This window comes from Adiantum capillus-veneris, chromosome 3 (assembly GCF_014529385.1).
Source record: "Adiantum capillus-veneris isolate H3 chromosome 3, ASM1452938v2, whole genome shotgun sequence".
Lineage (NCBI taxonomy): Eukaryota > Viridiplantae > Streptophyta > Polypodiopsida > Polypodiales > Pteridaceae > Adiantum > Adiantum capillus-veneris.
Genome location: NC_140933.1, coordinates 117,270,048 through 117,414,226, shown reverse-complemented (window position 1 = coordinate 117,414,226; position 144,179 = coordinate 117,270,048). Strand labels below are relative to the sequence as shown.

General features: G+C 44.2%; 1 protein-coding gene and 1 pseudogene across 3 annotated transcripts; both read left to right on the top strand.

The window, feature by feature from the left end:
• The first annotated feature begins 24,426 nt into the window (after positions 1-24,426).
• Positions 24,427-31,923, top strand: LOC147461561 (uncharacterized; annotated as a pseudogene).
• A 5,730-nt stretch (positions 31,924-37,653) lies between these two features.
• On the top strand, positions 37,654-133,352 carry LOC147461560 (uncharacterized). 3 transcript variants are annotated; one of them, XM_086509068.1, is made up of 5 exons: positions 37,654-37,913; positions 95,750-96,460; positions 96,565-97,713; positions 115,021-115,129; positions 132,596-132,732. In XM_086509068.1, exons 1-4 carry the CDS (start codon positions 37,746-37,748, stop codon positions 115,078-115,080), a joined length of 2,088 nt encoding a protein of 695 aa, XP_086365194.1. In that variant the 5' UTR covers positions 37,654-37,745; the 3' UTR covers positions 115,081-115,129; positions 132,596-132,732. The 3 variants fall into 3 exon arrangements, with proteins under 3 accessions (XP_086365194.1, XP_086365192.1, XP_086365193.1); XM_086509066.1 differs by having other exon boundaries at positions 37,655-37,913; positions 114,915-115,129; positions 132,596-133,352; XM_086509067.1 differs by lacking the exon at positions 37,654-37,913 and adding an exon at positions 38,000-38,145 and having other exon boundaries at positions 114,915-115,129; positions 132,596-133,352.
• The last annotated feature ends 10,827 nt before the right edge of the window (positions 133,353-144,179 follow it).

Sequence of the window (144,179 nt, the reverse complement as noted above, 5' to 3'; positions counted from 1 at the left end):
GAGAGACTGTCTGGTTGACTCTGCCATGTCTCAGCTTGTCTCTCTTTCTCCTTCTCTCTGTCTCGCAGACGCACTCTATGTTGCAGACTCTCACTCTCTCACTCTCACTCTCTCTGTTGCTCTGTCTCTCACTCTCTTTCACTCTCTCGGTCTCTCTCTCTTTCTCTCTCATACTTTTTAGGTTTCACTCACTAACCAATCGCGCCGCATTAAATGACCAAACGTGGGGCATCAATCCGTAAAGATCCTATTTTTATGTCACACGTGGGGCGCCGCCGGGTGTTAACGGTAACACGTCTCTAGAGGGGGAGAGAGAGAGAGAGAGGAGAGAGAGGAGAGAGAGAAAGAGAGAGAGACATAGAGAGAGAGAGAATCATAGAAAGAGAGACATGTAGAGTGAAAACACAAAAATTGACCGAGAGAGAGAGAGAGAGAGAGGGACTGATTCTTGTCAAAGAGAGAGAGAGAGAGAGAGAGAGAGCAATGGAGTAGACGCCTCCCAAGGAGTTTCTGTAGACTCCTCCCAAAAAAGGTCATCTCTTTCTCTCTCACTCTCTCACTCTCTCTCTCTCTCTCTAGCAATAGCTAGCAGAGTGTGTGTGTGTGTGTGTGTGTGTGTGGAAACAAACAAATCTATACTGTTGAACACACACACACAGAGAAACTCTCTCTCTCTCTCTACAAAACACACACACACACACAGAGATACACACACAGACACAGGGACGCACACTCTCTCTCTCTCTCTCTCTCTCTCTCTCTCTCTCTACAAAACACACACACACACACAGAGAGATACACACACACACACAGGGGCGCTCTCTCTCTCTCTCTCTCTCTCTCTCTCTCTCTCTCTCTACTAAAGGCGCACGGAGACAACCAAGTACACTTTGGAAGTCCCTACGCGCGCCTTTAGTACTGTGGAGAGGCAGAGAGAGAAAGAGAGAGAGAGAGAGAGAGAGAGAGAGAGAGAGAGAGAGAGAGAGAGAGTATGTGTGTGTGTGTGAGTGTGTGTATTGTGTGTGTGTTTTGATGTGCTTTGGAGAGAGAGAGAGAGAGAGAGAGAGAGAGAGAGAGAGAGAGAGAGAGAGAGAGAGAGAGAGAGAGAGAGCAAAGACTTGACATTGATTCCTGATGAATAGGATTAAGGTGCAGTAGGCAGAAGAGACGAAAATTGGACCTAGAGCTTTTGCCAGGATATCAACCTTTACACGCTCAATTGCTTAGCGCTTCTGCCAAAAGAACTGTTGACTTTTGTCAGGACTTTGATCAAGAAGAGTCAATCTGTGAAGATGAGTCAGACAGGTCGGCTAGCCAAGAGGATCCCTCACCCTACAAGGTTCCGTCACCCTCTACAGTACTTGTCAAGAAAAATACAACAAGAGGAATATAGACTTCTCACATTATGCACATCTCCCAGCAAGCAGTCCTTGTGCAAGTAAAGGTAAAGCCAAAGAGGATGTGCCTTCTGTGGAAGAGCCAACTGTAACTGATGAGAGGCTATTCGATTTTGCAGCATCGTGTGGTGTTGGGGACCAATATGATCTAGTTCATTCTATGTTTAACCCAAAATTTGATATTGAAGACCTTTTAGCTCAGCATAGTGAGTTACTCTCTGTGTCACTTACTCAGACATGATATGTGCAGTCTTGGATTACTGACAAGGATGACTTCCTTCGACGGCGGACTCGAGAGTATCGTGGAAGGGATGCGGCCCTAGCACAGTACCTTTCGAAGCTTTGCAAGGTGTCGATAATAGTTTTTCACAATGGAATGTCACAAGAGGGTACAACAACAACTTACACATTAAAGACACTATCACGCTTCTTGGGTGGACCCATGCTGCCCAAAAGTGCAGATAAAGTCATTCTTGTGGACAAAGTGTGTGCCAAAGATTGTTTTGGTTATTGCCCGGGCTATACAGGTGGTCGGGCGGCGTATTACTACACTTACACAGCAATGGCACTAGCTCTTGGCAGACAAAACCCGGATGAACTGTTAGAGTATGGCAAACATCTCATGATTCGTTACAAGGGTGATGTGCCAAAAAACAAAATTGAACCTTCAAAATCTTGATACACTTCAAGTAGCAATTGTATTAAGAGCATGTATTACAGAAATATTGAAATTTTGTATAATGTTATCCACTCAGAGTATCTTTCTCCACTTGTGGTTCACATACACCATTGTCTCTCTCCACCTTCGTTGACCTTCACGAGCACTGGAATTGTTGTATGCCATTGATCTTTTAATTTTCTTTTTTTGTGAATGTCTGATGGCTTGTGCTGTTGCTGAAGAGGCCAAGACTTCTTTTGCTTGCATTCAATGAATGATTCTACGATAGAACCATTCAAATAGTTCTCTCAAACTGTTAGCCTTGATTCGGGAGCCGCCATGTCGTGTGTGCCTGAAATAGGCATTTCTGGCCATGTAATGAGACTTTTCCATCCCTTGGGTATTCCATATGGCCGGGTTCCCATACTTTTGTATAAAATATGGTAAATGATTGAAAATGATGTGTTGGATATGAAAACAGATTACTTAGAATGTTTTACACTCACATAGTTACACATAAAAGAGAATCAAAATACACAATAATACCATGTAGTGAGTAATCTCGGTGTCTGTCCATGCTGTCTTGAATGATTTCTTGCGAAGGTTGAGATTCTCCTTGAACTTGTCCATATCACCTTGTGACCAGTCATCTTTGTCGCACATCAAAAATAGCATGTCTATCGATCGCCAAACCTCAGCCTTCGCGTTATGAGTAGTTGGTTCTTGATCTTTGACTGCAATATGTAGCTTTTTCCAGCTTTGATACTCTACCTTGCTAACATAAGATGTGTTATATATTCTTCCATGTTTTGTTAGCTTCAGATCTCGTATTCCTAGGGGTTTAGATAAAAACCTCCGTGCCTTCACCCCACCGATGCATGGTTTGCATGGGACATCCTTCTGAGCAGTTGATCTCTTTTCATCCCGCTGGATTTCACATTGCCACCATGAAGCCCCATATCCGATAGTACCAATTCTAAGCACTGCAGGGCCATCTATCGCTCTGCTGCGTTCTTGATTTTCCAAGCAAACCCGATATATAAGTAGACCAATTTCTCCACAATTCTTCAAAGGGCATGCATTGTACAGATGTGGACATTCACAAGTGGTATTTTCAAAACCGGTCAAAAAGTAGGGTCCTCAATGTGACGTGTTGGAGATTTTCTCCACCACTTTGGGTCCATGACCTTTGCACGCTCCATGCAGAACAAACACGATAACTTTGCCATTGCACCCATTCCACAATTATACATGCACTTTAATGTTTTGAGGTCACCTGCAAGATGCCACTGAACTTGAAAGTCTCCCCTTCCATCTAGAAGTAGTACCTCTCCTTGGTTAGTCTGTCGATCAATCACCTCTGGAACATTAGTTTGATGGAACACCCAATATAGAATGTCATGATCTTCTTTCTTTACCTGCAATAAAAAATAAATGAGACTTAAGTAGATGTGAACATTTGAGCCCAGCTGAGAATCTCGCTTACCTCAAAATCACCAAGCCACCATATGTTAGATTCTGATTGAACACTAAAATACAAAGGATCATCAGTGGGACACTTTGAGAGGGATCTATTCATTAAAGTAATAGTAACATGCTCCAGCTTCTTATCTTTAACAAGCTCACACTTGTCCAGTTTCAACACAAAATGTAATACCCCTCGTGACTCTTCAAATGTGATGTTGTAAGACTCCACCATTCTCTTCTACAACATCTGCAGGTCCATAAAAATATTATTGAACTCATCATATGCTATGTTTGCTCCACGGCCAGTGTAAGTTGCTTTAATATGAAACGGATGTCCAAGATATTCTCCCTGTGCGTCGTTAAGTTGAAGCCTCTCTTTCCAAACACTTGAGGTTGATGGTAAAAGTTTGGACTTTATTCCCTTCTTAACAAAGATGGATGAGATGTATAGCCTAATATCCTCTTTTGCTTACACCAAGTGAATCAAGTGTGCCTTGTATCTATTTTGCAGGCACTGAGTTCTCTGAAATAAAGTGGTCCACTACATTTCATTGTAGGACCTTGAACTTCTTGTCATGTACTATATCTGCTGCAAGGCTTCTACTTATAAGTGGCTTCAATTGCTTTCCTATATTGGCTTTCGGGTCAATATTTTCCTTCTCAGGATAGATTGAATCTCTACATGAAGGCAATGACAATGCATAAGTAGTTAACAAAAAATTTACTTAACTAACACTATTTAGACACATCAAAACAATGCATAACTTGAAAAACAAAAAATTTACTTAACTAACACTATTTAGTCAACCAAGAAGCATCACCTTAATGCTCGGATTCTTTTCTTAAGACCTCCGGATGCAACCTGCAATGTTTCAAGATCGCGCAATTTCTTCTTTCGGATATGACCACCCAAGATGGTGTCCTTCATTTGACAACTTCGTACCTTTCCCTTTAGTTCATGTACCTCTGTTTTGGTTGCAAAATGGTAACCTGATCTGTAGAATGCAAATGTGAAAGACGAACAATCTCACATTGTTGAGCTTGGAGAATTCCCTTATAAGTTTCAGCTTGCCTTGGAAGAGATTTACAATAACCCAGAAGGCCGTTTTCTGCATCACCAGCAAAGGTCAATAAGCTTGTAGGATTGACAAATGCTGGAGACGCATTAGTCATTGGATTCTTAGGATAGAGAGAGCCTCTCATCGAGATATCTATGTGTTTAGCTCCCTGAGCTCTGAGTGTGTCTATGGTTGCGGGAGGTATATGTGTGTTTGTTTTACTCCGCTTAATCAATGGTTGGTACTCATTGTCCAAATCAATGTGAAGGTGATATTTGGCTCATTTATGCGTAACATTTGTGCCATTTGAGCAGTGCGCCATTAGCCAAAGGTGCAGGTTTAATGAAAAGTGCGTAGTTACTGCGGCTTCGTCCCTCCATGTTAGCCTCGTTCCCTCCATGTTGACGAGGTTCATTCAATGCAACTGAAAAGAAGATTATCCCTCGATCATTACGGACGAATGTTCAGAAGGGTAAAGAATCTACTAAAAGTACACTTTTTGAACTTTTACCATGACAGACCCACCTCTATTATTCACCATGTTTTCTAGAGAGAGAGTGTAAAAAATTCATTTTCTTAGAAGGCCCTCCAAATGACCTCCGAAATTTCCTAATGCGTACTTGCTCATGCATGTCATCTTTCATATGTATGTAGCAAAAGATTTTTAACTTAAGAAAGTTGCCTACATCATAGAAGGTCGAACCATGATTGTGAGAAAAAGGGCTATGTTTGATAGTGTATGTGTTGTATGTGCGAGAATTATTGTAATGTATGTACTATTTATGAAGGTAGATGCACCTCAATGCAATTTTTGATAGTGTATGTGGGGTATATGTGATATTTGGTTCATGACCATGACAATTCAAAAATCGTAGGGTATCATTTTGTATGTAATATGTAGGTAGGTAGATGCACCTCGAGGTGATTTTTGATTTTTCAAAATCTCCAATGAATCCAACCCTTTGGTCCATTACCTTAACAATTGTTGGAACTAGACCCAAACCCACCCACACCAAAGTTAGAACAAAAATTTGCTAATAAATATTTATTTGTTTATGACTCCATATGCTAGGTTTGTGTGGATAACATTGTGTACATAATCAAACATTTCCATACGTCAATGTTTACTTAATTAATTATCATCATAGGCTACAATGATGGATGAGAGAGAGAGAGAGAGAGAGAGAGATTTTGTTTTTTTGGTGATGCACCCATATTAATTACGTTTCATACACATGTACCATGCCCTATCAAATGGAGGCACTATTGCATGTGTTGCTTATTATGCCTCTATTGCTGCTACCACATTATTGTTGCTCCTTGGACTCTTTTGATAGTGTATGTGGTGTGTATGCCAATTTTTTGAAGATTGGACAAATTTTCCATGTCAAAGAATATTGTTAGGTTAATATTGTTGACAAGCACAATAAGAATGGATAAGAATAACTTACTGAAAAATCAATCACATTTTCAATGACACCATTGCAAAACATTTTTCCTTCAAAACATACCTAAGATTCTCCTATAAATATTTGAATCTTGATGTACTTTCTCAATTCATCATATTGCAACATTTTACATATTATGGTTGAACTAACATGTATGTTTGTGTCTAGATGTCATGGGAACTACAAGTTACTTGCCGAATACTTTTTAACTTTGAGTAGATACCTCAAGGTAGTGTAAAACACCTATCTCTCTATCTCTCTCTCTCTCTCTCTCCTTCCTCTTCTAGTCATACTTGCGTTTAAACTTAAGTTAATTTTGTGTATCACAAAAACATATACAATAAGAACTTACATGGTGTCCTATTCATTGTTGCCATGTCATCTTCCATATAAATTCACTATGTCAAAGAAGAGTGTTATTAAAGATTGTTCACAAGCACAATAAGGATCGTGAGAAATAAGTTGTTGAACACTCACTCACATTTGCAATGAACCCATTGTAAAAAAACTGTTTGTTGAAAAATAGGTAAGAGTTTTCTATAAATATTTTTAAGTCCTAACGTACTTGCTCATGTATGTCATCTTTCATATGCATCTAGCAAAAGATGTTTAACTTAAGAAAGTTCTCTACATCATAGAAGGTCGAACCATGATTGTGTAAAAAAGGGCTATGTTTGATAGTGTATGTGCGAGAGCTATTATAATGTATGTACTATTTAGGTAGGTAGATGCTTCTCTATGTGATTTTTGATAGTGTATGTGGGATATATGTGATATCCGCTTCATCAACATGACAATTCAAGAATTTTAGAGTATCATTGTGTATGTACTATGTAGGTAGGTAGATGCACCTGGAGGTGGTTTTTGATTCTTCAAAATCTCCAATGAATCTTTGGTCCGTTACCCTAAACAATTGTTGGAACTGGACCCAAACCCATCCACACCAAAGTTAGGGCAACAATTTTCTAATAAATATTCATATGTTTATAATTCCATATGCTAGGTTTGTGTGGATAATGTTGTGTACCTAATAGAACATTTCCATACATTAATGTTTACTTAATTAATTATCATCATGGGCTACAATGATGAGAGAGAGAGAGAGAGAGAGAGAGAGAGAGAGAGAGAGAGAGTTTGTTCTTTCTGTGATGCACCCACATGATACACATGTGGCATGCCCTATCAAATGGAGGCACTATTTTTTGTGTCACTTATTATTCCTCTATTGTTGTTGCTGACACATTATTGTTGCTCGATGTACTCTTTTGATAGTGTATGTGGTGTGTGTGCGAATTTTTTTGAAGATTGAACAAATTTGCTATGTCAAAGAAGATAATATTGTTGACAAGCACAATAAGAATGGTTAAGAATAACTTGCTGAAAAATCAATCACATTTTCAATGACCCCATTGCAAAATATTTTTCCTTAAAAAACCTACCTAAGATTTTCCTACAAATATTTGTGTCTTAATTTACTCGCTCAATTCATCATATTGCGACATTTTACATATTATGGTTGACAGGTATAATTTTTTAAAATAACATCCATTTTTGTGTTACTTTTAGTTGATGTCATGGGAATTGCAAAATACTTGCCAAATACTTTTTAACTTTGAGTAGATACCTCAAGGTAAAGTAAAACACCTCTCTCTATCCCTCTCTCTCTCTCTCTCTCTCTCTCTCTCTCCATTCTATCTCTCTATCATACACATAGCTTAATCTTTTCAATAATAAATGGTCCTACTTGCCTTAACTTGAGATCTTTCATATGTATCAATTTGGATTCATATTGATTTCAAATATGAATATAATAAAAATGTCTAATAGTAAGTTAATTTTATGATGTAAAAACATATATACACTAAGAACTTTCATGGTGTATAATTCATTATTAACATGTCATCTTTCATATGCATGTAGCAGAATATTTTCAACATAAGAAAGATCTCTCCTTGCAGTCACTTAGAGTTGGAAGAATTGTTTACCACAAATTTTGATCATTTGTTCTCTACTTTGAAGACTCTACAACCTTCACAAAGGTATGACTTATGTTTTTCCTTATTTTAGCTGCTTATATTTAATAGCAAAGAGTGAAAAAATAAAAAATTTAATTGTATAAATAACAATTTAAAGAAAGAAAATGACCTTTAAGTTCTTATATTTATGGCAAGATATTTAGTTAATTCACTTCTAATAGTGATTTGGATAGTAGTATGCAATAAAATAGAGAGGATACAAAACCTTTGACATGGTGTTGCATCAATCCTTTTTTTAAAGAGTCTCTAGAATTTTTTTTTAACATTCTATGTATAAAAAGATAAAAAAATATATGAATGGTTTGTATAGTCAAATTATGAATGAATATACAAATAGTCTAATATATATATATATATCATTGCATTAGGAAAATGACAGACGCTATCTTGAGATTATTACCATTCGAGACACGAAATGCTCTATCTTTGGAGTTTGAAAGAGAGTTGATGCCTACAAGTTGGGAATATCCATGGATGATAGAAACATGAAACACTTGGGGGTCATTTGTAAAATAGGGGTAACACTTAGAATTATTACTCATAATAGCCATCACTTAAGGGACCAAATAAAGCTAATGAGATACAAGCAGATGCTAGATATAGTAGATAGTTACACAGTATTAGTATATGATTTGTTTACTAGTCATAATAAATATGTAGATTTAAGGTATGCATATGAAAATATAGGTACATTGTTTTCTCATAGAAGTTTTGAGAGACTAAAAATCATTGTAAAGTTTATTCTTGAATCTTATTGGAACTAAATGTTGCGCTGATCACATTCTTTTGTATTAAATAGATCATGCATATCCTATTCTTTTTTGAATCATATAACTTATATCTATTCTATGATATGTTTAGATTTTGAAAATAACATCTAAATCAAGAAACCTTGAGTTATTGGAGGTAATTTAATTATGCAATATATATATATATATATATATATATATATATATATATATATATATATATATATATATATATATATATGTATATTTGTATGTAAATTTGTTTTATTTTAAAAAAACTCATGTTTGAAATAAATATCTAGGTTTTACAAGAGAAAAAACATATAAGCACAAAGAACAATTTGAAGTTTATCAAAAAGAAGAGAAGGTAGTATTCGAACGATCTCTCTTTTTGCTATTGATAATATGTGAACATATATGTTTGTAATATATAGCTTCCAAAAAAATGTATGTGCATTAAAAAATATAGATTACATAGAAATCTGATAGTTTTCTTATACAAAAATTTCTATTGAATTCATTAAGAACATAAGTGTAATTATAAGTTTAAATATCTATGAGTATCAAATGTATTGATAAAAATTAACCAAGCAGTGAATTCATATATGTTGTTTCAAAATCGCTTTATACATTAAAAAACAAACGAAAATGTGACATTCAGATGTTTTTCCGTCATTGATAACTATGCCTATTGATTTCAACTAACTTGCTACTCCCCCCCTCCTCTTCCCCCTTCTCTCTATAAAGCACGCACACACATACACATGCATAATGGCATTCCCCTTCCAAAACGGCCACTTTTGGAGCCGTTTTGACCGTTAAAGGTTCCGCTAATTAGTAAGTTAACCAATTCCTTACACAGTCCTTTTTTAGACGTTTTTGGCCCTAATGAGGAGATGAAAGTGCATCAAGTACCTTAAGCAGAGATGGTACAAATTTTTGAGCTTGATATGGTTCGTGAGGTCAGTGAGCATGTAAGGGTAATTAGGAATGAACATGAGGGAAGTTGGGAAGCATTTAAATTAGTCTTGAAGGATGAGATTTCATGGACGACTCTGAAAGGTTGACAAAGAGAACATTTTTAGGGTGGATAGCTAAGCCAAACGAGGGATTTTCACCCACCGAACTTCTAAGGGAATTTAAACGATGCTATGATCAATTGTAAAAGACTGAAAAGGCTACCCTAAATTTAGAAAATATGTTTTTTTTAATCACTACAGGAAAAGAGATACAAGAGAAGTTGGAGATACTTCTTGAAGACAAAGTTGTCAAATAGTGCCTAAAAACTGATTGGAATGAGGTTGAAGATGTAGTTTCATAGCTAGATAAGCAACAACAACCAAGACACAAGATGATAGTCAACACTATTGAAGCACCAAGCATTCCTGAGAGTTCCATAAAGCTTTTTATTTGGTTCCAATGAGTGACAAATCCATCTTAGATGATATCGTTAAAGGAACGCAAGAACTGATGTTAAATCTTGCAAGGCTAGAAGAGAAGGGCAACCATCAAGGCCAATCTATAGGAGAGAAAAGACCTCAAAACATAGAAGGCTTTGTACATAGATGCATATAATATGATAGTATCGACCATGCAAGGAGGGATTGTAAAAGTTTCAAAGATTCTTTGATGAAGGAGCTCGTTTTCTTTAAAGATGGCAGAATTCACTTAAGTGAAACACATAAGCCCTTACGTACAAACTTTGGCAAAGAAAGAACAAAAAGCTAGAAGAGGACATGGCTACTAGCCATGCCATCTCAATGGTTGAGGCAACCAGCTATGGGTTAAAGGTAGAGTCTATTAAGTAGAGAAAGGAGTCAAGGTTGACCCAAATAAGTATCTAACAATATTGGAGAAATATGGCTATGCTCAATAGAATCTACTTTGGAAGGTAAAATGATTAAAGAGGTTTTGCATGAAGCTAGAGATTGCATTTGGCTAGACCATGTTGGGATGATCATGTGGAGTCTTTATCAATGCATACATAGATTGCCAAATGTCTAACCAATGAGTCCATTGTTGAAGAAAAACTTTGGCGTGAGAATGGGGATGGACCTTTAAACCCGGCCACAAGGAGTGGAGGAAGAAATAACACAGTGCCTTCTAGGTTAGCTTCTCCACAAGAGATTCCTACACCTCAGGGACCTATGCATGAAGCTTCTAAAGAAAAGAAGAAGAAAATGACAAAAGCTAAAGCAAAGGATCCAATCTGCTACTATAGGGGCAGTGACATATCTTAAAAAGGTATTGAAAGAGACGATTTTAAACAATAAGGTTGAATTTACCTTGGGTGAGGTCCTTGGCATAAGGAAGCGGGAGTCCATGAAGAAATCATTGATATCTCAAAGAGGAAGCGACAGTCTCTTACTAAGGCTGTCCATGTACATGGTGAAGGAGAAACTTCAAATGCACAAGGTGTACAGCTTTATGGTAGGTAAAGAGATGAAAATTTTGTTGGATGTTACCAACCCACATGAGGAGTAAATTTTTTTTGCTTCTTGGATGATAAAGATGAAGTTGAGACCACTCACAACAGTTATTACTCGAAGAGACATTGGGCAAGAATAACTATTGAGAGCTTGGTAAAAGTGAGAGACTTAGAAAGGCCATACATGGCACCAATATATCATGGTGGAAAGGGACAACACACCCGAGAATACACACACGCCTCTCTATAGTTTAGGTGGAATCATAACACCCCGATCCTCTCAAAAAACCACATTGAACAATGAAAATTCACTGCAATCACCCGTCTACACACACCCAAGCACATAATCACACACAAAAGCACAGCTTATTGCATTCCAATCATCATAATTGCTTCTCAATTCTTAACCATACACATAACACCTCTCTCGTTGCACACACACCAATTAGCTCAGGAGACTCACACATAGCCTACACACGCCGATGCTTTTGCACAAGAGAAGAGAAGAGAATAAGGGATGGAGGGAGACAACACCAGAAATGATGCAATCAAAGCTTGCTTTTTCCCCAAGTGATTGGCTACGATGGAGCATACACATACAGGCTCTCTCCTTCTCTGTCCTATCCGCAGCCTAAAAATAGAGCAGGTTACAAAAATTGAAATATCTCTCAATTGGTGCCGAATTAGTCTACGTGCGTGAGATGCAAAACATTCAAAACGGCCCTTCTCTTCTTGTTGAGGGTCACTTTTTAAAAAAAACCAAGTTTTACAAAATAAAAACAGAATGGGACTTTTCGGCCCTCATGCAATCAAGTTAAGTCACTCACCGACTTTCCTTTTTATCACTAACCACATGGCCTTCACTCTCAACTTGCCTTGCATGGCCTAAGAGGCATTTTGCATGAAGAACCTTCTTTAAAGAATCGAATCCCTATCTTGGTCCACATAGCCGCGTAAGTCATACACATCATGAACTCTTTTGTCTGCACACTGAGTCTTCACACATGCTTTGGCATTCTGATACACATCAGTAAGCACCCTTGACACTACTTTCCATGATTTTTAGCATTGATCGTCCTTGGCTGCACCATTATTGTCGATCCCCTAGTTGAGCATTCATGCTCAACCATAAGCATGTTTATTGAACTTGAAACCTACTAAATTTTTATTTGTATCCTTGCATGTCTTGATTAGGTTGCTTGCCCAACCCCCTCCATCACAAAATCGCCGCCACCTAGATCAAATGGACAACCTCCTTTAGTGTTCTGCAAGAAACCATCCCCACCTCTTGGGTCAAATAAAATATTTGGGTATCGCTATCCATATGTAATGCCACCCTCTTGTAGTGCTTTGACCAAGCATCGAATGAATGGTGCAAATATACCCTTTCACATGTCCAAATATCCACCTATATCCAGCATGCCATCATGCACATCACCACTTTGAACACAGACATCTGACCCTCCCGCTTGACCACAAAGTAGGGATGCTCTCATACAAGAAAACTCCTTAAAAGAATCCTTTTTTTGATGCCATACCTGCTTCAAATCTACTTCCGCAAGCATACACATCAACCACAAAGTGCATACCTCTTTTGAAGTCTTATCTGAAACCTCCACTTGTGTTTCCTATTCTTGCATAACTAGACAAACCTGCTCCACTCTCAATTCTTCATCCACAAGCTCTTTGGTTGACATGGGCTCCACTCTTGACTCCGCAAATTCTACAACTTCAATGTCCACATTGGTAAGACTTTCCACAAAATTTGAATCATATGATTCAACTATCACTTCTTGGCAACAATCTTCATGTACCCGCTCTTCAAAATCCTCATTAGCTAATCCCTGCAAGAAATCACACCATACCTCCTTCTCTTGCGTTTTAGCATCACCAAGCATAGGAGAGGGTTTCCCAACCCCCTTGCTTTGTACTTTAGTTTCATTCTCTTGTACTTGATATGTGTCAGCTTGACTCTCCACCAAGGATTTGAACTTATCCTTCCTTGAAAATATTTGCACCAGGTGCACAACCATAGTACATTCCACCAACACTTTCACAAGAATAGCCATTAGCATGGTACCACACACCACCTCATTTGTAAGGATTGATGCTTCCACTTGGTCTACGTCCAACATAATGGCTTGAACAGTTCCCTACTCCTCACACATATCCACCACATCTTTATCAATACACACATGAGATCATACTCCGCATACATCTAGTGGGAGGAATCTATCTCCCAGTCTGTATTCGCATCGAGAGAGCTACTATAACTTATCTCATCCTTCTCTTCTATCTCGAGATTTGGAATTTCATCTATCTCTACCACTTCAATCTCGTTCGCAAATCTCACTTTTGGATCTTGAGCACAAACCAAAGGAACCTGATTAACCATCCTTGAGCTTGAAAACACATTCTCCATTTGGTTTGGAGCCACTTGCATCTCTTCAAAAATTGGAACCTCTCTAGTTGGCACCATGGGCATAGATACAACTCTATCTATCTTTCCATTGCACACTAAGTAATACACTCTCTATTGTGTGCCTTGAGCTTCCTTCGTCTTCTCCAAGCTGTGTGTGTTTTTTTGCAACCCTAATTCCAACAATTTGTATCAGAGCAGGTTGCATCCTCTCAGGCTTAGTCACCAGTAGCCCCAGCACACGCCTGCTCTCTTTCTCCAATTTTAGTGAGCTTTGGCGAGCATTCACAAGTTTTTAATTTTTGCTTCGGATTTCTGATTTGGGCTCATTTTGGCCTCCGTTTCCACTACAGGCAGTTTTCACATCGGGTGTAGACAATTTCCATGGCTGACAACAACACAGATGTGTTCAAGATGTTTGCTGCTGAGAATAGGTTGGATGGGGACAATTACCCTATGTGGGCTTACATGATGCAACATGTTCTTGTGTCAAAGTACGTCTGGAATATTGTGTTGGGCATTGATGTATGTCCTAGTTCTGAGGATGCAGGCGATGTTGAGGATGTTGCAGGTCTTGTTGCACGGATTGCTGCTGTAAGAGTTGTTTTGCCTATGACACAACAAGCTTGTTGGGATGTAAAGGATGCACAGACTCATGCATTGATTGCGTTGTATGTGAAGTGCACCATCACTCCTCACATTCGTTCAACATAATGTGCAAAACAGGCTTGGGATATTCTGGCTGGTCTTTATGCAAGCCGCAATGAGACAAAAATTGCTTTGCCGCGTAAAGAGTTGGAATCAAAGATTGTGCATGAGAAAGATGATATGGACACTTTCCTTGCTGGTGTCAAGGATATCAATGAGCAACTTATTTTTGCAGCTAAGTTATTTCAGACAGTTCCCTTGTGCATGCTATTCTTGATGCCTTGCCAGACGCTTACCAGACTTTTACCAGTACTTGGAGACTTATGACCCAAGGAAATCTTGAAGTTATCAAGTTTGATGCATTGTGCACATTACTATTGCAAGAGTCACTTTCCACAAAAAAATAGGACTAGACATTGTGCAATAGTTGAACAGGCTTTTATTGCTACTCAAAGAAAGGGTGGTGACATCAATGCAACCACTTCTTATGGTTCTTTTGCAAGTGGAAAATCATCTGTTCCTAATGCTTCTATCGACACAATTCGTCTGGAAATTCTGGTGATAAGGGAAAAAAGAAGATGTGTTGCCATTATTGTAAAGCTAATGATCACTTGATCAAACAGTGTCCTAAGTTGAAGGCCAAAGAGGCTAAGAAAAAAGAGGGTGGTTCACTGCAAATGCTGGTTCCACTACAAATGCAGCCATTGTTGAGTCTTCTGTAAAAGGAGATTGTGATCCTGATGTTAATGCAGAATGGGCTTTTAGTGCAGAGTGCACATACAATCTTGTTGTCCATGATGCATGCATGTTAGTTGCTATAGATTCACATGTGTGGTATTTTGACAATGGTAATACAAAGCACATTACCTCACATCGTGAATTGTTCACCTCTCTCGAGTCTGTCCCTCATGGGAATTGAGTCACTTGTGCCAACAATGCCTCTTATCCGGTTCAGGGGGTTAGAAAGATTGTGATTACACTTGCAAAATGATAGTTCTTTCACACTCGTTGGTGCACTTTATGTACATGGGATCAAGAAGAATCTTTTGTTTGTATCTGCACTTGCTAGACTTGGACTTGTAGTCAAATTTTTGGATGACAGATGTACAGTTCATGATCTCAATTTTGGTGATGAAATTGTTGCATCTAGCCTTTTCTGCCGTGGGCTGTATAAGCTCACTTTGTATGACAAGTGTGGACAAAATTTTGCAAATGCAGTTGCAGATTCAAAGGCAATTTTAGATGCAAAATTGTGGCATGCACATTTTGGGCATTTGAATTTTACCAGTTTGCTACAATTACAAAAATCTGATATGGTTGCTTCTTTTTTGCCTCTTGAAGCACCTATCAAACATGTTTGTGAAGGCTATATTTTGGGTAGAATGCAGTGTTCTAAGTTCCAAAGATGGTTCAGTTTAGGACACATGCAGGTTGCAGCTTGTGCATAGTAATGTTTGTGGGCCCATGCAAACTCCGTCCTTGGGTAATTACCTGTACTTCGTGACATTCATTGATGATTCCTCAAGGCATGCATGGGTATTTCCGCTTAAAGGGAGGTCCAAAGTTTTTATGTGCTTCAAACAATTTGTGTCTATGGCTAAAAATGTATGGAAATGTACTATAGGCACCCTCCATTCCGATCGAGGGGGGGAGTATATGTTTCATGAATTTTAATGCATTTCTGGCTAGCCGTGGGATAAAACATCAATGTTGTAAGGTCCTCCTCTTAGCCTTACTCTTGCTAAAGTATCTAAGCCGTTGTGAGTAGGATCGAAACACACAGAACGCCTCTATACTGACCCGACACACACTCTTGGGATGATATACACACACACTATGGGGCACCACTCGGCTTACACAACACACCTGGCAGAGACAGGGAACACACCTATGGAGTGAGAGGAGAGAGACTACCCTTTTACCCACTCCACACAGAGAGACAGTCACATACACACACCCAAAAAACTCAGCTCAAAAGAGGAGAATTTTTTATGTTTAGATACGATTGAGCTTGGGCCAACACCAATGGGGCAAATAACTCACACAATCACAAATTGGAGAAGAAGCTTTGCTCATAGGAGAAACTTAAACAGCCAAAACAACAGAAAAACAGTGAGGAATTTGGCAAAATGGACAGCGCCATCCCGTCTGGAACGGCCCTAAATTCCAGTCTACAATGTCAAAATGCTCAAATCCGACCTCGGATGAGCAGTTTACGGCCAAAACAGGCTCCAAAATGAGCAAAAACATAGTTGCGGTTGTTCCTCCTCTTCTCTCCACTCTTTTTCTGGTCTTCTCTCTGTTTTTTCAGTTCCCACACTTAGCTTTATTACTTGAGCACCCTTGGCCTTTTAGATGACCTCAAGCGGACCTCGAACAGGCCAAAAATTGACCTCGTAATGCATAGTTGCCACCCTGCTGCATCCATCCGCACACCTGGCACTCAACTTTTTCCAATAATGCATCCCACCACCACGTGAAGTGATCCCAAAAGATGGTCCTCATGATGAACTTTCTCCATAATTATCACAAGAAAACACCCACGTTGTGTCCGTACTTATCCACATGCAAATATTGACCCCATTCGACCACCTGACGCCACTAGATGCCATCTGACGCACCTGCTTATCTCATGTCGTCGGCCCGCAGATAGCTTCCTCATGAAGTTTTACGCGCTACCAACTCCTCATTATTATAGAAAAAACACATTGGTACTGGTAATAGTGAAAATCGATGCACTATGTACACCCTGTCCTACATGTACACGTGGGGCCCACATGTACACATGTGGGCCCCACGTAGCCACCTGGCTCTAGAAAATGGGCAATTTCTTATTTGATGCACCATGCATGTGTATGTACATATGCACCATCCCTTGTTCCAAAAAACTCCTGACATAATTTGCCCATCCCCTAGCCTGCTAGATCATTCATGATCAGCAGCAGCAAAAAGAGATATGAGACTCGTCGCGTCACAAGTCTCCTCATCCCTTACACACCTTACTTGTTCTGCATACATCTCATCTTGTTCCACCATCATCAATCTAGCATGATACAATTTAAGACGCAATCCATTTACGCTTGACTTATGAAGAATCCCATCTAGGTTAGCCAACTGATAAGTACCATTCAGAAAACACTCCACTACCTTGAAAGGACCTTCCCACTTAATTTGAAACTTCTTTTGGAAGGTGTTTTTCAGCTTAGTATTGTAGCGCAAAACCAAGTCATACTTCTTGATACCCTTACTTTTGACCTTTTCATTTATCTTTGCCAAAGCCCTATCCTGCATCTGCCCATAATGCTCCAATGCGCTCATCCTATCCAACTGAACCTCTTGTAACTGCAAGAGCCTCTCTTTGAATGCATCACTAGGCGGCCCAAGCAACTTCTCTAACATCTTTACCGCAGGCAACTCTACTTCCACAGGCAATAGTGCTTCCTTTCCATACACCAAATGAAATGGAGTAAACCCTGTACCTGTCTTCATCGAAGTACGGTAAGCCCATAATGCACTAGGCAATTCCAAATCCCAATTCTTTCCTTGGTTCTCTGTCACTTTTGAAAGAATCTGTACCAACTCACCATTGAATCTTTCATTTAAGCCATTACACTACGGGTAATAAGGAGTGGTATGTTGGTGCCTAATCTTCATCTTCGCGCATAAAAAGTCTAGCAGTTTAGCTCTAAATCTTGGCCCCTTATCTGAAAGTAGCTCTAGTGGCACCCCAAACTTGCAACATATTTAATCATACACAAATTTTGCCACATCCTTTGCAGTGATCTGTTTTACAGCTATAGCCTCTGCCCATCTAGATAGATAGTCCACTGCAGTCAAAATATAGCTTTTGCCCCTACTTGTGATAGGTAGCGGGCCGATTGCATCAATCCCCCACTTTTTAAACACATCAAACGCCATAATGGTTTTTCATAGCTCTAGCTTCAACACTCTCTTCCCAAATTCTTAACACCTATTGCAAGACCTACACCAATGGTGAACATCCTTGTGCAAACTAGGCCATACATAGCCCTCTTGCAAGATCTTATGCAAGGTGATCTTTAGAACAAAATGGCCGCCACATGCGCCTTCATGATTCTTTTCCAACACTCTATAAAGCTCCTCCCGCCAAGGTACACGTCTCAACACAAGATCAGCCCCTTTCATGTACAATACATCACCAATCAACTTGTACATGTATGCTCTATGCACAAAGCCATACTTCTTAGACTTTTGAATGTCTTTCGGAATGATTCCTGTTAGCAAAAACTCCTCTTCTTGAGCCAAACTTTCACGGCCATGATAAAGAGGTAAATTGGTCCTCAACACAAATAGCTCCCCAATCATGCTTTGAGCTGCTTCATGTGCCTTTCCATTTAGAGCATGTTCAATGTGTCTGATGCTCCATGCTTCAAACTTTTTTAACAGGCCTTTAATTCTGAAACACATTTCCTTCAATGAGTTGTTCTTACTCTTCCACACACCCAACACTTGCTTCACAACTAACAAGGCATCACCTTTTATGCTCAACCTTCTAATCCCATGCTTCAAACAAATGTGTAATCCGGCTTCCAACGTTGCATATTTAGCCTCATTATTACTATGCGCATCCAACTTGAACCCTCTCTTTCATACTAGCTTCCCCTCTGGATCATAAAGTGCTATACCCCCTGAAGCCGCATCATGGCTCTTTCTGTATGAGCCATCAAAGAACAAAACATGTGCATTGCTGATCTGTGGCACTTCTTCGACTACCTTTCTCACCACCTCTTCCTTAACAAGGAGGGGATTCTCCTTGTAAGTCAACAAATCGGCTAGGGTAGCTCTTGTACTGTCTTCCACTAGAAAAGAGAACTCAAACTCTTGCAGCTCAATTACCCATTTCTTCACCACATTTGACATGTTAGTGCCATTAATTAACTGTGGCAAAAAGGCGTAACTCGTCAAGAAAACAAAAGGTCGTGGTAGCAAGTAATGACGAAATCGTCGACAAGCAAATATTACACTAGCCATCACTAGCTCTACTTGCGAGAACTTTCTCTCTGCTACCAACTTCACTCGGCTTGCACAATACACTGGCCTCATATGATGGCTGCCCTTCCCCTTTTGCAATAGCATGGCCCCAATGGCATCATCCCCTACTGATGGATTTACATAAAATACTTGCTCCCAATCAGGAGCCTGCATGGCTGACAACCCCCCTAACACCTCTTTCACCTCTTGAAACACTTCTTCACACTTGTCATCCCATTGCAATGGATCATGCTTTGCCACTTGTTGTAATGGATAAACAAGCTGCGAAGACAATGGAATAAACCGTGCCATGTACTTCACTTTGTGTATAAAGGTTGCCAATTGCTTCGTACTCATAGGTGATGGAAGAAGAATAATAGACTTAACCTTGTCTGAATCAGCCTCAATACCATTTTTTGACACCATATGGCCCAATAACTTCACCCTTGGCTGTGCTAGATGACATTTCTTTGGATTTAGTTGTCCTCCACATTCATCATATCGAGCCAATACCATCTGCAACTTCTCATGGTGTTCAGCCCTACCGCTGTAGACACAGAAGTCGTCCATAAAAGCTTTAACACAACTACCAATGAATGGTGCCAATAGCCAATTTGCTCTCTCTTGATAAAAGGATGGTCCATTTGTCAACCCAAATGGCAATACCGTGTAACAATAGCAGCCCCATGGCATAATAAAAGCTGTCTTTGTGCGGTCTTTAAGAGCAATCTTCAATTGAAAATAGCCTGAAAAACCATCACACACACTGTACCTCTCATAACCTGCCACCAATGAATCCAAGATCTGATCGATGAATGGAAGAGGATATGGGTTCTTCTTAGCGGCTACGTTTAAGGGTTTAAAATCTACACAAATCCTCCACTTTCCATCCTTCTTTGGGCTGACTACTACTGGGCTCACCCATTCTGTGGTCTCCACAGGGACTATGAACCCTACCTTCAATAACTTGTCCACCTCTTCCCGCAAGGCTTCCATCTGCTCTTAACCCATCCTTCTTAGCCTTTGCCGCACTGGCTTAGCACCTTCTTTCAGTTCTATATGCATCTCTTCGCCCTTGAATCCTCTGATCTCTTCATATGAAGTAATGAACAAATCAGGAAAACTAGCCAGCATGTGCAAATATATCTCCTTCTCCATAGTTGAGAGGTCTCCACTGATCATTTGTGTCATCAATTCCTGCTTCTTTGACAATTCAACCTTTGTTTGCATCAGCCCTTCAATCACTTCATAAGGCCCTTCACTTTCATCTTCAACCTCATTTGCAAATGCAACTAGACCAGACTCCTGGATTTCTTTGTCCATCAAAAGAAATGCAACATCAGCATCCTCATCACTGCTGGTAGTACTATCATTGTCCTCATCTGTCACCGTGGAATAGTCTTCATCACTAGACTCATCCTCATCTTCATAAAGCTCCTACAATCGTTTCCTTGTGTCCATATTATATAGCTTCTTGGCACCTGTCTTTCCATAGAGGCTAATAGTACCACGTTGCCAATCTTGAACAGCTCCCACTACACGTAACCATGGTCTACCCAGTATAATAGGATATGCTCCCAACCCTGTTGGCATCACATGAAAAACAACCACCGGCTTTGCATCATATGCCTCCGCTTCTAAGCTCTTTACAACACCCAAACATTTTACTTTCTGATGGTTTGCCAATCTGATCTGGAAACCTGACAGCCCAGTCTCACTGTAAGACCCATCTTCTCAACTCATGAGTGTGTTATGACGCATATTTGGGCTCCATCATTTACATAACCTTGTCGCAAATTTTTTCTTTTATGCCACACATCTACTATTGGACAAATGTATGGTAGCTCATCCATCGCCAACACCTTCATTGAACCTCTCTCTGGCTCTTTCTCCATTGGGTTAACCATCCTCTTCCACTGTCGCTTTAGTTTAGGCACCATCTCTATAAGCTGCCCAAAAGTAACATCGGCTTTCCTACTTGTCAGATCCTCCTTCAAGTCATAGCTCGATTGCCCATCCCCTAGTGGAAAATATGACACATGAAACTTGCGACAAGCTCTTCTTTTCCTCTTGGCCTTGACATCCTCGCCTTCATGGCTCTTTCCCTTCTTCTTGCTAGGACCTGTGGCACTTCTTCCTTCCTTGTCCTCTGTGGTTCTCTTCCCAATAGGCATCACTAATGTATCCTCTAGCTTTGATGCCTTCTCCAAGGTGACTACACTTAGCACTTTTGTCTTTCCCTTTTCCTCCTGGGTTAATCCACTGGTTCCTTCATCTCCCTTAATTTCAATGCCATAATCATTCAACCTAGTTAGCACCTGTCTTGGCAATGGATACATATCTCCCCCCATCCTTGGTGGCTTATCACATTGCGGGCTGATGTGGCCCAACTCTCCACAATTATAACATGTGGGTGTCTGCCTCCAAAACCTACCATTACTTTGTCCAGCACCATTCTTGGGTCTTTCTTCCCCTCCTGGCTGATTTGCAAACCTCCCTCGACCTCAATTATTTCCCACTTGACCTAGCATGTTTAGGCTGAGATTCTTCATTGAATCTATACACTTGCCTCATGTCTTGCCTTAGCCCATCATCTTGCACTGCTGTAGTGACCACTGTTGGCATAACCTGAGGAGTAACAACAACCACTGGTTCATGATGAACCCCTGGCATGCGACCTTGCGAAGAATCCATAGGCTGAAATTCAAACCTCATGGGCAAAGACTCCACCCCTAATAACTGGCTCATTTTCCTCAGCTTCCACTCTTTGTTCCTTGCCACCTCTAGTGCATCTTCATATGTCCTAGGCTTCTTTAGCTCCACTCTCCAACGTATATTCTCCCAAAGACCAGCCAAGAACCTGTCCTTCTTCATCATGTCAGGCGGGGGTACTTGTGGTGCTAAGGCCTTGCACATCCGCTCCCATGCCAATGAGAACTTACGTATGTACGCATCTACTGGCCCACCTTCATTCTGCACCGAACCTTGTACTTCTTGCCACACTTTGTCAGGATCTTCTATCTTCACAAACTCCACTTCCAACCTATGCCTTAGATTGTCCCAACTCAACCTTACGAGTGGATCAGCCCCACACAACTCTTCTTCAAATGCTTTGGACCAAACTCGTGCATCACTCTTCAAACATATTTGGAGAAGACGTAACATCTGCGCCGGGTCATGAATTTGGTTGCTAATGGAGGCAACCTCCACCTTTTCCAAAAAGTCTTCCACATCTTCATCACTTCTTCATGAAACTCCGGATAAGAGAAAGCCATGGCTACCCCAAGTTTCAATGCTTTGAGAACCCCTTCTAACACACGTGCAAGAACCCAGACTTTTGACTGACTCAATCCCTAGAAACTTCAGCGGAGCTCAACTTTAGATAAGGACAAACACATGCACATCAAATGAGTTTTTATAGTTAATCATCGGAATTACAACAACAGGCAAAGGACATTCCAGGATCTCTCGTAATCTTCTTGGCCCAAACATAAAGACTATGCACTGCTGGAAAAAAATCTTCCTGGACACATGAATATTTATATGGATTCTTTGAGTTAAATGAAAAGGAGTGAATTGAGGGCCATTTTGATCATCCATTAAAGCCAACCATGAAGCTCCCAAGAAAGCACACCTATCTTATCCTCTGATTTTGCCGAAAGTTTAGCAGCATAACAGCATAAATGGCTCAAAAGACCAAAAAACCAGCCATCATAACTTGGAAAATTTTTGACAGAGTTTTCCCGGAAGTAGAGCAGTGTGAACCCAAAATATATATTGTATATATATGCATAAACTGCCAACAATAGAACCCGAGCATCAAGTAGGAATCACTAGTACATAGCCTATGGCAAGGTCACAAAAAGGGTGCTCCAGCTACCTGTATCACCGAAAGGATCTCCACATTTGAGAATCCCCCAGCTCAATAAAACCTCACGCTATCGACCTTCACACGAAGGCTTATGCAAATCGCGTATAGTCAAGTCTCAGAAATGACTATCTTACAGACCAAGTCTAAGAAATGACTGGGACTGCCAAATAAAACCAAGTATGGCTCCACAAAGGCGTACAATGGCAGTTTCCGCAAGTAACGTACAATCCAGCAGACAATGCGCTCAAACAGGCGCCAAATGATATATACCCACAACAACTACAAGTGACACCACTGCTAGTATATCACTGTGCTCCAGCTACCTGTACATGTCCCTGTAACTTGTAACCTGTAACCTGTAACCTGTAATCCCTAATCCCGAATCTCGAAGCTCGAAGCAGAAGGTACTCAAGAAGATCCTCAGTGGGAGAACCAAAAGAATGTGAGCGGGATGGAAACGCACAGAACGCCTCTATATTGCATCGGTGCAAAGACGGCGGATGCTCGGATTTGAATGCCCAATCATATACATTTATTGATTATAGCATTATACACAAAGCTAACATGACAAATGAAGTCATGATGAGATTGTTAGTCAAGGGACTAAGGTGATGCTTGACATTTTTTGGTTGACATGTTTGGTAAATGTGAAACTATTTGACGAGCTTTCAAATGAGAGGCGGTCTCTTGGAATGCGTTGATTTGATATGTTTGAAAGGAAAAGACTATAAAATTATATAAAAGATTGCAATTACAAGTGGAAAGGTTGATGCAAGAAAAAAAGATTAGTAGCCAAATTGTTCATATCTTCAATATTTGCATTGCATTTTTCAAAATTCTTCAACAAAGTAAACTTGAACATATAGGAAGGATGAAGTTAATGCCTACAGCTAATGTTTAATATACATTCAACCAAAAAATTGTAAGGTAACATCCTTTGTGATGCACAATCAAAATGAAGAATAAATGCCAGTATTCACTATTACAAGTTGGACTCTCATTTTGTGTGTGTGTGTGTGTGTGTGTGTGTGTGTGTGTGTGTGTGTGTGTGTGTGTGTGTGTGAGAGAGAGAGAGAGAGAGAGAGAGAGAGACGCTAAGAGTCACCTTTTCATTTGTCCTTTAAGTTTGTTAGAGGAAAGGCAACTTTGAAACACCAATAGGAAGAACTTTCAGTCCAAAGTTAATAACATATTTGGGCTCATAGTCAATAGAGAAAAAGAGGAACTTGGACGATAGATGGTTATGATTGAAGTTAGTGTTATGAGGGTAAGTGAGAGTTGGGCTCATAATGCTATATTCGATAGAGAGTAAATGGAACTTGACAAAGGGCAATCAAGCATCTCAAGTCTTTATGTCTCCATTTTTAAATAGGTTGTAATTGTTGTGTGTGAGTATACACTACCAAAATATGTGGCAACGATATTTTGCACGGGTGCACCTTTTCCTCCATTTTCTCTTGGTTTAGATTTTCTAGCCTATCATTTATGTGGAGGTTGTGGTTTGAAACTTGCAAGATTCATTTTCTTCTTGACCTACACCTAGCCATTGCTTCTAACAATATTAACAAATCTCCTTGCCCCATTTTGTTGGAGTGCTTGCTAAGCATCTCTCTCTCTCTCTCTCTCTCTCTCTCTCTCTCTCTCCCCCAACGTGAAAATTCTCTTCTTCTTCTTTCCCCCCTCGAAGGCAGAGTGGGACAAATCTTCCAGGCAAGTTTGGAACACTGTTGAGCATATAAAATAAAGGAAAAACTACCAAAAGACCTTTGTAATTTGTGTAAATTCCCAAAATACCCTTGAAATTTCAAAAATTCCCAATGTACCCCTCAATTTGGCCAAAAATCCCAAAAATCTCTTCAATCTTGAAAAAGAACTCCCAAAATGTAAAAACGATTATTTTTGCAACTCTTCATAGGAAGGTTGGTTCTCCTCAAAAAAAGATAATAGAATTAGGATTTTAGGTGGTATTTAGGCCTCTTTAGATGAAATTGTTCATCATTTTTGAACAAAGATGCCTCTATTTGTGAGCTCATTGGTGAATAATTTTGTCTAAGATGCTCAAAGATAGATCTCCATTGTCATAGACATTATCCATCCATATTGGGAATTTTCACTTGGTGAGCCTAATGACCAAAATTGGATGTTCTCAAATCACTAGCGCATCTCTTAATTTAGTGAATTTTTACGCGATGCTAGTAATCTTCGTACATAGTATCTGCTTGTGCGATTGCATTGAAAATCTTGACGTTCTTCACAAACTTCGATGCCAGCATCAGCTGTCGGGGGAGACGTTTGTGAAGAGGCCTCATACCCATTGGGGCGGACACTAATGTAGTGAAAAGTAAAAGTTAAGGCAGGGCTGAGGACGATGAAGTACAGGAAGGGTGCATTGGGCCGTTTGTGTGTGACACTGGAGAACCCACTGGAGGATGCTAAGAAAGCATGAGCAAGAATTTGTGAGTTGATCCAAAAGATCTTCAGGACCCATCAAAAGTTACACTCCTGCCTTGGGATGTGGTAAATCTATCAGCGAAGGGCGCCCTAGTGGAGAGGACATTGATGTGGCACTACCACAGCTGCCTCTTCCAATTGGAGAAGAAGAAGGTGCAACATCACAATTTGTGAGTGCATGTCATGAGCTGGTTGGTATTCGTGCCGCATGTGCAAACGACGTGGAGTTACAGTTACAGTTGCAGTTGCAGGAGGATTTTGACTTGTTTTTTATGACCAAGATTTGGCAGGCTCCTATCAAATATTACATAACTGATGAGAAGTTCTGGCACTGAGTGATTTTTATCTTCTCCAATTGCATGCTGCTTGTGAAGAGCAAGAAGGACCTCTTTTGGGTGATGGATATTGCAGAGGTGATGTCACCCATGGAGGTGCTAGAGAGATGTTGCTCGAGCACAGGTATCTCATGCCTCGTGGGGGTCACTATGTATAACTATCACATGCGTTCAAGGACACTCCTTATTTGTGAGTTTTTGACAAATAAAATACACCCTTTTTCTATTCAATCTGTAAAAAAATTTCCCTATTCCATTTTACGATACCCTTTTGTATGTGAAAAAGTGAGAAAAAATTAAACTTAATAACCCCTTCTGTTGCACTCACGTGATAGTCACATAATTATTAAGTGACCCCCCCAAGTCTCACGCACCACAAGAGGTTGGTACTGCGAGTTCAAAGTCCAAAGGAGGAGTTGAAGGTGCTAGTGAGCATGACCATGGCAGGGTTGTATGTGCAAGTGAAGGGCTACAACAAGCTAGTGTTGAAATTAGGGTTGCAAGGAAACACACACAGCTTGGAGAAGACGAAGAAAGCTCAAGGCACACAACAGAGAGTGTATTATTTAGTGTGCAATGGAAAGATAAGATAGCCCTAGAGTGATGGGCATATATACAATGTACGGGGGGAAAAACCTCCTAGTGAGGGAAAAAATGCCCCGGTGGTCCTAAGTGTGTTCACACACATCACTACCACATGTATATGGTAACAAATTCCCCTTGGGAGTGATGCAATGAACAAGAGCTAGCACATAGAGTATAGGGAAGTTCCATGCCCTAAGGACATGATCAATCCACAAAGGGGAGTAAGTCCAAAGCTTTGCGGAAAGCTTCAAACTTCTCACAAGACAATGCCTTTGTGAAAAGATCCAAGGTTTTCATGTGTTGGCACATAAGCCAAGCTGACCTCTCTTGCTGAGAGCCTCTCCTTGACATAGTGGTAATGCACCTCAATGTGCTTTGTGCAAGCATGAAAAACTAGGTTCCTTACAACTACCAATGCGCTATGACTGTCAGTGTAGATAGTGTTGGTAGTGTCTTGTCTAACACCCAAATCAACCACAAGGCGTCTGTTGAGCCACACACACTCAATCCTAGCTGTGAATATTGCCCTGTACTCAGCCTCACAACTAGAAGTGGCCACAGTAGGTTGCTTCTTGCTAAACCATGATATGCATAAATTGTCGAGCATGAAACAAAAACCACTCGTAGACACTCGTGTGTCAAAACAACCATCCCACTCTGAGTCGAGAGAAGCATGTAAATCTGGCAGCAATGATCCCCCCTCCTTGGGATAAAACAAGCCAAGATGTAAAGTGCCACTCAAGTAGCGAAAAATCCTCTTCACAGCCTGCCAATGCTTAGACCCTGGGCTATGCATGCATCTGCTACCCTATGAGACTGCAAATTGAATATTTGGCCTCGTATTGCATACATAAATGAGGCAGCCAACAATTTAGTAAAGAGTGACATCGACAGGATCATCATCATCATGAAAGCTCAATTTCAAACTTGTTTCCATGGGAGTGGCAATAGGTTTGCAATCCTCAAGTCCAAACATACATATCAATGTCTCTATGTAACTTGTCTGACACAAGGAAATACCACCATCACACTGCTTAATTTGTATACCCAAGTAATGATGCAATAGCCCCAAATCTTTCATCTTGAAAGTAGAATTCAAATCAGTCTTAAATTCAATAATATGTCTCTCATTTGGTCCATTGATCAACAAATCATCCACATAGAGAACCACAACGAGAAGTACATCACCCTCATGCTTTACATACAATGTGCTTTCTGTTGGTTTGTTACAAAAGCCTCGTTTGACCAAATGAGTGTCAGCCTTCTCATACCAAGAACGAGGTGATTTATTTTACCCATACAAAGCTTTCTTACATTTACACACTTTATCTTCCTGCCCTTTAATGACAAAACCGCGAGGCTGCGTTACCTAAACTTCCTCAAATATGTCACAATTCAAGAAAGCAGTAACAATGTCTGACTGATGTACATCCCAACCAAAATGAGCTGCTAATACACATAGAAAATGCACAATAGTCATAGGACAAGTGGGAGAAAAATTTTCTTCATAATCTATGCCTTTTTGTTGTGCATAACCCTTTACAACAAGTCAAGCCTTATAGCGATCAATCTCACGATCCGGCTTGCTTTTCAACTTGTAAACCCACTTGGTACCAATGGCCTTTTTGCAAGGAGGCAAATCACATAAATCCATGTGTCATTTTCTATAAGTGCATCATATTTAGATTTCATGGCAGCCATCCAATTTTCTAAATTATGTGCTTCATCAAAAGACAAAGGTTCCTCGACATCATGTAAGTTAGGCACAACCAAAGCATAACAATCTGATGCATAAGATGCCTAGTGAGAACCTGCACGAGTACAACTAGACAAAGGTGCATCCAATTTACTGTTAGACAAAGTATGCACCAACCATTTTGGCATACCTCTAGCATGCTCATTCTTAGCCCTTTCCTCGTCAAGTACATCATGTACTTTTGCATCAGTAATAGGCTGATATGTAGCATTTTTAGAAACCCCCATAGGCTGTACATTTGCCTCATTGGAGTTTACTTTCGAACTTCTACGACTAAAAAGAGGCAACAAAATGTCATAAATGTCCTGTGAGCTTACAAAATTGTCTCTAGTACATGACAACAAGGGCTAAAAAGAATCTTCCACAAACACAACATCCCATGAAACCAAGATACACTTTTTTTTGCTGATGATACAACATGTAACGTTGTCTTTCGGCACTATAACCAATGAAAATACATTTGAGAACATTATCATCCAATTTCTTGCGATGTGTTTGTGGCACCAAAGCATATGCCAAACAACCAAAAACACGCATGTGCTCAATAGAAGGCTTTCTATCATGCCATGCTTCATATGGAGTCATAGACTGCAAAGCTTTTGTAGGACACCTATTAAGTACATAAGTGGCGCACATAATAGCCTCAAGCCAAAACAAATGCGGCAAAGCTTGATTTTTGACCATACACTGTGCCATTTCCATAAGTGACCAGTTTTTCCTCTCAGCAACACCATTTTGCTGAGGCGTATAAGGCACTGTACATTGGCGTTTTATCCCACGACTAGCCAAAAATGCATTAAATTCATGAGACATATACTCTCCCCCTCAATCGGAACGGAGGGTGTCCATAGTAAATTACGATACATTTTCAGCCATAGCCAGAAGCACAAAAACAGTTTGGACTTTGCTTTAGCGAATACACCCATGCATGCCTGGAGTAGTCATCAATGAAATTCACGAAGTAAAGGCCCAAGGACGGAGTTTGCATGTGCCCACAAACATCACTACACACAAGCTGTAACCTGCAAGGCTGCATGTGGCCCTAACTGAACCATCCTTTGGAAACTTTGAACGCTGCATCTTACCCAAAATACAACCATCACAAATATGTTTGACAGGTGCTTCAAGAGGATAGCAGATTTTTACAAACGCAACAAACTGACAAAATTCAGATGTCCAAAACGTGCATGCCAAAGTTTTGCATATGAAATAGCCTTAGAATCCACAACTGCATTACAAAATTCTGCCCACACTTGTCATACAAAGTAAGCTTATACATCCCACATCATAATATGTTAGATGCAACAATTTCATCACCAAAACTGAGATCATGTACTGTACATTGTCATCCACAAATTTGACTACAAGTCCAAGTCTAGCAAGTGCAGATACAAACAAAAGATTCTTCTTGATCCGAGGTACATAAAGTGCATCAACAAGTGTGAAAGAATTGCCATTCGCAAAAATAAGCACAATCTTTCCAAATCCCTGAACCGGATAAGAGGCATTGTTGACACAAGTAACTAAATTCCCGTGAGGGACACACTAGAGAGAGGTTAAAAAATCACGACATGAGGTAATGTGCTTTGTAGCACCACTGTCAAAATACCACACATGTGAATCCATAGCAACTGACAAACATGCTTCATGGACAAAAGTATCATAAGTACACTGTACTAAAAGCCCATTCTGGATCAACATCAGTATCACATCTCCTTTCATAGAAGATTCAACAATAGCTGCATTTGTAGTGGAACCAGCCTCTTTCTTCTTAGCCTCTTTTGCCTTCAACTTAGGACACTCCTTGATCAAGGGATCATTAGCTTTAATATAAAGGCAACGCATTCTTTTGCCCTTATCTTCACCAGAATTTCCAGAAGAATTGCTGCCAGTAGAAGCATTAGGAACATGTGATTTACCACTCACAAAAGAACCACAAGAAGTGGCTACATTGTTGTTACCACCTTTTCGTCAAGCAGCAATAAAGGCCTATTCAACTGTACGTTGTCTAGTCCTATTTTTTTTTTAAAAGTGACTCTTGCAACAACAATGTGCATAATGCATCAAACTTGACAGCTTCTAGATTTCCTTGGGTTATGAGTCTCCAAGTACCAGCAAAAGTTTGGTAAGAATCTGGCAAAGCATCATAAGGGAACTGTCATAAATGACTTCGCCTGCAGAAATAAGCTGCTCATTGATATCCTTGACACCGACAAGGAAAGTGTCCATGTCATCTTCCTCATGCATAATCTTCGACTCCAACTCTTTACGCAACAATTTTTGTCTCATTGTGACTTGCATAAAGACCAATCTGAATATCCCAAGCCTGTTTTGTAGATTTTGCTTGCAGATTTTGCTAAATGAATATGGGGGGAGTAATATTACACTTCACAGACAATGCAATCAATGCATGGGCCTGCGCATCTTTTGCATCCCAACAATCTTGCTCAAATCCGTGTTGTTTTCAGCCATGACAAATGCTGCATTTGATGTGAAAACTGCTCAAAAAGAAGAGAAACGAAGCGAGAACAACACATGCTATATAACACAAACCGCAGAAGAATATAAGGGACCTGTTATGCAGAAAACAACACTGGCATAATTTTTGCACAAAATGACGAAATAGCCTACGCAGTACCAAAATATTTATCGACCTGCGGATGCTTGCCAAAGCTCATAGAAATCGAAGAAAGAGAGCAGGCATGTGCTGGAGTTTTTGGTGACTAAGCCCGGGATGCAACCTGCTCTGATACCAATTGTTGGAATTAGGGTTACAAGGAAACACATATAGCTTGGAGAAGACAAAGGAAGCTCAAGGCACACAACAAAGAGTGTATTACTTAGTGTGCAATGGAAATATAAGATAGCCCTAGAGTGATGGGTGTATATACAGTGCACGGGGAAAAAACCTCCTAGTGAGGGAAAAAAAGCCCGGACGGTCCTAAGTGTGTTCACACACATCACTACCACATTTATATGGTAACAGCTGGCCATCGGCATTCTCACACTCCTCACCACGGTGGGGCAATTCCCGCATCGGCTGTGGTGGTGTGTGAATGACCATGTCATCACCACTTTGGCATTGACAATACAATGCTTAGTGGACATGCTACGTGGATTGCACACCAGGTAGCTAATTTACGACTCCATGTCCACCCTACCGGAAGCGATCGCCGTCGTGCTAAGCTCGCATGCTCCGATTGAAGAGCGGCACCCACTTCTACTCGCTGTGCAACATCAAGTGCAACGACCCGCGCTTGCTTGATCAGTTGCTGGTGCGGATCTTGGACATCGACGATGTTGGGGTGGATCTGAAGCAAAGCGATAGTCCCCAACCAGTCAGCATTAGTACTCCGCCGGGCGGCATTGTCAAAAATTTTATCTCCTGCATCATGAAGTGGGGCGCCCACTGTGTGAAAGTGTGCATCTGGTTGCCCCACGTGAACGAAAGCAAAGCTCTGTTGTGTGGATTTACGCCTTCCAAAGCAGAGCAGTCTGTTCCAAGGAGGATTCTCGCGTCAAAGTATGGCAAATGGGCCATACTCTTTGCTCGCTAAACGGGGTCGCTATTGTCAAGCTCAACCAATGGGATGCAACCGACAAGTGATTACTTTCATAAATTGATGTAATGCTCCTACCAAGGATGTGTAAAGAAGCGGCAATTTGAGGATAGGCTAGAGATGGAGTGGGAGTATCTGGCCACACAAAAATGACTTGTCAAAGCTCATTCTGCAGAAAGGCCAATTGTTAATGTTGGTTTCACTCCATGAGAGCACAAAAACATTAGTCCAAGTCTTTTGAAGGCTCTATATCCCAAACTAGTGCTTGGAATGGTTGCCATGGAGAAATTGGAGACACCTTCGCATATGTCTAGAGTGGAGGCACCTTGCTTGAAAAGACCCAGGCTTGTAGAAGACTTCCCCATGACCACAATCAAATTTCAAACATGCCATCCATCAAGCATTTCCATCAGCTGCTACCGATACTAATGTGCCTTGAAGAGATAGTTCTCTGTATTTGTCTCCAACTTGGAGAAGCATCGAGACTGCATATGGCACTTCATCAATGGTTGCCTCCATCCACTAGTTCATGCAAAAACATGCATCCCTGCCCGAGGAAGAGAAGGTGATCGTTGATGGTCTTTAGAAAGAATAAACACATGTATAGTTTGGATTTTCACTTACAGATATTGAAGGTGAGGGATTCGGCTCCCTCCATCGTACTCAAGGGTTTCTTTTGGGGTTGGAAGTATTTGTTGGGGTATAGGCATCTGTGCCTTGCCCGGCCGCCCAGAGTCTGGGCACCCACTGACTTGTATACCTTATACATAGCATAAGTGTATAGGGGGCTGCTCACTCTTTGAGTCTCCCCACCCACACGCGTGTGTGTGTGTCTCCTTCTCTCTCTCACTCTCCGTGTGTGGTGCTCCCCGATCCCCTTCAATTGGTATCAGAGCGTAGGTGCGGAGGGAGTGCGTGTGTGCACAGTCACGACAACAGCGGAGAGCCAGTTTCATTCCCGAAATCGCGTCCGCGCGCGCACACTTTCAAGAGTGCAAATAGGGTTTCGACTTCGGCATCGGCAAATTCATCTTTCCGAGAGCGTTTCCACCAAGAGTCCTGACGTTTTATCCCCTTTTCGAAGCCATTCGAGCCATCAAAAACTTCATTCGAGCTACGGTTGAGGAGCTGCATTGTTCAGCCCTCTTTTGGCAGTTTATGTTGCGTTTTTGGGTCGATACGGAGGTTTTTGGCATAGCTTTCACACCCGGACTCGGATACATGTGATCTAGGAGTCTACCTCGGGGTTTTGGCATGCTCCGGACGCGCTCATCATGTCAGAATTTTAAAATTCTGAACGCTGAATTTTCTGCAGCAGTAATTGTTTATTGTGTGTCGAGGATTCCACATATGGTTTGCTCTCAGATGTGAGAGTGATATTTGCTGCAAGTTTCCTCACAGGTGGGAGGATACGATGTATGCCTTATGTGGTTTGATGCTTAGGGAGACTAATGTGATTGCATTTTGAGCTCGGCAATGTATGCCTGGAGCATGTTTTTTGGCAGTCACAGGTAGAGCAGATATTTGTGTACTAGATTTGCAGGTGTTTGCAATGATGTATGCAAAGTGTGGAGATCGGTGCATGCATTTGGAGTGCGGTTTGATGTGCTTTGGCTGCTCATGGTTTTGAGCGTGCAGTCAATTTGGTTACTGGTTTTGTGGCCGTTTTACTGACGAAACTCCGGCGAAATTTTCCCAGGAGTTTTATGCGTATCATTTATGCGATCTAGGTAGAGATTGCGGGTTGCACTCAGCATTTGCGTGCGGTGTTCTCTGCAGGTGGGAGATTTGTGCGTGTGTATGCATCGATACCGCACATTGTGGGCTTGGTGATTAGCTCACGGGTTTGACAGGCGTACAGTTATCTTGGCACACTCACAAGAGTGAGTATTGTGATGTATGCTTGTGTGGCTACGAGCTAGGTAGCCGGATTCGAGCACTAATGGCTTGAGGTTTTTCAGCAAGTTTTACAGGTTTACAGGCAGGTTTGAGGGTTTATTTGGGCGCTGAATTTTCAGCCATTGTTTCCTCTTTGCAGGTGTCCATGTATGGCTCAGTTGTAGGCTGATCTGGGACACGTTTGTGACTTGTTTATGCAGCTGTTTAAGAGCTGAATTTTGGGGCTGATTTGCAGCCATATTTGTAGACTTTTGTTGATGCGACTCGAGCCAGTTTAGGGCTGATTTGGTTGACATTTGCTACTCATTGTTGGTTGCTCTTTTGCGAGCATTATGGCTGATTTTTCATTTGACTTCCAGCGTTATCGTCTGACACAGTTTGATGGTGCAGATTTTGTTGCTTGGAAGGAGCATATGCTTGTTGCATTGGCGGATTTGGGGCAGGATAAACCCTTGCATGGTTTATCGGCGAAGCCCAAGTCTATGCGTGATGATGATTGGCATGATCTTGATGAGTTAGCAATGTCTACGATTCGTTTGCATCTAGTTGAGTCTGTTGACTGGCAGGTCTCGAGGGAGACTACAACTCATGCTTTATGGCAGAGTTTACATGCTATGTATGCGACATCCATGTCTACAGGGGAGTCTAGTCCCACTTCTATGTCCATGGGAGAGATTGGTCCCACACGCAAGTCTCGACGGCATAGAGACTTGACATGTTGGCATTGTGGACATAGAGGGTACATTAGGCGTCGATGTTTCAGGCGTTTGAGACAACGGAGGCGACAGATGCGTGATGCAGATTTGGGCATGACAGATGCTAGTGAGATCAGTACGGTGGTTACTGAGTATGCTTGTGACGGCGATGTCACATTTACATCTAGCTTGTCTTCAGACGATCTTATGTCTACGGATTGCATATCGGATTGCACATTGTCTTCACATTGGTTACTAGATTCAGATGCTACTTTCCATGTCACGTCGCATCGTGAGTGGTTTAGCACGTTTTCTAGTGGAAAACTTGGTTGTGTGCACATGGCTGATGGTGTTGTGTATGACATTGAGGGTACAGGAGATGTATGTTTGTCCTTGCCCAGTGGTATGAGATTTACCCTGCGTCATGTGCGTTATGTGCCAGATCTGAGACAGGATTTGATCTCAGTCAGACAGTTACTGGATAGTGGATGTCAGATTTCGCTACGAGAGCGAGATTTTGTGATGCATTTGGGTTCGCTAGTGATTGAGAGAGGTGCCAGGAGTGGTACAGGTTACCCATTGCATGTGGATCACGAGAGAGACGGTGTTGTCTCTGTGATCACACAACCAGGTAGAGAGCGAGAGAGCAGGCAAGTCTCTTTTGCTTGTGGGTTGCAGGATGCTTTGCATGGAGTGCAGAGTAGTGAACTCGTTGTGCACACAGTTGGGGCACGACTTGAGCAGTCACACAGAGAGGTGACAGAGTCAGACATGCATGCTTTGCTAGTGACTGAGCAAAGCAGAGAGTCAGTTGTGAGAGATACTTCTATGCAGGATAAACAGGTAGAGCGGTCTTGCTCTAGTGAGTCACGACAGGAGGACGTTGTGCAAGAGTCTATGCATACAGAGTTAGAGCATGAGAGCTCTAGTGAGTCACAGCAGATTGAGTGGTCATGTTTGCAGTGGATGATTGCAGAGGAGGCCGAGACGTCAGCGACTATGCAATCATTCCTTTCTATGCTCGAAAGTGAGCATGGGGATATAGTTGTGCAGGATGTGTCTTCCAGCAGACACCTAGAGCAGCTGGTTTGCTCTGAGGTTGCACGACAGGTTGATGCGTCTTTTGTGGACAGTCAGGAGATGCATGTGGCTGACATGCCTTGTCAGTCAGAGATGCCTATTTCCAGGGATATATATGTTGATGCATGCTCCGTAGAGCTAGCAGGGCCCGCTAGCATTGCATCGGCATTCGGTGGTCTCATGTATGAGATGTTGATCTTGAGACCGGATATCGCAGCTACAGTGGGAGCATTTGCAGTTGGGGTTGTTAGTCGTTTGTTGACTGATGATGGCATAGTGCACGAGGGAGATATGCAGGTATTGCATACATACTTGCAGTACGTGTGTGGTACGTCTGGTGGTGTATGGACTTACACGGGAGCAGGACAGCCGGATGCACACGATCACAGCCAGCCAGTGGGCATCGGTTGAGAGCGGTTTTCTCTCACCTTTTGTAGTCTTTAGACTAGGTTCCCTTGCTTAAAGGCACAATCGCCTTTAAGTGGGAGGTTGTTGGGGTATAGGCGTCTGTGCCTTGCCCGGCCGCCCAGAGTCTGGGCGCCCACTTACTTGTATACCTTATACATAGCATCAGTGTATAGGGGGCTGCTCACTCTTTGAGTCTCCCCACCCACACGCGTGTGTGTGTCTCCTTCTCTCTCTCACTCTCCGTCTGTGGTGCTCCCCGATCCCCTTCAATATTAGCAGATGGAAGACTTGATCGTGCAAGCCTTCACACACTAGAGGCAACTAGGGAAGCCCTTGCTCAGAGGTCTCTTACCAGTGCCTTGATTCACAGAGAAGTATCACCACCCTCAATATATACAAAGGTACAAAATTTTTCCTTGAAAGGATCTACCGGGGCAACCAATTATAGCCTCCTATTCTATAGCTTGACGCTTCTTTCTCCAAGGTATTGCATGAAATTCTATTTTGCAACATCGATGGCTGGCATACATCGGGGAAGTATAATTTTTTTTCCATATTCATCGCCACAAGAGTGAGCCACATGGAGGGGCAAGTTGAGGCTTGCTATATTTACTTCGTTGGACTAAAAGCTTTTTCTGAAAGGAGGGTAGAGGATTTTCTACATAGTGTAATCTCAAAACGCCACTATAGATTCCTACTGAGGACACATGTGTGATGAAGGTAGCGATATTTGTGTTAGCTCCTATTTTATGTGTGATAGAAAGGACATATATTCACAACAGTGGACGATTCGACTGCACAACCACTACTCCAACTCGACAACACTGCAAGGTCCGTTATCTCTATCCAATTCCCCATGCCTACGCGTTTGCTTGGCCAACACATAAATCCTACAGGGTAGGGCACAACTTCCATTTCTTATAATTTTTGGAGAGACCATAATGCCAACTCTCCACCATAATTTTGTATCGCACTTTTGCATGACATGCATTGTATATTGAGCATTTTAACTTTGCGCCTAACAACAAGACGAAATGTTCTAACTATTCACAGTGTTTTTATGTAGTTTGATTCAAACATTTTCTTTCAGATTGCACAATTGGACGACACTCGTTTACGATAACCAGGTGGATAGTGTAGTTCAATTTTTAGTCTGTTGCTGCTTTTTATATTTTTTGAGTTTGTCATTGCTTTCTTAAGTTTTGTTTAGCCACATGTTTTCTTTACTAGTGCACCCTTTATCCCAACGTTTTCCTCCTTAAGTATGTTTTGCACTAGGTTCGATGATCGACAGTGAAGAATCCTTGCTCCCTCTGACTATAACAACATGTATCTCTCTCTCTCTCTCTCTCTCTCTCTCTCTCTCAAGTTCCATGAGAAATAAGAGAAAATTGACATATACATGCAATTCTTTTTTAAAAGTTCGTCAATGCTGTGAAATTGGAACATTTTATAGACAGCTATAGAGGTAATCAATCATCACATACACAATTCTTCTTTCAAAAATCACCAATGCACTTTGGACTTTGTTTGCTTTAGTGCTAGACGCTTGCTATCTATCTGAGTATGTCCTGTTGTGTTCTATAGGAACTCCCACCAAGCAACACTAGTTGAAGTTTGAGGGGAATTTTTATAAATTTCAGGAGTATTTTGGTAATTTTCCCTAAAATAAAATACCTTATACAATGCAAGATTGAACTACACAAGGATCCCGCCACTACTGTGCCGAAGCCTTGCTGCTAAGACCTGCGTTCTCTCACTCTCTCTCTCTCTCTCTCTCTCTCTCTATGGTCAGCCACGACGCGGCCTGCAGTAGATGGCGTGCCTGTGTGGCCATGCACAAAATGTCGACTTCGAGCTGTTCCTGTGGTTCCGCACGCAAACTTGGCGAGTACCCTGAAGGGCATTGGCAGGACCTTTCCAATTTCATTTCCGTCTTGGAGTCTTCAGACGTGGTAGGCGTTTCGTTCTTTCTGTTTCCTCCAGCACATTTTGGATTGGCGTGTCGTAATTCGCTGCTGGAACTTGGCTACCTCGAGGAAGCAGAGACTATGGTTGTAATGTGCTAGGGAACTGGACTGTTGAAGACAGGTAGGCATGTACACCATCATTGCATTTGGTTCGGAAAGGTTCAAAGCCAATGTGCATGCATACAAGCTGTGCATACATGCACTAGGGTATATTGAGGTGAGTATACAGAATCCAAGTACAATGGTCGAGTTATCGTGTTTTGGCACAAATTCAGAAATGCAATCTCCTTGCCTTGCTGCTAATTCAGTTGGTGCTCCAATATGAGGTGTGAAACTGTTGTGTAGGCTTCCCTGGTGCTGGAAAAAGAGATATTATTATCTGGCTGAGCGGTTGCATATTAGTGTATGCAATTGCAGAATTTTTATGCTGGTCTTACTGTTAAGCCATGAGCATTTATGTACATTGCATCCTACCTGGTCACTACACATAACACTAATGCTTTGAACGCCTCTCTAGAATCCCTTTAAACTACTGAAGTTCTCGCTAGTGATTCAAATTTCATGATATTTCAATTTTGAGTCATAATCGACGAACCTAGACACGCCTGATTAATACATGTGCAATGATGCACAGAAACGGATGAGAAAGAAGAGGGAGAGCTTGCTTGCACCTGCTGCGTTGCACACTCCTTGCACTCGCTGTTTTGCTGGCCTCAACACACTCAAATCCACTCCCTACCACACATGAATTCACACACACATTCTCACACATACAGCCACACACATTCAGTTGCACAAACAGCCACACACTCTTGCACACATATTCTCACACACAGCCACACACATTCTCATTCTCTTGAGGGAAGAGGGTCTTTGGGTTTTCGGAAGGAGAGGTTTTTGGCATGTATAGACAATGAGTTCAATGGATCCTTTAAAGGTAATCTCAGAGGTTTTTAGAGAAGTTGGAGGTTGGATGGATAAGCTCTTTCAGCGTCATTGCCAAATTGGTAGGATGCTGTAACCATTAAGACACCACGTGCAAATGGAAAGAACGCATGCAAATTAACTTTTGTCTTTAAATACTTAAACTGAGAGAGAGAAACTTCACACTTGAGACGAGACGTGGAGTGGCGGAGTTCCACGCCCAGATGCACTGGCCCCTTTCTGTATCTTGTTATAATTGATCTTCACAAGATACAATTTGCGTTAAAGAGCCACACCTCATAAAATGAGTGTGTTAAAGACTCCCCTAAGGCTTTCTTTTATAGGCCCTTTGCCTTGCTCTTACAAGATTTTAAAGCTCTATGCTTTTAGTGCTTCCCAAAAGCAAACAAAAATCTTCTGCTTTTAAATTGATGCCAAACGTTGTGAGCCTAGGTGCTACGCCTGCAACCTACAATTTTCGTTGCAAATTTCACCAGAAATCACGGTGCGTTCTTCACACTTGAGATGAGACGTGGAGTGGCGGAGTTCCACGCCCAAATGCACTGGCCCCTTTCTATATCTCGTTATAATTGATCTTCACAAGATACAATTGCCGTGGAGAGCCACACCTGATAAAATGAGTGTGTTAAAGGCTCCCCAAAGGCTTTCTTTTGTAGGCCCTTGGTCTTGCTTTTACAAGATTTTAAAGCTCTATGCTTGTAGTGCTTCCCAAAAGTAAATACAAATCTATTGCTTTTAAAATGATGCCAAACATTGTGTGCCCAGGTGCTACTCCTACAACCTGCAATTTCCGTTGCAAATTTCACCGCAAATCACGACGCGTTTTATCAGTGGCTGTGGCTAAATTTTGATTTGCCTTGCAATTGTTGGTGTTGGTTGACTTTAGTCGATACTCTTTGAATCCGGTATTGTAATTTGTTACCCCTCCAGACATCAGGATGGTCGCCAAAGCTATGTCTCGCCAAGTGTGAACATGGCCCTATGGTTAGGGCTGTAAAGGAATCCTATAAAAGGGATCATGGGCTCATTTGTGAGCCATCTTGTGTGATCTTTATGCTTGGATTTTAGGCCCTTGGCAATTCTACCCGTACACCCATATCGCTGGTGGGCTTGGTGGTATGGGACGTCAACCCTTGTAGTAGAGGCTAGTCCATTCGCTACAGGCTCGAGGGTGAGCCCGTATTGGCTCTCTGGCTGGTGGTGAGCGTGATGTCCGCTCTCTACGTTTATGCGTGAGTATGGCTTGTGTCATGTCATGTGTGCAGGATGGATCCGGTGAGGGACTAACATTGTGATCAAGTGGAAGCATTGATCCGAGTTGTCACGATTGTGACTATGTTGTAGTATTACATCTACTCCTAGTTGAATATATGCAAAGTGCCATGCCAAGGAGAACCCCTATGCTTGGATGGTCACGACCCTTCGCTCAAGAGATATGCCTCTTCGCCAAAAGCCACACTCCTTCGACGACTGGTCACACTCCTTTGCTCTATGGTTACGACTCTTCGTCCAATGGTTGCAGCTCTTCGCTGAAAGGATGTGTCTTTGCATCTAAAGTCATGTCTCTTCACCATGAGTCACGTCTTTTCATTTGTGTCTCTTCGTCTCCTAAATAAGGAGCCTATTGTACTAAGTTTTCAAGCATTCATTCAATCAATCAAACACACATTCCGTCTCTTGAGTCTCAGTTTGATCTTAAGTATGAAGTTTTAAGTCTTAATTATAGGATTAGCACCACTAATCCTCACAGTGGTATCATAGCAAATTCTTTTCCCGGGACCCGAAGATTGTGAGCTTCTCACCTCGCCGCTACACTCTATCCCCTTCCCAGAGTTGTATTGAAGCAAAAGAAAGGTGGTACACATGTGCATACGAGCATGAGGTAACTTGAATTTTTTCTGTTCAAATCTATATCTAAAAGGCAGAACAAAGATGTGTGTGTGCGGCGTACCCGGAGAACTTCGTGCACCCTTTCATGCGAAAGGGCACTGACCCGGCAGAAGGCCACCCACCTCTCCCTTGCTCGCACCTTTTCCCAAGGCGATGTGCCCCTTCGCGGCACCCTTCCCCACACAACCCGAAGGGTTGAATTCTGGAAACGCTGAGCTGATTGCTGAATTTAGCGCTGGCTGATTTGTTGGGCTGAATTGCACCTCTGCACTCGCACCCCTTCAGGCATGTGACACCCAAGCAATGTTTCCCCTTTGTGCACCCTTTCTCCATGCGTTGGCGTGAAACGCAGCCAGGCTGCTCGTTAAAGTTTCTCTTCGTTGGAGTTGTCTCTACGTAAGCAAATAAGCAACGCATAGTTTTTTTTACCGACAACCAGAAACTTTAATTAGTTCCCTTGGCCGGCCAACCTCATATTTTCCAAAACCATGTGAAACCACACCTTCAAGTAACAAGTAAAAAAAAGGCATCCAAAGAGACTTACATTAGAAAATTTAAAGCCCAACCAAAGTGTCTTTCGCGCTAGCACTCGCACACGCACTCCCCTGCATGCTGCATGGTCGACGGACGCCACAAACAAGTTCCTACCTCTTGTGCACAGGCGAGACTCCCGAAGAGGTTCTATTGCAACGCGAAGTGATCGTCATATCCGATACTCGAGATGCTGAGATTATTACCCGACCACAGAGCCGGAACCCGTTCTAAACATAATTTCCACTCCCGGAGTACCCGTCCTAGCACCTGTTCGTTATTCCCTTTGAGGCGTAACCATGCCGAATTCTGAGGACGGAGGTGGTCAATCGATGCCCTTACTCTTATCAAGGAGCAGATGGCCACACTTTCCACAATCACACTCGCTTGGATGAGATGCAAACCCAAAACTCGTCACAAATTGATCATACAACTTCTCAGACTACACATGCTGATTCAACACCTTCATCTGAAGCTTCAGTGGACGAACCAAATGAATCAGATCCAATTGATGAGGTAGACAATCCTGAACTTCAATCACTTTATAAATTTTTTAATGCTGCACAGAAGAAGAAGCTTGATGTTAAACTGCCAGAACCGTATAATGGTTGCCGCGACAAGCGCGTGCTACACCAATGGCTGTTCAAAATGGAGGTTTACTTATCAAACACGGACTTAGTAGAGAGTAAAAAAGTTGCACTTGCTAGTTCTCTGCTCAAGGACAATGCATTTCTTTGGTGGCAACGACTGGTTGTTGATGGTAAACACACACCTTCTTGGGATAAATTTTGGCGTGCTATTCGCAAGGCGTTCGAACCTGCCAATTTTTATGCCGGGTCCTCTCTTCGCCGCTCGAGCCAGACTTATATCACAGAGTTTCAGAGACTAACTCTGGAGATAGAGGATCTCAGCCCCTCTTATAAACTACACAGCCCCTCTTATAAACTACACAGTTTTATTGACGGGCTTGAACCAACCCTGAAGGACGATGTGTACAAATACAACCCTACCACTTTAGATGCTGCAATTGCCTATGTGGAGCGTCTTGGCGATAATCGGCACCCTATATGGAATTTTCTCTGTCACAAAACGGGAGCGTACACGAGCACTTAGAAAATCTGAAAATTATAATTCTTTGAAAACATGAGAGAAGGGAGAAGATCGACACAGTATTGAGGACCAGAAGATGGGCTGGTCCCCCCCCGTTAAGAGTATTCTTTTATTCAGGGAGAATTCTTATACAAGCACGAGAACCCGAGGAAACCCCTCCGTTCTGTAATCTTAGACCCGAAGGTCGTGCTTTCCGGTAAGGGCTTGGGCACAAGGCCGTTCCTTCCCGTAAGGGACTTAGGCGCGAAGCCGTGCTTTCCGGTAAGGGACTTAGGCGTGAAGCCGTACTTCCCGTGAAGGGCCTTAGGCATGAAGCCGTACTTTCCCGTAAGACGGGAGATTCCTGCAAAACAAACCACACAAAGCAACAATTCTCAAAGCGTATCAACACCTTATACCTGTCGCTTCTTGCTTGGAGAATCGACCTCCGTACTCGGTCGTCACGCGAATACTTGCAGTTTCCGTCGCCAGACTCTACTCCAAAACCCGAGCGCTGGTGCTTTTCTGCTGCTTCCGGCTCTCCCAAACTGAAACGCTGGCTACCCTTTTATAGGGTCCGACACCCGGCAGGAATAGGGGTCCAAAAGCAAAACTTGGCGCTCCTAGAGAGAGGAGAGAGAAAATCGCGTTTTCTAGAGAGAGGAGAGAGAGAAAATCGCGTTTTTTAGAAAGAGGAGAGAGAGAGATCGCAATTCAGCCCCCTGCATAGCTATTAGCGCTGGCTTTTTTTATAAGAGCCCTGCTTGCTTTATTTTATTAATAAAGGGGCCGGTCTCTTAAAAGTGACCGGTCACTTTATAAAATAAAGTGTGAACCTGTTCAAACTTTTAAAACTCACTCAGTTAGTGAAAACAATGCTACATGGACACATTCCAGGCGTCCCCGGGTGCAGGACACGACACAGATGCAATGCAGTCACAGACTCCTCGCGGGAAAACATTTGTCCTCCCGCGACTGCTCCTGCTTTTCGAAAAAAGCGTCATTGAACCCATCTTTATTCTTGTGCTTGCGTTCTTACGCGTACTTTCTTACTCAGTTCGGATTTCCTCCTTAGCCTACGGAATGCCCCCTTTCTGATGCACTCGTCACCCATCATGTGACGCATCAGGGGCACCCGTAACCCGGCCCTTTCCACCGAACTTACGGAAACTCCTTTGCGATGTTTACCGTCACCCATCAAATGACACATCAGAGTTGTCCGTTCCTGATGGCATTTCCTGTAGCTACAATCTTTTAACAATTCTTAGTGTACACATTAAAATATCCTAATTTCATGAAAAGAAATTAATCATTAAAAATAAGAAATAGTCCAATTAGCAACATCCCTCTGGCTTCTAAACAGTTGACCTCAACTGTAGTGCTTGGACATATACTTCCAATATCTCGAGATAAGCTGCTAATTCCTCCTGAGTCATCCACTGAGCATCTAAGTTCGAATAATTCTTGAACTTAACCAAATACTTCCGTGTTATCTTTCCGGACTTAAGGGGCCGCTCCTGATGACTTACAATCTGCTCCGGTTGGAGTATTTCTTCTGTTTCCTCAACCTTAGGAGGTTCCTCAGCGCTAGGCTGGCGCAGGGGCGGTCCTACATACGGCCGGAGTAAACTGACATGGAAAGCATTGTGGATCCTCCAATTAGGCGGTAGCTCTAATCGGAATGTAACATCATTCACTTGCTCAGTGATCTTAAACGGCCCATAATAACGGGTAGAAAGTTTTACCACCTTCCCCTTATGAGACGCTTGTTTTTTAAGTCGTGCTTTCTCAAACTTGAGTAAGACTAACTGCCCGACCGTTAAGTCGAGATTCCTCTTGTGCTTGTCTGCAGCTTTCTTATGCTTTTCTTGAGAGCGTAGAATAGCTCTCCTCACTTGCCCGTAGGCTGTGTCCAAATCCCGGACAAATTCGTCAGCTGCGAAAATCTTATCCTTAGTTAAAAGGATAGGTGGAAGCAAAGGCTTACCATAAAGGTGCTTTCCCCGTCGATGAGTGTATGGTATTGTTATACGCATACTCGACAGGAGGCAAATATTTCTCCCAGTCAGATTGCCGGTCTGACACATAAGCTTTTAACATATCCAATACTGTGGAATTGGCTATCTCACTTTGCCCGTCTGTTTGAGGATGGTAGGCAGATGAAAAATTCAGCTTTGTACCAAGATTATCCATCAAGGCACGCCAAAAATTTCCCATCATGCGAGGATCTCGATCACTCACAATAGACTTAGGCATTCCATGATGCTTAAAGATCTGTGCCAGGAAGACCCTAGCCATATGATTTCCTTTGATCGTTTTCTTGACTGGTATGAAGTGTGCTTGCTTGCTAAACCTGTCCACAATGGTCCAGATCGCGTCATTTCTAGTCTGAGTTCTAGGGAGGTCCATGATGAAGTCCATGGCAATACTTTCCCAAGGTTCATTAGGCACAGGCAAAGGTTGTAGCAACCCAGGCGTCTTATGCTGATCATACTTCACTTTTTGGCAAACCAAGCATTCCCTGACATACTTATCAATGTCTGCTTTAAGGCTAGGCCAAAAGAAATATCTTTCCATTGCTAAGGTTGTAGGGAGAATACCCCAATGACCCGCATAAGGCGAAGCATGTGCTTCATCCATGATCTTCTTTCTTAATGGTTCCGCCACACATATGGCCTGATGGTGGTAGAGATAACCGTCCCGAATGGAATAGGGAAACTCATTCTCTCCACGATGTAGCTTTCCCCAAATGGTGGAGAAGTCTGGATCATTCGGATATAAATCCGGTAGTGCTTCTAATTCTTGGTGATACACCGAAGTGATAGCGTTCACCCTTGGCCGCCTAGACAGTGCGTCTACGACTACATTCTTACTCCCAGCCGTGTGAAGGATCTGGAAGTGAAACATAGACAAAAAGTTTGCCCACCTCATCTGCTTCTCAGATAGTTTCCTTTGCGTAAGAAAATACCGCAAACTCTGGTGATCAGTCTTGATCACAAAATCCGCTCCTAGAAGATAGTGCTTCCAGTTGGATAAGGCGTGAATCACAGCCGAGAGTTCCTTTTCGTAGATTGATGCATGCAACTTTGCATCCTTAAGCCGTCTGCTTTCGTATGCCACTGCATGGCCTTCTTGGTTTAACACTGCTCCGATGCAATCGCCTGAAGCATCGCAGTGAACCTCAAATGGTTTCCTTAAGTCAGGCACTATCAAAATAGGTCCATGGCACTTGAGCCGATCAAAAGCTCCTTGTTGTCTCGATCCCCATCTGAAAGGAATCTTCTTCTCTGTCAAATCATGAAGTGGTCCGGCTACATGAGCAAATCCTCGGACAAACCTTCGATAATATGAACATAATCCCAGGAAGCTACGTACATCATGTACCGTAGTGGGAATAGGCCAATCTTCGACCACTCGGATCTTGGCAGGATCCATACTCACTTGATTGTGAGAGACTATATGGCCGAGATAGTGTATCTCAGAGAGAAAGAACTCGCTCTTCTTTGCATTCACATGCAACTCATGCTTTCGCAATTCTTGAAACACTAAGTCCAAGTGCTTCCAATGTTCCTCTTCTGACTTAGAGAAGATGAGTATGTCGTCAAAGAATACTCCCGTAAAAGCTCGATGCGGGTTGAAAGTGCTGTCCATCATGCGATTGAATGTCGCAGGAGCATTGGTCAAGCCGAAAGGCATTACCAAAAATTCATATAGTCCAAAGGTTGTGCGGAAAGCAGTCTTATGGACATCCTCAGGGGCGATCCGTATCTGATGATACCCACTCTTTAAGTCTATGCGACTAAAGACACTTGCACCCTGCAACTTATCAAGTATATCATCAATCCGATGGATCGGAAAGCGATTCTTGATTGTGATCTTGTTTAAAGACCAATAGTCTATGCACATTCGAAACGTGCCATCTTTCTTCTGCACCAGTAGAACTGGAGAGCAGTAGGGTGAGGCACTGGGCCGTACTAACCCTTTCTCTAGAAGCTCGTTGACTTGCTTCAAAATTTCCTCTTGCTGAGCAAGACTTACCCGATAAGGGGGTTGATTGGGAGGCGAGCTACCCCGTATGAGATCTATGCGGTGATCTTCCGGGCGTACCGGAGGGAGTTCATCAGGAAGTGTTTCTGTGAAACAATCCTTGTACTTTTCAATAAATTGAAGACGCTTAATTTCCAGACTAGAGAGAGAGTCCCTACTAGTTTTATCCTTTGCAAAAATCAAGTAAGCAGAAACACACTTCTTCATTTCTTTCTTAATGGAGATGTGGCTTACAATTGGGAACTGCCAATCTCCTGCATCAGCTTGAATCTTTATTTTCTTACCCCCATGATCAAAAGTGAGGGTCTTTTCCACATAGTCGGGAATAGGTGTCATGTGGAAGTGCCATGGCATGCCCAAGATGATATCACATCCCTCGATGGGTGCCATCAAAAATGATTCGCGGTCCTTGTACTCGCCAATCCGAAGATTGAGCCGTCCTTGCACGGGAGTTGCATTGGTTGTCAACCCCTCGAATGCCGATCCGGATGTAACCGGTGTGCCAAGCTGAGCCGGTGTGAGGCACAATCGTTCCGCAGTATCCAGGGAGATGAAGTTATCCATGGATCCTGGATCATAAAGAATCAGTACTCGCTGGTTGTTCAAAGACCCCCAGCCCTTCAGAAGTTGACGCTTCCCTTTCTCAGATTCTGTGTTTCCTTGAACATCTGGGATTGAGTTCGAACTTGGTGGTGCGGGTTCCTTCCTTGCTTTCTCTTGCCTCGTAGAGGCTTGCTCTTGCCGTTGCTGCTTTAGCGGGCAGTCCGGTTTCATATGTCCTTTCTCGCCACAGTAGAAGCATCTTCCTTCCTCTCTGAAAGTTTGAAGTTGAGTAGGAGAAAGATACTTAGTTCGCTTGCCAGTGCCCTCTGGCTTCTTAGAATGATCATCGTCTCTAGATGGAGGACGTTTTCTTCCCTGGCTCCCATGGTCATCGTAGACCCCTCTTTGTCTTGCACGGTAAGTGCTATGCTCCATCTTTCTGGGCGTCCCAGTTGAGTGCAAATCCTTAGCAATGATTGTTGATTCCATCATCCTTTGAAGAGTATCATGCGGATACACCTTCATACTCTTTCGAAGCTGCGGTTGGAGACTCGCTTTGAACTTTCTTTTCTTTTCCTCGTCGGCAATCTTCATGAAGGGAGTGACCTTCAGAAGAACCGATCAATACTTGTCCACATAAGTCGTTACTCTTTCATGTTCCTTTTGGGCAAGCCAGTCCCATTCCTTCCGTATGTCCTGCTCGAATTCAGGTGGAAGAAATTGTTCATAAAATTCAGATTTGAAGCTCTCCCAAGTTCTGGCCTGAGAACCTTCCAGAATCTTGGCTAACCACCAATTACTTGCCGTTTCCTTGAGGTGCATCCCCACATGGCGTAATTTGGATTTTTATGTGAAGTGCCCATTGGTAAAGGCGACTTCAAATTGTCTGATGAAGGACAGTGCTTTGGAGATGTCTCTCCGTCCGTTGTAGGTTTCGAACTTGATGTCCTTGTCGCCTGATTTGAAGACTCTCATGCGATGTTGAGACTTGCGACCTTGCTTCTTAAATCGAGGCTTATCTTTAGGTTGATGTAGGGTAGTGGCGTAAAAAGCGTCATTGAACCCATCTTTATTCTTGTGCTTGCGTTCTTACGCGTACTTTCTTACTCAGTTCGGATTTCCTCCTTAGCCTACGGAATGCCCCCTTTCTGATGCACCCGTCACCCATCATGTGACGCATCAGGGGCACCCGTAACCCGGCCCTTTCCACCGAACTTACGGAAACTCCTTCGCGATGTTTACCGTCACCCATCAAATGACACATCAGAGTTGTCCATTCCTGATGGCATTTCCTGTAGCTACAATCTTTTAACAGTTCTTAGTGTACACATTAAAATATCCTAATTTCATAAAAAGAAATTAATCATTAAAAATAAGAAATAGTCCAATTAGCAACATTCTCCTTGGTGACAGATCTTTAAATAGCGCTCGCTTTTCATAGCGCGATCGCAGAGAAAGCTATAACCAAAGTCAACAACAACAATCTCAATTTAGACAGCAAGCAACAGAGCCTTATTCAACTTCAAGATTCTATTCTCAAGATCGACAATCTCGAAGCAGATCTTTTTCAAATGCTCCACTTGATCGTGGTAAAGGACGTGATTTTTCTCAAGATCGGCATTCCAATACTCAACAAGGCTCTTTGTCAAATTCTTCTTCGACTTCAAAGAAGGATAGTTTATATACAATTTGCGGTGGCGACCATAGATGGTATCAATGTCCAAAGAGACTAAATCCGTCTAATCATAAAAGAAATTCCAACGCGGAAACATCATCGAATTCTGAACAACTAGATTCTGCTAAGGATAAAGGAAATCAGTGGTCAATACCATTCATGTCTCAGAGGATACGACTATTTTTATGAAGCATGCTCAGTGCAATTCTTCAGTTTTGGAACCTCTTTCAAAGCAAGTTTTGAGTCTTCTTGGAACTCTCAATGGTCGATCCATCAACATTTTGGTGGATAGCGGATGCTCTAATAATTTCGTAAGTACTCAAATAGTTCGACAGCTTGGCATAGCAACTTAGAGGACATCTCACTTATATGATGTGGAGTTAGCAGATGGATCAATTTTAGCTTGTGATGAGACAGTTCGATAGTTGCAGTTCAAGATTCAAAATTATGCAGATCAACTGGATTTCGAAGTTATGCCTTTATCTTACTACGACATGGTTCTTGGTCAGCATTGGTTATTTCAATATGATCCAGCATTTAGCTTTCGAGGACACTACCAATTTGTTCAAAGATGGATGTGATCTGGTTTTACACGGGCTTTATCGTGCGGAACGAGTGATTCAAGCCTCACGTGTACTAGTCAAACGACATGATACAGTGGATTATGAAGCGAAAACAATTTCCGATGCAGATGCAAAAATTATTATTGATGAAGAAGTTTTTTCAAGTGATACTTCGCTACCAGACAAAGATAAGGATATGGTTGCAGATTCCGCTTCCTTCGTATCCTCAAGCTTACGCAAATGTTATTCATTCTTCCGGGTGAGTTCTTGGATCTGAGCCTCTAGGCCTGTAATCCTTGCATGTTGGCGAGTGATGGGATCCTTCCTTGGTGTAGCTCCCACCGCAAGAAAACTCTTAGGTGTGCGGGAGACTGGAGTACCAAAGGAAGACGTTGAAGCTTCAAAGGAGCTAGAAAAGGTACCTTGCTTGGACAGTAGCCGCAGACAGAAATGAGGAAGTGCAGCGTTTGCTCTTCAAACTTGTCGAGCACTTGTCATGCCTTTGAAACAACACCACACTTGGCATAGTGGTGCGGTTGGGTGTGTCTCTGCGGAGCAGAAGATGCTTGGCTTGTTGTATTCGGCGGGGGCAGGGGCTGGGTACTAACCCGCCCGGCATGAGCGCTGCCTTGCACCCATGGGGGAGAGAGGAAGCTTTGTGTGTGTGTGTGTGAGAGAGAGAGAGAGAGAGAGAGAGAGAGAGAGAGAGAGAGAGAGAGAGAGAGAGAGAGAGAGAGAGAGAGAGAGAGAGAGAGAGAGAGAGAGAGATATGAAATGTTATATTAAACGTCATTAAACGTCTTCGAAAGGCCAAAATGACCTATGAGACGAAAATGATACAATCCTTGTGGATCTAATCCAATGTCTAGGTACAAAAATAAAAATGAAGTAAAGTGAAAGACTAAAATCATCATCATCTGTCACAAAGTGATGACGTGGTTGCCAAAAATCCTAATTCTGTTGAAACCCTCACCCTAAAACCAATCCCTAATTCTGCTGAAACCCTAACTCTAAAATCAAAAACCCTAATTCTGCCCTAACCCTAACCCTAACCTTGATTTGCTGGACATCAGTGTGAATCACGGAAAGCTGGGCAGCTTTTTGGCGTTGCTTTTTCTACGCAAATTGCTGAGAAAAAGAGAGAGAGAGCCCTCCTTGCTTTATTTTAGCAAGAGAGAGAGAAAGAGAAAGCCTCTCTGCTTTATTTATTAAAAGAAAGAGAGAGGAAGAATTTTTGCTTTATTTTCAAGCTTTTACTTGAAGCTTTTGATTTCAGCTTTTGGGGCTCTGCTTTTAGCAACCCTTGTAACTTCAAATATGTGAGCAGGCCTCTCACAACTCAGAGCATCTGGATGTAGAGTCTGAGTGTGAGCGCCTGCCCGCACTCTTGTACTTTGAACTCAGATTAATACAAAAAAAAAAACCGAAAAGGGGCGCCAGTCTTTGGGGTCAATATCTCTAGGCACGGAACTCTGCCGGGCGAGTGTTGAATCAATTGTGAACTGTGAACTATTTTGAAGTGGTTATTTGGTGTAGTCGTGGTAGATTCTTGACTTGGAGTGTCCAAGCTTGTTAGAGTGGTATCAGAACACGACTGATTTCTCTTCTACGAGAAATTCGATCCCAATTTTTTTTCTGCGGCACCTATGGCTTCAGGCAAAGATCAGTCGACTCCCTCCGCATTCGGAAATGCGGGAAGGGATCACAACGAAGATTCAGGCAAGGAGTATGGCCCGCCTCGGCCTACTCAGGCATAGCTTCGAGAGCTGGAGTGTCAACAATTGATCGGTGACGCAACAAAGATGATGCTCAATTTTGCGAAGGACCCAAAATTTGCAAAATATATGAGCGAGACTTCTTTCTAGGAAGTGTACGCATAGTGGTAGAAAACCACAACACCACCCCCCAAAACCCGCTGGCAAGAAACCTTCTGCTCACAAGAAGTATACAGAGAAGGAATTAGAAAAGGTGATTGATGCACGAATTGCTCAGCTTTTTGACGCGCAAAACAAAGCGGAAAAGCACGGCAAAAAGCAGAAGAAAGGCACTGACTTCCCGGGTTATTTGGGTCGTCAGTTGACTTTTGAATAGGCAAAGAAATAGAAGAAGCATGCTCGATTTGAAGGAGTACCCAGTTCTTCTTCTTCTTCTTGTTGTGACAGTTCTTCTAGCTCATCTGACTCGAGCGAAGCAGACCGAAAAGGTAAAAAGCGAAGCAAGAAACAACGCTTCGGAAAGGGGAAGAAAATGACAAAGAAGTCTAAATCTCGCCCAGTGAGAGACAGCTCTACAGAGGACTGGTGGTCTACAGACAGTTCAGACTTTGACGACAACAACTTTTATGCAAAGAAGAAGAATTTTTATAAAGCCAACAAGTATGACTTTCTCGAAGATAAAAGCAAGAAAGTCTGAGAGTTTAAGTAAGGTGGACAGTCAATTATATTTGACACTTTTTCTGGTTATAGAGATGCTTCGAAGGCTTTCTCTTTTGTACAACAATTTGACATCACTTTCGCGGGAGGACGCTACTTAGAGCACTCTAAGATTCGGAGAGCTGCCTCTTACTTTTAAGGGGAATGCTTGAACTTGGTGGTCCACCCTTCTTTTAAACATGACTGTGCCAGTTAAATGGTTGAAATTCAAGAAGCTTTTTATTTCTTCTTGGCTGACTCGAGAGTATGAACGCGATATACGAGCTGCTTGGAACCATCTTCGGATGACCAAGAAAGATAAAGTGGACGCTTATTGTCGAGAGATTCTGGAGCTCTTTTCTACCCGCCTCTTCATTCAAGAAGATCTCGTTCAGAGAACAGATTGAGCGATTTACATTGAGTCTACCTATAGAGATCTGAGATCACTGCTTGGAACAAAGTTAGCTTCTATTCAGGAGTTGATGAGTCATGCAAAACGGGGTTTTGCCATTCACTCTGGCAGTTTGACCTACCCCACCGATGAGATCATGACACAAAGAGCCGACCAGACTTCGACGAATGAAAGTAGAAAGAGGAAGAGCAACCCAGAAAAGAAAGATGCGCGACCCAAGCTCACTCCTCAGGAGAGAGCTCGCTTCATCAGGGAGGGGAAGTGCTTTGGATGCGGGGAAACTGGACATATCTCCGCGAAGTGCCCTAAAAAGGCACATAAAGAATAGAACGACATGTTTATTGCATAGCAGGTCCCTTACAGTCTTCTATGATTTGTGCTATATAGCATGTGTTGTTATCGCTTTGTTTCTCCTCTTTTCGTGTAGTTTTCACATCAAGTGCATACATTCGTCATGGCCGACAACAACACAAATATGTTCAAGATGTTTGCTACACTGACAAAAGATTGGATGGGGACAATTACCTTATGTGGGCTTACATGATGCAACATGTTCTTGTGTCAAATGGTGGTTGGAATATTGTGCAGGGCATTGATGTATGCTCTAGTTGTGAGGATGTAGGGACGACGAAAGGCTTGAGAGTTCGAGAGCAGCTGAGGAACGTGGAAGAAAAGGCAGATAAAAAGCACAACTGGTACCACATTGCGTGGGGCCTGAACCGAATCAAATGAATGAAAGTACAAATTTTACCGTTTTTAGGGCAAAAAGGAAAGATCAGGAAGCTCTTTTGAAGGAGCCAAAGGCCAACTTTTTGAATTGGCGGCTCGATTTGGAATTACGCCCGACAGGCTGAGGCCACAGGCGGATGTAGTTCGAGTGGCACCCGGATGGGATGCTGCCATTACACCGAACATTGGCAAACTTCGTTTGCAATGACAGGGGTGTTTAGGGCACACTGAGTTTTACGTAATTTCCTTGGACGGTTGTGACGTTCTACTCGAATGTCACGTGACACATCCAACCCTATGCGTCCGTGGACAAGCTACAGCATGACCCGAGTTCAGTCAGTCCATTCAGTCTAGATTAGAAGTGATCTGGCACTTTTGTGAGTCTATTCGTAGACTGTGCATGCTCAGTCACTTAGTGTAGATGCATATCCTCTGGTTGCACACAGCATGATCATAAGCATTCTCATCAAAATCCTTCAGGGGAATTTTCCAGTGCATTTAGCCTATTTTCCCTATTTTTGACATTTTTCACTTATTATTTTTAAGTGATTTTTGTTGGAAAGTAGGTAGGGCAAATTGAATAAGTTTGTATATAAGCAAACCTAGACTAGCACTAAATGGCAGAAGAGGCAACAGGAGCCAAGCTCAACAGGAAACTTCTCAAGCAAGAACTTGGTGGTCTCCCCTCCAAGCAAGAAGGACTCATCCCTAGCGTTTCCTCCATCAAGCATCATCGCCCTAGCCCTGCATCAGCCTAGCGTTTGCATTAGCAAACCATCGCCAGCAGAAGCCTCAGCAACCCTAGCGTTTTCCCATCAGCTAGCGTTTTTGAAGATCTCTTCCCCTAGCGTTTTTGCAGATCACAGCGTTTGCAGATTTACAGCCTTTACAACCTCAACATGCAGCGTTTTTCAGCCATGAAGAACTTGCAGTTTTCAGCCCCTAAAGAGTAACAGATTCAGCCCCAAGAAACCTCAGTTTTCAGCCTAAGACCTGCAGATTTTCAGCGACACAAATCATCAGGAAACAGCCCCAAAATCAGCGTTTTTGAACTTGCTGCAGATTTCAGCCCATAGCGTTTTTGGACAGCAGATAAAAGATTGCAGATTTCAGCCCTTAGGTCGGTGTCGTCATCCCCGTCATCATCGTCGACATAGCATAGACTTGCATCAGTCGCATGCATCATCATTGTACCAATTTGTGCAATCATAAGTAGACCACTCTCGCCCACGAGTGGGGCCTTCGGAGGAGGGTTTTACGTCGTCTCTGGTGTCGTATCTCTCTTCTCTCTCTATCTCTCAGTCTCATACACTTGCACGCACAGTGTCCATTCACTTTGTTTGTAATCATTGCACTCCCTCATTAAGAACGGAAGGCTCTCCCTTCCATAAGAACAAAAGGAACCTTGAGCACAGTTCAGAGCACTCATCTTGAGCAAAGCGCAAACATTCATTCCGCTGCACCTAACATCGAAATCCCCTGGTACCACAAGAAAAACGCCGTGGTTGACTACCGGGCCGAGAATGCGACTTTGACAAAAGAAGGGCTCAGAGATTGTACTTGATGAATTTCAGTTTCTTTACTCACTTTTTCGTGAGAGAACTGAACGATGGATTAAGGTCGAATATGTGTTTGACCTGAACAAAAGAACGCCAAAATTTTCTCCACACTCATGCCGATTGCTTTTCAGAGGGCATGCCAGAAGAGTTACCATCCGCTCTTCCTGAAGATCATACTATTGATTTGATACCAGGAAGCACACCACCGAACTGGCCACCTTACCGTTAAGAAAAGCTTCTCAGAACCCATCTTTATTCTTGTGCTTGCGTCTTTACGCGTATTCCTCTTTCCAGCTCGAGTTTCTTGCCAAACCAACGAGATATTCCCTTTCCGATGCTTCCGTCACCCCATCACGTGACACTTCAGGAATATTCGTTTCCCAGTCACCGAACTAACCGTAAAACTCTTTTGCGATGCTTAATGTCACCCATGATATGACGCATCAGAGTTTTCCGTTCCTGATGGCTTTAATAATTCCAGTAGATCTACAGTTCCTAACCTTACGGTTCAAGTGCACATCTTTAAATATCCTAATTTCAATAAAAAGAAATTACTCGAGAAAATAAGAAAATAAGAAAATAGTCCATTTAGCAACATCTCTCTGGCTTCTAAACAGTTGTCCTCAACTGTAGTGCTTGTACATATCGTTCTAGAATCTCGGGATAGGTTCCTGCTCGGTCATCCACTGAGCATCTAGAGTAGAATAATTCTTAAACTTTACCAAATACTTCTGTGTAATCTTCCCGGACTTAAGTGGCCGCTCCTGATGATGAATGATTTGTTCCGGTTGGAGTATTTCTTCGGTTTCCTCAACCTCAGGAGGTTCCTCAGCAATAGGCTGACTTGGAGGCGGTCCCACATATGGCCGGAGTAAACTAACATGGAAAGCATTGTGGATCTTCCAATTAGATGGTAAGTCTAATCGGAACGTCACATCGTTCACTTGGTCAATTATCTTAAACGGCCCATAATATTGATTGGAAAGTTTTACCACTTTCCCTTTATGAGTCGCTTGTTTCTTTAGTCTTGCCTTCTCAAACTTGAGTAAGACTAATTGACCGACTGTTAAGTCCAGATTCCTTCTGTGCTTGTCCGCAACTTTCTTGTGTTTTTCCTGAGAGCGCAAAATTGCTCTCTTAACTTGCCCGTAGGCCGTGTCCGAATCCCGGACAAACTCATCTGCTGCGAAAATCTTATTCTTAGTGACAAGGATAGGTGGAAGCAAAGACTTACCATAGAGAATCTCAAAAGGTGCTTTCCGCGAAGACGAATGCACGGTATTGTTATACGCGTACTCAACAAGGGGCAAATACTTCTCCCAGTCAGACTGTCTTTCTGACACATAAGATTTTAGCATATCCAATACTGTGGAATTAGCGATCTCACTCTGCCCATCCGTTTGAGGATGATATGCAGAAGAAAAATTCAACTTTGTGCCAAGGTTATCAAACAAGACACGCCAAAAGTTGCCTGTCATGCGAGATCTCGATTACTCACAATAGACTTGGGCAGCCCATGTCACAAAGTGATGACGTGGCGGACAATAGAAACCCTAACTTCTGCCAGAAACCCTAAAATTCCTGCAAACCCTAATTTCTGCCAAAAACCCTAATTTTTAGAAATCGCGGAGGTTTTTTTTTTTTTTTTTGGAACATGATGAGCGACGCGAATTTTGCTTTTGCTTTTTTTTATAAAAAAAGAGAAAAGACTCTCTAAGAGAGAGAGAGAACTGATGCTTTTTGATTTGAAGCTTTTGGGGCTCTGCTTTTGGGCATCCCTTGTAACCTTTAAATTAGTGGTGAGGGCCTCACTTCTCAGAGCATCTGGACGCAGAGTCTGAGAGTGAAACCCTAGCCACTCTCTTGTACTTTGATGATTGATTAATACAAAAAGGGGCGCCAGTCTTTGGGACCAATATCTCTAGGCACGGAACTCCGCCGGGCCAGTGCAAATCTATTGTGATCTGTGAATTGTTTTGAAGTGGTTATTTGATGCTGTCGCGGTTGATTCTTGACTTGGAGTGTCCAAGTCTGTTACAATGGTATCAGAGCACGACCGATTTCTCTTCTATGAGAATTCCGATCCCCAATTTTTTTTTTCCGCGGCACCTATGGCTTCAGGCAATGATCAGTCGACTCCCTCTGCATCTGGAGATGCGGACTGGGATCACAACGAAGATTCAGACAGAGAGTATGGCCCGCCTTGGCCTACTGAGGCGGAGCAAAGAGAGATGGAGCGTCGTCAATTGATTGGCGATGCAACAAAGATGATGCTCAATTTTGCCAAGGACCCGGAGATGGCAAAATATATGAACCAGACCTCTTTGGAAGAGGTACAGATGGAGTGGCAAAGAACCACAACACCACTCCTGAAACTCGCTCTCAAGAAATCTTCTGTCTCCAAGAAATATACGGCGAAGGAACTGGAGAACGTGGTTGATGGATGGATTGCTCAGCTTTTTGACGTGCAAAAGAAGGACAAAAAGCATGGGAAAAAGCAGAAGAAAGGCATTGACTTCCCGGGATATTTGGGTCATCGGTCGACATTTGACAAGGCAAAGAAACAAAAGAAGCGTGTTCGATTTGAAGGAGTACCCAGTTCTTCTTCTTCTTCTTCTTCTGACAGTTCTTCTAGCTCTTCAGATTCGAGTGAAGAAGACAGAAAAGGTAAAAAGCGAAGCAAGAAACAAAGCTTCGGAAAGGGCAAGAAGAAGGCTACATCTCGCCCAGAGACTGACAGTTCTACTGAGGACTTGTCTACACACGTCTACAGACAGCTCAGATTCTGATCATGGAAATTTTTATGCGAACAAGAAGAATTTTTACAAAGCCAACCAGTATGACTTTCTCCAAGATGAAAGCAAGAAAGTCCGAGAGTTTAAGGAAGGTGGCTACTCGATCAAGTTTGATACTTTTCAGGATACTCAGATGCTTCGAAGGCTTTGTCTTTTATACAGCAGTTTGACATCGCTTTCGCGCGAGGACGCTATTCAGAGCACTCCAAGATTCGGAGAGCCGCCTCTTACTTTAAGAGGAATGCTCGTACTTGGTGGTCCACGCTTCTTTTAAACAAGATTGCGCCAGTTTAATGGCTGAAATTTAAGAAGCTTTTTATTTCTTCTTGGTTGACGCAAGAATATGAACGAGATATACGAGCTGCTTGGAACCATCTTCGGATGACCAAGAAAGATACAATCAATGCTTATTGTGAAAGATTCTGGAGCTCTTTTCTACCCGCCTCTTCATTCAAGAAGATCTCGTTCAGAGAACAGATTGAGCGGTTTACCTTGGGTCTACCTACAGAGATCCGAGATCACTGCTTGGAACAGAAGTCAGCTTCTATTCAGGAGTTGATGAGTCATGCGAAGCGGGGCTTTGCCATTCACTCTGGAAGTTTGACCTACCCCACAGATGAGGCCATGACACAACGAGCCGAGCAGACTTCTGGGAATGAAAGTAGAAAGAAAAAGAGCAACCCAGAGAAAAAGGATGCACGACCCAAGCTTACTCCTGAGGAGAGAGCTCGCTTCATCAGAGAGGGGAAGTGCTTTGGATGTGGGGAACATGGACATATCTCCGCGAAGTGCCCTAGAAAGGCACAGAAAGAACAAAATGATAAAGATGACGACACGCCTGAGACTTCGAGAGCAGCTGAGGAATGTGGCAGAAAAGGCAGATAGAAAAGCAGAACTGGTACCACATGGCGTGGGACTTGCACCGAATCAAATGAATGAAGGTACAAACTTTGCCGCTTTTTGGGGCAAAGTGAAACATCAGGAAGCTCTTTTGAAGGAGCCAAGGCCAACTTCTTTTCACTTGGAATTGGCGGCTCGATTTGGAATTACGCCTGACAGACTGACACCACAGACGGAGGTAGTTCGACTGGCACCTCGACACAGAAAGGAGTACCTTTTTCGTGGGGACCCACAGAGGTGACTGCCTTTCGGACATTGAAAGAGAAATTGACTACGGGACCTATTTTGACTTTGCCGGACTTGCAGAAGTCATTTGAAGTGTATTGTGATGCTTGTGGTTGTAGTCTGGGTGCGGTCTTGATGCAAGAAGGCCATGTCATAGCTTACGAGAGCCGTTTGTTCTCTAGGCTGGAGATGACAGCTCAGATCTATGAGAAAGAGCTTTTGGCGGTTATCCATGCTATTACTCAGTGGCGGCATTACCTACTCGGAGCGGATTTTACTGTCTTTACAGACCATGAGAGTTTGCGCTACTTGTCACAGAAGCAGCTTTCGGAAAAGCAGATGCGGTGGGCGAACATCTTGTCACAGTTCCACTTCCAGATTGTCCATGTGCAGGGATAGAAGAATGTGGTGGCAATTGCTTTGTCTCGGAAACCGTTGGTTCTGGCTATTTCCGCGATACATCATAGGAGCTTCGAGGATATGGTCGATCAGTATGCCACAAATACAGATTTTGCAGATATTTTCACACGGATACGGGATGGGGAGATAGTAGCGGGATACTCCCTTCGGGAAGCCTACTTGATGAGAAAGACTATGTTGTGCGTTACACAGTCGTTGAGGGATAAGGTTATGACTGAATGCGACTGTCCACCTTTTACGGGTCACCGTGGCATTGCTACCACCATGAAAGGGGTAGAGAGATACTTCTTTTGGCCGTGACTCAAAAAGGACGTGGAAGAGTTGTGCCTTGTATGCCAGAAGGTCAAGTTTGACAGGCATAAGACATAGAGATTGTTACACCCTTTTACCCATACCCACCCGCCCCTGGGAAAGTATTGAAATGGATTTCATTTTTGATCTCCCGATTGCACAGAATGATCACGATGATTTTTCGATTACATGGCACGTTTGAGACGATTGTCTCCGACAGTGACCCCAGATTTATGAGTTTGTTTTGGAAGGCAATTTGGGAGAACATTGGCACGCGGTTGCAGTTCTCGTCAGCGTTCCACTTGCAGACTGACGGGCAATCTGAGATTGCCAATTCAGTGGTTTTAGATTTATTGAAGTCTTGTATTTCGGATCAGAAGACTCAATGGGAAAGGAACTTACCTTTGGTGGAATTTGCCTACGATAACACGATACACTCGTCGACGGGAAAGAAGCAATGTGAGATTGTTGAAAGTGCTGCGAAGGTTCCATCCTTCCTGAGCACGAAAGATTAGATATTTGAAGCGGATGAATATTCGCGAGATTTGGATACTGCTTTTACCAAGGCTCGCGAGACTTTGCAGGAGTCTCAAGAACGACAGAAAAAGGCAGCGGATCGCCATCGTCGCGACTTGAAATTGATGGAGGATGTTGGGTGCTCTTACGTTTTGAGAAGGCACGCCTACGAAAGAAAAAGGGAAAGGAGAGGCTTTTTCCAAAGCTTAGTATGCGATACTACGGACCTTTCCAGATCACTGACAAGATACATGATGTCTCCTTCCGATTGAAACTGCCAAATACTTGGAGGATTCACAATGCATTGCATGTGAGTCTCTTGAACCCTGTTAAGGGTGATGTGCCTGATGATGGGGAGCCTGATGAGCAACCCGATGTGGAAGAAAACGAGGAGATCCTTGTTCTTGAACAAATTTTGACACATAACGATACGAAGAAAGGTAAAGTCCGAAGGCGGTTCTTGGTTAAGTTCAAGAACTTTCCTACATTTGATGCGAAGTGGATGGAGGAGGAGGACCTAGCAGATACTCCTCGGATTGTGAAACTTTACCTCGATGTTTTGGTTTAGCATAGTCTACTCCAAATGGAACCTAGAATTCAGCTTGGCCGGAGATCTGGTGCAGTGGGATGCACAAGAGGGGAGTCACTCCACTCTTTTGTCAACAGATGCCTCGATTTTGATACTAAAGTCACTGATGTCTCTTTGAGCTTCAGGGATACTGAGAGCTGGCAGTATTCTGCTGGATGACTTTATGAAATGGAATTCCTGATTATGATACTGATTTGTTCTTGACTTCTTGTGAGTGCAAGAACTGAGAGACGAAATGACTACAGCATTTTGGTCTGATTGATCTCGAATAGACATGGTTGCAATAGGGGTTAGTCAATCGGACATCGTTGAGGTCCCGATTGGACCTAGATGTGATTGCTAGCTACATTGCGGATAAATCATGGTCTAAGATCCGAATGAATGTTGAATGTCATGTGATGTCGTGTGATGTGACTGTCGATTTTGTACATGTGCTAGATGTTTGTTCCTAGTACGTAGGTACTAACACTCAGTGTCTGCTAAGATGGTTTATGGCTTTTGTCGGTTTTGCAGGCGTAATCGCGGTCGATTACAATGCTTTCAAGAGGGGGGTATGTCACAAAGTGATGACGTGGCGGACAACAGAAACCCTAATTTCTGCCATAAACCCTAATTTCCGAAAATCGCGGAGGCTTTTTTTTAAATTTTTAAAATTTTTTATTTTTGTTTTTGGAAAATGATGAGCGACGCGAATTTTGCTTTTGCTTTTTTTTATAAAAAAAGAGAAAAGACTCTCTAAGAGAGAGAGAGAGAACTGATGCTTTTTGATTTGAAGCTTTTGGGGCTCTGCTTTTGGGCATCCCTTGTAACCTTTAAATTAGTGGTGAGGGCCTCACTTCTCAGAGCATCTGGATGTAGAGTCTGAGGAGAAACCCTAGCCACTCTCTTGTACTTTGATGATTGATTAATACAAAAAGAAATACCGAAAGGGGCGCCAGTCTTTGGGACCAATATCTCTAGGCACGGAACTCCGCCGGGCCAGTGCAAATCTATTGTGATCTGTGAATTGTTTTGAAGTGGTTATTTGGTGTTGTCACGGTTGATTCTTGACTTGGAGTGTCCAAGTCTGTTACAGCCCATGATGCTTAAAGATCTGTGCTAGAAAAATTCTAGCCATATGGTCTGCTTTGATTGTTTTCTTAACTGGAAAAAAGTGAGCTTGCTTGCTAAATCTGTCCACGATAGTCCAGATCGCATCATTTCCAGTTTGAGTCTTTGGGAGATCCATAATAAAATCCATGGCAATACTCTCCCAGGGTTGATCAGGCACAGGTAAAGGTTGGAGTAACCCAGGCGTCTTATGCCGATCATACTTTATTTTTTGGCAAACCAAGCATTTGATCAATGTCTGCTTTAAGGCTTGGCCAAAAGAAATATCTTTCCAATGCTAAGGTCGTAGGGGGAATTCCCCGATGACCTGCATATGGTGAAGCATGTGCTTCTTCCATGATTTTCTTTCTCAATGGTTCTGCCACGCAAATTGCTTGGTGGTGATAGAGGTAACCATCCCGAATAGAATAGGGATATTCATCCTCTCCATTCTGTAATTTATTCCAAGTGGAGGAGAAGTCTGGGTCATTCGGATACAACTCTGGAAGTGATTCCAATTCTTGGTGATACACAGAAGTAACCGCGTTCACCCTAGGCCGTCTAGACAATGCGTCTGCAGCCACATTCTTACTCCCAGCCGTATGGAGGATCTGGAAGTGAATCATGGACAAAAAGTTGGCCCATCTCATTTGCTTCTCAGATAATTTCTGTTGCGTAAGAAAATACCGCAAACTCTGGTGATCGGTTTTGATCACAAAATCCGCTCCTAGAAGATAATGCTTCCAGGTAGACAAGGCGTGGATCACAGCCATAAGTTCCTTCTCGTAGATCGAGGCATGCAATTCTGCATCCTTAAGTCGTCTACTTTCATAAGCCATTGCATGGGCTTCTTGGTTAAGGATTGCATCGATGCAATCACCTGAAGCATCGGAGTGAACCTCGAATAGTTTCCTTAAGTCTGGCACTATCAAAATAGGTCCATGGCTTAATAGGTACTTTAGCCTACCAAAGGCACCTTGTTGTCTCGATCCCCACCTGAAAGGGATCTTTTTCCTTGTTAGGTCATGAAGTCGTCCTGCTACTTGAGCAAAGCCTCGGATAAACCTCCGATAGTAAGAACACAATCCCAGAAAACTTCGTACATCATGTATCGTAGTGGGAGTTGGCCAATCTTGCACGACTTGGATCTTTGCGGGATCCATTTTCACTTGGTTGTGTGAGACTATTATGGCCGAGATAGTGTATCTCAGTGAGGAAGAACTCACTCTTCTTTGCATTCACATGCAACTCATGCTTTCGCAATTCCTGAAACATTATATCCAAGTGCTTCCGATGTTCCTCCTCGGTCTTTGAAAAGACGAGTATGTCATCAAAGAACACTCCTGTGAAAGCTCGGTGTGGGCTGAAAATTCGGTCCATCATTCGATTGAATGCGGCAGGAGCATTGGTCAAGCCAAACGACATTACCAAAAAGTCATAAAGTCCAAAAGTTGTGCGAAAGGCAGTTTTATGGACATCTTCAGGGGCTATTCGTATCTGATGATACCCGCTTTTTAAGTCAATGCGACTAAAGATGCTTGCTCCCTGTAGCTTATCGAGAATATCATCAATCCGGGGTATCGGAAAGCGATTCTTGATAGTGATCTTGTTTAGAGATTGATAATCTATGTACATTCGAAATGTGCCGTCTTTCTTCTGCACCAGTAGAACTGGAGAGCAGTAAGGCGAAGTACTTGGTCGTACTAGACCTTTTTCCTGAAGCTTGTTGACTTGCTTCAAAATTTCCTCTTACTGAGCAAGACTAACCCGATAAGGGGGTAGGTTTGGGGGAGAGCTACCTTGTACGAGATCAATGCGATGATCTTCCGGACGTTCCGGAGGTAGCTTGTCTGGTAGAGTATGCGTGAAACAATCTTTATACTTTTCAAGAAATTGAAAACGTTTAATTTCCAAACTAGAGAGCGAACCCTCATTAGTTTTATCTCTTTCACGTGCGAAAATCAAGTAAGCAGAAATGCACTTCTTTATTTCCTTCTTAATGGAGATATGGCTTACAATATGGAATAGCCAATCCCCTGCATCAACAAAAATTTTAATGTTCTTGCCCTCATGCTTAAAAGCGAGGGTCTTTTCTACATAATCTGGGACCGGTTGCATATGGTAATGCCATGGCATACCCAAGATGATATCACATCCCTCGAAGGTGCCATCAAAAAGCATTCGCGGTCCTTGTATTCACCAATCCGGAGATTGAGTTGTCCTTGCACGGGAGTTGCATTGGTGGTCAACCCCTCAAATGCCGATCCGGAAGTGACTGGAGTTCCAAGTTGAGCCGGTGTAAGGCCCAAACGTTCTGCAGTTTCCAGTGAGATGAAGTTGTCTGTTGATCCAGGGTGGTAGAGGATCAACACCCGCTGGTTATTCACAGATCTCCAGCCTTTAAGGAGCTGGCGCTTCCCTTTCTCGGTTTCTGTATTCCCTTGCACATCAGGAATAGAATTCAAGCTCGGTGGAGCGGGTTCCTTCTTCGATTGTTCCTTCTTCAAAGATGCTTGTTCCTGTCGTTGCTGCCGAACAAGGCAGTCGGGCTTCATATGTCCTTTTTCACCACAGCTTCCTTGCTCTTTGAAGGTTTGTACTTGGTTCGGTGTGAGATACTTAAGCCGTTTCCAGTACCCTCTGGCTTCTTAGGCTCATCCGGATCCTCTGGGGAACGCTTTTTGCCTTGGTGGCCATGGTCATCATAGACCGCTCTTTGCCTTGCACGGTATATGCTATGTTTCATCTGTCTGGGGGTACCAGTGGAATGTAAACCCTTGGCAATGATTGCAGACTCCATCATCCGCTGAAGGGTGTCATGTGGGTACACCTTCATGCTCTTCCGAAGCGGTGGTTGAAGACCTGCTTCAAACTTTCGCATCTTTTCTTCGTTAGAAATTTTCATAAAAGGCATAACTTTTAGAAAAACCGACCAAAACTTGTCAACATAAGCCGTGACTTTCTCTTGTTCCTTCTGGGTGAGCCAGTCCCATTCCTTTCGAATGTCCTTCTCGAAATGAGGTGGAAGAAATTGTTTATAGAATTCAGCTTTGAATTGAGTCCAGGTTTTGGCTTGAGTACCTTCCAGAATTTTGGCTAGCCACCAGTTGCTTGCAGTCTCCTTGAGATGCATCCCAACATGACGGATTTTTCAGTGAAGTTTCCGTTGGCAAAAGCAACTTCAAACTACCTGATGAAAGACAGTGCCTTGGAGATATCTCTCCGTCCTGTGTAGTTATCAAACTTCACATCCTTGTCACCCGATTTGAAAATCCGCATCTTGCGGTGACGTCTGCGGTTATCCCTCTTGAACTGGGGCTTCTCTTTAGTAGCATGTAGGGAAGTAATAGGAGTTTTCTTCTTGGGAGAAGATTTAGATACTGTATGAGAAGTAGATGTAGTAGTATAATCAGGAGAGTATGATGGAGAAGAGATAGAGACATCCTTGCTTTCATTAAGCAGAGAAAGTTCTTTTTCCTGGCCCTTGCTCTTGGAAGGCAGTTTGTCCTGATCCGGAGATCCCTTGTGCGTTTCGGCACCTTTTTCTGCACCATCCACCTGCGGGTTGCTTCCATTAACAATATTTTCCTGACACCCATCGGTATCCGTTCCTTGCGGTTTCTTGATTCCGTCCAAAGCCTTTTGGACAGCCGGCAACAAAATGAGTTGTTGCAATTCCGCGAGTTGGGCTCGCACGTGGCTTGTCATGGTTCTTCCCGTTCCTTCCCGGAATCGTCCTTCTTTGCAGAGAAAGAGAGGAATCCGAGCTCTGATACCACTGTCACAAACGGGAGCGCACACGAATAATCAACAAGATGAAAATAAATAATCTTTCAACTAAACAAAGTTGAGGGAGAAGTTTGACATAGTATTTGGGACCAGAAGATGGGCTTGTCCCCCCCTTAAAGAGAATCCTTTATTAGGGAAAATCTTTTTTTACAAGCACAAGAACCGGAGAAAACCCCTCCGTTCTAAATCTCTGACTCAATGGTCGTTCCTTCCCGTAAGGGAAATCCGAGAGACGAGCTCTCAATCCTTTTTCCGTTTGTACTCGGAGTCGAGACTCTGCAGACAATTTCCGAATTCCGTTCCCGGAATTCCCAAGCGTAGGCTGAAGCCTTCTCGCTTCTCCTTCGCGACGAAGTACCTGCAAACACACACACAAACACGCGACAACAATTCGTATGGCGAATCCACAATAGATACCTGTCGCTCTTGCGCGGGAAAAGCGACTTCCGTGCTTCGTAGTCTCGCGATCTGTTGCGTTATCTGGTGGTAGAGTCTTCTCTTACTGACGTTCGTAACCTTCTTTCAGTGAGGGCATGTGGTGCTTTTATAGCTCCTTGGCCACGACACGAATAGCTGCTCGTGTAGAGATCGGCCGCTTTTTGTTTTTTTTTTCTGTTCTACCCGAAATAGGGAGAGAGAATTCGCTGGTTGGTTTTGTTGCTTTATTTTCTAAGTGGCTGCCCACTTATTAAGTGGGCGGCTGGCATATTTTAAAATTGGTCTGAACCTGCCCAAAAACTCAATAAAACCTTATAAGTTAAAAACAATGCCTTTCACAACACTTCCCAGGCGTCCTTGGATGCAACCACATGCACAAATGCAATGCAAACATAGATTCCTCGCAGGAAAGCGTCTGCTCTTCCCGGAAAACTCGTTAAAATATTCCGCTTTTTAAGAAAAGCTTCTCAGAATCCATCTTTATTCTTGTGCTTGCATCTTTACGCGTATTCCTCTTTCCAGCTCGGGTTTCTTGTCAGACCAACGAGATATTCCCTTTCCGATGCTCCCGTCACCCCATCACGTGATGCATCAGGAATATTCGTTTCTCGGTCTCTCCCACCGAACTAACGGTAAAACCCTTTCGCGATGCTTAATGTCACTCATCATATGATGCTTAATGTCACTCATCATATGGCTTCTAATAATTCTAGTAGATCTATAGTTCCTAACCTTACGGTTCAAGTGCACATCTTTTAATATCCTAATTTCAATAAAAAGAAATTACTCAAGAAAATAAGAAAATAGTCCATTTAGTAACATACTCCTCCGATTGTGAAACTTTATCTTGATGTTTTTGGTTTAGCATAGTCTACTCCAAATGGAACCCAGAATTCAGCTTGGGCGGAGATCTGGTGCAGTGGGATGCACAAGAATGGAGTCACTCCGCTCCTTTGTCAATAGATGCCTTGATTTAGATACTAGAGTCACTGATGTTTCTTTGAGCTTCAGGGATACTGAAAGCTGATAGTATTCTGCTGTATGACTTTATGAAATGGAATTCTTGATTATGATACTGATTTGTTCTTGACTTCTATTAAGTGCAGGAACTGATAGACGAAATGACTGCAGCATTTTGGTCTAATTGATCTCGAGTAGACATGGCTGCAATAGGGGTTAGTCAATCGGGCATCGATGAGGTCCCGACTGGATCTAGATGCGATTGCTAGCTACATTGCCAATCAATCATGGTCTAAGATCCGAATGAATGTTGAATGTCATGTGATGTCTTGTGATCTCTAGTGATGTCCTGTGATGTCGTGTGATGTGACTGTCGATTGGTACATGTGCTAGATGTGTGTTCCTAGTACGTAGGTACTAACAGTCAGTGTCTGCTAAGACGGTTTATGGCCTTTGTCTGTTTTGCGGGCGTAATCGAGGGCGATTACAATGCTTTCAAGAAGGGGGTATGTCACAAAGTGATGACGTGGCTGCCAGAAACCCTAATTCTGTTGAAACCCTAGCCCTAAAACCAAAAACCCTAATTCTGTTGAAACCCTAATCCTAAAGCCAAAAACCCTAATTCTGTTGAAACCCTAACCCTAAAACCAAAAACCCTAGTTTTGCTAAAACCCTAACCCTAAATTCAAAAACCCTAATTCTGTCCTAACCCTAACCCTAACCCTAACCCTAACCTTGATTTGTTGGACATCAGCGTGATTCACAGAAAGCTGGGCAGCTTTTTGGCATTGCTTTTTCTACGCAAATTGCTGAGAAAAAGAGAGAGAGAACCCTCTTTGCTTTATTTTAGCAAGAGAGAGAGAAAGAGAAAGCCTCTCTGCTTTATTTATTAAAAGAAAGAGAGAGGAAGAACTTTTGCTTTATTTTCAAAGCTTTTACTTGAAGCTTTTGATTTCAGCTTGGGGCTTTGCTTTTAGCAACCCTTGTAACTTTAAATATGTGAGCAGGCCTCTCACAACTCAGAGCATCTGGACGCAGAGTCTGAGTGTGAGCGCCTTGTCCGCACTCTTGTACTTTGAACTCATATTAATACAAAAAGAAATACCGAAAGGGACGCCAGTCTTTGGGGCCAATATCTCTAGGCACAGAACTCCGCCAGGCCAGTGTTGAATCAATTGTGAACTGTGAACTGTTTTGAAGTGGTTATTTGGTGCAGTCGTGGTAGATTCTCGAGTTGGAGTGTCCAAGCTTGTTCATCATCATGGATTGCATCGGTTGCTGAAGAGCTTCATCAATGTCCGCCTCTGGAAATAGTCGTACTGTGCGTCTCCCATGTCGTGGTAGAATAGTCTTGATCCTTTTTTTAAAGAGAAAAAGATTCTTCTATTAGTTAATGAAATTGCCCTTAGGACTACAACCTCCTCTACAAGAGAGGGCTACAACAATCATGATGGGGAGACTCTCCCAATGAAAAAACAAGATATGTACAATGAGGCTAAATCAAGAGATGGGAGGAGGGAAAAGCCACACAAGTGGACGGTAGTGCCATCTGAGCACACCCTGGACCATGGTGAAAAAAGGCCCAGGACGCTAGAGTCGAAGGAAAGCCTCTTTGCGCTCCCGCATGCGGTCGGAACTGCCTTGGAGTCTCTCGAACCGTCCTCTGAGAGTATGGATCAGCTCTAGCCAAAGATCCCGAACAGTCTTTGCTGGCGGTACAGGGCGAGCCTTGAAGATGCGGAAGCAACGGGCTCGCCAGATGAACCAGAGTGTCAGGCCACTGAGGAGCTCTCAAGACTCCTCTCTCTCATTGCATCACTCCTGTGGAGTAAGCTCTGTAGTAGCAGGCTGGAGTGTAGGTCGACCCCCCGGCATCACTAGCATCCTGCTAGTGGAAGATAGCTCAAATTGAAGTGCCGGGCTCGTGAGAGTGGACCAAGCAGCTGCCCCCCAAGTGTACTGTCGAGCTGTGGAAAGGGCTGGCATCAATCGAAGGAAACGAAGCCACACGTGCTGTGCCAAAGGACAATCCCAAAGACAGTGACGTTGACTCTTCACAAGATGGTCACAAGCTGCACATGCGGCCGAGAGACCACTATGTACAAGCCAACTCCCAACTGCTGTAGCTCTGTGTGCAACCAACCACTAGAACAAAGCGACTCGTTTAGGCTGTCTGGAGTCCCACAACCTCTTCAAAAAAGCTGCCAAGAACTCAGCTGTGAGACCCTCCTCCTGCCAATGAGGTGCTGTAGCAGGATGAGCCTCTCTCTACGTTGCTAGTATGTGACGTGTCACAAACTGCTGACGTGTCAAAACCCTAAAGAATGGAGCCAACTAGCAGATGCTGGCCGAGGGGCCTAAACCCTAAGAGAACAAGTAACAAAAGAAGTCCTACCAACTTATGGGGACCCCCGCAAAAACTGATGATGTGGCAGATTTTCGAAAATTGTGCTTGCATGATGACGTGGTAGGTTGTACAGATTTCCGCGTTTTGCGTTGGTTGATGACGTGGCAGGTTGTACGGATTTTCGTAAATTGCGTTGACAGCTTTTTGGCTTTGCTTTTGGACCAAATGCTTATGAGTTTGAAGGCTTTTTCAATGTAATTGCTTTTTAGGCCAAAGGCCTTTATATATGAGGATAGGGCTCATTCTCTGGCATGCTTGCTGGAGAAGGTGCAGAGTCTGGAGTACCGGCTTGTATTGTGTTGATGCAATATAAAGAAATACCGAAAGGGGCGCCAAGGTTTGGGGCCAATACTCTCTGGGGTGGAATTCCGCCATTGTGTCGCGTGTAGTCTCTCTCTATTTCAGTTTAGTTGTTATTGAAGTGCTAAAAGTTTGTTCAGTCTGCTCTTTTCTATTGGCACGTGGTGCTCGTCTTGTGACAATGGTATCAGAGCATCAAGCGTGTGCTTTTCTGAAAGCACACCGGTCCTACAAAAGAGTAGACAAAGCTATTGGAGTTTATTCGAGGTACCTTTTTTGAAAGCACACCGGTCCTACAAAAGAGCAGACAGAGTTATTGGAGTTTATTCGAGGTACTTCGCCCTCCAACCTGGACTTAGTAGCCACTTCCACCCTTCATCGCGCATTGGGTGCGCTCCCGTCTTCACCGCTCATGTCTTAAAGGGCATAAGCCATAAAGATCACTTACAAGAGAAGGATCCAGATTTGTTTCGAGTCACTGTTTTTCTAAGAAGCAGTGCCATGCAGATGTTGATGTCTATAGCTACCAAGCCACACACTTCCAAGGACTTGGCAAGCTTTCAAGAAAAATTTTACCCGAAGTTATATGGTTTCTGACATCTTCCTTCGGAGTGCAACTTCTGGCAGAGTGAGGTATCCTGAAATGCTTGCCATGGAAACCCTAGTAGATTATATCTTGAAATTTCTTGACATCTCTCAGTAGATGTCTCTTCTTGAATTGATAACCTTGGAGGTTAGGTGCGATTGCTATGTCTTGGGACTACCATCGCCGCCAGATGAACACTGTTTGTCCAAGAGTTGATGGACCATGCTATGGTTCTCTACGACCTTATGGAAGGAACCTAATCCAAATTTTTGATGCAGGTTTTAGGACGGAAAGTCAGTCGACTTTTCGAGCTCGACTGATGTCGAGATTGCTTTTATAAGTTTGAGTCCTGTTTGATCTTGTTTGGTGATCCTGTTTGGAAATTGTTTGAAATGGATGGTATCTGTTTTGAACCTGTTTTGGTGCCGATTTGAATTGTTTGACTTTGGTTTGATACTGGTTTCAATGATTGGTGATTTTACTCCCGGGTGGAGAAGTGAGAAATACTGTTTTGGTATTGTTTGAACCTCGGAACGATCAGGCCGATGCCTGGGGAGCGTTTGGTTGTATGCTTGTAAATAATTGTTGTTGTGACTCTCGGCCCGGACCTTGATGGTTATGCGGGAGGAGTATTAAGAAGTCTGAGCAGTGGTTACTCTCAGCACCTCCAAACGACGCAAGTTGCGGTCTGGGGGGTGTTTGGTTGTATAAGGCCTCTATATCTTCCGGCTCGGACCTTTTTAGATTATGCGGGAGGAGTGATGAGGGAGTTGTTGAATATCTCCCGGCTCGGATTTTGCTAGGTTATGTGGGAGGAGTATTCATCGGCGGCTTTATGTTTCTATGTCTTCTAACATGCATATGTGAGCATTTGTGTTGCATTGTGATGTGCCAACCACTGATTATTCCTAATTGGATGAGATTGCCTGGGTATGTAATTTTAGTGCATCAAGACACCCATGGAAGATCAGTACGGTCTGGGTGTGATGGCTAATTTTACTACGCCGGAATATTAAGAGTTCCGATTTGGACGAAAGGACAAGCTAACTCCTTGATCAAAAGAGCAGAAAGGAGAAGCTAACTCCTTGATCAAAACAGCCGAAAGGAGAAGCTAACTTCTTGATCAAAAGAGCAGAAAGGAGAAGCTAACTCCTTAATAAAAAGAGCAAACTGATTGTCCCTCGGAATGTCCCTCGGAATGACCCTCGGAAATTTTTGAGCTAACTTGAGTTGTTTTGCAGATATGTTGTAATCGCGGACGATTACTCTCTTTCCAGAAGGGGAGATGTCACAAATTGCTGACGTGTCAAAACCCTAAAGAATGGAGCCAACTTGCAGATGCTGGCCAAGGGGCCTAAACCCTATGAGAACAAGTAACAAAAGAAGAAGTCCTACCAGCTTATGGGGACCTCGTCCGATGGGGCCCCAAGTGACTTAACGGATTAAAATAAAGCAAGACCTGCATACACGCAAAAGCTGATGGCGTGGTAGATTTTTGAAAATTGCTCTACCCTAGAGAGTATTGGCCCCAAACCTTGGCGCCCCTTTCGGTATTTCTTTATATTGCATCAACACAGTACAAGCCGATACTCCAGACTCTGCACCTTCTCCAGGAAGCATGCTAGAGTATGAGCCCTAACCTCATATTTAAAGCCCCTTGGCCTAAAAAGCAATTATAGTGAAAAGTCTTCAAACTCAAAAGCATCTGGTGTAAAGTAAAGCCAAAAACTGCCAGCGCAATTTACGAAAATCCGTACTGCCTACCACGTCATCAACCAGCGTAAAACGCGGAAATCCATACAGCCTGCCACGTCATCATGCTGGAATTCCGCCACTCTGTGTCGCTCTCGTCTCTCTCTATTTCAGTTCAGTTGTTATTGAAGTGCTAAAAGTTTGTTCAGTCTGTTCTTTTCTATTGGCACGTGGTGCCCGTCTTGTGACATGACGTCCCAGTCGAACAGTCCACTGAAAGAAAGGGACACCTGGGTGGTCTGTAGAGGAGAAAGGGTCCCTCCACAACCACTCTCCAAGATCCCACTGTACTCGTTGTCACAAAGTGATGACGTGGCGGACAACGGAAACCCTAAAATTCCTGCAAACCCTAATTTTTGTCAGAAACCCTAATTTTTGAAAATCGCGGAGGCTTAATTTTTTTAAATTTTTTTTATTGTTTTATTTTTAATGATGAGCGACACGAATCTTGCTTTTTCTCCATGCCATGAGAAAGAGAGAGAACTTGCTTTATGAAAAAAAAAAGAGACTCTCTAAGAGAGAGAGAATTGATGCTTTTTATTTTTAACAGCTTTGGGGGCTCTGCTTTTGGGCATCCCTTGTATCTTTAAATAAGTGGTGAGGGCTTCACTTCTCAGAGCATCTGGAAGCAGAGTCTGAGAGTGAAACCCTAGCCACTCTCTTGTACTTTGAATTGATTAATATAAAAAGAAATACCGAAAGGGGCGCCAGTCTTTGGGGCCAATATCTCTAGGCACGGAACTCCGCCGGGCCAGTGCAAATCTATTGTGATCTGTGAATTGCTTGAAGTGGTTATTTGGTGCTGTCGCGATTGATTCTTGACTTGGAGTGTCCAAGTCTGTTACAGTGCTATCAGAGCACGGCCGATTTCTCTTCTATGGGAAATCCGATCCCCGATTTTTTTTTTCCGCGGCACCTATGGCTTCAGGCAATGATTTGTGGACTCCCTCTGCATCTGGAGATGCGGGCAGGGATCACAACGAAGATTCCGGCACGGAGTATGGCCCGCCTAGGCCTACTCCAGCGGAGCAGCAAGAGATGGAGCGCCGAAAATTGATTGATGATGCAACAAAGATGGTGCTCAATTTTGCCAAGGACCCGAAGATGGCAAGATATATGAACCAGACCTCTTTGGAAGAGGTACAGATGGAGTGGCAAAGAACCGCAACACCACTCCCGAAACCCGCTCTCAAGAAATCTTCTGCCTCCAAGAAATATACGGAGAAGGAACTGAAGAACGTGGTTGATGCATGGATTGCTCAGCTTTTTGACGTGCAAAAGAAAGACAAAAAGCACGGCAAAAAGCAGAAGGAAGGCACTGACTTCCCGGGATATTTGGGTCGTCGGTCGACATTTGACAAGGCAAAGAAATTGAAGAAGCGCGTCAAGTTTGAAGACCTACCTAGTTCTTCTTCTTCTTCTTCTGACAGTTCTTCTAGCTCTTCAGACTCGAGCGAAGAAGACAGGAAATGCAAAAAGCGAAGCAAGAAACAACGCCTCGAAAAAGGCAAGGAAGTCTACGTCTCGCTCAGTGAGTGACACTTCTACAAAGGACTCGTCTACGGACAGTTCAGACTCTGACAACGGAAACTTTTATGCGAACAAGAAGAATTTTTACAAAGCCAACCTGTATGACTTTCTCGAAGATAACAGCAAGAAAGTCCGAGAGTTTAAGGAAGGTGGCCACTCGATCAAGTTTGATAATTTTTCAGGATACTGAGATGCTTCGAAGGCTTTGTCTTTTATACAGCAGTTTGACATCGCTTTCGCGGGAGGACGCTATTCAGAGCACTCCAAGATTCGGAGAATGCCTCTTACTTGATTCGGAGAATGCCACACTCATGCCGATTGCTTTTCAGAGGGCCTGAAGATCAAACCATTGATCTGATACCTGGAAGCACGCCACCGAATCGGCCACCTTACCATGTGAGCCGAGTACAGAATGAAACGATTATGAACCCAGTGAAAGACCTCTTGGAAAAGGGTCTTGTCCAGCCTAGTACTTCACCGAATTGCTCTCCTGTGCTGTTGGTTTGAAGAAAGACGGATCTTGGAGAATGTGCATCGATTATAGCACTCTTAACGAAATCACCATCAAGAACAGATTTCCGATTCCTAGGATCGATGATATACTCGACAGGTTACAGGGATCCTCGTGCTTTAGCAAGATTGACTTGAAAGAGTGGATATCATCAGATCAGGATAGCGCCGAGAGATGTCTACAAGACAGCTTTTCGGACCACTTTTGGGTTACTTGAGTTTTTGGTGATGCCTTTTGGCTTAACCAATGCTCCTGCGACATTTAACCGGATGATGGATAGGATTTTTTCAAGAGTACAGGCTATTTGTTGGCACTTTCTTTGACGACATCATTGTTTTCTCCAAGAATGAGGCAGAACACAGAGATCATCTGCTTCAAGTCTTTCAGGCATTACGAGATCACACGTTAGTGATTAATGCAAAGAAAAGTGAATTTTTCTTACCAGAGATACACTTTTTGGGACACATTGTGTCAGCAGAGCAGGAGTGCAAATGGACCTGGCCAAGATAGAGACTATCTGTGATTGGCCCGATTTGAGGAATGTCCATGAAGTTAGAAGCTTCTTGGGACTGTGTTCGTACTACAGACGGTTCATACGAAAGTTTGCAGAGGTTGCTTCCCCTTTGCATACCTTGACATAGAGAGGAGTACCTTTTTCGTGGGGACCCACAGAGGTGACTGCCTTTCAGACATTGAAAGAGAAATTGACTACGGGACCTATTTTGACTTTGCCTGACTTGTAGAAGTCATTTGAAGTGTATTGTGATGCTTGTGGTCGTAGTCTGGGTGCGGTCTTGATGCAAGAAGGCCATGGTCATAGCTTACGAGAGCCGTTTGTTCTCTAGGCCGGAGATGACAGCACAGATTTATGAGAAAGAGCTTTTGGCGGTTAACCATGCTCTTACTCAGTGGCGGCATTACCTACTCGGAGCGGATTTTACTGTCAGAGTTTGTGCTACTTCTTGTCAGAAAAGCAGCTTTCGGAAAAGCAGATGCAGTGGGCGAACATCTTGTCACAGTTCCACTTCCAGATTGTCCATGTGCAGGGACAAAAGAATGTGGTGGCAGATGCTTTGTCTCGGAAACCGTTTGTTCTGGCTATTTCCGCGATACATTATAGGAGCTTCGAGGATATGGTCGATCAGTATGCCACAGATACAGATTTTGCAGATATTTTCACACGAATACGGGATGGGGAGACAGTAGCGGGATACTCCCTTCGGGAAGGCTACTTGATGAGAAAGACTATGTTGTGCGTTACACAGCCGTTGAGGGAAAAGGTTATGATTGAATGCCACTGTCCACCTTTTACGGGTCACCGCGGCATTGCTACCACCATGAAGGGGATAGAGAGATACTTCTTTTGGCCGAGACTCAAAAAGGATGTGGAAGAGTTGTGCGCAGTATGCCAGAAGGTCACATTTGACAGGCATAAGGCACAGGGATTGTTACAGCCTTTACCTATACCCACCCGCCCCTGGGAAAATATTGAAATGGATTTCATTTTTGATCTCCCGAGAACACAGAATGATCACGATGATTTTCCGATTACATGGCACGTCTGAGACGATTGTCTCCGACAGAGACCCCAGATTTATGAGTTTGTTTTGGAAGGCAATATGGGAGAACATTGGCACGCAGTTGCAGTTCTTGTCATCGTTCCACTTCCAGACTGACGGGCAATCTGAGATTGCCAATTCAGTGGTTTTAGATTTATTGAAGTCTTGTATCTCGGATCAGAAGACTCAATGGGAAAAGAACTTACCTTTGGTGGAATTTGCCTACAGTAACATGATACACTCTTCGACGGGGAAGACGCCATTTCAGATTGTTGAAAGTGCTTCGAAGGTTCCATCCTTCCTGAGCACGAAAGATTAGATATTTGAAGCGGATGAATATTCGCGAGATTTGGATATGGCTTTTGCCAAGGTTCGCGAGACTTTGCTGAAGTCTGAAGAACGACAGAAAAAGGCAGCGGATCGCCATCGTCGTGACTTGAAAGGAAGGAGGATGATTGGGTGCTCTTACTTTTGAGAAGGCACGCCTAAGAAAGAAAAGGGAAAGGAGAGGCTTTTTCCAAAGCTTAGTATGTGATACGACGGACCTTTCCAGATAACTGAAAAGTTAAATGATGTCTCCTTCCGATTGAAACTGCCAGATACTTGGAGGATTCACAATGCATTGCATGTGAGTCTCTTGAAACCTGTTAAGGGTGATGTGCCTGATGATGGGTTGCCTGATGAGCAACCCGCAGTGGAAGAAAACTAGGAGACCCTTGTTCCTGAACAGATTTTTGGCACATACGGATACGAAGAAAGGTAAAGTCCGAAGGCCGTTCTTGGTTAAGTTCAAGAACTTTCCTGCATTTGATGCGAAGTGGATGTAGGAGGAGGACCTAGCAGATACTCCTCGGATTGTGAAACTTTACCTCGATGTGTTGGTTTAGCATAGTCTACTCCAAACGGAACCCAGAATTCAGCTTGGCCGGAGATCTGGTGCAGTGGGATGCACAAGAGGGGAGTCACTCCGCTCCCTTGTCAACAGATGCCTCGATTTTGATACTAAAGTCACTGATGTCTCTTTGAGCTTCAGGGATAGTGAGAGCTGACAGTATTCTGCTGGATGACTTTATGAAATGGAATTCCTAATAATGATACTGATTTGTTCTTGACTTCTTGTGAGTGCAGGAACTGATAGTCGAAATGACTGCAGCATTTTGGTCTGATTGATCTCGAATAGACATGGTTGCAATAGGGGTTAGTCAATCGGACATCGATGAGGTCCTGATTGGACCTAGATGTGATTGCTAGCTACATTGCCGATAAATCATGGTCTAAGATCCGAATGAATGTTGAATGTCATGTGATGTCCTGTGATGTCTGGTGATGTCCTGTGATGTCGTGTGATGTGACTGTCGATTTTGTACATGTGCTAGATGTGTGTTCCTAGTACGTAGGTACTAACAGTCAGTGTCTGCTAAGACGGTTTATGGCTTTTGTCGGTTTTGTAGGCGTAATTGTGGTCGATTACAATGCTTACAAGAGGGGGGTATGTCACAAAGTGATGATATGGTGGACAGCAGAAACCCTAAAATTCCTACAAACCCTAATTTCTGTCAAAAACCCTAATTTTCAGAAATTGCAGAGGCTTAAAAAAAATAAAAATAAAAAAAATTCTTTTTTAGTTTGTTAATGATGAGCGACGTGAATCTTGCTTTTTCTCCATGCCATGAGAAAGAGAGAGAACTTGCTTTAAAAAAAAAAAAAAAGAGACTCTCGAAGAGAGAGAGAGAACTGATGCTTTTTATTTTTAAAAGCTTTTGGGACTCTGCTCTTGGGCATCCCTTGTATCTTTAAATAAGTGGTGAGGGCTTCACTTCTCAGAGCATCTGGACGCAGAGTCTGAGAGTGAAACCCTAGCCACTCTCTTGTACTTTGAATTGATTAATATAAAACGAAATACCGAAAGGGGCGCCAGTCTTTGGGGCCAATATCTCTAGGCACGGAACTCCGCCGGGCCAGTGCAAATCTATTGTGATCTGTGAATTGTTTGAAGTGGTTATTTGGTGAATTGTTTGAAGTGGTTATTTGGTGATGTCGCGATTGATTCTTGACTTGGAGTGTCCAAGTCTGTTACACTCGTGCTAGTGGACAGCTCTCCCAAGCCCACAGTCTCTAGTGTCCAGTCTGAAGAGCTGCTGAGTCGGGATCTATGACACAAGTCCTCCCACAGATGCCCACCACGCGATTCCTTTGAAAACAGCACTCGCCACCTGCGGAGCCTCTACTGCAACTCGGTGTAAGCGTCCCTCACCCCGTAGCTCGAAAAAACAGGGATGGTATAGTCTCTGAGCAAGCCTGAACTGAGATGAGAACCTCCAGTCGCATGAAGGCTCCCATCCATTTGGGCGCCGCTGACTGGAGAGGTGTGAGCCACTCAGCTGGTACTGCCTCTGAGATGTCCTAACACATGCTTTGCACCCCTCTCATGCCCTGTAGCTGAATGCCCTAAAGCTCCTCTGACAAGCCTGAAAACTGTAACCAGTCACCTAGAGAGCGTGCTGGACCCTCTGCCATGGGACCCTAGGAAACATGAGGCCGACTACCAACCAAGTGGCCTCTCTGAGTGCTAACCATGGGGTTCCAAACAAGGGGCTGTCTCAGGCGCTCCTCCGTGCAAGTAGGTTGACGCTGCTCCAGGCCTCGCCGCAGTTGCTCCCAGGATCGGAGCAGACTCACAGCGAAGCGGTCCTCTAGTCTCTTGCTCAAGCCAACTCTGCGCTTCTCTGTGAAAATCCATCGAGTCGAGGGTCGCCATGGGCCTCCAGCCTGAGGCACCCTAGCACTAAATCACTGAAGCAAGAACTCCTGCCAGGTCTCCTCACCTAGAAGAAGTCCTCTGACGATGAACTTCGAAGGGCTCTGCTGTGCTGTGCTTGGGTCTATGATCCCCAACCCTCCCTGAGAAGAAGGAAGAGTGATGACTTGTAGGCTGCCATGCCACTTTGGCCCGGGCTATCTGAGCGTCACGCCTTGACCAAAGGAAGTTTCTAATCAGCCTCTCTACCTGGCTAATACAAGAACTCGAGAAGATCCAAAAAGAAGTGATGTACCACATAGTAGCCAACAACACCTTGTTGGCCACTACAACTCTGCTTGCCAAAGAAAGTCGTGCGTAGCTCCAGTGTAACAACTTCCTCCTGATAGACAAGAGGAGGAGAGCAATCTGTTGCTCGGGAGACAAGTCCAAACCAACCTGACAACCCAAGTAATGAACTGCAGTCCCTGGGGGAATCCACCTGAAACCCTCACCTGGCATCCAATCGGGCATAGGAGCACTACCAACCGAGAAAGCCACTGTCTTTCTCCAGTTGATCAGTGCGCCAGATGCACAACAGAAAGTCTCAAGAGCTTGCTCACACCTATATAGGTTGGCCTCCTGGCCATCCAAGTACAAGGCTGAGTCGTCTGCAAACTCAGCGTCCAGTAGCTCATCTCCCCGAATAGGGAGCGCTAAGCCACGTAAACCAACCTGCTGTGAAACCAAAAACCTGCTGATCGCCTCAGCATAGAAGAGAAAGAGAAAGGGGGCAAGAGGGCAGCCCTGTCTGACCGAAAGTGTGAGCATGAAACGATCACCTCTACCTCCTGCTAAAAGCACCTGATTGTGTGCCCGTCTGTACAAAGCTGACACTCCTCTAATCCAAGCATTTGAAAAGCCCATCCTGCGTAGAGTGCCCTCCAAAAAGTCCCAGTCAACTCTATCGTAGGCCTTCTCAAAATCAAGAAGAAGAATCACCAAATCCTCACCATGGAGCCGCGCGAGGGCAGAGGCCTCCCAAAAAGTAGAGATGTTGTCAAGGATACTACGCTCCTTGACAAAACCTGTCTGAGTCCCATGTATAAGGCTCTCTAGAAGTGGCTGAATCCTCAAACTCAGAGCCTTGGCAAGAATTTTGTAGGCTGAGTTGAGGATGGTGATGGGGCGCCACTGTCGAATCTCATCCAAGGAGCCACCCTCCTTGGGAATGAGGTAAATCAAGCCCTCATTGATGCTGTCAGGCATCTCACCTGTGTGCAGGATGTACTGAAAAGCACTACAAAGATCTGAGCCAAGCAAGTCCCAGTACTCCAAGAAGAAGCTGGGAGTCAAGCCATCCTCACCTGGACAGCTACCACGGGGGAGTGCACTAAGAGCCGTGTGCAGCTCCTCTAGCTATAGAGGTAGCTCAAGCCTCTGACGCATCTCCTCAGTCACAAGACAAGGCATCCGTGTCCATACCTGCTCTCTGCATGCATCTTGACGCTCTGACTGGGGCTCTGCAGACAGTAGATCACGATAGAAGTCAGTAGCAACTGCACGCATGTCCTCTGGCTCTGAAGCAACTGAACCGTCGAGCCTCCTCAACTGACTGACCTTGGTATGCGAATGTCGAGGTCCCACTGCCTCAAAGAAAGCGCCTGTCACTCTGTCACCCACCTGGGTCCACTGAGATGCCTGTCGATGGAAAGCAAACTCATGGTGCCTCTCCTCTATGTTGACGAGCTCCTGGCGAGCCTGCTGTAACTGCTCCTCCAACCAAGGACTATCTGGTTGCTGCTCTTGCATCCTCTGCAAGGAAGCAACACCCTGTCTGAGACGCTGCTCCTCTCTCGTTGCAGCCAGGCGAGCCGAAGACTCCTGAAGAAAGAGCCGACTAAGTTGAGCAAGTCTTGAGGCCATTCTGTCAGCAGGAGAGTCCTGTAAGTCTAAGCTCTCTGTCCAAAGAGCCTCCACTCGCTCTCTGAGTGCAGAGTCCGGTAAGACCCTCTCTGGGATGCGTAGCATCATGCTCCCTCTCCTTTGCCTATCAGTCACTGTGAGGATCACTGGTGCATGGTTCGAATGGGACTTCATGGTCCGAAAAGGAAGTCCCAACCAAAATGCCAACAGTCCCACCCAAGTCACTGAAGTGATCACTAGTATAGAAGCGATCTATCCGAGATAGATTCACTCCTCCTTCTCGACGGTCCAAACGAGAGAAGGCCAGGCTGTCAGGTGGCCTCACAAAGCTAGAATGTTGCCACACATCTGAAACCCACAGTCATACATAGCCTCTCCCAAGCTACCAACTCATCTCCATGCACAGTAGTATGGCTATCTCCAACCCTGTCAGTTGGGTCTTTCAACATGTTGAAGTCTCCCCCAATGCACCATTGCTCTGCCTGCTGCAGAGACTCTGCAATGTGAGCCCAAAACTCTGCACGTGCGCTCGCCACATTGGGCGCGTAGATGTTCAGGAAGTCCACCAGGCAACCTTGCACCTGCATAGTAATCCATTGAGCCCTGCCTGGCAAAATAATCCCCCTGCCCACAATGGCCTGCTGCAAAGAGTCCGCAATGGTCATGCATACCCCACCTTGGATGCCTCCAGGTCCAAAAGCAGCTGACCAAAAAGTCTCAAAGCGACCACGCAAAATCTGACCACATCGCCGAATGCGGCTCTCACAAAGATGGTGCTTCTGCAACATAAGGATGTCAATCTCACCACCCACAAGGCATCTCTGTAGCTCCTGACGCAGGCGACCCCTCTGACGTTGAAACTGTGGCCCTCCTAATCCCTGCAGATTCCATGAGATGATCCTCATGGAGTCAGTGAGAGAAAACAGATCCTCGCTATCTTTGAGGCCGGTTTGGATGGGGAGTAATCCGCATCCGAACGACCTCTAGACAAGCGCGCAAGAAGTGACTATCCCGCCCAGGCCCAAGCCGAGCGTGCAGCCCGAAGGGCTACGTCCATCCTCATGCGCAAAAACATAACACGGAGGGCACTGAGTGTCAGCAAACAAATGTACCACAATGTGCCTGCAACCCGCTGCATCTGGAGGTGTCACGCTGAACTTGGCAAGAGACCAAAGTGTCTGCACCAGATCTGTCACTGCTAAGTCCCCTATGTGGTGTGAGAACTCAGTAGCCTGGGTCTGAAGCCAGTCCAGGACTGTGTGCTGGGTCCACTTTGTGATATCCCTACCACACAACGGAAAGGAGAAACCCACCATTGTGTCCAGGGCCTCACTGCCTCTAGCTGCAAGAAAGAAGATGTGGACTCGAAAACTATCCTCCTCCAAGTCGGGAGAGGAATCACCCAGAAACCAAGCGAAACTGTAGAAATCCCAACGTCTGCGAATGTTGAAGCTGGTCAGACCTTTGGGGACGGCTGCAAAGGGAGAAGTGAGCACCAAAAAAGGCGGCCTCAGGTGGGGCTGTCCCTCTCGCGCCACATGGCTCGTAGCGAAAGCACTACCAAGAGAACGCCTCGCGGCTGAAGCACGCCTTGAGGCCTGAGGCGGGCTGAACGCGGGCTGGGGCTGGCTGAAGGTGGATGAGGGCTGAGGCAGGCAGAGGCGGCGGGCTGGGCTGGATGCGCACTGGCAGGCATCGTGGAGTGAAGGGCAGGGCAGCTCGAAGGCAGCAGGGGGGGGGGGGGGGGGGGGGATGGCGAGGGAGAGGGGCTGAGGGAGCGTGCGCAGGGGAAGGGGTGAAGGCAGCGGCAGCGAGCTGTATTCAAGTTGATCCTTTGATGGAGCCTCCATCGATGTCTTGGTCACCCTCATAGACGTGGACGTCTGGCTCTCCTGAGCTCAATGGCTCTGTCAACTAATATACCTCTGGTATAAGTGGGCTCTGAAGTTTGCTGTGAAGCATGCTCATTTGGCTGCTTAGTCCCTGCTCTAAAGAAGTCAGTGATCTCCTTATGTGATGTCTCCCACTGCCTCATCTCCTCAAGAGACTCTCTTGTGTTTGCGCAACTCTAGCAAAAACAACGCGAGGCATCTTTGATTTTGATATCTCATGACTCTAGCCAATGGTCCAAACTCCTCTTTGAATAGACAGTGAAAGCAGCCTTGTATCTCATAGTATACCAGACAATGACAAATGTGATGTAACTTTTTCTCTGGCTCTATATGACACAATTGGCATATCCGCGTCGGCTGGTACTCTCCTAAATCTGCCAGTCTCAATCTCTAGCTGATGCGATGATGTGCGCATCTGACCAATAGCACATCGTATCCCATAGAATAAATGAGTGTCCATATAGGCCTGTCTGAACACATATCCATCCTCTGTTAGTTGGAGAAGATGCTCTCTATAGAAAGCCATCTTCGTGCCCAACTCCTGTGTCGGCTGTATCCATGTGTTTCTGGTATCTAGTTGAATCAAATCCTGACATATGAGTAGTGATCTTTGCGTGTGGGAGAGATAGGGAGGGTGCATCCAAGGAGTATTGGAACGGAGGCAGTCTATCCATGCTGAAGCCATGTGATTGAAACCATGATGTCATCTGCCCATATCAGCATGTTGTGTCCCCCTGTAGTGCTAGTTGTCGGGATGACTCAAGGGCTAGCGGAGCATATTTGTCTCTGGGGAGGTCCCATAGATTATGCATGAAGGAAACTGATCTAGTAAGGGCCTCGACTACGAGAGGGGGGGCAACTAGCTTGGCTTGAATAATCTCATGTGGCACTGAGGCCATAGCCCAAATCATTTGAGCGATCATAGAGACTAGAGGCCTCTCCGTACATCTCCATCGATCAACGCTACCAGATCAACCATGGTGGTTCACTGAGATCATAGAGACTAGAGGCCTCTCCATACATCTCCATTTATCAATGCTACCAGAATTTCCATGGTGGTCCACCGAGGGTCCTCAAATCTGAACCTTATAAAGCATAGTTGAAGCCACTAGAGTGTCAAAAAGCCATAGCTTTGTTCGAGGTTCCTGAAACTGAACTTGCGAACACATCTTGTCCAATCCTCCCAAGGCTGCATAAGCTCTCGTCAATCTAGTCTCTGTTGCTCTCCTTAATGAAAACACAGGTCCACTGAAGACTACCCCAAGATAGGTGTATACATCTGTATACTATGCCGTCTCTTGGCCGTATGTAAAAGTGGGTGCTGACCTCTTGACCCACTATGGTGTGGTGTTAAACACCATAATCTTGGTTTTCCCCATGTTAACAGAGAATCCACTATCGTGGGCAAATGTGTCAAAAGCATCTAAATGACGCTGCATCCCCTCCGGGGAGTCAGAAATCAACACAATATCACAGCATATAGCAATAGTGGGATCCATGTCTGTGGCAACTGTGCTCCTCTATCACCATCCCTCTCAATGTAGTTAGCAACCTCATGCACATACAGCCAAATAGTGTAGGAGATAGTGGGCAGCGTATCAATCTAGCTCTGGGCATTGTATCGAAGGCTTTGTGGAAATCCACAAAGCAACAATAGAGCCGTCTCCCACGTAATCTTCCCTCCTCAATAATGGCTTTGAGTGTCAGAATATGATCGAGAGTAGTGAAACCTCTCCTGAAACCATAGTTACAGGGGACGGGTGGGACGGGCCCTAGGGCCGGGGAACGGCCGTAACCGGGCCGGGAACGGCTGGGAACGCCGAGGGACGGACGGAAAACGGGCCAGACGGGCGGGTCGCAGGGGGGCCGGACCGGGGTCGGACGGACCGGACGGGGACGGCAAGGGTCGGATTCAAAAAAGTGACCGTTTTTGACCGTTTGCAACGGCTCTGTGCAGCCCCAACTGCCATATTTTTTAAGCCTTGGCCCTTGGGAGGCTATAAAAGGCTCCCTTGGGCCTCTTAATACTCATAGTCTCAATGCTCAATGCTCATTCCATTTCCCTCAAGCTCAAGGCTCAAGTTTGAACTTTGAAGCTCTCCTCTCCCTCTTCTACCCACTTTGAAGCTCTCCTTTACTCTCTCTCCACACAAGCTCTCCTCTAACCCTTCTAACTTCTAAGCTCTACTCTCTCGAGTCTCTCCACCATCATGTCATCTCAAGCCAACTCCACTTCTCAAGCCGCTTCTTCTCGAAGGAGGCCCGCCGTGCAAACGTGGTCGTGGTGGGATGAAGTCGACTTTAGCTCGTGTGGCAAAGGTGGCGGTGCAAGACCATGGACGTGCAAGCTATGTCCATACAAGAGATCGGATGGTTCAAACAAAGTGCGAGCCCATCTTCTTCATGAACCCGGTCACGAGGTGAAGTTTTGCCCTCATGTAGCTCCCGAGAAGAGGTTGGATCTTCTTGAGAAACTCACGGTGTATGAGGTTGCGGAAGCGGCCAAGAGGGGCCGTTTTGTTGCCGTTGATCCCTCCGCCACGGCGACACCGCGAGAGCAAAGGGAAGCCAACCTTGACGACATCTCTCGAACCTTCAAGAGCCATGGATCTACACCGTCCTCTTCCCTTCCGCATCGCCAAACCACTCTCAACTAAAATTGGAATCCTAAATTGAAGGAAGAGGTAGAATTTAGATAGGTCGGTTGCCCGATTCTTCTTCCACGACCACATTGCCTTCCATGCTTCGCGGTGAGTTTCCCTTGGCATATGCACATTGCAATCTTCCATTTTGTATTCATAATGGGTTATAATTTCTCGACTCTCCATACTAACGCAACATGCTCTATTTTGTGTGGATAGGTCTCCATACTTTCGAACCATGGTTACGAAAATAGGGGAATATGGCTCCTCTTATGTGCCACCTTCATCGGAAAGGCTTCGCACCACCCTCCTTGACAAAGAGAAGCTTGCCGTGGAGCAAGCGGCCCAAGCAACAAAGGATTTGTGGGAGACCAATGGCGTCTCTCTTCTTGTAGATGGATGGAGCGACACCCGCAAGCGGTCCATCCACGGGGTGGTGGCCTACTCTCGGGGGGAGATGTACTTTGTGGAGTCACATGATGCATCCGATAGTGGCAAGGCCGCCGAGATGCTTGCTGCGGAGTGGACAAGCACCATAGAGATCACCGGCGCGGAGAATGTCCTTTGTATGGTTGCAGATGGAGAGGCGTCAAATAGGGCAGCCGGAGCTATCATTGAGGGCATGTATCCCAGCATCCATGTCACATTTTGCATGGCGCATGCCTCAATAACCTCCTCAAGGACATAGGGAACTTGTCATGGATTTCACCCACCATTGGTGACGCCTCTCGAATTGTTTCCTTTGTGCTCAACCATCAAAAAGTGCGCCATGAATTCTCAAAGAGGAGCCACTTGTCTTTGCTCAAATATTCAGAGACAAGATTTGCATTCAATCGGCTTATGCTAGGCTGCTTGTCTACATGTGGCGGAGCCTTAAGGGGCCTCTTTCTCAGTGATGAGTTCCAGGCCATGCCGGAGTCTACATCAGCAGTAGGATTGAAATGCCGAGAATGGGCCGACGACGCCGCTTGGTGGGAGGAGGTGAAGACTCTTGACGCCATGGTCAAGCCTATTCTACACCTACTTCGAGTGGTGGATGGCTTGCAGCCATGCATTGGCAAAGTCTACGAAGCCATGGATCGGATGATAGAGGCACTTGAGAAGCTTGTGCCTGACCCTGTTCAGTATGCGGAGATTCATGGCTTGTGTGAGTCGAGGTGGAATGGATACTACTCTCCACTTCATGCGGCAGCTTATGTGCTTGAGCCTGAGTTTCAAGGAAGGCGTCAAGAGACCGACAAGGAGGTGAGCAAAGGATGGCGGCTTGCATTGGAGCGCCTTGAGCCTAGCAGTGACATTAGGCGCAAGATTAGAGACGAGCTACTCAACTACAGGCAAAAGAAGGGCTCGTATGGATGTGTAGATGCACAGCTTGATCGCAACAAGATTGGCTCGGTTTTGTGGTGGGAGGACTATGGAGGAGATGGCCCACATTTGCAGCGCTTGGCTGTTCGTGTCCTTAGCCAAGCATGTACCACGAGTTGCTTGGAGCAACTATGGAGTGTGTACAGCCACATTGCCTCTAACAAGAGGAATCGCCTTGGCGTTCAGAGGGCCAATGATTTGGTGTTTGTGAGCGCTAACTTGCGCATGCTTGCCAAGAGTGTCACACACAAGGCAGATCCTTTCACTGAGTGGGAGATGGCACAAGAGAATCCATCTATGGCCGATACTCTTTTGGAGGAGCTAGAGGAGGATTTCGAGCCTCAATGCGAGCCTCTCGAGCCGGAGCCCTCATACGTTGCTGACGACCTCGACTACGACAACGATGTGGAGATTCAACAGGCGAGCACTTCTTGAGTTTGATGATCATTGATCACTCGACTCTCGAGTTTAGACTCTTGAGTCTACGACTCTACCTACTACATAGCCCTTTGTACTTTTTGTTATCCTTGAGGCCTCAGGCTTGTCCTAAGTCCTTTAGGCTTTTTGACTCTTGAGCCCTTGTGGCATGCACTTCTCATTTTGTATCCATCGATCATCGATGTTTTATTAGCACATTTCAGCCTATATGACTCGTGTTCTTTGGTCTATTTAGTGTAAATTTATGGTCAAAGTGATGCTCTATGTGTGTGGCATGTGTGTAGGTCAAAAAATGCCAAAAAAACTCTCTTTTTTTTTTTGCCGTTCCGACCCCCGTCCCCGTTTCCTGACTTTTGCCGTCCCGACCCCGTTCCCGACCCCGACCCGCCGTCCCATGTAACTATGCCTGAAACCCACCTGTCGTGTTGCCCGAAGCTCGGATGCGTCTCTCCTCCAGAGATCTATAGTAATGCTCCTGGATCTCCCGGATCTCTCTCTGGTGTAGGCAAGGTGCCCTAAAAGTCCATGAGTACGTGGGCGTCTGCAAGCTGGGACCTCCTCAGCCTGCTGTAGAGTCACTCCTCTTTGGATGGGCGGAGGTGGTGGTGCTGCTATGGTCGTCTGAAAAAAGTCTGTGAGCTGTGTCTGGTGCTCGTCTCTCACAACTGATGCTGCTTGGAGGAGGGAGTCCCGATGCTGCTGTGCCTCTAGGAGGAAGCGGCCGAGCTGTCGCTGGTCTTTGGACTCAAAAATCTGATGTAGAGTGGGCTGATCTGCAAACAAGGTCAGATACGTGCCTCTGGTCTCCTCATGTGCTCTACATCTGCATACATAATGCTCCTCGCTCTCAATTTCTACTGTGAAAAGTCTGCATATCCTCTCTACTTTGGAGAGGGGACATGTGCAACTCTCCCTGCCTCAATCTCTAGCTAGTGTGATGAGACTCTGAGCTGTCCAAGGGCGACCCGTGCTCTATGTGGCATGTAGATATCCATGTACCTCGGTCTCTGGATGAACCCATTTGCTAGAATGGTCAGGAAGTGGGCTGTGTAGTACTACCCCTTTGTGGGAAGAGGCTCTCTAGGTGTGATCCATGTCTCCCTGGATGTATAGTGGCCAGAGATCCTGTCCGAGAACTCAATTCCTCTCGGTGTGTGAGAGGTGTATATGAGGGGAATCAGGATCATACTGAAAAGGAGGCAGATCCATGATGTCCAAGCCATGGGATGTAAACCACTATGACCTGTGAGTACCATGCCCTCATATCCCTCCCTTGATGCAGCTGTCTCAATGCCTCATAAGCTCTGCTGGTGAATCTGTCTGGTGGGAACTCTCGCATGCGTTGGATGAAGCAAACTGTGTGAAAGGGGGCTTCTACTAGCATTGATGGTGCAGCTAGCTCTGCTTTGATGATGTCATGTGGTACTGAGGGTTTGCTGTGGAGCAAATGAGAGATCATGATGATCTGTGGGCGCTCTATCTGTGTCCATAGAGGTGTTGATAGCCCTGGTGCCCATATTGCAGCGCCATACATCATGGCAGGTGTGATTAGTGTCAAAAACCACCCCTTGGTGCGGGGCTCCTGGAAGTGGGCCTGATGGCACCTTGGCTCTAGGGTGGCCAATGCTGCATATCCTCGTGTAAGCCGGTCTCGGGCTGCCTGGGCCATGCAAAATCTGTGAGTGGTGCAAGTGAAAGTCACCCCAGGTATACATATGAATCAACCACCTCGACCTGCCTGCCTGTTGCTGCGAGTATTGCTTTGCTTCGAACTGTTGTGGAGGTGTGGAAGATCACGACCTTGGTCTTGCCAAGGTTCACTGTGAGCCCTCGTTGTGTCTAGAAATCATCCAAGGCTCGTAGGTGGCTCTGTAGTCCCTCCTGTGTCTCAGAAACTAGAATGATATCATCAGCATAGAGCATAGTATGGACTGGTATACCTACCAAGTCTGATCCCGCTCCACCTGCTCGTAGAATGTAATCTGAAATCTCGTCGATGTAGAGACTAAATAGAGTCGGGGAAAGGGGGCATCCTTGCTTCCCACCAATGGTGCTAGCAATGGGATTCGATAGTCCACCTGGGCATCGCACTCTACCTATGACCTGTGCATAAAAAGAATGAATGGCCCATATCATCTCAGATGGTATCTGTAGCTCCTGAGGGGGTTGAAAGAGTCTCTCTCTAGGGATAGTGTCTAGGCCTTGCAGAAATCCACAATGCAGCAGTAGAGTCTCCTCTTCCGTGCTTTCACGTTGTCAATCAGGCAGCGAAGCACGAAGATGTGGTCGATAGTCAAGAAAGTGCGTCGAAAGCCTGCCTGTCCTAGTGTGCGTATTCCTAATGTCTGCGTATGTACTAAGCTCTGCCTCAAGAACTGCCCCATACAATTTGGCCAATGTGTGACCAATCATGATAGTCCTGTAGTTCCTTGGATCCCGGGTGTTGCTAGATTTGTGGAAAGGCACAATGGTGTGCATAGTCCACTCCTATGGTAGTCCCTCAACCAGAGCACGGTTGAAGAGACGTGTTATCAAGGGGGAGAGTGTCTGCTGTATATATCAGGTGCTCACTTGTAGTCCAATGTGATCTGCTGAGCGGCCATGCTGAAGGCGTCGAATGGCTCTCTTCACCATGCTAGATGTGAAGAAAGTCGAGGTGGTAGGTCGAGGATCAGATGGTTTTGGGATCAGTGGCCACTGGCTGCCCACGTATTTGGTATAAGAGCGCTCGACATAGTCATGCCAGATCTGGGGGTCCTCAAAGGGGTGGTGGGGTGTGGCTCTCTCCATGCTATGGCGCAGTATGTACTCATGAGAAGGTGGTATAGCGCAAGCTCCTACGACTCCTCGAAGGCCCACCGTTTATGGCATATGATGGCCTTCATCTGTCGCCTGGCCTCACTCTCGATGATCTCCTCCAAGGCTTGTCGAGCCTGTAGCTGTGTGTATAGATCTCTGCACCCCCCGTCGTACCATTAGTTCTAGGGCATCATACCAGAGGGTGGGGGTCTCCCACTATGGGTAGTGTGTGGAAAGCAGCTGAGGGCTGAAGTGTGTAAAACTACGGAGAGCTGTCTAGTGAGTGTAGGGAATGGTGTGTCTGGGTCGAGAGTGTAGATCCCCTCGTATACATAGATCCTCTCTGCCCTTGTATCCTCCATGGTGGAGAGTAGCTCTAGGTCGTCAAAGTCGTAAGTATCACACCGTCTACTCTGTGTCCTGGTGTTGAAATCCCCCGTGAGGAAGACTTCACCCAGCCTAGAGTACTCCATGATCTCCTCCCTGAGACATGCATATGGTGAGTGTGTATCATTCTCCTCCTCTCCTCCGTGTGTATGAACCTCCTTTGTCTCTCCTCCGCCTGTCTGTGCAAACCTAAAGCCGCTGGGTGCAAAGTAGTAGATGGCAAGGTAGAGAATGTGCTCCTTGGATAGCTCAATTGGTACCCACATGTAGCGTGCCTCTAGATCGCGGGCTACTATCTATATTCTGCTATGGAGTGATTGGCGATACAGGATTGGAACTCCACCGGATCCTCTAGAGGTGTTGTGTCGTGTGCACTTCCCTTGTGTAGACTCCCACTGATAGTCTTGTACTCGAGGGAGGCCTCTCTCGAGACTCTCATGTGTCTCTGTGAGTAGAATGAGGTCTCGGTCATGCATCACCTCCTCTAGTCTCCTTGGGTGTGTCCACAGAGAGCCATTGCAGTTCCAAACTGCCATATGTATCTCCTTGTATAGTGTCCCATAGGCCGCGAGTCCCTATTCGACGGCCTTGCCATCGATGATGACTCGGCCGTCTTGGTAGGAAGCCCATTTTTCCTCTTTGCGTGCTTGTTGTACTCGAGGCATGCATGTTCTTCTATGGTCCACTTGCATCTTTGTGAGGTCTTCATCAAGGTAGATGGGTGGCTCCGTGAGACCTCATAGAATGACCCTCTTGTGGATGAAGAGGATGCGTGCTTCTCCGATGGAAATTGAAGGATAATAGGCCTCTTCTTGGTTGGGTCTTTACCGGCTCTCCAAGCGTTGGTGAAGGGGGTTGGGTCTTCTATCTCGTACCTAAGTTTGGTACATAGGACTTTGCCGTCTTTCTCGGGGGTGGAGTCTTTCCCTTTCTCCATGCCGGTGACTCGTACATTTAGGTGACGGGCATGCCACATCTTTTCCTCTTCAAGTGTGGTGTCTACAAGGAGAGCTTCTTCCTTGTGAGCGTCCTCTTTTGCTTCCTTTTTGAGGTTTTTCTTGACCACCTCTACCCATCCCTCTTTTGTGGCCTCGAGCTTGCCTTCGAAGCTTTCGGTGAGGGCTTTGGTAAGCTCTTCTTTGATGGCCTCTTTGGTTTCGTTATTGATTTCACCCTCCTTGGGGGTGAGAGATGCTAGGGAGGCTTTGAGAATGTCCATTTGTTCTTGCATCTCCGCCTTCTCCTTGTGCCATTCTTCTTGGGCCGCCTCCCACTTCTTGAGCTCCTTTTTCTCTTCTTCCCTAGCCTCCTATTCCTTGGCTCTTTTTCCTTATTCAACACTTCTACTTCTTTCTCGAGCTTGGAGAGGCGGTTGATGATGGTGTTGATTGTGGAGTCCATCGTCTTCTTGTTCTCCTTGATCGTGGCATGTATCTTGTTGTCCATCTTGGACACCTCTTCCTTGGTTATGCCCTTCACCATGCTGGGGGCGATCCGTGATTCGGAGATTGTAGGTTGAGGGGTGTGTTTCAAGAAAGTAATAGAGCCATGGCGAGAAGGGGGAAGGGGGGGGGGGGTATATGTGGGTGTGCATGTGTTTGTGTGTGAATGTGTATGCGTGTGGGGTGTGTATGTATGTGGTGTTTGTGTGTGGGTGTATGCAGTTGCAGGCGGGCACAGGTTGTCAAGCAGAGGCAAGCAGGTGGCGGGGTGCAGGCAGTTGCAGCTGGGCAATGCAGGCAGTGGTGCATGGCAGGTGGGTAGCTAGGCAACACAAGGAGGTAGCAGCGTGCAAGAGCGAGCTGGGTTGGCACGGAGAAGCGGTGGTGGTGCAGGGCAGGAGGTTGGCGACGTGCAAGGGCAGATGCAGGGTGGCAGCGCCCAGCACGGGCAGCAAACGAGAGCGAGAGAGAGAGAGAGAGAGAGAGAGAGAGAGAGAGAGAGAGAGAGAGAGAGAGAGAGAGAGAGAGAGAGAGAGAGAGAGAGAGAGAGAGAGAGAGAGAGAGAGAGAGAGAGAGAGAGAGAGAGAGAAAGAAAGAAAGAAAGATTTTTAACGTCTATGTCAGGCCGAAATCGGCCTATGAGACAAATCAAATGTACATGGTGTGTATGTCATCCGTCTATCGGAAAGACAAATGAAACAAAACTGATACAAAACTGAACTGAATGTAGGTAGTGGAGTATCTGAGGAGGGATGGAGCTCTATCTCTAGGGGTATATGCATGTCTATGTGCTCAATGTAGTACAATCATGGGAATGCATCAAGCTATCTAGCTCCATCCTGTACTAATGAAATGATATTAGAGAGAGAGAGAGAGAGAGAGAGAGAGAGAGAGAGAGAGAGAGAGAGAGAGAGAGAGAGAGAGAGAGAGAGAGAGAGAGAGAGAGAGAGATGAAATGAAATGAAATGATATATTAACGTCTTCAAAAGGCCAAATTGACCTATGAGACCAAGCTGTTACAACGTAGTGAATCTGATACCATGTTTGGAATAAAAAAGAACTGAAACAAAAAATACAACTACTACAAGTTGGGACGGTATGGATGTGCCAGCTAATACAAAAGGTGCCTAGTACAATGTGTAGTACAATGAGAGAAGGGGGGGGGGGGGAGATATGGTAGAGATCCATCCTCATTTGCATTCTGGACGTCGAGAAAGTATGGCTCGAATCCTTTGTTGTAGTCTCCGTCGATACTGTGTAGCTCCTCTCCTCAATTGCGGTCGTCTAGATCTCCCTAGCTTCAATGCTTGATCTATGAGAATGCCAGTAGTGGTAGCATGAGTGCGGGAAGAGCTTTGCAATGGTAGTTGCTCCTCTGGGTGTCCAATATCTAGTGTAAAGGAATTTGTAATCTGTCTTTAGGACTCTCTCTCTCTCTCGAGCTCTCCTCAGTAAAGTGTCTCTATGCCTGTGTAACTCAAGTAGATACAGTCCAAGACATCTCTGGTCCTTATAACTGACCCTAGATAGAGGCCCAAAACCCTCTCTGAATAGGCCTCGTATCTCATAGTACACTGTGCAATGACATATGTAATGTAACTTTGTCTCTGCCTCTAGATGACATAAGCGGCATATCCTGCTATCTGCTGGTATCCCTCTGAATCTGCCAGTCTCAATCTCGAGCTATTGTGAGGATGTGCATATCTAGCCAATGGCACAACACAAATCATGAGAAAGATGTGTGTCCATATCGCTAGGTCGAATCACAAACCCATCCCCTGTGAGGTGGAGAAGATGCTCTCTATAGAAAGCCATCTTCGTGCCCAACTCCTGTACCGGCTCTCCAGCCGTGTTAGAGACATCAAGGGTGCCTGTAGAGAGTACTGAAAAGGAGGCAGCCTCAGGCCTGTCCATGGTGAAGCCATGTCTAAAACCATGATGTCATTTGTGCATACCAGCATGATGTATCCCCCTGCAGAGCTAAATGTTTGGAGGACTCTAGGGCCAACTTGGCATATCTATCTCGGTTAGTATCCCATAGGCTGTGTACAAAGGAGACTGATCTGGTAAGCGCCTCAATCTCCATAGGGGGGGCAGCTAACTCCGCGCGAATGATATCATGCGGTACGGAGGCCTTGGCTCTAATCAACCGAGAGATCATAGATACCAAGGGCCTCTCCATATGCCTCTTCACCTGATGTGTGGGGCCAATATGCGACATCGTTATATACGGTTCCTAGACAGGAACCCCTTCCAGACCCTACAGAGCCATGCCCAGCTACGAGCACCTTCTTTACCATTGGGATGGTACAGAGGGCCATTGACAGGATGAGGACCGAGAGGGCATATGATCATGATGGTCTAGTAGCGGAGCACTTTATACATGCTAGGGATATGTTGATGGAGGTTCTTGCAGTGTTGTTCAATCGTGCCATATGTGAAGGGTTACCTGAGACTTGGAGGTTGTCTACTATTGTGCCTATCTTCAAGGCAAGTGATCCTTACAGAGCTTGGGAACTATCGCACTATTATGGTTGGACACACATTGGCACGGTTGTATGCATCCATTCTTGAGCAGCACTTGAGTAATTGGGTAGAGGGTGAGGGTGTACGAGCAAAGGGTCAGGCTGGTTTCAGAAGGGATTTCTCCACTCTTGATCATATTCCGACACTCAGAGCCATTATTGAGGAGGGCAGGTCACATGGGAGACATATTTATTGTAGCTTTGTGGATTTCCGCAAAGCATTTGACATGGTACCGAGAGCTCTATTGATGCGTAGACTACAGGAGATGGGGGTGCCCATAGAGTTGATTTGGTGGATTATGGCTTTGTACAGATCAGTGATGGGACATGTACGCACTCCGGAAGGGGTATCTGATTTAGTTTACTCTACTATTGGGGTGAAACAGGGCTGCCCATTGTCTCCTACTCTATTTGGTATGTATGTTGATGAGGTGTTTGTATAAACGGAATCAGTCTCTGTATAACGGGTGTGTGACCTGCCTCCTGATGTCTGGGTTGTACTATACTGAAAAGAAACGTACAGTGTCAAGAGAGTATGATCCACTGCTACGCCCACTGGCCTGGCTCCCACTATGAAATCGTGAATGCAAGGGACAATGCTCGGCTTTGTCATAACATAGTCCACTGTACTGGCCCCATGTTTGTGTGGAAAGCATGTGAAACCGGCTGCTCCAAGAAATCGCTGTAAGCCATTAAATATGACTAACCCATGTGTAGTCGTTATCTCCATGAGGTATCTCCCATACTGCGTCTGCTCTCTGCCATGTAAGCGTCTGTCAAGCCCCAACTCACCCACATCCAGATCTCTAAGCATCTCATCTGAAGTGTCGCAGAAGACTGTCTGGCCCCATGTCTGTGTGGGAAGCATGTGAAACCGACTGCTCTAGGAAATGGCGGTAAGCCATTAAGTATGGGTAACCCATGTGTAGTCGTCATCTCCATGAGGTATCTCCCATACTCCGTATGCTCTCTGTCATGTGAGCGTCTGTCAAGCCCCAACTCACCCTTATCCAGCTCTCTAAGCATCTCATCTGAAGTGTTGTAGAAGACTGTCTGAGAGTTGCCCGTTTGGGCAATGAAGTCCCCTAAGAGTATCATATCACCATCCCTAGAAAACTCCCATATGTCATCATCTAGTATAGAAAAAGGCGACTGTCCTCTGGATGCAGCATATACCGACGTATGGGGAGGAAAGTAACATATGGCAATATATAGAAATCGACCTGTGTCAGCTCTCAATCTCACCCACATGTATCTAGCATGCTCATCTCTTCGTACAATATGTAGTAGTGGTTGTAGCTTCTCTCTAAATAGTATTGCTACTCCTCTTGACCCTCTACCCCCATGCTCAGATCTCGTAGCTGTCCTGCGGGTTTTCTCCCATCTATATCCCACCACATGTGGCATCACCTGTCTAGGGGCCTGGTGAGTCTCTGAGTAGAATACAATGTCCCTGTCTTTGAAACTGTCCTCAAATGCACCAACGTCCAACCTCATAGACCCATTACAATTCCAAGTAGCAATCTTCAGTGTGGTCCCATAGGTCTCGCACAGTCATGCAACACGCCGCTCTACAATCACCACCCGCCATCTCTGTAGAAGGCTATCTTTCCTTTTTCCCTTGCCACTGTAATCTCTAGCATTATCTCTCTCATATGTGCGAGCTGTGAGAGAGTAAGGTGATCGCCGAGGAAAATACCTGTCTTCTTGAGAGTAGGCCTCTTCCTCAAGAATTCCTTCTTCTCTTCCAAGGAGGGGAAGCGTAGTATGAGAGCTCTCTCCTTTGAAGACTCTCTCGGGCCATCACTTTTCTTGCCTACTCTCCATGCCTTTGTGTACAAAGGCTTTCCCACCCCCATCATGGATGTGAGGCTTGTGACCTCTTTCTCCACATTGTTTATGTCCTTGAGGCCGGTCACTCTCACATGTAAAGCCCGCATCCGCCTTCTTTGTTCCTCTTCGAGGGTCATGTTGATAAGCGTCGGTGTACAAGGAGCTTCCTTACCTTTCCCTTTCTTGGCGACCTCAATCCATTTTTCGGCCTCGTCCGCCTTCTTCTGTGTCTTTGTTATCATATCCGCCCATAAAGACGTCTTCGCCACATTCAGTTTCTCTTCCTCTTTGATCATCCTTACCTGTTCCTTGATTACCTTGATTTCCTCTATCATAGAGGGCTGAAATTCACCTTCCTCTAATCCACTGCTTGCTCTGTCAACAAGCTCCCGTTTGAGGGCTGAGACTTCTTCTTTGAGTGTCTGTGAGTCCGCCTTAAGTGCTTCTATCTCTGCGTTTAGGTATATATCTCTTTCTCCTTCTTCCATTGTGCGCCTTCGTTGAAGACCATCTGGAGGAGGTTGGCCTTCTCCTTCTACCATCCTTCCATCTCTGTTTTCCATTCCTTCATTTCCCTTTCCATTTGCGTCATCCGCTTGTTCGTGAGCATGAAGGTGGCCTTTGCTCGCGGCTTGCAAGTAGGTGAAACATTCATGGCTTCCGTGTCCTGTGAAGGTGGAGCAGGGAAGATGTGAGAGAGAGAGAGAGAGAGAGAGAGAGAGAGAGAGAGAGAGAGAGAGAGAGAGAGAGAGAGATATTATTACACAAAGCTTATTGTTTATAGGTCCTAAAAACAGAGTCTCTCCATCATCTCGCGCTTTTCCTTCTTTATGTGGCACCAACATCAGAGTCTACCTTCACATGTGCAGATGCGAACACCATTTCTCTTCACTTCCGAGATAAAAGTATATTTCTGGCTTTGAAGGATATTCAGACCCTCTACCGATTGATATTTGTTGAACTTGCGAATTGCATAAATTGGTTATTCAAGTGGGAATGTGCTGGAAAGGTTTCTGGGCATACATTCGCTGATCATACCTGTGGCAGCCATTGTGATCATACTAACATAGAGTTTACTGTGAAACTTCTCCAATGCTGCATTTATATCCTTCCCCTTTTGGAGTTCAACACAGGTCTAAGTCTTGTTGCTGCAGACACCATTAACTCACTCTTTGAACAGTTGGTTTGCCCTGCAAGTCATTTCCGCCTTCATTTGAAAGAGTTAGATGAGGTCGCGGACACCTTTAGGACTCTCATATTAAATCGTGGCAGGTTGCAAGCCTTCTGCTGTGTTCAGTGTGCCTGCGTGCATTCTTATACTCCACGCATTACCTCTGTGGAAGCATCAATCAATAATATCATCAAGGACCGACCAAGTCATGAAAACACCGACCTCTTTTGTTCTCTCACATCTGTCAAAAAGGATACCTCATGTGCTCTACATGAGAAAACAGCTCGTACTGACCGTAACGGAATTGCTCTTGTCCTTCTTGAGGTACACTTTAATTTCAGTTTTGCGATTTAATGTACCTTTTGGCAGCGGTTTGTGCTTGAGATATTTGATAGCTGGAACCTGGTTGTCATTGGTCTGATGTGCAGGTGTTTTTGGAAGAGTTACTTCTGCAGCCACGCTTAGCCAATATTCTGAAGGCTGGTGATGTATTACAAAGTCAGTTTTCTCCTGAGAATTATGTCATCCTGGTTATGGAGGCAGCTGCAATGCATTTCACTTTCTCAGTCCTTGGTGGTGCCCATACCAAAGTGCTGCAACAAAATGTTGAACAGGGATCTTTTACCCACCATGTATTTAGTTTAAGTCTACCTGCTGCTGTGAGGCTGCTGGACCTTTCTATAGTTGATGATATCTGTGCTCCTGACACGTTCCTTATCCATATAATCAATGTGCTAAGATGTTCCCTTAACAGATCATCTTGCTTGAGAGAAGAGCTTTCAGAAGAAGTAGTTTTGGGTTTTGTTGCATCAGCCCTTGAAAGTGCAACAAGTCTTTACTTTAAATGTTGGAAGGCTAAAGCTGTACCTCCACATCAAAATTTATTGCAATGTGGTCAACTTCTCAAGTGTTTATCCAATAAGTTCTCTGTTATGTGTGACGGAGATTCTGAAAAAGTTGCTTTACTATTGGACTTGCTTCTTGATCAAGAGAATAACTTAAAGGCTTTGCAGCAGGAAAAAGAATCTACACATTCTGGCCTTTTCTGTACATATCATAAGTCTTTTTATAATGTGCAACAAAGACAGGAGCAACTGCTGCCAATGAACCACACTTGCTTATCTTCTCCAATACCTTCTTTTTTGGAGACAAAGGCAACTCTGTTGGTCTCCATATTGCACTTGATTAGTACAGCTCTATTTTCCTTAATTGCAGAGGCTGCTAAAACCCTTCAGACTTCAAGGACGCCAAATAGTGAAGACCAGAGTTGTTCAAATGCTGAGGTGTATATAAGAGACGTAAGACAACTATTCAAATTTTGTGCCTCGGTGGAGAGGATCACAGTCCTCTCAAATCTAACTTTAGATAAGGAGCTTCAAAATGAAATCCTAGAAGTTGATCAACTGACAGGAAATGCTTTCACATTCTTTGCCGAGTGGCTTCTTTTGTGTATAAAGCATGATGCCCCAAATGCTTTACAGCAAGCTTACTTGGAGGTTTTGAAGTCTTTGTTAACTCTCAATTGGATACTGCAGAGAATTTCAAATTCAGCGTCTGCTTTTGAGCTGCTTTGCAAGGTGAGTTAAGTTGATCAATAAGCAACCGGTTTTGCAAGCAAATTTGAGTAACGAGTAATGATAAAGTCTAGGTACTTCGTATTTTTCAGATTGTCTTTATATCAGTTTTATTTGCGCTTGCTCATAGTGGATTAGTAGTGGGTACTTGGACCATGGGAATACGGAGAGCATAACCCTACTACTGGCTTGGGAGTAGGCTATATGAGTGTCTCCCAAACACTGTTGGTGGGCTTGTCTAAGACGCATATGTATAGAAAGGATTTTTTTGATGCCTTAAGCAAGGACTTGTATAGGTTTTGTCACTTGGTGACAGTTTGTTAGCTTTTATACACTTGGGGGGGGGGGGGGGGGGGGGGGGGCGGAGGATCCAGCTTTCATGCTTGATCTTGCAGGGTTCATTTAAACTGTTGCAGGACTTGACAGACATGCTGTTTCCTGACCACCAGACTAGATGTTTTTTGTGATAGCCAGCATAGTTGTGTGGTGTATTTGGTGGGCACATTGCTTGAGTGACGAGTCTTTTTCCACCTTGGCTGCATTTGTAACGATTTGGATGGAGATCATTAATTCTCTTCACATCCTTTTGAGAGGCACTTAAGAACTTCCACCGCAGCCCAGGAGCAAAATGTTGCAGGATTTGACAGGCACGACGTTTCCTGATGGGACTATATGTTTTTTGTGATAGCTAGTATAGTTTTGTGGTGTATTTGGAGGGCACACTGCTTGAGTGATGAGTCTTTTTGCACCTTGGCTGCTTCGGTGACGAGCTGGATAGAGATCAGTAATTCTCGTCAGCATTTGGAGAGGCACTTGAGAACTTCCACCACAGCCCAACTGTGCAGGTTGCGTTTTGTGACTTGTCAAATCCTGGGGCGAACTTCTACCTTCTTGAGTTCCATGGCAGGGCGGCAAGAGTGATAGTAGTCATTTATGGTACACACTTCTTCCCATCTACTTTTGACAGCTAACAATCATTTCATGTTGTAAATATCTTTCTATTTTACTGCCAGCCTGTTAAAGCTGCAGGGTCCAATGAGCTGAGAGAATCTGGCTGGAATCCCTAGCACGATAGTCCCTTCTGCTGGTTTTTGTTATAGAGGATGAGACAGTGGGAACCTTCCACCACCACTGTCGTTGATGCATGCTAGGAGATGCCTTCTATCTCAGGCATTGGATAGGAGTGATCTTATTTCATGGATGCACAATATGTTTCATGTACAGTCCCATCTTTTACAGTATATGAGATCTTAGGACATTGCATTATTGTTTGATAATGGTGCTTGAGTTTGATGACGTCAAGGGGGCTGGATTCATGAGCTTTGTATCACTCGGGTCCCAAAAGAGAAACTGCCATATATATTTGGGTGTCATCTAGCAAGTTTAGTTGTGGAACTCGTGAAGTTGTCTCATTACTTGTTGCCCTTTTGCATATTGAGGTGTTTCCTCTATGCTGTCATTGTATTTTGATGTAGGGGCTCCTAAAATTGCTAATGTTTTGACCATTGGTTGTTTTTTATGTAACGCAAAAAGCAATAGTGGTAATTTTCTTTAAACATGAAGAAAGAAAGTAAGAAAGAAAGGAAGATTGTAGTAGGATCTCATAGGGGCCAAAGAGAACAAGCCTATGAGACAAACCATATCCGAATGTCTGTACCCCCAACATACAGCAGGATACAAAACCTCAAAAATAGGATGGGTGTGATGGGTGCAGGTTGTAATCAAACCAAATTGTTGAAGGAGAGGGGGTGCTACTTGCTTGGACACCCAAGAATCTTCGACGACACATGAACAGAAACTAGAACAACTTAAACACTTGAACTAAAAGAGAGAGAGAGAGAATACTCGACACGAAGGGATGAAGTTTTGCTTGCAGATGCACTTGCCCCAAAATCTGGCTCTCCTTTCGGTACATCTTTTTGTATTGATAATCATAGAGTACAACTGTTGGAGACGCTCCTCTGCAACATGCAACCATGCAATGATCTGCTAGAGAGCCCCTCTCTCTCTCCCCTCTCCTGTCTCATGCTTCTGCACACGTGCACTCTTACATCAAAGACAACCATTATGGTGGCTTTCCAAATGGCATAGTCGTCTCCATTCGGTTGCCGATCTGAGGGAAAGGTAGGGAGTGTAGGTATCTTGATTGGTTGATCACCTACACCGGAGTAGAACTGGGACCAATCTCCCCATTCTTCGTTGATGGTGTTCTCACCACCGCCGATCCCATCCTCATTCACCATGGGCTGAATAGGTTTCAGAATTATCACTCTTCTCCATGGTGTTGGAGAATCTAGGCATGTGATAAGGCTAGGTCGAGGTAGAAGGTAAAATCTGAAAATCCACCCACTACAGCCAAAATCACCCCCAAAAGAGTGAAAAATGCAAAAAAAAAACAGCAAACCATCTCTTGTCATCGTTGAAAAATCAGCACCACCAACTCGCACAAATCACCGATCCGATTCAAGAGCACACCGTGGCTCTGATACCATGTCAAAGTTGCAGTGGAAAATGGGTGAATCGGGTGATGAACTTGTCTGCAACCTCAAGCAAACCACTTCTCCGTACTTGACAGCCAATGGATCTCGTATCTATTGCGATGGATCTCCTCGCCGTGAAGGTACCAGCTCGTACCGCCTGTCACAAGACGGGCACCATGAGCCAATGGAAAAGAACAGACTGAACAAACTTTTAGCCCTTCAATAACAACTGAATCGAAAGAGAGACGACACGCGACACGTAGTGGCGGAATTCCATTCCAAAGAGTATTGGCCCCAAACCTTGGCGCCCCTTCCGGTTTTTCTTTATATTGCATCAACACAGTACAAGCCAGTACTCCAGACTCTGCACCTTCTCCAAGAAGTATACCCGAGAATGAGCCCATGGTCTCATATTTAAAGGCTCTAGGCCCCAATGAAAATCCTTAAAACTCAAAAGCTTCTGATCCAAAAGCAATGCTAAAAAGTTGCCAGTGCAAAACGCGGAAATCCGTACAGTCTGCCACGTCATCATGTCAACGCAATTGCCGGGTTTTTTTTCGTACAGCTGCCACGTCATCAGGTGCTACGCAAATCTTTCTGTGTGCGTGTGGGTCCTGCTTTATCTTAAGCCTTTATGTCACTTGGGCCCCATCGGACGGGGTCCCATAAGTTGGTAGGACTTCTTCTTCTGTTGTTGCTTGTTTTTCTTAGGGTTTAGGCCCCTCGGCCGTGATCTGAAGGTTGTCTCTGCTCTTCACTGACTTGACACGTCAGCAGTTTGTGACATCCCCCCTTCTCGAAAGAAAGTAATCGTCCGCGATTACAGCATATCTGCAAAACAACTCAAGTTAGCTCAAAAATTTTTGAGGGTCATTCCGAGGGACAATCAGTTCGCTCTTTTTTTTTTGTTAAGGAGTTGGCTTCTCCTTTCGTCCAGATCGGAATTCTTGATATTCCGGCGTAGTAAAATTAGCCATCACACCCAGAGAGGATTGACCTTCCTCGGGTGTCTTGATGCACAGTAAGGTGCAGTGGAAGTGAATGTTGAACTTTGCTCAAGATGAGTGCTCCGAACTGTGCTCAAGGGTTCCTTTTACTTACGGAAGGGAGAGCCTTCCGTTCCTTTAGTGAGAGAGTGCAATAATGGACACAAACAAAGTGAATGGACACTGTGCGTGAAGGTGCATGAGATGAGAGATAGAGAGAGAAGAGAATACAACACCAGAATGTTGTCAAACCCTCCTCCGAAGGCCCCACTCTCTATGGCGAGAGAGGTCTACTATTGATTGCACAAATCTCTACAATGCTTGGACTTGCCGATGATGTCGACGACGATGAGGACGACGAGACGGGCTGAAATCTGAAAATGCTAAGGGCTGAAATCTGCAAATCTTTGTCTGCTGAATTCAGGCTCCATGTCCATGACGATGTCGAAGACGACGGTGCGACGACGACGCACTGAAAACGCAGATGCTGAAATCTGCGTTTTCTGGGCTGAATCTGTAAACTTCGATGGATCCCACCGTGCGCGAGGAATTGCTGTGAGGAGGTGAGATCTGGGACTTGTTTTGCGATGTCAAGTGCTGAAAACTGAAAATGCTGGTGCTTGTATTGGTTCCGTCGCGGTAGATCTGCAAAACACTGAAATGCCTGGCAGATGCAAAAACGCTAGGGCTGAAAATCTGACTTGTGGTAGAAATCTGCTAACGCTAGGGCTGATCTGCTGTTGCTGTGCAAATCTGCTAACGCTAGGAGTCTTCTGCTTCTTGCTATCGCCAAGTTGTTGCCAATGCAAAAACGCTGGCTGATTTGGTCCAAAAACGCCAGCCTTCTGCTGTGATGCAAAAACGCTAGGCCTCTTGGGGGTTCAGCTGAGAAGTTGCCTGTTGAGCGTGTGCTCTTGTTGTCTCTTCTGCCAAAAAGTGCTAGCGCTAGGTTTGCTTATATACAAACTTAGCAAAATTGCCCTACCTACTTTCCAACAAAAGTCACTTAAAAATAATAAGTGAAAAAGGTCAAAAATAGGAAAAATAGGTCTATGCACTGTAAAAATGCTCCTGATGGGTTCTGATGGAAATCTAATGGTCATACCGTGTGCAACTAGAGGATATGCATCTACTCTAAGTGTCTGGACATGCACGGTTTGCGAACAGACTCACAAAAGTGCCAGATCACTTTCTATTCTAGACTGACTTGATTGAACTGAACCCTGGTCATGCTGTAGCTTGTCCACGGACACATACGGTTGGATGTGTCACGTGACATGCACTAAAATTACATACCTCAAGCAATCTCATCCAATTAGTAATATTGAGTGGTTGGCGCATCACAATGCAACACAAATGCTCACATATGCATGTTACAAGACATAGAAATATCAAGTCGTTGATGAACACTCCTCCCGCATAACCTAACAAGGTCTGTGCCGGGAGATATTCAACGACTCCCTCATCACTCCTCCCGCATAATCTAAAAAGGTCCGGGCCAGGAGATATAGAGGCCTTTTACAACCAAATGCCCCATAGACCACAACCTGCGTCGTTTGGAGGTGCTGAGAGTAACCACTGCTGAGACTTCTTAATACTCTTCCCCATAACCATCCAGGTCCGGTCCGGGAGTAACAACAACAATATTTTTTAAGCATACAACCAAACGCTCCCCAGACATCCCGTCTACGTTGTTCGGAGGTTTTCTAGCATACAACAAAATGCTTCCCAGACATCCCGTCTGCGTCTTTCCGAGGTTCAAACAATACCCAAACAGAATTTGTCACTACTCCACCCGAGAGTAAAATCACCAATCAATGAAACCAATATTAAAACCAGAGTCAACCAATTCAAATCGGACAAGTTTAAAGCAAATAGCATCCATTTCAAACAATACTTTCTCAAACAATGTTTAAAAATATCGAACTAGAAAACAACTAGAGAGGTTATTCAAGGCTTTGTTCGGACAACCGAACTTTGAGGAAAACTGGCTTGCCCTTTTGCATCACGGTGATGGTTCGGTTCCGAACCTAGAGAGTCGCATCATTCTTGTCGTGCCAGGGCATGCCCAAAGGAACGTCGCAATTGCCCAACTTTATAATGTGGAAATCAACTTTTCCATGATAATCTTGGATAGTCATTGGAAGAGCACCAATGAGCGGTACCAGTTTCTGAGTCTGTCCCATGGTTAGCTCAGCTTCAATATCTCCACCCTCTACATCACAATCAACGTGCATCCGCTTAAGAATTCTGGATGGATTAAGTTTTCTGTAGCTCCGGGGTCAAACAAAATAAGGGCTTTGAAGCCATTGACTTTGCCATATGCTCGGCACAATTCATTTGTACTCTTAAGGCGTATGCCATAAATATCAGGGACTAGCCCAATAGCGGGTCTAGCTCTCTTAGCTGGAGGTGGCTAATAAGTCCGGGGTCCGGACCCGAAGATACTTCAAATAAAATTCTAGTAGTCTCTGATTTGCTCTGTTTGCTCTTTTGTGGGACCGGTATGCTTTGCCTGATGCTCTGATACCACTGTCACAAGACGGGCACCACGTGCCAATGGGAAAGAACAAACTGAACAGACTTTTAGCACTTAAAGAGAGAGACGACACGCGACACGGAGTGGCGGAATTCCACCCCAGAGAGTATTGGCCCCAAACCTTGGCGTCTCTTTCGGTATTTCTTTATATTGCATCAACACAGTACAAGCCAGTACTCCAGACTCTGCACCTTCTCCAGGAAGCATGCCCGAGAATGACCTCATGGCCTCATATTTAAAGGCCCTAGGCCCCAAAAGCAGTTTACATGAAAAACCTTCAAACTCAAAGCTTCTGGTCGAATAGCAATGCCAAAAAGTTGCAATTGCAAAACGCGAAAATCCGTACAGTCTGCCATGTCATCATGTCAACGTAAGTTCCGGGTACAACTGCCACGTCAGCAAGTGCTACGCAAGTCTTTCTGTGGGTGTGTAGGTCCCGCTTTATTTTAATCCTTTATGTCACTTGGGCCCCATCGTACGGGGTCCCATAAGTTGTAGGACTTCTTCTTCTGTTGTTGCTTGTTCTTCTTAGGGTTTAGGCCCCTCGGCCGTGATCTGAAGGTTGGCTCTGCTCTTCACTGACTTGACATGTCAGCAGTTTGTGACATCCCCCCTTCTCGAAAGAAAGTAATCGTCTGCGATTACAACATATTTGCAAAACAACTCAAGTTAGCTCAAAAATTTCCGAGGGACAATTAGTTCGCTCTTTTTTAAGGAGTTGGCTTCTCCTTTCGGCCCTATTGATCAAGGAGTTGGCTTCTCCTTTCGTCCATATTAGAACTCTTGATATTCCGGCGTAGTAAAATTAGCCATCACACCCAGAGAGCACCGACCTTCCTCGGGTGTCTTGATGCACTAAAATTACACACCCAGGCAATCTCATCCAATTAGGAATATTGAGTGGTTGGCGCATCACAATGCAACACAAATGCTGAGATATGCATGTTACAAGACATAGAAACATAAAGTCGCCGATGAACACTCCTCCCGCATAACGTAACAAGGTTTGGGCCGGGAGATATTCAACGACTCCCTCATCACTCCTCCCGCATAACCTAAAAACGTCCGGTCCGGGAGTCATAGAGGCCTTTTACAACCAAAGGCCCCCCAGACCGCAGCCTGCGTCGTTTGGAGGTGCGGAGAGTAACCACTGCTCAGACTTCTTAATACTCTCCCTCATAACCATCCACGTCTGGGCTGGGAGTAACAACAACAATATTTTTTAAGCATACAACAAACGCTCCCCACGTTCGGAGGTTTTCTAGCATACAACGAAATGCTTCCCAGACATCCCGTCTGCGCCGTTCCGAGGTTCAAACAATACCCAAATAGAATTGTCACTACTCCACCCGGGATTAAAATCACCAATCAATGAAACCAATATTAAAACCAGAGTCAACCAATTCAAAGAAAATAAGGGCTTTGAAGCCATTGACTTTTCCATATGCTCGGCACAATTCATTTGTACTCTCAAGACGTATGCCATAACAATAGCGGGTCTAGCTCTCTTAGCTGGAGGTGGCTAATAAGTCCGGGGTTGGGACTCGAAGATACTTCAAATAAAATTTCAGTAGTCTTTGATTTACTTTATCTGCTCTTGTGTGGGACCGGTATGCTTTGCCTGATGCTCTGATACCACTGTCACCAGACGGGCACCACGTGCCAATGGGAAAGAACAGACTGAACAGACTTTTAGCACTTAAAGAGAGAGACGACACACGGCACGGAGTGGCGGAATTCCACCCCAGAGAGTATTGGCCCCAAACCTTGGCGCCCCTTTTGGTATTTCTTTATATTGCATCAACATAGTACAAGCCGGTACTCCAGACTCTGCACCTTCTCCAGGAAGCATGCCCGAGAATGAGCCCATGGACTCATATTTAAAGGCCCTAGGCCCCAAAAGCAGTTTACATGAAAAGCCTTCAAACTCAAAGCTTCTGGTCCAAAAGCAATGCCAAAAAGTTGCTAGTGCAAAGCGCGGAAATCCGTAAAGTCTGCCATGTCATCATGTCAGCGTAATTTTCGGGGTTTTTCTGTACAACTGCCACGTCAGCAAGTGCTACGCAAGTCTTTCTATGGGTGTGTAGGTCCTGCGTTATTTTAATCCTTTCTGTCACTTGGGCCCCATCGGACGGGGTCCCATAAGCTGGTAGGAATTCTTCTTCTGTTGTTGCTTGTTCTTCTTAGGGTTTAGGCCCCTCGGCCGTGATCCTGAAGGTTGGCTTTGCTCTTCATTGACTTGATACGTCAGCAGTTTGTGACACCGCCCCCCGAACAGGCTCGAGCACACACCACGGGATGTGGTACACCGAAGAGGGTGTGCACACGTTGTGGAAGGGGAGTGCTAGCAAGGGAGAGAGGTATCACTGCTAGAAAACACCAATAAGAGAGATTGATGATGATGCCAAAAACGCTAAAGAGAGAGAGTGCACGAACACAAAATGCTAGCGAAGCTGAAAATGCTAGAGAGAGAGTGACTGCCCAAACGGTGGATCTCTGCATTGAACAACTGCCAAAGTACAAAGGGCGGGGGGGGGGGGCTGCCTATATAGGGAAACTACAAGTTTGCCCTACCTCAGTCAAAAAACCCCACGATCCCATAAATGGCTAAAATGTGCTAATAAATATGTAAACTCCTGAAAGTGACCTTGGACACATATTTAGTAGGAGAACTGTAGAAGACTCGAGACTTTGACCCTGGGAAACTCTAGGAACGGGGGTCCCGCCTCATGCCAGCCTACCCGGTGAGCAACAGAGTGAAGTGCACTGCCGTGAACATGAACGTCTACCTCAAGTACGATCGGGCACAACCACAAAACAACCCTCACTTCCTAATTTTCTCTTGGGAGATACTGGAGCTACCACCAAATAGGAAATTGAACTTCTGAGGAGTTCCTTATGTACAAATGCAATGCAAACATAGATTGCCTTGCGGGAAAGCATCTGCTTTTCCCTAAAGCACTTAAAAATATTCACTTTTAGAAAACGGTTATCAAAACCCATCTTTATTCTTGTATGTGCATCTTTACGTGTAATCCTTTATCCAGTTCGGATTTCCTCCTAAGCCAATGGAATATTGCCTATCCAATGCTCTTGTCACCTATCATGTGACACATGTGGAATACCCATTTCCCATTCTCTCCCACCTACTAACGGTACAACTCCATCACGATGCTTAATGTCACCCATTGTATGACACATCAAAGTTGTCCGTTCTTGATGGCTTTTATCAGTTCTAGTAGATATACAGTTCCTAACTTTAACAGTTCAAGTGTACACTGGTAAATATCCTAATTTCATTAAATAGAAATGACTTAGAAAAGTAAGAAAATAGTCTATTTAGCAACATTTTCTCCTGTAGTTGTCAGTTTTTTCTTCGGACTCGATCCAACGAATGCACCCATGATTAGATTGAGAGTCTCAAGAGAAGTGAACAAATCACAATGAGATTGAATATGCTTGAATGTACCATTGTCAAAGGAATACACATGATCCATTGACGATGCAATACATGCACCTTGAATAGATTGGTCGTATTGACATTGCACAAGAAAAGCTTATCTTGCATCTTGCACAAAATTTACCAAATTTTCATTTAAAGAAGCATTTACAATGGTTGCATTTGCCTCTTTCTTGTGAGCCTCTTTATCCTTAAACTTAGGACATTGCTTACGGAGGATGATCATTTGCCTTACAGGAATGGCATTTCATCCTCTTCTTGTCTTTATCACCATAGTTCTGAGACCTATTGTTGTTTGAAAAAGTAGCAATTGTTGTTGCGCTCCTATTACTCAAAAAAACATTAGAATTATTCTCCTTTTGTTGTTTAGCCACAAATGCTTGCTCAACAATATGTTGCCTAGCCTTGTTTTTCCCTAGTCTTGGCCTCTTGTAGCAATACAAAGACAAGACCATTGAACTCACAACATCATATTTATTCTCTGTAACAATCTCCGAGTGGAGACAAAAGTTTGAGAAAGAATCTGGTGACACATCAAGAATTGTTTGCACAAGACCACCGTCAGGAATGACCTCACCATTGGCAACTTTGTCTCGGTTAGTAACACATCAATATCATCCTCCTCGTGCATAACCTTCGGTTCTCACTCGCTCGGGTAAGCAATTTAAGCCATACAAACAAGCTAGTCTATCCATGTCTATTTTGTTGTTTTGTTGAGCGAATGTGTCGAGCAATGAAATCCTGAAAGCACAATGAATGCATGACCCTGCAAATCTTTAAGATCACAATGTGCTTCCTCGGCAGTAGGCAACAAACCCACTCTAGCAAGCAAACTATCTGACCTTTCACTATCATCCACAGAACCTTCCGTGCTGATGCTCACCAAATATCACCTCAGTTTGAGATAGTGAGCTATGAGGGTATTGGGACGTTGCCTTGATGCCAAAGCTTGCTTTGACACCAATTGTTGTAAATGTGGTTGTAGGTATGCACACAAGGATGGAGAAGACGAAGGAGAAAAATTGTGTACATGTTTGGAGTCCTCGTGGTATCTTGACAAAAGGTCATAGGAGGGCGCACACACACACACACACTCTTTTTTTTTGTAAATCTGCTTTGATTAATTTACAAGTGGGAAACCTCGAAGCGAGGAAAGCCTAAAAAAGAAAGGGATACAAAAGACGAAGCACTATGAGGCTCCGAAGGCTAGAAACAGTCAAAAGTAAATCCTGTAGGCATCAAGAGTGATGTCTTCAGCTTCATATGCAAAATGCAGCGCTTGACCAAGAGATAATTTGAAATAGGGAAAGGGGTCAACAAAAGTGCCCTGGAACATCAAGGAGTTTCTATGATGCCAAATGGCCTACATAGTCCAAAATCTGACCCAGGTAAAGAAGACCGCAAACTGAGATTGTGGTGACCGAAGCACCCCAAAAAGCCAAAATCGTTTGTGAAAGGAGCCGGAAGGAAAACGCAGTCGAAGAGCAGTCGACACTTGCCGAATGAAGGTTCTGGAGTGACGACAACACCACAGAAAGTGTGGCACGGTCTCCTCAGCTTCAAGGCATCTGGGGCAACGGGAAGGCGCAATATGCCGAGCATGCAACACACTGCCAACAGTTAGAGCTCCCACCAAGCACCGCCACAAGAAGACACGTTCCTTCAAAGGCAGATGACTGCCAAATGCGAGACAATGCGTGTTGCCACCACAAGAATGACTCGGAAAGCGACCACAACTGATTACCTCGATGCACAATCCATACATCAGACTGAAGAATGGCATAGACATTGGCAGCTGAGATGCAGTCCAATCTAGTAGTAGCCAGATTCCAATCAGAGAACCGAGAATCTTCATCTAGAGGAGGAATGGGCGAATGAGCAGCAAGCATGTATTGAATCTCCCGCCAGAGAGGAGAATAGTGAAGACCCAACCAAAAGCGGGAGACGGCATTAGCAAAAGAAAGAACATAACCCGAGTCATCAACCACCTAATGCACCTGACAGATTCCCTTTTGGGAAAGAAAATACGCTTGGCGAGGAGACCGTTGAACCAAAGTGACAACAAAAATCCTGCTCCAATGTAAACTCTCCAAGCGAAGAGAGTTACCCCCAGAGGATTGTCGACTATCCCAGGCCAAATGCAAAGTGACAACCTTCCAATCAACAATTAGAGAAGAAGTAAAGGGACATCCAGGAATGTGTCCTTCAAACTTCCCAAAAACAACATCCCAATAAGTCAGTTGCCAATGACCAAAAGAAGGGGTGACAATGTGCGCACATAAATGTGTGACCATGAGAGCCCAGGGTTGCTGCTGCTCCACCAAAACTTGCAACAACATAGCTTTCCGAGCTAGAAGGTGACGTCTCAAGTCCAAAATATTCAACCCTCCAAGCCACTTGGGAGAACACAGCTTGTCCATAGATAGAAGCCGAATGCCTCTCTTGGTAGATGAGGTCCGCCATAAATGTTCTAAAATATTGGACATGAGAGACTGCAAGCGCAACCGAGGCCAGGATAACAAAGGCAAGTAAAACTGCACATAAGCCACAAGGATGCATTGGACAATCCTAAGACGCACATGAAGTGGCCACGTGGACAATTTCCAATAGTTCATGTAACAAACTATTGACGTGTCGAAATCCTAATTCTGCTGAAACCCTAACCCTAAAATAAAAAACCCTAATTCTGTCCAAAACCCTAATTCTGTTGAAACCCTAACCCTAAAATCAAAAACCCTAATTTTGCCAAAAACCCTAATTTTGTTGCAACCCTAACCCTAAAATCAGAAACCCTAATTTTGTCCGAAACCCTAACCCTAAAATCAAAAACCCTAACCCTAACCTTGATTTGCTGACGTGGCGGGCTGACACGTGGCTTGCTGTACGGACACCAACGCGATTTATGAAAAGTTGGCAGCTTTTGGCATTGCTTTTTGGACCAGGAGCTTTTGAGTTTTAAAGGCTTTTCACTGTAATTGCTTTTTAGGCCAAGGGCCTTTAAATATGAGGTTAGGGCTCATTCTCTGGCATGCTTCGTGGAGAAGGTGCAGAGTTTGGAGTACTGGCTTGTACTTTGATGATGTAATCTAAAGAAATACCGAAAGGGGCGCCAAGGTTTGGGGCCAATACTCTCTATGGTGGAATTTCGCCACTCCGTGTCGCGTGTTGTCTCTCTCTTTCAGTTCAGTTGTTATTGAAGTGTTAAAAGTCTGTTCAGTCTGTTCTTTTCTATTGGCACGTAGTGCTCGTCTTGTGACAGTGGTATTAGAGCATCAGTCGTGTGCTTTTCTGAAAGCATACTGGTCCTATAAAAGAGCAGACAGAGCTGTTGGAATTTTAATCGAGGCATCTTCGCCCTCCAACCCGGACTGATTAGCCACTCCCACCCTTACTTCATTGCGCATCGGGCGTGCTCCCGTCTAACCGCAGTGTCTTACAGGGCATAAGCCAATTAAGATCACTTGCAAGAGAAGGATCCAGATTTGTTTCAAGTCAGTGTTTTTTTTCTCAGAAGCAGTGCCATGCAGATGTTGATGTTTACAGCTACCAAGCAGCATACTCCAAGTACTTGGCAAGCTTTCAAGATAATTTTTGCCCGAAGTTATATGGTTTCTGACATCTTCCTTCGGAGTGCAACTTCTGGCAGAGTGGGGTATCCTGAAATGCTTGCCATGGAAACCCTAGCAAATTATAACTTGAAATTTCTCGACATCTTTCAATAGATGTCTCTTCACTAGCAGATGACCTTGGAGATCCAGTGCGATTGCTATTTTGGGACTACCATTGCCACCAAAGAAACACTGTTTGTCCAAGAGCTCATGGACCATGCTGTGCTCGGCTACAACCTCATGGAAGGAACCTAATCCTAATTTTTGGTGTAGGTTTCAAGATAGAAAGTCAGTCGACTTTTCAAGCTTGACTGATGTCGACATTGCTTTTTAAGTTTGAGTTTTGTTTGATCTTGTTTGGTGATCCTATTTGGAATTTGTTTGAAATGGATGGTATCTGTTTTGAACGGGTTTTGGTGCCAATTTGAATTGTTTGACATAGGTTTGATACTGGTTTCACTGATTGGTGATTTTACTCCTGAGTGGAGAAGTGAGAAATACTGTTTTGGTATTGTTTGAACCTTGGAACGACGCAGGCCGATGCTTGGGGAGCGTTTCACTGTATGTTTGAAAACCTCGGAACGACGCAGGCCGATGCCTGGGGAGCGTTTGGTTGTATGCTTGTAAAATAATTGTTGTTGTGACTCTCGGCCCGGACCTAGATGGTTATGCGGGAGGAGTATTAAGAAGTCTGAGCAGTGGTTACTCTCAGCACCTTCAAACGACGCAGGTTGCGGTCTGGGGGGCGTTTGGTTGTAAAAGGCCTCTATATCTCCCGGCCCGGACCTTTTTAGGTTATGCGGGAGGAGTGATGAGGGAGTCGTTGAATATCTCCCGGCCCGGACCTTGTTAGGTTATGCGGGAGGAGTGTTCATCGGCGGCTTTATGTTTCTATGCCTTTAACATGCATATGTAAGCATTTGTGTTGCATTGTGATGTGCCAACTACTGAATATTCCTAATTGGATGAGATTGCCTGGGTATGTAATTTTAGTGCATCAAGACACTTGTGGAAGATCAGTACGGTTTGGGTGTGATGGCTAATTTTACTACGCCGGAATATCAAGAGTTCCGATCTGGACGAAAGGAGAAGCTAACTCCTTGATCAAAAGACCAGAAAGGAGAAGCTAACTCCTTGATCAAAAGAGCAGAAAGGAGAAGCTAACTCCTTAAGAAAAAGAGCAAACTGATTGTCCCTCGGAATGACCCTCATAAATTTTTGAGCTAACTTGAGTTGTTTTGCAGATATGTTGTAATCGCGGACGATTACTCTCTTTCAAGAAGGGGAGATGTAACAAACTATTGACGTGTCGAAACCCTAATTCTGTTGAAACCTTAACCCTAAAATAAAAAACCCTAATTCTTCCCAAAACGCTAATTCTCTTGAAACCCTAACCCTAAAATCAAAAACCCTAATTTTGCCAGAAACTCTAATTTTGTTGAAACCCTAACCCTAAAATCAGAAACCCTAATTTTGTCTGAAACCCTGACCCTAAAATCAAAAACCCTAACCCTGGTTTGTTGACGTGGTGGGCTGACACGTGGCTTGCTGTACGAACACCAACGCGATTTACGAAAAGCTGGCAGCTTTTGGCATTGCTTTTTGGACCAGGAGCTTTTGAGTTTTAAAGGCTTTTCACTGTAATTTCTTTTTAGGCCAAGGGCCTTTAAATATGAGGTTAGGGCTCATTCTCTGGCATGCTTCCTGGAGAAGGTGCAGAGTCTGGAGTACCGGCTTGTACTTTGATATGCAATATAAAGAAATACCGAAAGGGGCACCAAGGTTTGGGACCAATACTCTCTATGGTGGAATTCCGCCACTCCGTGTCGCGTGTCGTCTCTCTCTTTCAATTTAGTTGTTATTGAAGTGCTAAAAGTCTGTTCAGTCTGTTCTTTTCTATTGGCACGTAGTGTCCGTCTTGTGATTGTTCAACTTGGAATGTAGACGTTGGAGCACCCAATCCGTTTTCTTCATAGCCGATACATTCCAACCAAGTGGATAACCCAAATGGCGAACCAGAACATGGGGAGGAACAATCTTCCCAGGCCACAATATCGTATGCCAGTCACACTCTTTCAGAGGCAATAGCTTGGATTTGCAAAAGTTAACTTTGAGACCTGCTGCCAAGCCAAACAAGTGAAGAGTTTGCATAATCTGTTGTACAACATCATAGTTATTACGAGGCATGAACAAAGAGTCATCCGCATAAGCCTGACCAGCAAATTGTGGACCAAAAGGTAAAGTAAGTCCATGTAGCCTACCAGTGGAGGTCAAGGAATCCAAATACATAAACAAGGGATGAGTAGCGATCACATAAAGCAAAGCACTCGGAGGGCAGCCTTGCCATACCGACCGTCCCAAAGGCCAAGATTCTGTGAGAGAACCATCCAGCAAGCGTGCAGAAGTACTGTTTGTATACAAGAAAAGCACGACACGGGATAGCCTAGGCCCAAAGCCCAAATGTCGCATGGTATCCGCAATGTAATCCCAAAGAACAGTATCAAATGCCTTTTTAATGTCAACCTGCATGACTAATACATCCTCTCGAGTATATTTTGCATATTCCATACCAATAATGACATTTGCGAGGTTATCAGTAATTTGACGTCGCGGAACGAAGCCGTATTGAGATTGATGCAAGCCTTCATGCAGAAAGCATTTGACACACACACACACACACACACACACACACACACACACACACACACACACACAGAGAGAGAGAGAGAGAGAGAGAGAGAGAGAGAGAGAGAGAGAGAGAGAGAGAGAGAGAGAGAGAGAGAGAGAGAGAGAGAGAGAGAGAGAGAGAGAGAGAGAGAGAGAGAGAGAGAGTCTCCTCGCTTTGACGAGGAGTTTGACTATCTAGCAGATTTTATATCACCTACGGATGTCCTGATCTGAGATCTTGCTTGCCCATTTCTTTTCGTGTGGTACATGGAGATTTCCAGATGTTTCAACTTTCTTCAAGGAGTGGGCTATTATGTGTCGACAGTTTTTCTTGCAGTTGTCAAGATGACGTCAGATTTTTCTAGGTCCAGAGAGTGCACCCATGATTAGATTTAGAGTGCAGGTTTTACATGAGGATATCTTTTGGACAAGGGAGGCTGTCTATTATACCATAAAGGAACAGACGATGGTCTAGGCCAGCTACTACATGGATACTAGACAATTTGCAGATTTGCTTGAGAGTCAATTTAGCTATGCTTTGGGGAAGTTGGTTTGGTTAGAGGAATGTGCATCTTGGTACCTTCCCTTGGCTTTTGTGGTGGACCACAAATGGGTCCCTTATGCCTCTCTTTCAGTGTAGTTTACTCTCTTTCAGTGTAGTTTAGCGGTAGATTTGCACCTTTTTTTGGGGTACATTTGGATATGTTAGTGTGGATGTAGATGATTGTGGAGCAAGCCAGGGGTTTTAGAGTCCCTTGGCTTCTATGAGCGGCTCTAGGAGGTTTCTTTTAAGGGATACTTTATATCAGTCAGGTAGATAGCATTGGACTTGGTGGTGTTACTACATCGCCAAAGGCGGACATAGCTTTTGGAAGATTTGTGTAGGTACCTTATAGCTAGAGAGCTTCATCACCACTTTGTGATTAGAGTATCTTATCCCTTGATGTATCTTTTGGTTAGTATGGGATTTTCCCCCATGATCTCATTGTATATCTTTCAAGGTTTTTCCCATATTTCTTGCGTATGACCTATGGTTGATTTTTACGTAATGCAAAGGGTCACAAGCCCCACTTTTCACTCAAAGAGAGATCTTCACACTTGGGCGAGATCTTCAGTTCTTAGTCCGGGACCATGGTTACATCATATGGCATTATGCACCTCCCTAGTGGTTCATTTTGCATTTATCATACAGGCCACTTTGATATCCTCATAGCCCTTATATTGTTATCCCACTTTTTGTACTTCCTTTGAGCGATAGGCCATTGAGCATCTCTAGAGGTCTCTTTAATACACATAATGCAGCCTCCTTTCCTGCGCCCCCCCCCCCCCCCCCCCCCCCCCCCCCCCCCCCCCCCTCCCCCCAACACACACACACACACACACACACACACACACACACACACAGAGAGAGAGAGAGAGAGAGAGAGAGAGAGAGAGAGAGAGAGAGAGAGAGTTGTTTGACAGGCCCAGTTAAGACCTTCATGTGATGCCATTGTGGCAAATGTGGAAGAGGATCAACATGGTGATCAACAGCCATGTACTAACGTGTGCAAACAATATTCTGATTCAGAGCCATGTAGCAGTGGATACGGACAACAGACTGCAGATTTTGCATCTTCAACATTGTTAATGACAAAGATTTATCAACGTAAACACAAAAGACTAGTCAGAACACACAGGTAAGTGTATATTTACTTTGTTTTACAGTGTAATTTGAGTTATCATAATGATTGATTGCATGCATATTTAAAGAAATTAGCAAAAAGAATGGCATAAATAGTTTACAGCATTTGATTTTTAGAGTTTGGGTTGGAGAATGGAGCATAGCTATTGTCTTTTGGTTTTCCTGATTTTTGGTTAAAAGTTTGAAATTTCTTGAGGATTGTACTCAAGCCAGGCTTCTTGTTGTGAATTGATATATACATATATATATACATATATATATACATATATATATACATATATATACATATATATATATATATACATATATATATATATATATATATATATGCTAAGCTTTACTCGAGATACACTAAGCTCACACCGAGATAATTTACAATGAAGGGGAGTCTCCCTTTTATAGGAGAGTGGGTGGCTTCCTTTACAAGCTTCATGTAATGCGCATTCTACAAAGTAGACATGTTGTCTTCCACTAAAGAAAAAGTGGACATGTGTCTTCCACTAAGGTGAACATGTGTATTCTATTAAAGTAGAATCTTCTAATGTGTTCCACTATGCTTACGCTTTTTTCCAGTCACTATGTGCTTGCATAGCCGTAGCATCGTGGATGACATGAGTGCTTGTGTCACTAGGAGATAGTGGGGATAGTGGGGAGGAAATAAGATTATTCCAGGATGACATCAGTGCTTGTGTCACTAGGAGATAGTGGGAATAGTGGGGAGGAAATTTTATTATTCCACCCGGCTTGTGGGATGAGACTGCTTAGAATGTCCGCGAGGACGTTGCGGGTGCCTTTGATATGTTTATACTTATAGTCCCATTGGGCAAACCAAGAGGCCCATCGGATGAGGCGTTTATCTTCGCTTGCATTTTTGGAAGTAAGAAATCGAAGGAAATTGTTGAGATCCATTCGGAGAATGAAGACTCGTCCTAAAAGAAATAACCTAAATTTCTTGATGCTTAATTTGGCAGCAAGAATCTCTCTTTGAGCAGAGGGATAATTTTGTTCAGCTTTAAGAAAGGATCCACTTGCAAATCTGCAGACCATCATTTCTTTATTATTAATTTCTTCACAAAGGACTGCTTCCCATGCTTCGAGAGAGGCATCGGTGTAGAGGATAAGTTGTCCTTCACCGGGTAACTTTAGTGGGGGAAGTTGTTGATAGATGAGTTTGATTAACTCGATGGTTTTGCTGTGTGAGACCTCCCATTGTTTGGAACTATTCTTTTGCAGAAGTACTCTTATTTTCTTTGTAAGGGTGGCTAAGTAAGGGATATTCCAATTGATTTTAGGCATCCAAGAAATTGTTGGAGCTCGGTGATATTTTTAAGATGATTGGGAGTACTAGCGATTTTAGCTAATACGTGCTCCTGTAGTTTTATACATCCATTGCAGATTGTAATGCCTAAAAAGTCGACTTCTTCTTGAGCAATGCTGCACTTGGTGTAAGATAGAACGAGACCTATTTTTCTTAGCAGCTCATAGATTTCCCTTAGATGCTCTATGTGTTCTGCCATATTTTTAGAGTATATAAGGATGTCATCCAAATATACTAGACATAATTTTTTGATAGACCCGAATATCATTTCAACCCTGAGTTGGCACTCTGAAGGGGCATTTGCTAATCCCATGGGCATAGATATCCATTCATACATTCCTTGAGGTACTACAAAAGCTGTTTTGTACCTATCTTTGGGATGCACCTTAAATTGCCAGAATCCGTTTTTCAGATCAAATTTGGAGAAGACTTTTCCGCCATTTATTCTTCTGATCAAGTCTTCTTGAAGAGAGATAGGAAATTTCTTTGGGACCAGAAATTTGTTCAGGGGTTTGTAATCAATTACTAACCTCTTTTTCCCTCGCTTCCTTTCGCTGTGATTATTGACGTAGAAAGCTCTGCAAGCCCAATTTGAGTTGGATGGTTGGATTATACCTTTCTGCAGTAGCTCCTCTATTTCTTTGCGACAAAGCTCATTATCGGAAATCGACATTCCTGGGTGGGAAGCTTTGGTTGGATTAACTTCAGGGATAGTGGGAAGAGTGATCATATATTTTTCTTCATCCCAGAAGGCTAAGGGGTTGTCGGAGGTTCTTTGCATTATCCTTTCTTTTAGTTCTTCTATTTGGGTTTTGTATTTTGCTTTTTCTTTTTGGAACCACTCTCTAAATTTGCTATCACAATAGTTGATGGAAACTAAACAACTATTAATAGCATAGCTGGCTCTCTACTTAATTGGAGCAGTATATCTTTTACCCAGATAAGAGAAATGAAAGCTTGTTTCTGTGAATGTGCTAGGGGCTAGCTTTGATATTAGATCAAATCCAATTACCAGATCATAACACATATTTGAATTGTGTAAGGATAGTCTAATAGGTAATCTGGCATTGCCTAGCTCTATCCATGCATAGACATATTCTCTGATCATTGCCTTGGAGCCATTACCATATTTTACCTGCCTGGCTTCTAGATATTGCTTGATCATAGTTGATGAGAATAAAGCTTTTTTTGCAAAGCTTCCTCCTGCACCTGTATCGATTAAAGCATCCAGAGCAATTTCTTGAAAACCTTTTGGTTTGATTAGCAATCCTATAATAGGGATGGCCACATTATTTTCATTGATGATTTGTGTTTCGTTGGCCATATTCATTTCTGTAGACTCCTTTGTTTCTTTTGGCTGAGGCTTGGGTTGCTTGAATAGGGTTATCAACTCTTTTAGATTTTTAATATCTTCTCCAGATAGTTGATTACCTTTGGGAGTTGGCTCAGCTGGCTGTTCTTTTGGAAGTAAGATATCCCACGGAATTGGAGCAAGTGGGGTTGGAAAGAACGGAGAAGTCTGAGAAGTCTCACCCCCCCGAGAAAGGAAAGAGGTTTCTCTGGCAGTTAGATTGGCTTCCCATTTATGGAGAGCCTGCTGTTTTTCAAACAGAAGCTCGCGTTGACGCAATTCCTGCTCTTTTTGACATAATTCTTTATAAGAGTGATCTTGTTTAGAACGGAATGTCGATGGAATATCGTGAGGGAAATCAGAAGCTTCTTCATTAGAATTAGAAGAATTGGAAGGTGTTCTTCCATGTGGGAAAGTTTGGAGAGGTCGAGCTTTGATTTTGCCTGAGACCAGATTAACGATGAAGTTATGATCGAAGAGAGGCTAACTTGCTTTGATTTGCTTTAGCTTTATTTTGGTGGCTAAAGCTGGAATGACCATTCGTTCTAAAGCTGGTGCTTTAGGTTTGTCAGCTTCACGTAGAGCATTCTTGAGCTGCTTGTGATAATTAGATGCTTCTTTAGAAATATGTTGAGAAGAGGTCTTCTTACCTGGTTTTTCAGATTCAAAGGAAGAATCTGAATTGCTTGAAGCATAGTCATCTGATTGGAACTGTTGTTTTCTTTTGGAAAACCTTTTCCAGTGTTGAGGGTTGAAGGGAATAGGCATAAGGTCTTCTAGGCTCATGACATTCATTGCAATAGGGCAATCTTGAAAGCTAGAGTCGGAATCGAAGTTGCTTTCTTCTGTTGAAGGCACTTTGCTTTCAAGTAGAGCAACACTTAACTCAAAATCAGAGATATCAGAGGAGGATATCTCAGAGTAGCTATATCCATCTTCAAGAATTATATTCTTGAATGCTACTGATTTTTTCTTCTTTGGACAGTCTGAAGCCCAATGACCTTGTTTTCCACAAATAAAACATTTATTGTCATTTTTAGAAGATGTGGACTTACGTTTCTTGAAAAACCCGCGCTTGGGTTTCTTTCTATAATTTTTCTCGTTCTTTCCCTTCTTTGAATGCTTGCAAGAACATTTTGTCTTTTTATCTGTGCATCCAAAATCTCTGGAGTAGTAATTCTGTTTGCAGAATTTCTTTGAAAGTTTGGAATCCTTCAATTCCTTTTGTGCTTGCTTTTGAATACAGAGTTCCTGTATAACCACCTGTAGAGCTTGGATTATATCTCCAAGAGTTGCTGTTTGGAGATTTAGATTTTGGTTATCCAGCTTCTCAATAAGAAGCTTTGTAATTGCTTTTGGTAGCTTGTGTACAAATTCTGCTTTGATTTCTCCAGAATGGTATTTTCCTGCTTTATATATTAGATTTCTGCAATAAATACAAAAATCCCATATAGAGGAGAAATTACAGATCTGAGCTTCATGAAAGGCTTGTAAGGCCAGCTATGCTTGATCTTCTTGATGTCCAATGAATTCTTTGTAGATGCTCTCTATTAGTAGTAATAGAGGTGACGCATTACCAGCAGGTCGTAAGATAGAGTTTTTGATCTCTGGAGGTAACATTTCCCACCATCTTTTGAGGATACTCGTAAAACCATTTACTGCAGCTTCTACTGCAGTTTGTTGTTGCATTCGCCCAAATAGCATTTGGTGATAGATCCAATTATGCATGTATTCTAGAATAAGAATGATGTCTTCTTGTTCTAAACTATCAATGTTGTAAAAGGTAATGTCACCTACCTTTTTAATTCCTTGCACAAATTGGGGATGTTTAGAAGCTTGGGCTGTACTGGTAGAGGCTTCATCCATAGGTTCATCTTTTTCCATGTGTAATGGCACTAGAGGGATGTCGGCTTGCGAATCATCAATCTCTGACTCTTCCTGAGAATAAGGATTATCAATTTCTATTGGAGGAGATGGAAGATTGTCAGGAATGATTTCTGCTTGAAGACCATTGTAAATTCTTTCATCATAGAAAGAATCGAACTGATCCCAATCACCATGGATAAATGCTGGACCATAATCCTTGATTCCAACTCTATGTTCTGCATTGGTCATATCCCATATTGGCTCGAGTTGGTCATCAGTCCATTGGTAGTCGATGGATTCTATGGTTACACCTTTGGGTTTTGTAGATGGAGGTTTACCTGCGTTATCAATTAGTTTGTTGCGATTTTTGTGGCAACAAGCTAGAGTGTAAAGATCTCTATCATCTTCGTCTGATAAGCCACTTCGTGGCTGGTAATAAAGCTGCTCCGCAGCTTTCCAGTCTTCCCATCCCGGTTCAATGTCTGAAGAAATATCCTGTTCTTGATCAACAGTCATGACATTAAAGGACAAATTTTTACCAGAGTGACCAGAGCGATTATGCTTTGAGGGCTTATAAAAGTAAGGTAACTCAAGGGAAGAGGGAACTATTAAATCTATATGTACAGAGAAGGGAGAATTGTCAAGCATTTGTTGTAATTGAATTTGCATATTAGCAAGTTTATGAGTGGACTCAATAACTAACTTATGCAAGTCATTCAATTGCTTTTCAAGGAAATGCAACTTGACAGTATGGTAATTGCTTTGAAGCAATTCAGGGTGAGGTTTTGCTTGATCATGCATAGTTACATAAGGAACTATAAAGATTTTATCTGTGTTAGAGACAATAAAATCTTTTCCTTCGATCATGCAAAACTGTATGTTAAAAGCAGAGGAAGAAGAGTCTAATCTTCCTATGAGTCGTAAGCAATGCCTGCAAAAGGTTTGATCCTTTTGCTCAAAGGTTTCCAAATGTTGGCAATCCTTCATGCGCATAGCTCTAGACTTTGTGGGGGCTTTATGCACAATAACAGAAGAAATGGGCTTTTGTGAACTAATTAAATAATTAGAGGGATCTAGACTATCTATTTGTACACATCCAAGGTGAACAAAGTGATAACCCTTTTTTAGGAGTTCTGCTTTGTCATGTTGGAGGATCTCAGTAAGCTTAATAAAATGCATTAAATTATCTGAGGGAATAGATGCTACAGACCTATTATCTAGATAGACAGTGGAGGCTCTAAGTTTAAATAAATTTTTATGTTTATATACTTGATCGGGTTTAAGTTCTGGGATTTGCCATTGAGCAGAAGGTTCGGCTTCTTCTACAGCCATAGAGAGGTGTGCAAAAGACTTTGTCACTTTTGACAAAGATCTGTTCAAGAATGCCATTGAATGTTTACCTGAAATTGAGTCGTGTGGTAGGAGTTTACGGCGGGAATTTACTCGAGGATTTGATGCCTGTGGCGTTACTCTTAGATGCCTGCGGCGACCGTCGGACCTGCGACCACGCGACCTTGCCTCACAACATGATTTCGGAAAACACCAATTGATTCCTTGGCAGACGTTGTTGAAAGAGAACAAACACTTTGCTAGCCTTCTTGGTAGTATGAAAGATAACCTTAGCTTAATGATGGCAAGAGATTAATTAGACACTAATTAATGATTGATTAATCACTCTGATTATGGCTCTGATACCAAGATACGCACACTACAAAGATTGCAAGCGGAAGGAGTATATTAAGTGGAATTGGACATACAAAGTATGGACAAAGTGTGTAGGGAATCGTTACAGAAATAGCAAAGTAGGGAATTACAACATAAGGCTATGCCTTTCTTACTAATGCTTCACACAAGATAGTCTAAGGTTTACTTGAGATATACAAAGGCTTACTTGAGATATGCTAAGCTTTACTCGAGATACACTAAGCTCACACCGAGATAATTTACAATGAAGGGGAGTCTCCCTTTTATAGGAGAGTGGGTGGCTTCCTTTACAAGCTTCATGTAATGCGCATTCTACAAAGTAGACATGTGGTCTTCCACTAAAGAAAAAGTGGACATGTGTCTTCCACTAAGGTGAACATGTGTATTCTACTGTGTGTGTGTATACATATATATGTATATATACATATATGTGTATATATACACATATCTATATATATGTATATGGGGGGGGGGGGGGGGGGGGGGTAGGATGGTGATAGGGGGTGGGGGTGCGAGCAGTAGCAGCGAGCCCGTCTTTCTTCTACGCAATGTTCTTGGTAGTTGCCGATTGTCACCAATCTTATGCTACATGATTCTGCTTCTACGCAATTTTTATGTCCTAGTGTCCCTTTGGCCCCGTCGGTAGTTGTCCATAAGTTGAAACAACTTTTTTTTTTCGAGAAAAAGATCCTTCTATTAGTTGCTGAAACTGCCCATAGGGCTACAACCACCTCTTCAAAAGAGGGCTACAACAACCATGATGGGAGACTCTCCCAATGAATAAACCAGCATGTGTACAATGGGGCTAAATCAAGAAATGGGGGGAGGGAAAAGCCTCACAGGTGGTCGGTAGTGCCATCGGAGAACACCCTGGACCATGGTGTAGAAAGGCCCAGGACGCCAGAGTCGAAGGAAAGCCTCTCTCCGCTCCCGCATGCGGTCGGAGCTGCCCTGTAGTCCCTCAAGCTGTCCTCTGAGAGTATGGATCAGCTCTAGCCAAAAATCGCGAACAGTCTCTGTTGGTGGCACAGGGCGAGCCTCAAAGATGCGGAAGCAACGGGCCCGCCGGATGAACTAGAGTGTCAGGGCACTGATGAGCTCCCAACACTCCTCTCTCTCACTGCACCACTCCTGTGGAGTAAGCTCTGTAGTAGCAGGCTGGAGTGTAGGTCGCCCCTCTTGCATCATTATCATCCTGCTGGTGGAAGATAGCTCAAACTCAAGTGTCGGGCCCGTGAGGGTGGACCAAGCCGCTGCTCCCCTAGTGTATTGTCGAGCCGTGGAGAGAGCAGGCATCAGCCGAAGAACTCGTAGCTACACCTGCTGGGCCGAGGGACAGTCCCAAAGACAGTGACGATGACTCTCCACAAGATGGTCACAAGCTGCACATGCGGCCGAGCGACCACTATGCACTAGCCAGCTCTCAACTGCTGTAGCTTTGTGTGCGACCAGCCACTGAAACAAGGTGACTCGTCTCGACTGTCTGGAGTCCCACAACCTCTCCCAGAAAGTTGCCAAGAACTCAGCTGTGAGACCCTCCTCCTGCCAATGAGGTGTTGCAGCGGGGCGGGCCTCTCTGTGTGTTGCTAGTATATGACGTCCCAGTCAAACAATGTACTGAAAGAACGGGACACCTGGGTGGTCTGCAAAAGAGAAGGGGTCCCTCCATAGCCACTCACCAGGATCCCACTGTACTCGTGCCAGTGGACAGCACTCCCAAGCCCACAGCCTCCAGTGTCCAGTCTCAAGAGCTGCTGGGTCAGGATCTATGACACAAGTCCTCCCACAGATGCCCACTACTCGAATCCTTTGAAAACAGCACTCTACCACCTGCGGGGCCTCTATTGCAACTCGCTATAGGCATCCCCCACCCTGAAGCTCGAAGAAAAGGGATGGAACAGTCTCTGAGCAGGCCCTGACTGAGATGAGAACCTCCAGTCGTGTGAAGGCTCCCATCCACCTGGGTGCTACTGGCTCGAGAGGCGTGAGCCACTCAACTGGAATTGCCTCCTCTGGGATGTCCTGGCACAAGCTCTGCACCCCTCTCATGCCCTGTAGCTGGAAACCCTGCATCTCCTCTGACAAGCCTGTGAACTCTAACCAGTCACCCAAAGAGCGCGTTGGACCCGTTGCCATGGGACCCCAAGAAACATGAGGCTGACTACCAAGTGGCCTCTCTGAGTGCTAACCATGGGGTTACAGACAAGGGGTTGCCGTAGGTGCTCCTCCGTGCAAGTAGGCTATCTCTGCTCCAGGCCTCGCGGCAAGAGCTCCCAAGATCGAAGCAAACTCCTTGTGAACAAGGAAGAGTGATGACCTGCCAAGCCACTTTGGCTCAGGCTATCTGAGTGTCACGTCCTGACCAAAGGAAGTTCCTGATCAGCCTCTCTACCTGGCTGATACAAGAACTCGAGAAGATCCAGCAAGAAGTGATGTACCACATAGTCGCCAACAACACTTGGTTGGCCACTACTACTCTGCCAGCCGTTGTGCTGAGCTCCAATGTAACAACTTTCTCCTGATAGACAGGAGAAGGGGAGCAATCTGCTGCTCGGGAGACAAGTCCAAACCAACCTGACAACCCAAGTACCGAAATGCAGTCCCTCAGGGAATCCACCTAAAACCCTCTCCTGGCATCCAATCGAGCACAAGAGCACTACCAACCGAGAAAGCCACTGTCTTTCTCCAGTTGATCAGTGCGCCCGATGCACAACAGAAGGTCTCTAGAGCTTGCTCACACCTGTGAAGGTTGGCCTCCTGGCCATCTAAGTACAAGGCTGAGTCGTCGGCAAACTCAACGTCCAGTAGCTCATCTCCCCGAATAGGGAGTGCTAAGCCCCGTAGACCAACCTGCTGCGACACCAAAAACGTGCTGATCGCCTCTGCATAGAACAGAAAGAGGAAGGGGGCAAGAGGACAACCCTGTCTGAACGAACGTGTGAGCATGAAACGATCACCTCTACCTCCTGCCAAAAGTACCTGACTGTGAGCTTGTCTGTACAAAGCTGACACCCCTTTGATCCAAGCATTTGAGAAGCCCATCCTGCGTAGAGTGCCCTCTAGAAAGTCCCAGTCAACTCTGTCGTATGCCTTCTCAAAATCGAGAAGAAGAATCACTAGGTCCTCACCATGGAGCCGTGCTAGGGCAGAAGCCTCCCAAAAAGTAAAGATCTTGTCAAGGATACTGCGTTCCTTGAAAAAACCTGTCTGAGTCCCATGTATAAGGCTCTCTAGAAGTGGTTGAATCCTCAACTCAGAGCCTTGGCAAGAATTTTGTAAGCTGAGTTGAGGATGGTGATGGGGTGCCACTGTCGAATCTCATCCAAGGAGTCACCCTCCTTGGGAATGAGGTAGATCAGGCCCTCACTCATGCTGTCAGACATCACTCTTGTGTGCAAAATGTAGTGAAAAGCACTACATATATTTGGGCCAAGCAGGTCCCAGTACTCCAAGAAAAAACTGGGAGTCAGTCCATCCTCACCTGGACAGCTACCACGGGGGAGGGCCCTAAGAGTCGTGTGCAGCTCCTCAAGTTGAAGTGGCAGCTCAAGCCTCTGACGCATCTCCTCAGTCACAAGACAAGGCATCTGTTCCCAAACCTGCTCCTTGCATGCATCCTGACGCTCTGACTAGGACTCTGCAGACAGCAACTCACGGTAAAAGTCAGTAGCAACTGCGCGCATATCCTCGGGCTCAGAAGCAACTGACCCGTCGGGCCTCCTCAACTGACTGACCTTGGCCTGGGAATGCCGAGGTCCCACTGCCTCAAAGAAAGCACCAGTCACTCTGTCGCCCACCTGTGTCCACTGAGATGCCTGTCGGTGGAAAGCAAACTCATGTCGCCTCTCCTCTGTGCTAACAAGCTCCTGTCGAGCCTGTTGTAGCTGCTCCTCCAACCAAGGACTGTCTGGATGCTGCTCCTGCATCCTCTGTAGCGAAGCAATGCCCCGTCTGAGACGCTGCTGCTCCTCTCTCGCTGCAGCCGGCGAGCCAGAGACTCCTGGAGAAAGAAACGGCTAATCTGAGCTAGGTCTGAGGCCACTCTCTCAGTAGGAGAATCTTGCCTGACCAAGCTCCTCTACCACTCTCTGAGTGCTGAGTGCAACAAGCCCCTCTCTGGGATGCGAAGCAGCGTGCTCCCACTCCTCTGCCTGTCTGCCAATGTGAGGATCACTGGTGCATGGTCCGAGAAGGAAGTCCCTGCCAGAGTGCCCACTGTCCCTCCCAAGTCACTGAAATGGTCACTAGTGTAGAAGCGATCTATCTGCGATAGATTCACTCCTCCCACTCTGCGGTCCGATCGAGAGAAGGCAAGGCTGTCTGGGGGCCTCACAAAACCAGAGTGCTGCCGAACATCTGAGACCCTCAAAGTCATACAAAACCTCTCCCAAGCTGCCAGCTCAACTCCATGCACAGTAGCATGGCTACCACCAATCTTGTTAGAAGGGTCCTCTAACATGTTGAAGTCCCCTCCTATGTGTTCTGCTTGCGGCAGAGACTCAACTATCTGTGACCAAAACTCTGCTCGAGCACTCGCCACATTGGGCGCATAGATGTTCAGGAAGCCCACTAGGCAACCCTGAACCTGCATAGTAATCCACTGAGCCCTGCTTGGCACAATAATCCCTTTGTCCACAATGGCCTGCTGCAAAGAGTCCGCAATAGTCATACATACCCCACCCTGGATGCCTCCAGGTCCAAAAGCAGCTGACCAAAAAGTATCATATCGTCCACGCAAGAGCTGACCACAACGTCTAATGCGGCTCTCACACAGATGGTGCTCCTGAAGCATAAGGAGATCAATCTCTCCTCCCACAAGGCAGCGCTGAAGCTCCTGACACAGTCGGCCCCACTGACGTTGGAACTGGGGCCCACCTAGTCCGTGCACGTTCCATGAGACGATCCTCATGGGGAGCGAGAGAGAACAGATGCTGCCGCAACAGCTAGACGGGCTATCTTCGAGGCTGGCTTGGATGGGGAGTAATCTGTATCCGAGCGTCCTCTAGATAGGCGTGACTGCAACGAGTGCCTGGCCCAAGCCCAAGCAGAGCGAGCCGTACGTAAAGCAACCTCCTTTGTCCAGGAGTCCTTATGAATTATACATAGCATGGCAAGCACTGTGTATCGGCAAAGAAGTAAACCACAATGTGTCTACATCTTGTTGAATCTGGAGGTGTCACCGCAAACTTGGCCAATGGCCACAAAGTCTGAAGCATGTCTGTAACTCCTAGTTCTCCCATGTGGTGAGAGAACTCTAGGACCTGTGTGTGCAACCATCCCAACACTGAGTCGAGAGTCCACTGAGTCTGGTCTTTGCCGCAAAGGGGAAAGGAGAAGCCAACTGCCGAGTCCAAGGCCTCTGTCCCCCTAGCTGCAAGGAATAGAACATGGACCCTGAAGTAGGCTGCCTCATGGTTTGCTGAGGGGTCGCGAGAAAACGAGTGAAGTCGTAGTCGAAGAAGTCCCATCGGCGCCGGATGTCAATGCTCGTCAGACCACGAGGGATAGCTACAAGGGGAGACGTCTGTACCTCTAGAGGGGGCCGCAAGAAAGGCTGTCCCTCTCTCGCCAAGCGACTCCTGGCAAAGGCGCTGCCAAGAGATCTCCTAGCAGCCGGAGAAGGCCCTGTCCCTTGGGTCGACTGTGGAATTGAAGCGGGAGGGGGGGGGGAGAAGGAGCAGGGGGGAGCGGTGGAGAAGAGGGGCGGGGGGGAGCGGCAGAGGTAGAGGGGCGGGGGGAAGAGGCGGCGGGAGCAGGAGGCGGGGGGGAGGATGAGAAAGAGGGGGGAAACTCTGGGGGGGGGGGGGGAGGGGCTGTCGAGGGTGAAGCTGGGGTGGGGGCTAGAGCAGCGACCTCATCCTGCTCAAGAGGACCAAACAGGTTCCTCGTGGGAACCCATTGCTGCTGAGTAGGCGTCTGAGGACCACTCTCAGTGCCAGGCTGTCGCTGTGGCCCCTGTCGTCGTCGACCACGGACCTACTGCCATCTCTCCTCCGCTGGAGCCCCAGGCTCAGAGGGTGGCTCTGCATGTGTGCGCCGTGTCTTTGTCTGTAGCTGGCCAGCCCTTGCAGGCTGGGGCTGAAGCTGTGGTGTAGGTCGAGGCCTCCTCCGTGGACAGGCCTTCGCTAGATGGCCCATCTGTCGACAAATGAAGCACTGGTTCGGGAGGCCCGAATACTCCACACTCTGTCTAAACCAACCCCTACTCACTCGAGGCAGAAGAATAACCTTCAGGAGCGTGTGAGTGTCTCTGACCAAAACGCGAACTGAGGGAATGCTAGCCGCCTTGGTAGCTACTGAGGCTGCCGTGCGAGGTGCCTCCAGGACAGTCCCAATGGCTGAGCTGATCCTGGACAAAAGTGGTAAGTACTCCCTCCGCAAACCCGGAAAGCAGACAGAGATGGGGATGTCTGCCTCCTCTACTAGAACATCCGAAGCAAGGTCGAAACCATGTCTCCACTGTCGAAAGTAGGCTCGTGATGCTCGAATGGTCAATGGACTCATGGCGATGACCTTGGACGCCATCTCGGAGGTCTCAAACTCGATCTGATAGTAACCTCGTCCGAGTATCTGTACGTCCAAGATCTTGCCCACCTCTCCGAGAAGGCGGGCCTGGAGAAGGTCACGCAGCTCTCCTCTGCTAGGTCGAGTGCCGAGAATCTTGCAGATGACAGAAGTCGCTTGCAAGCGCTCTACCTCTGCGGCTAGGCTCGCTTGCTCTGTCGGTGAAAGAGCAAGTCGAATGGTGGGCTCAGCGGGGTCGGGCGAGGGGGCTTCAAACGAGTCCCTCTGTGGCGGAGTTGGAGCCTCCATCTGTGTCTCCTGCTGTGGCGAAGAAGCGGACGGTGAAGAGGCTTTGCAATCGAGCGCGCTGGGCACTGTCCAAAGAAACAGTGCTGCGAGAGCCAATTGTAGGAGTCTTTGGGAAAGAAGAAGACGGGTGGGGGGGGGGGGGGGGTGGGTTTGGCGGCGCGAGAGGGGGGGCAGTGGGCGGGTATGCGTAGTAGAGGGGCGGGTGAGCGAGCTGGGCTGCCGCGCGCAAGGGTAGGCGGGGGCAGGGGGGTTCTGCAGTAGCGAGCAGCGCGGATGCTGTAGCCTCTTTAAGTTGAAACAACTTATAATTGGAAGTCTTTTAATTTAGTGTTTACAGGTCCTGCCACGTCATCAGTTTTTGACACATGCTGTCAGCCATTGGTTGATTGGTCACCCATTTTTGAAGAAATACTGGCGTGTGCGTCTTGGGATTCTGTCTGCTGTATCGGACCAGCCTTGGGAGGCCGAGTCTGTGGCATGGGTCGGGCTCACAGGCCTTCGCAAGATGGCCCATTTGTCTTATGAAGCATTGGTTCGGGAGTCTTGAATACTTCACGCTCTGGCAGAACCAGCCACTACTCACCCTAGGCATAAGGACTACCTTCGGGAGAGTGTGGGTGTCCCGAACTAGAACGCTCGTTGTAGGTATATTTGTTGCCTTGGCAACGATTGAAGCTGTCGTGCGCAAAGACTCCAAGACTGTCCCAATCTCGGAGCCAATCGTGGATGACAACGGAGGCACTCTTCTCAGGACGGGGAAGCATATCAAAATGGGCAAATCTGCTTTCTCGACAAGAACATTAGAAGTTGGGTTGAAACCATGGTGCCACTGTCGAAAATGAGCCCCGATTGCATGAATGGCCAACAGACTTATCAAAATGACCTTGGAAACGGGGTTCTCGAACTCGATCTGATAGTAACCACACCCGAAGAATTGAACATCGATGATCTTTCCCACCTATGCAAGAAGACGGGTCTGGAGGAGATCACGCACCTCACATGTGCTAGGTCAAGTGTCGATAATCTTGCAGATGACAGAGATGGCTTGGAAGCGCTCCACCCCTACAGCAAGCGAGTTGCAAGGCTTGCTTACTCCGTCAGTGATAGAGCAAGTCAAATGGTGGGCTCTGCAGGGTCGGGCGAGTGGGCTTCGTTTGGGTCCCTCTGGGGCGGAGCAGGAGCCTCCATCTTTGTTTCCAGCTGTGGAAGAGGAGAGCGGGACGACGATGAAGGAGGTGAGTTGAAGGAGACGAGCTCAAGCTTTCTCTTGATTTAGCAATTTCCTCAGCTGGATATATAACAATATGCTAAAGATGCGCATAGTTTAGGGATAGAAAATGGATGACATCTCTGAAATGGCTTGCCCTCTGGAGGTGAGACATGGGGAATGCCTCGACCATATCCTATTCTACATGCTAGTGGTTTTGGATGCCTACCAAAGTGTAATAATTACATCTTGTACCAACCCTTAGTATGATTATTATTTTTTGCATCGTACGTTACGTCAACGTGCGTCGAATTTGTTTTAGTTCAATTAGTACCGTACGTCTTTGTACGTGTACACGTTGTACGTGAGCGTACGTGTCAATTATGGTTCTAAGAAGCTTCTTCTAAAAGGTGGAATTTAAGTGATAATGGAAAAAGCAGATGCTTTCCTGCGAGGAATTTGTGTTTGCATTGCATCTCTGCTTGAGAACTGCATCCAAGGACGCCTGGGATGTGTCGTGTGCCATCAGTTTTCAGCTCACTGACTTTTATTGAGTTTTTACACAGGTTCAGACATTCTAAAAGGTGACCAGTTGCCCACTTAAAAAGTGTGCAGCCAATCATAAAAAATAAAGCAAGGCCTATTCTTCAAAATAACCCAGGGCTGCCTTGGCTGAAAAACCAGAGTGCGATGTCTCTCTCTCTCTCTCTCTCTCTCTCTCTCTCTCTCTCTCTCTCTCTCTCTCTCGCCAAAAACAGCCACTAGGCCTCCCTCTCCTCTAGCGCTACCTCTGCAGATATTTTGCACGCACCGCACTGGCTATTCCTGTGGGTCCCAAGTGCCTTTATATTCAGCCAGCGCTCTCCCTCTGTCTCCCAATTTTTGCCAGTACTAGCTCTTGGAGACTTTGTTGGTGGGAATCTGCAAGTGATCATATGAAGCCAGCGTGCGAAGGTCCTTTTTCCGCACTTGGAGCGAAAGGTACCGATTGTGAATACGCTCTACAAGGAGTTGTTTCGTGTTTGTGCTTTTTGTAGGTACTCTGTCACGGAGAAGGAGGCCTGGGCTTACGCAAAGGGATTCCGGAAATGGAATTAGGAACGGTCTGTGGAGCTTCACGCTCCCAAGTACAGATGGAAATGGAATTGAGAGCTCGTCTCTTGGAATTTCCCTCACGGGAAGGCATCGACCATCGAGTCTGAGATTTAGAACGGAGGGGTTACTCCGGTTCTTGTGCTTGTAAAAAAGATCTCCCTAATAAAGATTCTCTTTAAGAAGGGGAGGGAGGGCAGCCCATCTTCTGGTCCCCAATACTGTGTCGATCTTCTCTCCCGTCTCGTTTGGTCGAAAGTTCATTTATTTTCAGCTTGTTGATTATTTGTGTGCGCTCCCATTTGTGACAAATGGACTCGTCCATACATTCAAGTCTTGCGAATAGTCTCACGAATTGTTGGTGCAAAATTCCTGACCTTCTGTTTGGCTTCGGAAGTAGATTTAACATGTCGACAAGGCACATAGACCCACTGTACACATGACAGCAGGTTAACGGTGAGGAAACCTTCATCTTCTTTGGTCCAGATGCTTCAAAGAATTTCGTTGGAGAACGTTTTGCTGGATAGCTAGACATTGACTGTGGCAAATTGGGTCATTCTCTTGAAGCAGAACTATATCTCACTCATGTTTTGCCAATGATTGGCTCTTTAGCAAATCCAAGTACAAGCATATTTGGAACCTGTGGACTTTCATATTATGAAATGTATGTTCGCATTCAGATGTACTTCTGGGAATGCCACAGTTCTACAAGACCTGTGCAATTCTTGATGCTCAAAAGAAATTGATTGCTCTTCCACTAGTGAAGTTTCAGTTTGGATGTGAAATTAGTTTTAATGGTCAGGACATAAGACATCCTTCTCCAATTTTCTAGGTGGCAATTTGTTGCTGCTTTCAGTAAAGTTTACGAGTCTTTAAAAGTATTCCATGAGCGTATCAATATGTTACCACCAAAAATTAAGCTCTACCATTGTGACCTTTATTGTCAAAGCAATGTTAATGCCCATCAGAATTAGTGGCATTGGTGTCTGAATGGGCCCACTGGTGTATCACAAGCTGAGACTGTGCTGAAAGGGACTGAAGTGGCTGTGTCTGTGTAATGCTGATAGTTGTAGGTTGAAGATGCCCATGCTAATGTTGCAGGCATGGACGCTACAGTGTGAGCTGGCAGGGTAGCTGCATGAAGTAGTGGCAGGCCTGGCCTAACATGAGCTAGGAACAGGAAATGCTCTTTGCCAAGCTGTCCACTGGAGGTTGCACATACAATCAAGATGTGGAACGAAATAAAGCAGCCATGTGTTTGGTGGTACATCTGGGAAAAGGTTTCCAACACTAACAGGGAGACTCATTACAAGGGTGCTTACTCAAAAGTCTTTTTTGTGCTTTCAAATAGTAATGAAAATTATGTTTTATTCAAACCAATTTTCTTTGTTATTAATAAAGCAAGTATTTCATCCCAAGCATAAAATATGTTGAGGATTTCTCACATACAAACAGGGAACACCTGTTCTGGGCCCTAGTCGGGACGTGTTTCAATGGTTTCTCATGTCAAGGAGCAATGGAGTCCTAGGCTCTGAGCTAGGGCCTGTGTTCAAACCTGTTTGTTTGTCTTTTCCATTCAAGTTACCAATTCCTCCTAGATATTCTCATGTTATAAGAACAGGGCTAGTGTGATAGCTGATTGCCCTAGTCGGGACGTCTTTCAATGGTTTCTCATGTCAAGGAGCAATGGAGTCCTAGGCTCTGAGCTAGGGCCTGTGTTCAAACCTCTTTGTTTGTCTTTTCCATTCAAGTTACCAATTCCTCCTAGATATTCTCATGTTATAAGAAGAACAGGGCTAGTGTGATAGCTGATTGCCCCTTCTTACTAGATTCAACAGTGCAATTTTAGTTGCAGTAGAGCCCCTGAATTCTTGAAGACGGGGAATTTTATTGGATTTGGTCCACTCAGATACAATTGTTTGAAGGTGAAGACTGAAGATGTGACTTGCTAGGTCATTGGAAATGGCGTCCGGAAGCCCTTTCTGCCATGCATGTCTGTTGGCATGCCTGTTTCTATGCTCAAATCTACAATCAATCACTCTCTTATTGTTGATATGTTTGGAAGCAGAAATTGTTGTGATAAGAAGTTTCATTGGATTGCACTGTGCAGGAAGAGCGAGACAAGAGTTGCTGCATCTCAAAGTGAGCAGTTGGACAGCGACCAACATCGTCAAGAAGAGGGAAATCTTAGAAAGAATGAAATGATCACAGGAAAATACAGAAGCTCAGGGAATGGGGATGCTTTCATCAAGGACATGCTAGCATTTGATGGTGACGTAAATGGAGAATGCTTCAGTGATTTGAATGATTTCATCGTTTGCAAGGAGGGAAGAGATTATTCAAAGTGGCTGAAACTGCATTACAAGAAAAGGAAGAAGAAATTGAGGAAAACTGTGCTGCAGAGAATGAAGGCAAAGAGAGCATTTGTTTCGCTTCTCACAAGGCAAGATAATGACCATTTGTAGGTGGTCCAAAAAAATTGTAACAACAGGTCTTTCATGATACTCTTGATTGTATGATACACGAGAACAGTAACCTGGAGGGTAGACATTGGTGCAAATGCAGATACAGATGTGCTTAAGAGCCCTCCGGAAACCAATCATGCATATGAGTCGGTATATAAAGATCTCAGGGAAGTTATATGTGTCAATGGTAAGTATAGCATAGTGTAGGACATGCATCTTGCAGACATCCAATGTACTATAGTGGTTTGACTGAAGAAGAGACTTGTCAGATTGCCTCAAGCTACCATATCACCTAGTTTTCAAGCTTTTGCATACCAATTTGTTGTGATGTATATCTGTATCATTTGGGCTCACATCCAGTATGCAGCCAAGGTAGTTTAAATGCTGTTCTAATTTTCCGCTCCTTTATCTAAAACAAACACTTTGAAACTCCATTTAGACTTAATTCCTTTTTTTTTTTTTGGACTTAGTTTACCATGATTGCTCATACAAGTAGTGAAGGCAGCGGTACACTATTCAGGAATTCCTCTAGTAATGAATTTCGAAGAGTAAAGCTAGTAGGAACAAGAAATCCAGGTCCCCATGGTAAAATTAGTCAAGGGTTTGGTCCGGACAGGAAAATGCCAGTTTTGTACACGTGAACGTGCAAGGTTATTGGTACACTTTTTTCCAGGTTTTTTTCTCACTTTTATTGCTGAACCAAAGTGGACTTTCAATTTTCCTTGTGTTGCCCCCTTTTTAATGCATAAATATGTGAACCTTGGGAGCCCCTTCTTGTGTATAGTGTTTTGAGTGTTTCCATGCAAGTTATGATAAGTTATTTTCTCATCTAGTATTTTCTAAAATTATGAGGGTTTTTGAATGATTTGCTCTGAGAAGCTAATGTTAGATGTTGTGGTTATCCTTAAGGTGTCTAGACATATCTAGTATAGAAGCTGGGCATTTTGGAGGCCACCTCCCAAATCCACCACACCCTCTTTGGCCCTAGCTCCATCGTGATTTGCTCTGCCTGTTGTGGCCCTTGTGTGACAGCCTATCCTCTATGAAGACTGCAACCTCCCAAACCAAACCCCACCTTCTGTGTGGGCTAGTCGGGAAAGCTTAGTAGGTCGTCGTTTTCTTTTGCATGGCTCGGTGCTTATAGCTCGTAAGCTGGCTTCAGCCTTGCTCTGTAGTTGGCAAGTTGTATTTATTTAATACACATTACACAATTCTTAAAAGAAAGAAAGAAAGAAAGAAATATATATGAACATCTCTTGAAGGCCAAAATGGTAGAGGAAGGTACGATCGATGGTGATATGCCTGCACTCGTTAGCAGCAAGGCCTATTCAAATGACTCAAAGCATAAAAACAAGGAAGTTTTTTGAAACATTTCTTATCTTAATTAAATATTATGTTTCTTGAAAAAAGTGTAACTATTTAGGCTATGATATATTCCAAAAACATAAACAATAATGTTTGAAAAATTGTAGCAAATTGGGAAAAAAAAGGTGAAAGAGGACGAGAAAAATTGTGTCCAATATTATATGGCCCTCTTTAAAGAGGAACACAAATGTCAATAGCTCTCACAAAGACCTAAAAGAAATATTAAAAAAGATTTTTTTTGGTCATGTGGCCCTAATTGTCAAGCTTTATCCAATGGTCCACAATTGCACCAAAAATCCAAGGCTTTACTAAGGACTCTTTATGTAGTCCGACAAAGAAATAAAAAGGCGCTCTTCCCCTCATGAAAGCAATAAAGAGGCGTGGATTTGTACATGTAGTCTTCATGAGGGAGAGCTTGTTGCCAAAGTTGCAATCCAAATGCAAAATCACCCAAATAGCCAATACATCAATGTTGCTATAATTGTGGCAAGCCCAAAGAGGACAATGATCAAAATTAAAGAGGCTACCCAGCTGGTCATCAGATTCGTCAAATTTGTAGGTTCTCACCTTCAAATTTAGAATTTAGTGTAGGTGGGATTACACTAAACCTAGAATCTTTTTTTGAGCATTGACACACACACACACACAGAGAGAGAGAGAGAGAGAGAGAGAGAGAGAGAGAGAGAGAGAGAGAGAGACTTTTTTTATTGGCAATCTGATGGTTATAGGACACCCACAATAGCAAGAGCTTAAAGACACTAGGCCAACTCCATTGTCAGAAGGACCAGTTTGTAGTAAACCACATTGACAGAGGTCACAAAGGAGGGCCACAAAGATATCAAATATATACTCTCTTTCTCAAAAGTGCAAGACAAAAAGTTGGATTTATCGACTATTGCTCACATAATGAAATTCTTTGAATGTGTTTCCAAAGGAAATTCTACATATCAAATCCATAGGACATAGAATCAAATATATGATACGTGGATTTATATTAGGAGTAAAAAGCATGATGGAAATTGTTGGTGTAGTTGTGGATGGGCATTGCATGACTATGGTGTTAGTCAAAGCTCATGACCAAGTTAAAGCCTTGCTGGGTGACAATCTTACATGTCCTCTTGCATGAAAGACAATACTCTGATTTGAATTGCAATATAAACAAGGTGAATATTTAGGAAGGCTTGCTAAACTACAAGAAAGCCAGAGTAGAATAACTAGCTTTTTTGGGACAAGAGAAAAATAAACTAAGGCAATCTAAGCAAGTGTATGAAGCTAATACAAAATTGAGAGACATCTAGCAAAGCACCTTGAATATATCCACGTTGTAAAATTGATACAGGTCGTGATCAAGCAAGAAAGCATATTCAAAAGTACATTTTAATGGCTTTCAACTTCACGCATGCATCTTCTCCATCATCTATGTTTACGACCACCAAACTTCACTTGTGCTCCCAAAACGCCAATGTATGCAAAGATACATGGTCTCCAATAGGTTCGAAGTTGTCTTTCAAAGAATAACCTTGATCTCAAACATTCTACATTCCAACTTCAACATAACCTTATGGCCAAATATAGGGATATGCCTATCCATGGAAAGCCATTCTCTTGCAAAATTTGGAAAGGGACGGGAGGTACTAGTGTTTGTTATAGAAAAAATTATGAAGCAAGCTTCTCAGCACTAAAATTGGAACTTTTGTGAAGAAGGAATTAGATGACTCTCAAGGGGAAATTCCAAAGTCCATAGATGGCACATCTTGATGCATCATAGTGGAGCATCCTTCCATATCACCCCTATAAACCTTTGTGCACACAACCTTCATTTTGCTTTGGGTTAATGGCAATCCTTTATGGTGGTGGTTGTTTAGGTGATAGTCAAGTGAGACCTAGCTATTCGTAAATGACAACTAAGGTGACAATGCCTAGCATGAATTACAAAGGGTAGCAGTCCTCGATGCCATGGTCAAGTGCTCTGACTAGCATCACATTTTCCTGCATCACTCGCCACATGGAGTTCAATTATGTGTATAATATAGGTGATAGCATCTAGTTGCCACTACCTTCTCATCTTGTGCTAAAAGTTGTTTGGAACCATCCTCATCAAAGTAAGAAATGCGTTACTTGTGCAAGTATGTTGATTTTGGCATAGTTGTTGAAGTCCCCAACTAAGTTCTACTATGCTCACAGCTACAAAGCCTGCAATCATAATTGATGCATAGTTATTTGAAAAGTAATTGAAAACTATGCATCATGTGACCAAGCTCTTATGGTAGTCTACTAATAGCATACCCTCATGCACCATGTGACCATGTTCTCATGCTCAAGAGGCATGCTTCAATTAATCTAAGGAACAAATTTTTCCCCAAATTGAAGCTACTCTAAAGCTAGACCTTAGCACTAGAGAAAAAATTTGAAGACTAATAAAGGCTTGATACAAGAGCAACATCAAGTCATTGCTACACTAAAGTGATGTGGACTCCCTTTCGCCGCTGGAAAAAGCTAAACTCTAACATGCCCTCTCTCTCTCTCTCTCTCTCTCTCTCATGTAGTGAAAGACTCAAATGCCATTTGCATTGATGACAAAAACATGAAAGTATGAATGTAGAAGTTTTACAAAATTTGCTTCCTAAAAAATCTCGCTTAGTTCTTGGATATCTTTGTGGTCTTGTCGAACACAACTATAACTAGAGTAGCTTCAACACTAAGTCCATGCACCAATAGCTCTTCCATTCTTGCACCCTTCCTCTTACAAATATCCTTTCCTAGGTCTCTCTGAGCTTCAAATTTCTCTGAAAAATGTCTTCTCGCATGCCTTATTAGCCTTTGATGTGTGGATACTCTCCACAAGAAATGGCTTGTTCTTGAACATGTTCATGTATACATAAGGCTTATCAATCTTCTTGGATTCCTTGTACTTAAAAAGAAGTCAACGTAGAACACGTGTGCATCTAAGCCACAAGACTTTTGATGTGAGCACACTTCATCCTTGGCCTAGAGTGAATATTGGTTATTTTCCAAATTACAAAACCATCTCTGATGAGCTTCGTGATGTTCTGCATTATTGAAAGTGAATGGGCCATGTAAATCTCATTGATCTCATTGGGATTGAGCCACGCTTTACATTTTTCACATTTGAGAATGTTGGATGCCAAGAAATTCTGGAGCTTGAGAGAAACCATGGTCTTCACTTGGGGAGACACTCACTAGTTGTTGAAAATGAGAGTCTCTCTCTCTCTCTCTCTCTCTCTCTCTCTCTCTCTCTCTCCCACAACTAGTTGTTTAGCTGCTTAGTCCACACCTAGCAGTTTAGGATTCCATAGTATTTTATTTTGTCATTTTGTCATTCTGTCATTTTGTCATCTTGTTACTCTGACTTTGTATCAGATCCACCACATTGTAACTTTCTGGTCTCATAGGTCACTTTGGCCTTTTGAAGACGTTAATATAACATTTCATTTCTCTCTCTCTCTCTCTCTCTCACTCTCTCTCTCTCTCTCTCTCTCTGTCTCTCTCTCTCTCTCTCTCTCTCTCTCTCTCTCTCTCTCTCTCTCTCTCTCTCTCTCTCTCTCTTTGCTTCTCGAATTTGGAGAGGAAGTTAGAAGCCCTCTACATGCATAGGCTTTGTCTATCTTCCTAGTCATTTGCCATGTGTCACTACCTTTTTGCTATACTGTTTGAGCCAATGCTTAAAGTGAGGGTGACGGGTGCCCAAAATCAAGATCAAGTGTAGGTAGCTCATGTTTTGTAAGGCAAGAGAGTGGACCTGACAAACTATATAGAGGACACAAAAATCATGGTTGGGGGAAAGCAATGCTACAATGAATATGCAATCAATGCCACTATAAACGCATCGTGCGCCCCCCCACTCCCAAAATGAATCTGATACTTGAACGCATACAATTGGCGATGATTGGGGAGCCAATGTCATGACGCTCCACGTCCATAACCCTGAAATACAGAAAGTGTCAATTTTTGGGCAGTATTAACTTTCAGTTGAATTATTGCCATATTTTTTATTTTCTTGTGTGTATGCTATTGAGGCAAACTATCGTGAATCCCGATGCTTTGGTTGAAAAGCATACCTGATATTGAGGTTTTCAATGATTTAATTGATATATATACCATATATTGCAAGTGACAATACTTGGTTGATGGGTAAGTCAAATGGGGGTGCACTTTGGAAATCATGAGGAGTTTATTTGAGGAGCTTATTGCCGGGACGACTTCTTTTGGACATTGATTGCGGATTCTTGGCAAGCCAGCTGTACTTTACAATGTATTGGCTATTGATTTTGGAGAGATTCTTAGAGCGGGGAATCTTGCGGGGATTTGATCAGCAAGGCTTCGATCACCAATGCTTTGGACGATATGTAAGAAAAAACAAATGTGGTGCTCTTACAGACGCATAAAAATTTCTTGTTGAACATACAAATGCAAAGGGAGGCATTTTTTCCAATGCATATGCACCTATGCTTGCACGTTGATGGCCAATAAACGATCGCTTAATATCAACAACAGCCTAGACTAGTTAAAAATAACAAAGTAAGGCTATGTTTAAACAAGTGATTAGATCATGAGGCCTGCCTAAATTTGAAGGGTGAGTATACATTGAAGGCCTTATATAACTCCCCCTTTCTTTCTAAACAAATGGAAGGGCATACAACTAGTTTTCCGATAACAATTCATTTAAAGAGGAGCATTTTCGTAACCCTACTCTAGCAAGGACTACTTGGCTAGTACTTTGGTAGGATAGCAATAGTTAGGCCATGTCCATAGCCTAGGGCCTACTTAGCTTACCCCCCACAACATTCTCTCTATCATCTTTAAGTAGAAGATATTATTTGGAGCAAGCTCATAGAGATATTTTGTCTTTGTATAATTTTGATTGCTAGTTCTCTATGGTCATTGGGTCGATAGAGCCTTTGTCAAGTCTAAAGTCCGATACAGCTATTACTACTGCACGTACCATTGCATCATTCATGCCTCTAGACCCCATTGTTTTAGGTCTAAAGTTGAGCATGTGTTACCATATACATGTGGTAGTGATGTGTGTGAACACACTTAGGACCGCCAGGGAATTTTTCCCCTCTTTAGGAGGTTTTTTTTCCCAGTGCATTGTATATATGTCCATTCATTCTAGGGATATCTATCTTTCCATTGCACACTAAGTAATACACTCTTTGTTGTGTGCCTTGAGCTTCCTTCCTCTTCTTTAAGCTGTGTGTGTTTTCCTGCAACCCTAACTCCAATAATTGGTATTAGAGCAGGTTGCGTCCTCCCGGGCTTAGTCGCCAGCAGCTCTAACACATGCTTGCTCACTTTCTCCAATTTTTGTGAGCTTTGGTGAGCGTTCGCAGGTTGACAAAATTTTGGAGAGTCCTCATAGAGCTTAGTGTGCTCAGATTATTGATTCAGGCTCATTTCGGTCTCCGTTTCCACTACAGGCAGTACTGAATATGCTGTTTCGTCATTTTGTGCAAATTTTTTGTCAGTGCCGTTTTCTGCATAAAAGGTCCCTCATAGTCTTCTACGGTTTGTGCTATATAGCATATGTTGTTCCTGCTTCGTTTCTCCTCGTTTCGAGCAATTTTCACATCAGGTGCAACATTTACCATGGCTGACAACAACACAGATGTGTTCAAGATGTTTGCTGCTGAGGACATATTGGATGGGGACAATTACCCTATGTGGGCTTACATGATGCAACATGTTCTAGTGTCAAATGGTGTCTAGATTACTGTGCAGGGCCCACTGTAAATGCTGGTTCCACTACAAATGCAGCTATTGTTGAGTATTCTGTGAAAGGAGACCGTGATGCTGATGTTGATGCAGAATGGGCTATTAGTGCAAGGTGTACCTATAATCCTACTGTCCATGATGCATGCATGTCAGTGGTTGCAGATTCACATGTGTGGTATTTTGACAGTGGTGCTACAAAGCACATTACTCACATCGTGATTTATTCACCTCTTGAGTCTATCCCTCATGGGAATTCAATTACTTGTGCCAACAATGCCTCTTATCCGGTTCAGGGAGTTGGAAAGATTGTGCTTACTGCTGCGAATGGTAGTTCTTTCACACTTGTTGATCCACTTTATGTACCTGGGATCAAGAAGAATCTTTTGTCTATATCTGCACTTTCTAGAATTGGTCTTGTAGTCAAATTTGTGGATGACAGATGTACTGTACATGATCTTAGTTCTGGTGATGAAATTGTTGCATCTCGCATTTTATGCTATGGGGTGTATAAGCTCACTTTGCATGACAAGTGTGGGTAGAATTTTGCAAATGCAATTGCGGATTCAAAGGCTATTTCAGATGCAAAACTTTGGCATACACGTTTTAGTCATCTGAATTTTGCCTGTTTGCTGTCTTTGCTGCCTCTTGAAGCACCTGTCAAACATGTTTATGAGGCTGTATTTTGGGTAAGATGTAGCGTTTGAAGTTTTCAAGGGATGGTTCAATTAGGGCCACATGCAGGTTGCAACTTGTACATAGTGATGTTTGTGGGCCCATGCAAACTCCGTCCTTGGGCAATTACCTTTACTTCGTGAATTTCATTGATGATTACTCTAGGCATGCATGGGTATTTTTGCTTAAAGAGAATTCCAAAGTTTTTATGTGCTTCAAACAATTTTTGGCTATGGCTAAAAATATCTCGAAATGTACTATTTGGACCCTCCGTTCTGATCGAGGGGGCGAGTATATGTCTCATGAATTTAATGCATTTCTGGCTAGTCATGGGATAAAACACCAATGCACAGTGCCTTATACGCCTCATCAAAATGGTGTTGCTGAGAGGAAAAACAAGTCACTTACGGAAATGGCACGATGTATGGTCAAAAGTCAAGCTTTCCGCATTCATTTTGGCTTGAGGCCATCATGTGTGCCGCTTATGTACTAAAAACGTGTCCTATGAAAGCTTTGTAGTCTATTACTCCATATGAAGTATGGCATGATAGAAAGCCTTCTATTGAGCACATGCGTGCTTTTTGTTGTTTGGCATATGCTTTGGTGCCACAAACATAGCTCAAAAAATTGGATGATAAGGCTGTCAAATGTATTTTTGTTGGTTATAGTGCTGAAAGCAAAGGTTACATGTTGTATCATCCACAAACAAAGCATATTTTGGTTTTATGGGATGTTGTGTTTGTGGAAGATTCTGTTCAGCCCTTGCTGTCATGTACTAGAGACTGTAATGTAAGCTCACATGACATTTATGACACTTTGTTGCTTCTTTTCAATGGTGGAAGTCCGAATGTAAATTCCAATGAGGCAAATGTACAGCCTATGGGGGTTTCTGAAAATGTTAGAGATCAGCCTATTACATGATGTACTTGATGAGGAAAGGGCTGAAAATGAGCAGGCTAGAGGTATGCCAAAATGGCTGGTGCATACATTGCGTGACAGTAAATTGGATGCACCTTTGTCTAGTCGTACTCGTTTAGGTTCTTGCTATGTATCTTATGCATCAAGTTGTTATGCTTTGGCTGTGTCTAGCTTACATGATGTTGAGGAACCTCTGTCTTTTGATGAAGCACAAAATTCAGAAAATTGGATGGCTGCCATGCAATCAGAATATGATGCACTTATAGAAAATAACACATGGACTTTACGTGATTTGCCTCCTGGCAAAAAGACCATTGGTACGAAGTGGGTTTACAAGTTGAAACGCGATCCGGATGGTGAGATTGATAGCTATAAGGCTCGACTTGTTGCAAAGGGTTATGCACAACAAAAAGACATAGATTATGAAGAGACTTTTGATCCCACTTGTCATATGACTACTGTGCATTTTCTATGTGCATTGGCAGCTCATTTTGGTTGAGATGTACATCAGTCAGACATTGTTACTGCTTTCTTGAATGGTGACATATTCGAGGAAGTTTATGTAACGCAGCCTCATGGTTTTGTAAAAAAAGGACAAGAGGATAAGGTGTGAAAATGTAACAAAGCTTTGTATGGGTTGAAGCAATCTCCTCGTGATTGGTTTGAGAAGGCTAACACTCATTTGGTTAAACGAGGCTTTTTTAACAGTCCAACAGAAAGCACATTGTATGTAAAGCGTGAGGGTTATGCCCGGGGCAGTCACTTATCAAAAGACCCCTTTATCACGTGCGTTCAAGAGGTAATTAATAATTCCCCAATATACATACTATACTTACATTGTGAGCCTATTTAAAAAACCCCCACCCCCCTCTGTATGTATACATTTTTATACATTTTGTTCTTTTAATAATCCTCTCCGGTTAACTCACGTGATATTATACACATTCTAAAAAGTGACCGCCCAAGGGGGTTATGTACTTCTCATTGTGGTTCTTTATGTAGATGATTTGTTGATCACTGGACCAAATGAGAGATATATTGCTGAATTTAAGGCTGATTTGAATGCTACTTTCAAGTTGAAAGATTTGGGGCTGTTGCATCATTACTTGGGTATACAATTTAAGCAATGTGATGGTGGTATTGCCTTGTGTCACAAAAGTTACATAGAGACATTGCTATGTAATTTTGGACTTGAGTATTGCAAACTTATTTCCACTCCTATGGAAACAGGTTTGAAATTGAGTCTTCATGATGCTGGTGATCCTGCAGATGTCACTCTTTACCAAACTGTTGTTGGATGCCTTATTTATGTATGCAAAACGAGGCCGGATATTCAATTTGCAGTCTCACAGATCAACAAATTTATGCATAGCCTAGGGTCTAAGCATTGGTAGGATGTTAAGAGGATTTTCCACTACTTGACTGGCACTTTACATCTTGGCTTGTTTTATCCCAAGGGGGGATCATTGCCGCCAGATTTACATGCTTTTTCAGACTCAGATTGGGCTGATTGTTTTGACACGCGAGTGTCCACCACAAGTGGTTTTTGTTTCATGCTTGGTAGTTCATGTATATTATGGTTGATCAAGAAGCAATCTACTGTGGCCACTTCTAGTTGTGAGGTTGCGTACAGGGCAGTCTTCACAACTACGATTGAGTGTGTATGGATCAGATGCCTTATGGCTGATTTGGGTGTTGGACAAGACACTGCCAACACTATCTACACTGACAATTAGAGCGCATTGGCAGTTGCGAGGAACCCAGTTTTTTATGCTCGCACAAAGAACATTGAGGTGCATTACCACTATGTCAAGGAGAGGATCTCAGCAGGAGAGATCAGCTTGGCCTTTGTGCCAACACAGGATAACCTTGCAAATCTTTTCACAAAGGCATTGTCTCGTGAGAAGTTCGAAGCTTTCCGCAAAGCTTTGGGCTTACTCCCCTTTGTGGAATGATCATGTCCTCAGGGCATGGCACTTCCCTTTACTCATGTGCCAGCTCTCTTTCACCGCATTACTCCAGGGGGATTTTTTACCATATACATGTGGTAGTGATGTGTGTGATAGGACCACCAGGGGGATTTTTTCCCTCTTTAGGAGGTTCCCCCCCCCCCCCCCCCCCCCTCCCCCCCCCCCGTACATTGTATATACGCCCATTCATTCTAGGGCTATCTATCTTTCCATTGCAAACTAAGTAATACACTCTCTGTTGTGTGCCTTGAGCTTCCTTCATCATTTCCAAGCTGTGTGTGTTTTCTTGCAACCCTAATTCCAACAGCATGTTGTTAGCCAATCTATGCACTTTATGAGTCTACATGTTAAGTTGAGCATTGAGTACAATTGAGTCTTAACTATTCAATCATTCTTGTTTGTTTCTGTTGTTATTCCATTATTGTTGTTAATTAAGCTGTTAACTATGATGCAATAGTTGTGTATGATTGAGGCTCCTGGTTGTACATTGTTTTGAAAGACACCACTAAGAGAGCACATTACACTACAGAGTTCTTCTATGATGGCAATGTACTTATCTTGATTTACA

What these genes read in the sequence shown, in the direction of transcription:
- LOC147461560 (XM_086509066.1), top strand. Translation starts at nt 37,746, where the DNA reads ATGGTCAGCCACGACGCGGCCTGCAGTAGATGGCGTGCCTGTGTGGCC. An exon ending in CTTTTGAGCTGCTTTGCAAG is followed by an intron (nt 97,714 to 114,914) that starts GTGAGTTAAGTT and finishes GTTGTTTGACAG; the next exon opens with GCCCAGTTAAGACCTTCATG. An exon ending in AGACTAGTCAGAACACACAG is followed by an intron (nt 115,130 to 132,595) that starts GTAAGTGTATAT and finishes TGCACTGTGCAG; the next exon opens with GAAGAGCGAGACAAGAGTTG.